Here is a 132,903-nt window from a genome sequence, read left to right as displayed (position 1 = left end):
GTGGTCAGGGGAGGCAGGTGAGGTTTTTGAAAAATAAAAAATAAAAAAACAAAAAATGATAACATAAAATAATTCTGTCCATTGGTTTGTGCCATAAATTTGTTTTCTGTATGATTCCAATAATTTTGATAAATTTTATTGTCAAAATCGTTGAATTTGCACATTTCCTGCAGGGGAGAAATGCGGAGGAGATGAGCCTCACCTTGGACTGTGCTCTCCCTCACACATGGGGTTGATGCCTGCAATTGGCGTGTGCCTGTTGCTGCCTCTTTGTATATCGCCAATGTAATGTTTGCAGACACGTTTACTATATGCCCTGACTTTCCACAGTCCAGCTAATATCTTAAATGAATGTGTGTGACATATTTAGTCTTGGTGATTGGACATAAAACCACAGGAAAAAAGAACAAGGTGAGGCAGACAGTACCGTGCCGCACTGAAGGGGTTGTGGCTGTTCTATGCAGAGTTTTTTAAGTGCCAATAAGTTAGCCATATTAGATTTTCCTTTAAAATTAAAGGAAAATAAGGAGGACTTTTACAAGAAACTGACAGAGACCTTCGTGGAGAAGGATTGGAGCACAGACATTTACAAATAATGGTAAGAACAAAGATAGTTTTCAATTTTTGAAAAAATGGGGTCAGACTAAGAAAAAAACAATCCCATATTTAAAAACAAAATTTTGACCTTAAATTAAATATTCTTTTGTTTTTCTTGTTATCCTTTTGCTGAACAGTCTGTATTAAAATTGATTAGAGCATCAGAATTAAAAGCTTTTAAACACAACTAAATATTTCAATTAAGGTCAAAAATGAAAATAAAATGATTTTTGTACACCACTCTTTACTTTCATTTGTATTGAATGAATATGAATTGTGGAATTCCAACCGAAAATTTAGAACAAATGGAGGGCGCAGAGCAAATGCGCTCTCTCCGCTCTCTCTTCTCCTTATAAATGTAATGTTCTTTCTTAGCCAAACGTGAACCTTACCTATGTCTGTGTAAAGAATGCTGATGAGATATGAAACATAACTAGTAGTCAGTGTGCCTGCTGCCTATTGAATAGCGAATAAGCTACTCTTTTGGGTTCATATATTTATAAGTCTGACTCTAAAGGAGTCAATGCCTCACCGGCCATGAACTTCAAATGACGTTTCTCCGATGTTGTGGATGAGAACTACTTGTCTTTAAACACAGATAAAACAGAGATGTTAATTGTTGGAGGGAATGTCATCATTTAACTCAGTTGGAATCACCATTAATTTTAGAGTTCTTTTTGACTCTAGCATGTCACTTAAAGCACATATTACAAAGTTGTCCAAATCATGTTTCTTTCATCTTAAAAATTTTAGAAAATTAAGGCGCTTTCTAAATAAACAGGATTCTGAGAAATTAATTCATGCATTTATTTCTAGTAGGATTGACTACTGCAATGCGGTGTTCACTGGATGTTCAAACTGTTCTTTACAGCCTCCAGTTAATCCAAAATGCGGCTGCAAGAATTATCACAAGAACAAGAAAATATGAACACATAACTCCAATTCTTAAATCCTTACACTGGCTCCCGGTTAAGTTTAGGGCAGATTTCAAAATCCTCCTTTTAACATATAAAGCATTAAATGGCCAAGGTCCGGCTTACTTGTCTGAACTTATCATGATTTACAAACCAGAGCGCAAATTAAGATCTCAAGATGCTTTTCTGCTTATGATTCCAAGGATTAATAAAATAACAGTGGGAGGTTGAACTTTTAGTTACAGGGCCCCTAAACTGTGGAATGGTCTGCCTGCTACTATAAGAGATGCCCCTTCACTCTCAGCTTTTAAATCCCGTCTGAAGACTCACTACTTCAGTTTGGCACACCCTGACTAGAGCTGCTAATTAACTGTGAGACTGCATTTCTGTTGTCAGTCATTAGCACTAAAACATAAGTAACATGATAGTTATAATTTGATACTAACCCTCACCTATTCCGTTTTTCTTCTCAGTACTCAAATGTGACATTTGGTGCCATGGCCCACCTGCCAAGTTGTCGTGCCTGCCTATGGTAAAGTCATCCCTGATTGGCTCCAGCACTGTTTCAGCTGTGGAATGGCCAAATGGGGGAGGCAGCTTGATGGATGAGGTCTCCAGGACTCTAAACAAATCCAAATCATATTATGTGATGTCATCCACTATTAAATTCTACTACCTACTTCTAAAATTTTTATTTTTATACTGTATTGAGAATTTGTTCGGTTCTGTGTATTGTATTGTATTGACCGCCTTCTTTTTGATACCCACTGCACGCCCGACCTACCTGGAAAGGGGTCTCTCTTTGAACTGCCTTTCCCGAGGTTTCTTCCATTGTTTCCCTGGGGTTTTTTGGGAGTTGTTCCGTTTCTTTTTAGAGAGTCAAGGCTGGGGGGCTGTCAAGAGGCAGGGCCTGTTAAAGCCCATTGCGGCACTCCTTGTTTTTTTGTGCTATACAAAAATAAATTGTATTGTATTGTATTGGAACCTTACCGCACGTCACTGGTTCTGCTCCATCCTTGCTATTTGCGGAACAACCCATCACCATTTCGTGCTCTGCAGAACCGGTTAAACGCAGCGGCGGTCCTTGTTACACTCCGCTCGGCTCCGATCTTCTGCCTGTACATAAAATGCGGTCCCTTTTCTAACCGGTACATTTATATCATTTACGGGAGCTGCACCTACATTAGTTGAAACTCCTTTTAGCCTTATATCGATGTCCGTGGAGATAATAAAGGAAGTTTACAGTTCGCTTACAGAATTTCTTTGCTCTTACATTTATTTCTAGGTAGGTGATGCTTTTTGTGTGTGGGTATGTTTCGGGGCTTGCAGTCGCCTCCTTCAGAGTTTTGACTGGCTGTCAAATGAGTATAAGAAGAAAAAAATACCAAATAAGCAAATTGAAGTAACCGCTGTCAAAGAATAATTGAATCAGTAAACTAATTCGTAGTTGAAGTAGCAAAGAACGCTTCTCTGACAGCAGATTTGTCATTGTTTTTCAAAAGGAGCTTTTGAGATTTCAAAACTGCACTTTTCGAGATATCTCAAAGAAAATTATAAAGTCTCGACAAACTTCCTTGAATCACATTTCAATAAAACTGGTCAAAAGGGGGCCGAGTTGTTTCATGGCTATTATTATGCCAACGTACCTTTAAACTGCGTTTCTATTTTAGATTTTCCATGTAGTTCCTAAATTTCCCACTAGGTGTCAGTATGTTCCAAGAGTCCCTCGTCTCATTACAGTATCTGCAATACTTTGGCCTCAGTCATAACAGGATGAACAGGAAAGAGGAAACTTCCCTTTTTCTAGAACAATTGAATGTACAGCTGTTATCCAGCAATTGTACAATATTCCCACAAAATAACACTGGTAATGGGTGGTGCCAAGAATGCCTAAACCGTTTCAATTGAATTCTGTCAAATGAAAGCAGCAATGGTTGTACTTCAGGGTTCTCCCAGCTTGTCAGTCTCCTCATTCTGTGAGACCAGTAACTCAGTGCATGAGCTTTAGGCCCACTGTGCTATTTTGTGTTACTTTTATAGTTGGAACACTGAGTTATTGATATTATGCTTCAGCACAGGCTACTCCATATATTTTTATTTTCCTTTTTTTGCTCATTTCTGACTCTTTTGTTTATGTTAATATTGTTCATGTTTATTATTTGTATAATTATGTGTCCTTCATCAGTATTGTTGATCATTTGTTTTCTACTGTCTGTTTCTTGGCATTTTTTTACTATGTTCAATGTATTTTGTGGATGGTTCCCCAAGAGTCATGACCATCTGTCTTTAGGAGGTTAGCGAGTACATATATAAACCGTTGACACATATTTTTTGGAAGTCATTGTCCACTGGAGAAATTCTGAAGCACTGAAAAATGGCAAATATTATCCAATTAGATAAAAAGGGTGATTGGGCACATTTAAGCAACTATAGGCCAGCAAGCTTAATGTGCATTACAGGTAAATTAATGGAAGGAAGTATTTAGGATAAGATGGAGCAACACATGGCAAAAAAAGGAGTTTTACTAAACAGTCAGCATGGATTCAGAAGAGAAAGGTTGTATTTTATTAACATGCTGGAATTTTATTTGGAAGTAAAAAAAGGGTATGATTAAAGTGGAGCTCATGATATTATTTATCTGAACATTCAGAAAGCATTTGATAAGGCCACATGAAAGATTGAGCATCAAACTAAAAGAAGTGGGAGTTCAGGGTGATGTGTGAAGATGGGTACAAAATTGGCTCAGATAAAGGAAACAGAGGGAGATGGTGCGAGGGCTGATGTTCAAAGTGGTGTCCCACAGGTGTCAGTGATAAGGCCACTGCTATTTTTAATATAAATGAATTATTTGAATAGGAATATAAATAACAAGCTGGTTAAATTTGCAGATGATACCAAGCTAGGTCGAATTGCAGACAATCTCAAATTCATTGAATCCTTGCAGAGAGACTTGGACAGCAGACTGGCTTGGGCAGATGTGTGGCAGATGAAAATTAATGTAAGTAAATGTAAAGTATTACATGTAGGAAGTAAACATGTCAGGTTTGAATGCACAATGGGAGGTCTGAAAATCGAAAGTACACCTTATGAGAAGGAGTTAGGAGTCTTAGTGGACTCGACACTATCTACTGCCAGGGAGTGCTCAGAAGCCATTAAGAAGACTAAAAGAATGTTAGGTTGAACACGTCAACATTTTTCGCAGTAAGTATATTTCTAATGGCCGTTTATAGGCCATCAGTTAGGACTAAAGCAGCTGATATTCATTTGCACTGACAGAGGGCTGTCAGGATTGCTTTCTAAATACTGATAGATTTCAGCTGATTTCTGGCTTTCCATGGCTTTTTTGCACCTCCTTTTCTTCATGTGTTCAATACTTATTCTCTGTGTCATTCTACTTTATTACACATAACTTCATTTATGGACTTATTTGTTTTGATTTCTTCATATGTGTGGATTACTTGGATTGTGTATGGCATCTGTTGTAAATTTCATGTTAATAGCCCCATTTGAAATTTATTTACTAAGAAAAACGTTGATGCATTCATTACTTATTCTCCCCGCTGTATATAGCACCTTGACATGTGGAGTTCAAGTCCAAGGAGGTTCTGCTCAAGCTTTATAACTCACTGGTGAGACCTCATCTGGAGTACTTTGTGTGGTTTTCAGTCTGCATAAAAGGCATAACGACACTGGAAAAAGTCCAGAGAAGAGCAACTTGGCTGATTCCAGGGCTACAGAGGATGAGTTATGAGGAAAGATTACAAGAGCTGAACCTTTACAGTTTAAACATAAGAAGATAGAGAGGTGACCTGACTGAAGTGTTTAAAATTATGAAGGGAATTAGTGCAGTGGATCGAGACTGTGACTTTAAAATGAGTTCATCAAGAACACGGGGACACAACTCGTTAAGGGTAAATTTTGGTACAAACATTAGGAAGTTTTTATTTTAACAGAGAAGCATAGACATTTGAAATAAGTTACCAAGTATTACATTAGGGACCTACAAAACTTGACTTGATGTTTTTTAGAAGAATTAAGTGGCGAGCTTTATTGGGTGCGGCACAGTGGCGCAGTGGGTGGCGCTGCTGCCTCGCAGTTAGGAGACCCGGGTTCGCTTCCTGGGTCCTCCCTGCGTGGAGTTTGCATGTTCTCCCAATGTCTCTGTGGGTTTCCTCTGGGTGCTCCGGTTTCCTCCCACAGTCCACATTGGTGATCCTAAATTGTCCCTACTGTATGCTTGGTGTGTGTGTGCCCTGCGGTGGGCTGGCGCCCTGCCCGGGGTTTGTTTCCTGCTTTGCGCCCTGTGTTGGCTGGGATTGGCTCCAGCAGACCCCAGTCACCCTGTAGTTAGGATATAGCAGGTTGGATAATGGATGGATGGCTTTATTGGGCTGAATGGCTGTTCTCATCCTAGGAATGTCCTAATTTCCGTCAAGTGGCTGCCCTCCCTCAATGAAGGCTGAGGAAACAAGCAGTCCTGTATGGTTTATTGAATGTGTTTGGTGGTTTTAGTGAGTTCTCAAGTGATTTTGATTATTGTTTTTTTATTCTCTGGAGTGTTTGGCCTTTTTTGCTCCTTTGTATTTGACTTTGCTTGCTGGATTTGTGTTTTTGGGACTTTGCTTGCGTTTAATTGCCTTTGCTGTTGAAGGCAACTCCTTCTGGGCTTTTTGTGCCCTTTAGAATATTTTTGAGAATCAAATTTTTATATAAAGATTCTTCATTCACCACCATTTGCTTTAAGCCAAAGAATGACAGATGCTTCCACTTGTGAGGGTTTTGCTACAAAGTTTTGGAAGTTTATGGTAAGATACTCTCAGGTTCATAATAGTCTTCTCTGTAGGCTGACTCATCATTATTACTGATAAGACCTACTATTGTGGTGTCATAAGGGCACTTTGCCACTGCTGGAACCAGGGATTCTTTAGAAACTCTGGAGCTTTTGCAGCATTCCCATCACAGAAACTCGAGCCATTTGTGATTCCTGGTAATTTTTACCTCCTACTCCAGGGTGTCAACTTTTCATTCCACTCAAGACTATCATGGGTGGGGTTTTGGTGATGAATCATGCTGATTGGTTAATTACAATCATTGGTGCGCTCTTCCAAATCTGTTAGTAGTTTGGACTTTGAGGAGTTACCAGTTTAGCTGAAGTGCTAAATTTCTCACTGCCTCATTCTTCATAGTCACCTTTCTGTTGCGCTGCATCAAAGAAATAATCTCCCCTGTAAAGTTGTGATCACTATGAAGCAATTGCGCTGTACTTTGCACTACATCACTCTTCCTAGCTTCCTCCCTGCTGTCCCTCGCCTCGCCGCACTGCATCAAAGCAATAAATTGGGGGCACTCCCTGTTAATTCTCAAGAGGTTCTCTTTTCGCATCACATCGCTTTTTTTGCATGTCACATAGTTTGCATAATAGTCACAGTTCTTGTGGTGAGAACACAACACACGAAAGTGTCCCAGGTAATAAATCGTACAGGGACATGTTGGTTCCTGAAAACAAAGTACCTGCAGTAGGAACACACCTTTAATGACTGTGTTAGATCCAGCTATGAGGACTCTGTCAAACGTGCAGAGGGGGTAGAGTAGGAGGCTAAGCACACAGGCCCGTGGGACACTAGAGTTCAGGGTCAGGGTGGAGGAAGTGTGGTTGTCTAACCGAACAGACTGTGTGGTCTGATGGTCATGAAATCCAGAATCCATTTGCTGGGTGAGATACTAAAGTCAAGGCTCACTGAGCTTTGTGACCATCTCGGAGGGGATGGTAGTATTAAATACTGAGCTAAAGTCAATGAATAGCATCCTCACATAAGTACTGCTGCTGTTCAAATTGGCCATGGCTGTTTAGAAATTGCATCTACAGTGCAAACTGATTACGATCCAATGACTGGCATAGACATGCTTTGAGATGAATGAAGACCATTGACTCTGAGTACTGGAGTATGGAGGTGAATGCAACCAAGAAAAGGTTATTAAATCCCACTGTGGTGAATTGGTTAGGCACTGGCAGAATGGTCATCGTCTTGACTCAGGTTGGAATAGTCTAGGCCAGCAACATATTGAAATTGCTTGGAATGCTCTTGGAATAAAAGTGATTGAGGATTGGAGATTATACCAGGTTATAACATTTATTATTATTATTATTATTATTATTGTTAAGATTATAACAGGGCAGGCACTTCAGCATACATGGAGGGGGTAGGATTAGCAGAACTTTATATACAGATAAAAATATTCAGTTCTAAAGGACCACGGGCATCCTGTGCAATGATATTAAGAGCAGTGAAATGTTCTCAGATTTCCTTTTTCTGGATGTCCCACAGCCAGTTTGTCTGTCTCAGCGTCTGATGGTTTTCATTGCAACTATTTTTTTAAATTAGTAACCAGTTACTATTGGAACACAATTAATTAGCCTGCATTTTAAGATTCGGAAGACTTAAATGTTGGGGTTTTTTTTAACCAGCATGTAAACAATAATGAGAAGCAAACTGATTACCAGCTAACTCAGGGCTATAAAAATGAAGTTTTTTATTTGCTCAGTTTATTAGTTAGAAGACAATTCTTGCTGTTAATGATACAAATTATTTAAATAATATATTTAATTGTCTGGCATTCTATTGTTTAGCACCACACTAGTTGTTTCCAAAACAGCTGATGCTTGTCATTATTTTGAGAGTACAACTGAAAAGTGGATCAAATGTGGACCAGAGCAGCTTACTACTTTACAGAACTTCACGCCATTCTTTTACTGAAGCAGGTATTACATGATGGCTGAGAAAGTACAATTGGGATCAAATTAACTGGTCACCTGCTAACTATCTTTGCCTTGCATCTCACTATTGTAAGAGAAAAAGAAGCAATTAAAGGTTCTGAATCTTTAAAAATGAGCTACCATTCAACTGAAATGAAAAAGTCAGATGAGCGGCATTTTTTTTAGGCTGGAAATTTTAGCAGGAATACGAGAAGCAAAATGAGCCTAACAAAGCCAGCTAGATTTTTGGTAACCAAAAAGTCTTTGCCAAGAAAAAGCAGATGGCAAACAGCTAATTTGACAATGGATACTGTTTACTACACATTCCAGACTTCATCTCTTGAAACTAGAGAGTTTGTAACAATAAAGCAGTACAAATCCGACACGCACATATGCAAGTTCTGAAACTTATGACCGCAAATTAAGTATTTAAATAGCAGAACCCCTTTGGGTCTGAAGTCGAAGTTGTCTTTTGTTTCAGTCTTTCTCGGCTGCTTGACTTTTGACCCCTTGTTCACATGCTTCATGCCCTTTTCCGCACCTCAATTAATTATCCAGTAGTCCCCTGACATGCATATATAAAATGGACACGTCAGTCGCTTGGTAAGCCATTGTGGAAGCCCTCTGTATTTTTCTCTCAATTTTTCCTCTTTTCCTCCAACCGGAAGGGAAAATACAGGGGTTGCTGGCAGGAATAGCACTCTAGCCATTGTAAAAAACCTTACATTGTTCCATTCAAACTAGTGTGGTGCTGAGTTGTCACCCATTGCACGGCCGCACTAGGGTCCTAATTTGGGATCCTGATGTGGTTCACCGTGTGGTCGGTACGGTAACGAGTTGCATCATGTCTGGCAGCATCAACTTGTTTTTGCAAAGCAAAGTGATGAGCAAGGATGGCAAACCTCTGGTGATGCTAGCAAATGCAATTGCTTGATTTAAAATGATTGAAATTGAATAATTAAAACTTGAAAAAGTAAATAAATGGGTTCTGTGTGTGTAAGATAAAATATTAAAGCACAGACATTGTGAATAGAATTAAGTGTCAGTAAAGATGGTGAGATAACTCAGGAGAGGGGTTGCCCAATATAGTTTGCAACCAGTATTGAGAAATGGTGGCACCCCAAACACCAGACACAACCACACAGGCACAAGTCCTAGGTTAAATAAAAAGTTTTTTTTTATAATAAAGTACCTCAACAAAAGGCTACTTCATAATAATAAGCATAGGCATTACTCTAATCTTCTCAGATTTGGTTCTCCTTCCTCTCCTCCCAAGCGAGCTTTGTCCTCTTCCATCTGAGTCCAACTCAATTTCTCTTATCCTAGACTTGGGAGTACTTTTGGTGTTAGGGCATAGCCCGGTCAAAGTCCCATGAAGTTGGGATCATGGACCCTGCAGCACCCACTGGCAACATCCACAGAACCCGACAAAGCTGACCAGCATGCCTTGTGTGTGTCTGTATGCATAGCATTACCCAGGGATGCTGACACCTAATGTGTCAAAGGGAGCATGTAGCCCTGAAAGATTGCCTCCCTCTGTCCTTCCATTACACTGGTCTCCTGGCTGGATATTAATCCTCAGTCAATGCCAGTGTACCCACTTCCACACTGCCATCTTTTGCCAACCTCCTGGCTAAGGCAGGGGATACCCTGCCACACATCCTTTCCACTCGCCACCTGGGCTTTCTGGCCAGATAAGGGAAGTTAGTCTACAGTTGCGCTTGAAAGTTTGTGAACCCTTTAGAATTTTCTATATTTCTGCATAAATATGACCTAAAACATCATCAGATTTTCACTCAAGTCCTAAAAGTAAATAAAGAGAAACCAGTTAAACAAATAATACAAAAATATTATACTTGGTTATTTATTTATTAGTTTACACATTACTGGGAAGTGCTTTCAAGAACCGGAAGCATTCCCGGGATCAGCTTAAAAGGAACCCAGAATAAAACTAACATATTTCAATACAGTGTGCTACATTATTAGTGGATGGCTTATTATAAACCAACTTTAAACAATTAAAAATTAATTAGTATCATCATAAAATACAATATTACAACTAAATAACAGGATGCTAGAAATATACACAAACAAAAAAAGAGGAAGAAAAAACTGTACATTTTAATGTGCCAGTTAAACCCTGGGCAGTTGCACAGCTGCAGTTGGTGCTCACGCCCTTTTGTTTAATACACCTTATTTCCACATGGTGCTAAAGCCAATGTCTTCAAGTCCCAGGTATTCAATACATTGTTATTGTCCCAAGAGGAAATTTTGTTTCTTAGCATGTTTTACAGCGATACCACAGCAGAACATTAAACATACATCAACAAAGAACTCGGCTATCAAAAATCAGCTTAATGCAAATAGATAAAATATAGCAATGAGCATAACACGCTGAAACATTACATCAAACATATTATACCTATATTACGACTTGACTGATGATTGATGTGAATGTTGTCTGTCCATTGTGTGATTTAGCTCTGATTACGATGTTTATTATAATTGAACTTGTTTACTGTAGAAGATGAATAGCAGTTGGAAAGAGAAAGTATTAAACCGGTGACTTTTAATCGTTGGACCCTTGCATCAGTGACCTGACGGCAACAACTAGAATTGAGAATGTAGCGGCAGAGTTCCTGTCTGACAGAAGACCTTCTGCTTTCCGAAACACTTATTCACAGCAGCTCTGTGAGATTAGACTGTTGAGGCCTTGTTATTTGTTTTACTGTACCATTTTAATATTTGATTTATTCTGTTTTTGTTGCTGATATTAAGATTTCCAAACCAGGCTAGCAGAACAAAAATAAAGACAGACTAAACCAGGGGCGGACTAGCCATTAGGGCATTTGGGCAATGCCCGGTGGACCACGGACTCTGGTCTAGTCATGGGCAGGCCATTTCATGAAATAAATTTTATGTGCTGGTTACTGTTTGATATTAAAGTTCATTTTCTAAACTATTAAACATTATTTGTCCGGTACTGCGATTTATATATTCCTATATAATATACTGTATTACTTCATCAAGTTGTTTTAGTTATCAGTACACAATGTTGCAGTGAAAAATTTGGTCAAAACTGCCTTTTGACGATTTCTGTTTTGATACCGCCACATTTCGGTTAGCATATATATTACAAGGTGATACTCTGATTGAACCTCATAACTGATGCATACAAGAGCATTGGGCTTGCCTACAACAACAACAAAAACAACAACAACATTTATTTATATTGCACATTTTCATAGAAAAAGTAGCTCAAAGTGCTTTACATAATGAAGAATAGAAAAATAAAAGACACAGTAAGAAAATAAAATAAGTCAACATTAATTAACGTAGAATAAGAGTAAGGTCCAATGACCAGGGTGGACAGAAAAAAAAACGAAAAAAATAAAATCTGCAGGGATTCCAGACCATGAGACCGCCCAGTCCCCTCTGGGCATTCTACCTAACATAAATGAAACAGTCCTCTTTGGATTTAGGGTTCTCACGGAAGGACTTGATGATGATGGTCACGTAGTCTTCTGGCTTTTGATCCATCCATAATTGTTGAAACATCATGAGAAAACTGAAAAAGAAACAGAAGAAAGAGTAGGGGTCAGTACAGATTTTAGAGCCACCATGAATAGTTATTATGATGAATTAAACATACAGAGTATCAGGATTAAGTTAAAGTGAAGTTATAAAAAGGCCATGTTAAAATAATAAACAAGCTACTGCTAATGCTTCCTGTGTCATAAGTACAGTGTGAAAGATCATTCTCTGTGTTGCAGAGAATCAAAAGCCCCCTGCAAACCACAATGATGCAAGACGATCTTGAGGCGTTCATGTTGATGCTGGTGGAGAAAAGTATCCTAGCCAAACTTGACACTAACAAACAGTATTGTTGATGATGTGGCTGCTAAAAGCAGCGAACTGCATAAGCTACTAGCCTACTACGGTACTGGCACTTGAACACGACATTGACATTTGGCATGTACTCTAGTAACGTGTAAGCTGTGTTACTAAATTTTTATTTTTCATCAAAGTTTATTTCTAAGCATGTCATCAAATTTTAAGTTGCGTCTAAACAACAGAGTACAGATTAGGTCTGGCAACAGTTTAGATAGAGTTCATATCATAGGCTCATAGCAAGTAGCGAACCGCATACTCATCACAAATTTTAAGAAAATTACAATGAATAATGGGCCAAGTGAGTTGACCGCATCACCTCACTCGTTGAAGGATGCCTGGGCCAGTTTTGAGACCCAGTCATCTCCTGAATTGAACACAGAATTTATAAAAGATAGATATAATGGTTGGGCTCACAATATAAAGCCTCCACTTCCCTAGACAGTACAGACGCTGCTGTCCTTTTTTACTGATGACTTCAGTGTTTTCCTTACATAATAATAATTAATTACATTTACATACGTAATACGTTTGTCACTACTCAAAGTGTTTTACATAGTGTGAACCACAGGGGGCACCAGAGAGCCCCAAACTAATTGCACAGTCCTCAGTGATAACAAGGATTATTATTCATGTTTACTTTACAAAAAGCTTTTTTATCCAAATAAACCACCACAATTATAAATTCTTCTTCTTCTCCTTCTCTTGCTTCTCTTCCACTCCTCCCAGGTGAGTGTTACCTTTCTCCTCTCCTGGCTCCAACTGGCCTGGATGTAGCAGGGTGGCTCCTTTTATCTTGGATCTGGGAGTACGTAAGTCAATTGGAAGTCTTGTAAAAGAGGGATTATCAAACCCAACAGCTCCTTCTGACAGCCCTTAAGGAACCCAAGCGGGCTGCCCCACGATATTACAATTCCCATTATGCCTTCTGGGTATATGTGTGGGAATCCTGGTCTGGATGTGCTGCCATCTAACATGTTGGCAAAGCCACTGCTCCGAATACAGTGTCTCCCCACTGTTCCTTAATTACACTGGCCTCCTGGCTGTGTAATGAACCATGCCCTGTCCCATTCGGGATGCCAGCCCATGCCTTACAATTAACAGAAAGGAATCACTTCACTACCAACAATGTGAAGCACCCACTTGAATGATGCGACAGCAGCCATTATTGCTCCATTGCGCGCACCACACATCACCTATTAGTTGGTGAAGACATGAGAGAGATAGGCAATTAAAGACAGAGGATGATTTTGGGCTAGAATGGATGGGGCTGTAATGGACAATTTAGCCAGGACATCTGGATACACCCTGCTCTTTACTAAGGATGCCCAAAGATATTTAATGACCACATTGAGTTAGGACATTGATTTTACGTCTAATCCAAAGGAAGTCTCCATATTTACATCACAGTCTCCTCATCAATGCACTGGGGCAATGGGATCCTCATTCACCCCATAGGGTAATCGCCCCCTGCTGGCTTCGCCATACCTCTACCAGCAGCAACCCAAACCTTTCCTAGATGGCCTCCCATCCAAGTACTAGCTGGGCCTGATCATGCTTAGCTTTAGGTGGATGACCTGTTCTGAAATGCAGATGGTATGGCTGTTGACAAATCAGTGTATGCCAGACTTGTCGACTGTAGTTTCTGATCTCGCCACCAGGCCATGTTAGTTTACACAACAGAAAATGGTTATTCATGTCACATCTACTAACTGCGTGATGACTTTCCAACACAGTTGAGCTCGCCCCTTTAAAGGTGCTGCCAGACCGAGACTATGCTGTATGAAGGGTTAACAGGTATGGTGAGTTCAGCCACAACCTCAGCTCTTTTGTCTTTGTTTTTCTATTCCGTCATGATACATAAAACACAAGACATCAGACAGATGAACCTCTCTTCTGTTTACAAAGTCTAAAATGGCATGTTTCTTATTCCTTGTCACTAAATTATATGCATCGTACTTTCAGAAGAGTTGTCAGCTCTCATGCATGCAGAGCCCCCTTACATTTGAAAATAAAGTCAAACTTGTTTGATTTAGTCAGAGTGAGTTGCAGACTAGTTGGAGTGAGTCACTGGGCATGTGACATTATGTGACCAACTCCACAGGAGTGTGCCACCGATTGCCTCTGACTTGCCCTGATTGCGTAAATGAAGGCTACAACTGAAAAAGTCATGTAATATCATCCATCCATCCATTATCCAACCCGCTATATCCTAACTACAGGGTCACGGGGATCTGCTGGAGCCAATCCCAGCCAACACAGGGCACAAGGCAGGAAACAAACCCCAGGCAGGGTGCCAGCCCACCGCAGGGCACACACACTAGGGGCAATTCAAAATCACTAATGCACCTAACCTGCATGTCCTTGGACTCTGGGAGGAAACCGGAGTACCCGGAGGAAACCCACACAGACACGGGAAAGAACATGCAAACTCCACGCAGGGAGGACCTGGGAAGTGAACCTGGGGCTCCTAAATGCAAGGCAACAGCGCTACCCACTGCGCCACTGTACCGCCCCATGTAATATCACATGGCCAGAATTGTTTAGTTGGAAATTTTTTAAATGCATGCACTTAGTGAACTTACCCAAAATCAGCCTGATCCCTAATTTGTTATATTCCTTCCCTTGTTGTTGTGGGGACATTGATGGCCATGTCACTTTAATCGACTTTTCCAGTAATTTTCAGTCGTAGCCTTCATTTATACAATCCTAGCAAATTGGAAGCAATTGGTGGCGCACCACCGTAAACCAGTTGTGTAGTGTGACATACCCAGTGACTCAGCCCAACAGGTTTGATTTTGTCTTTAGTCGTAGTGGCAGGATCTGTGCATGATAGCTACATGTTTTGCACACGTGCTTTCCACACCATTGAAAGTAAGCTCTAAATACTCTTGTGTGTGAAAATCCCAGGAGATCGCAGTTACAGAAATACTCAAACCAACCCGCCTCATGCCACAGTCGAAATCAATAAGACCACAATTCTTCCCCATTCTGGCATTTGATGTGAGGCTCTTGGCCTTATCTGTATGATTGTATGCATTGCACTGCTGCTGACATGCTTGGCTTATTAGATAACTGCATGGCTAAGCAGGCGGACAGGTGTTCCTAATCATTTATTCAGTGATTACACAATGCATGAAATCTGAACTGTAGTTTTTACTGTGACCTATAAAAATACTTTTAAATTACATTCTTCATATAATGATTTTCATTCATGCTAACCATCATGTGAAAGCCAAAATGAGCCCAGGTATTTGACTGAAATGGGAAAGGAGCTTTATGAATTTTCTCTGCCCTGAAAACATTACTACCATCAGTCTTCTTCCACAGATACAAAAAAATGTTTACATGTTTCTTCAGTCTTACAAGATTACATCCTGCCTGAAGAAGGAGCCTGAGTTGCCTCGAAAGCTTGCATATTGTAATCCTTTTAGTTAGCCAATAAAAGGTGTCATTTTGCTTGACTTCTCATTATATCCATAATGGCTAACACAGTACAACACCCTCTTCAGTCTCACAAGGAAGACAAACAGTTCAGTTTGACATAGGAGTTCAGAATCAATGCATTTTGTTATGCAGGTCCCAACCTGGGGAGACATGGTGGTGCAGTGGTTAGTGCTTGAATTGTCTTGCTGGAGTTGGCACATTGTCCACCTGCTGTCCCTTTTAGTACTTCAGTTTTGGGTTTTTTTTTCCACACGTCCCCGATGATGAGATGGATCGACCTGCATGGTGCTCCAGCTCAGCAGCTGGATGTTATTGGCTGTGCAGGTGACTTTTGTCGTTGGCTCCTAAGTGGATGGGCGTTTATATCATCTTTTACTTGTTTTGCAACGAAAACAATGTGACATAGGACGGACGGTGAAGGCTGGGGGCGTGCCATGACAGACCGGGGGCGTGGATGACTGAGTCTTCGGCCTGCAGCCGGTTAAAATTGGAGTAGCATCCTCAAGTGGATATTATTAAAACATTGTGGACTAACTGGCCTTTTGTGGGTGTGAGCGAGTGAAGGGATGAAAGGGGGCGCGCGCGTGCTCGCGGGCTGCAAGGTTCGCGCAAAGGGCGGGGATATTTGTAGCGATCTGCCTTCCTACTCCTCCAGAAACGTCTCCGGCGTTGAGAGCCAACCGCGGCCCTCCGAGTCTTTTTCGTCTCCTCCCAGCTCCGCCCCGCTCTGCTGCCGAATGTAAACCACATACGCAAGATCCTAACAGCCTGTCCGCTGTGTGCAGAACCTCCGCAAACCGCTTTCGGCGCGGACATGGTCCCGGTGATCTGGAGATGAGGCTCCGAAATGGCACCTTCTTGACTGTCTTCTTGTGCCTATGCGCTTTCGTTTCGCTCTCTTGGTACACCACCTTCAGCAACCCCAAAGGTATGTCGGATGGGCTTTGTTGCCCGCTGTGTGTACATTGTTTTCTCTGCTCCCAGTCTGTCTTGCCGTCTGCCTTGCCGTCTGCCTTCACCGTGTCCATCCTACGTTGCGGCAATGCAGCACCCAGCGCCCCGCTCCCCCGCCTTCGTTTCGTCTGCTCCGCACCGCTCCGTCTCTTTATTTCTTCAGTAAACGGACTAACGGTTGCCTCCCTGATCTTTTACGCAATGCAAGCTGTTATTGCTGGACGAGAAGACAGTAACTATTTCATTATATACCTCACTTGGCACTGCGTTAAATGATAGGGGAGCAATAAAATACGTCTCCGGGGAAATAAGACTCGAAACGGGCATGAAAGGTGATAGTATAATGCGTCTGTGACATCTCGCTGTTTCGTTTGTGCTCCATATTTTTAGGCCCATTTCGATTTTCAATTTTAAACCGCAACAACCAGAATAATTGCAGTCCAGGTGAAGGAGAGGCCGAGTCGGAATATCCTACAGCTTTCTGTTTAATTTGACAGGTTGGTGTGAAGTGGCACCGCTGCCAACTGGCGACCCTTCGGTCTTTTCCATGTCTTTTGAACATTTTACAGTCCAGCCAGCTGCCGAGCAATCGGTTGTGTTTACTCGGTGTGGAATCCGTGCGTAGACAGGAGTTCTCTGCTGCTGGAAACTCTCTGCAAGTTACCAGAATTAAGTGAATTGCTCGGAATCGTCGTGTTAAGTGCGCGCGCGCGCACACACACACACACACACACCAGTTAATCAGCCCCCATCATTTGGAATTTTTCAAATAAAATGTTTTGACTTCATTTACGCCAGCTTGACGGCTAAGAGTTTTAGAACACACGCGATTGTGACTGTAGATTCTGAACCTTTTGAATGTTTCGCAATTTTCAATTAGCCCCTTGCGAGTAAAGGTGTGTAGAACAGTGGGAACTGATATACGTTGTACTCCAATCCAAAGGTAATTCCTGCCTTACTCCCGTTACTGCATGAGAAGGCTCCTGAATCGGATTACAGGGCTTTATGATTTTGTTGTAAATTATATGTCGTTTTATTGTGTGCAGTCTGAAAAGCTAGCAGTCCTAGGTACGGAGCTGCTTAGAGGGCTGTATATTTCGTGCATCATCAACCTCCTGACATTTTTCATTTGTGACAGAATAACTTTGAATTTTTAGCATTTGTTAGAATTACGAAATAAACAATAAAATGTGGGAATAACATACAGCACATACACTGCCCAGGAGATCATATGATCATGTTGCTTCTTTTCCCTGTAACAAGAGCTTGGAAGGCAGGTGCCATGCAGTCCTACATGCACTTCACCTTAATTTGGTGTCCTTGAGTATGTGATTCACCATTAAGTTGAAAGTCTTCTGCTGGTTCTGCTTTATTAATACCTTTGAGAAATTTGAAGACCTGGATTGGGTACACATGCAGAACTGATTTTATTTTATGTAGCATCTTTTCTAGCAAACACCACCCCATGCCACTTTACAAGTAAATGTTGTGGACGGATGGAAGAAATACAGTTGGATTGCGGAGCTCCATCCTCTATTAAGTGTGGGTTCGAATGAGACACCACCATTTGGGGGCATTGGGTGTTTACAGTCTTCTAACCAGAATGGTTGGAGTTAGTTACCCTCAAGGTGTGTCTCCTCAAAGTGTGAGGAAGAAAAAAGATAATCCAGTTAGCAAATGCATCCCCTCTGACCCCAGCTGGGAACTGCATACCTTAGATGAAACCAGGTGTTCCTGTGATGCTCTTGCATGACAATGTTCATAGCACAGCTAGCATGCAGGCATGTTAAATGACTTGTCAAAGGTCACACAGTGGGACTGAGGTAAGAACCGAACCAACAACCTGAGTCTAGTTCCATAGTTAGTACACCATTTATAGTTAAACCTCCAAAGCGTTTTTTGTTTATAAATCATTTGTTTTGCTTAATGTGTTTTACTGGCAGTGCATTTGTCCACTAAATCGTGTCAGTCATGCACATTCCACTTACCATATTTATTTAGGCAGCTGAGTGCCAAGATGTCCTTTGGATGGACTTTGTATTTGGGTTTCTTTTACAGCGTGAATAGATGTACCATCAGATTGACTAATGAGTGTAAATAACTCTAGTGTGCAAACCGCTGTCCCTGCAGAACGTGTTTTTCTTCTTACTCTTTAATGGCTGTTTCCTTGTATTATGTCTCAGAAAAGTAAATTTAGACAATAGATAAATAAAGTCTAGGTTGGGGCCTTGAGAGCTGCATTTTTCTGGTACATCCAGTTTATAGAAGTGGCAGCTAGGTTTAAACTTCTTTCCTATATTCACTAATTACTTCTTTGTCACTGCATTTACAATTTGTCAGGCTGAATTTTCTGTGTTCTTCAAAATGTTGGGATGAATTTGTATATTTATTTATTTTACTCTGCTTGGATTTGTTGGTGTTTTTTATATGCTAAAAGACATATCACTTTGTAGAGGTAAATTATTTGTTACTATATCATCACTGTTTGTACATGTGAGGAATCTGCTGTTTTAGAGGAACTGTACAGTTTAAATGTTCAAAATTTTAGGTTGACAAAAATGTAAACCTACTGCCTCCCCAACTTTTCGCCCCAGCTTTAGTTACTTTGTTACACAGCAAATATCTTGTCACTAACATGTTAAGTATTTTATAAATTATAACTTACTAGCCATGCGCGCCCAACTACGTTGCACGTTTTAAAGTTGTCTGTGAAGGGCTCCCTGTTTAAACGCAGCTGCCAGTCGTGAACTGGGCCCTTCGTCGCACAGCATTATGATTTTTTATAAGGGAAACAAAATTACAAAAGAAAACCCTTGGACATTGATTCGATAGGAACAGCCTACTCGGAATCACTGTCCGAATCGTAATTATGTGGTGGTGTAGGAGCATTTCTGCTTCTGTCCGTTCACAGTCCATCTCGTTTTCACAACGCTGTCATTTCCTCTCACGATCTCTTCTTAACCTTTCTCCAATCTCGCAGGTTGCTTTGTGGGAATCCAAAGAGTAAGGCAATATACACGGAGCAATGGTTATAAAAGGGGGACACATAGGTATCCAGACTCTTTAAAGCATAAATAGGGATCACTTCACTGACATGTGAGCAAGCCACGGTACAACTGTGAGACGCACAGCACTCGCCGGCTACAACGTAACAATAATAATTTCCGGAAAGTGCTATTACATTGTCATTCATTTTACCCACTGTCTTTCTTTCATTCATATGTTACGTAGGCACGTACCTTTTATCTTCGGCACTGGAAGGTGGTCAACGCATGCGTGGAATTCGCGGACAAACAAAGATCAAGATGTAAATGAAGATCTCTTTAGTTAATTTAAAGCACAACAATTTGTTTAGTTTGAATGTTCTGAGGTGTGACTGGAGTACTACAGTCTTCAGTAGTATAAGCCTGCAATGCCTATGTTTTAGCTGTCTCTCTACTGCCATCTAGTGCTTCTTCTAATTCATTCGCGGACAAACAAAGATCAAGATTCAAATGAAGATTGTATATAGAGATAATAAGAGACCATTCAGCACTATAGTATATTTAAATACACAAGTATTTGTAAAAGTACAAGTCCGAAGAGGTTTTGCTGAAGCTTTCTAACACACTGGTTAGACCTCATCTGGAGTATTCTGTGTGCGGTTTTAATCTCCAGGCTTGAAAAAGGGACATAGCAGTGCTGGGGAAAAAGTCCAGAGAAGAGCAACTAGGCTGACTCCAGGGCTATGGGGGTGTGTTACGAGGAAAGATTAAATGAGCTGAGCCCTTTCAGTTAAAATAAAAGATGATTAAGAGGAGATATGACTGAAATTATTACAATTGTGAAGGGAATTAGTGCAGTGGATCAAGACTGTGACTTTAAAATGAGTTAATCAAGAACACTGGGACACAGTTGGAAACGTAAGGTTAAATATCACAGAAACATTAGAAAGGTTATCTTTTCACAGAGATCCACAGGCACATGGGATAAACTACCAAACAGTGTGGTAGACAGTAGGACTTTAAAGACCTTAACTCGACTTGATGTTATTTTAGAAGAATAACTGTAAGTGGATAGGACTGGTGAGCTTTGTTTGGGTTGAATGGTCTGTTTTTGTCTAGATTGGTCTAAAGTCCTACATGTTTGTAAAGTTTAAATAGTAATTATGTAGAAGTACTACTCCCTATTTCTTGCTTTTGTTTTTTTTAATCTTGTTCTCTGTTGCTTTTGATGCTCACACCTTTTAATCATTCTTATATATATTACAAAATGCTTTGTAAGTCACCATGGATAAAGATATGTGCAAAATAAATAAAAATAATAGTTATGTTCACAGAGAACCTTCTCCTGTCTCTGTTTCTCTGAACATAAAAACTGATGAAAGATTTCATGTTAAAGCAGCTGAATGTCAAAGGTTTTTGTATAGCTGCAAGCATCACATGAGTATATCGTGTTACGGACAATAATAAAGCTATTACATTCAAGACTGTGTACACGCTTCATTTAATGTTAAGCTAGCTTTATTTATTGTCCCTTCATACCTTTAACTGTAACATGTCTAAAATGCCAGCATAGCTGCGACTCTTTTAATCATGATTTTTGGAAGTCCATTTTTATTGAATAGTTAAGGTCCTGTCATTTTCTAACCCACTTGATTCAGACCAGGTTCATGGAGTGCTGGAGTCCAACCTTGTGAGAGAATAATATATTAATTTAGGAGTAACATAGCTATTATGCTTAAAGTGTTTTGGTGTACAGTGCACATCAAAAAATATATAAGCATTTGTTTTTTGCAAAAGGAAGAAGATACTAATCCAAAAGATGGGTAAACAGATAAAATGCCTTGGGGGGTTTAGGAAGTAACTGTCATGTGCACAGTAAGAATTGCCAGTTGTCATGTATACAGACAACTGCATAAAAAAGGTTAAAAGCTGAATTGAAGAAATCCTCGAGTAGAAACAGAATATAAGCAGAAATTAAACTTTTATTTGGATATGTTAATTTGGGTATGTAAAGCCAACAAACCAATCAGAGTAAGCCAGGTGACTTGTAAGCTTTAATTCAGCACTATTATGCAATTTCAGTTGTCCCTTAAATTTCTGCCATTATTCTGGGACCACTTGCTGATAACCTCCACTGAGGGCATTGTCTCTCTTGTAGATTGCTGTAAAGGGTGCTCACTCATCTTGAAAAGAGATTAAAGACACACTGAACAAGTTTCATCCAGCCTGGTTTTTGACTCCAAGAGGTCTTAGTTTAGGACAAGATTTCTTTTTTTTTAGTATATTTCCAAATTAATTTCTGTCACAACTCAGCTGGCATAGGGCGCAAGGCAGGAACAAACCCTGCACTGGGTGCAAGTCCATCATATTGCTGACACTGTCTTTAAAAAACCAAAAAACAGATTTGACATGTAATGGCTGAATACTCCTAACAGTAAAGAATACATCTGTACAGATCCTCAGAAATGTGTGCAGATTCTGGAGCTTTCCATGAGACGTCTGTTCTTTAAAAATTAAATTTTTTATATGCACAATAAACTTGGGTATTTTACTGTAAAAATATAAAAATTGCAAATTAGAAATATAATATTTGGAAAAACATCTGTACCCCTGGGTCTGATTAATATAAGGTGAAGGTATAGTTGGTAGAAATTCTAGCCAGGAGGCTGTTGCATTCCGTCTGTCTGTCTTATGCATTTTTTCCTTTCTAATCTAAAAAGGAGTGTCACTTTCTTTGACTTGTGTAGAGAAAAAGTAATGTTTATGTAGTACCAGTAAATCTCTGATTGTATTTTGGCAAGGTCTCCCACTAGACCACTCAATGCTATGTGGTTTTGTTGAAAGATGCACCATTTATATCGGTCGACAATTGGTATCAGGTGGTAAAGCAAGAAAATGCTACAATTGCCTATCGGCGGATTTGTTAAAAATAAGCTGATATTTACTGCCCATTGTACCCATTGTAAAAACGGCACCAAAACCTTCTGGGTTGAAAGATGTCTGCAGTGTGGACTTATTTTAGTGTTTGTGCAAGTAACACTACTGTAGACGTGCATTTTGCAAATTGTGCTCTGCAAAAATTTCACAGGGAGGAAATAGTAGTAAAAACTACAATGCAACAAATCTAATTACTCACCTCAGGGCAAGTTATACGAAGGAACATGGCGAGTTCCTGAAAAGCAAATCTGCTTCAGTCAAGAACACTCAAGTTCCAATGCTGGCCAAGGGTTAACTCCGTCAGTAGCACAAGCATTTGATAGCCAAAGAAGATTTCATTCAAAGCTCAAAGTATTACTCGGAAAGCAATAGAATTCATCATTTTGGAATTTGTGTTATTAATTTTAAATTAAGAGTTATTGGAAATGTGTAACTGACAGCAGTAAAACTGTAAGAAAAAATAACTTAGAGACTGTATATTTTGTTTATTAAGTTAATGTTAATGTTGCCTGCACAAAATTTAATTGACTGACCAGTGACTTGAAATGAGAGCAGTTAAATTTATAAAATTATAGAATTAGTAGACTCTTTTTGTTTATTTTTATGCCAAGAGTGGGTATGATTTTCATGTCTGAAAATCTCTTTCTTCTTTTGGCTGCTCCCGTTAGGGGTTGCCACAGCGGATCATCTATCCGCATATGGATTTGGAAACATTTTACACCGGATGTCCTTTCTGACGTAACACTCCCCATTTATCCGGGCTTGGGACTGGCAGAAAGAAACACACTGGTTTGTGCATCCTCTGTGGCTGGATTATTTTCATATCTGAAAATAAATGCACTTTAATTATTACACTTTCACAAATGTGCTTATCCAATGACAGCAGAACCACCAGTGACTTTACTGTCTTTTGAACCTGACAAGTGTTCAGTCCCAGCAAGTGAGAAACATGTCACTGTCCTGCTGTCTTTGTTATATAGTGCCTTTCATATCTATCTATCTATCTATCTATCTATCTATCTATCTATCTATCTATCTATCTATCTATCTGCTTTCAGAGTGTTTCACCATTCTCATGCCATTACTTTGTCTTCGGTTGCATTTTGGGTGATAGGCTTACATTTGGAATTTGCTAGGTTTTTAATCATCAGGTATGTTGACGAATGCTCTTCCCAGTTACCTACTGGTCAATTCAGAGAACACCTTTTCTTATCTGAAAATTTGAAATTTGTTAAACAACTCTCATTGAAATGGCAAAAGCTTTACTAAGTCCTGTACATTCAAAATAATCAGTCATCACTATCTGATCATCTGATGTGCAGTCATAGTTTTGCTGCTGTTGGTTGTCACTGGTGAGTTTCCTCAGAAAATGGTGCTTCATCCTGCTTGCATCCAGTAGATGGATATTGGTGCCATTAAAATCCTTGGGTCATTAATTGAACTGAAGATTTGTTTAGAATGTTTCAGATGTTTCAAGTTCAGGTTTGTCACATGTACAGAATACAACAGCATTCTTTCAGCAAGATCATCAAGTATGGCTAGGTATACATGCATGTTCAACCCGTGGCTGTGAGGGTTTATTCCAGGTGCTCCAGTTTCCTTCCAGTATGCAAAGAGAGGCAGAATAAATGAATTAATGACACTAAATTGGCTGTAGTGTGTATTTAGATAGATACTTTATTAATCCCAAGGGGAAATTCACATAATCCAGCAGCAGTATACTGATACAAAGAAACAATATTAAATTAAATAGTAATAAAAATAAAAAAAATAAAAATATGGGGTGTATGTGTGTGTTTGCCCTGTGATGGACTAGTGCCCTGTCCAGGGTTTGTTCCCGCCTTACGTCCTATGCTTGCTGAGATAGGCTCCAGTCTCGTGTCATCTGAATTTGGGTCACACAGACTTGTAACTCACAATAGTACACAATGAGAAAGTGTTGCAAAATGTTTTGCTTAAGCAAACATCAGTGTCCTGTTACAACCAGTATCTGCGCTTCTCCAAGGGTGAGGGATGACCGTCAGTGGCTATTCTGGGTCATGAAAACACAAAGAAAGCAAAATTGTGTCGCAAGAGAAGAGTTTTAAGTTCTAATTATGTCAGAACTTGTGAAAATTACCTCATATTAAATGTTCTATGTCTGTTCCACCTTGTTGAGAATGGAACAGATATTTGAGCATAACTATTAAGATTTTTGTTCTTCTAACCCTGGCTTGATCTGTAACATTCACCTGTATAAGGATATTTGGTCAGGTGGTCTGTACCTTGTAATACTTTAAATAAGCCACACAAACCCACATGTGATTGACTTGTTGATGCTCTCCACAAACTTGGCCCTGTTATCTCTTTCAAATAACCAATGATGAATTTGCCTGATCTTGGTGATGCCCCAAACTGTAGTTGATTTTTGTGCAGCAGATGGTGCAGAGGTCAAACCAGTTATTAAGACTTTCCCATTCCTCATTTGTACCATTCAACAGCTTTGACTTGACTCTTGATTGTCAAGACAGAATGCTACTTTAACCCCTAGCAAAGTGAAATAAGAGTAAACGTCAAGAAATTGTAAAGTGGGCTTAATCAGGGTCATTTAATGAATGCAGTCAATGAAATGAATGATTGGCTACATCTTCAAGTGTTTAGAACTGCTGTTATGACTGCATACATTTACATTTATTTGCTTAGTAGGTGCTTTTTTTTATCCAAAGTGACTTACAAAAGAGGTCAATAATAGTAGGGTGTTGTACCGTGTTAGCCCTTATGGATGCAAGGAGAAATCAAGCAAAATTACACCTTTTATTGGCTAACTAAAAAAAATTACAATATGCAAGTTTTCTAGGCAGTTCAAGCCCCGTTTTCAGGCAAGATGTAATCAATTACAATTGCATCCTGTAGAATGAACTTCAGTTGTGTCATTTCTTTTATAGCTGGTCAGACCCGAACCATTATCGGTACTCTTTAGAAATCTCCTCCTTCATTTTAGGGCTGTAAGAAGAAGATAGGCGCAAGACGCAGCTGCTAAGCTATTTGTCACCCAGTTTACCTCATGAGCTAGGCCTGTGTGTGAGTGACACAATAGATATATATTAAAAAGAGCTCTGGGCCCAGCACTGATACCTGAGAGACCACTATTAACATCAGTTAATTCATTACCACGACTTTTTGCTTTCTGTGTTTTAGCCACATTTTGTACCCACTTCTCTGTGCCCTGAATTCTTACGTGTTTTTGTTTAGTAACCGCCTGATCAATTTCTGGACTCGCAACATGCACTTACCTACCTACATACATCTTCTGGACCCCTAAAGCTGATCGTGATACTTGGCACAGCTCTTCATTTTGCAGCTCGACTGCCCCTCGGATAACGTTCAGACGGCACCTGGTTCACTCCTCTTGTGTTCTGGTTTGGCTACTTGCTCTCTGTAGGACTTAGGGTCTGGTGCAGTGATTTGCAAACTCATTCTTTGAGGAATTCTGTTTATTCAGTTTTTTTTTTTTCCATCTTAACTTCTTTTGTTCAGAATCCTGTCATGACTGAACATGCTACTGTGTCACAGTTTCTCTTTTTATTCTGTCAATCCAAAAATTCCCAATAGGATTTGTTCACTTTTTATAGACGTTAAACAAGCATGTGTGTATTTTCCACAAAGGGAAGAACAAATTCTCATGATCTCGCTTATTCAAATTTTGCATTCTCATCTTTTGAAAGTTGTGCCTGTTTTATTTATTTTTAAATTGATTGCTTTCTACAAACAACTATTCCTGTTTAGCACTTTTCTCTACTCCAAAGCAACAATGTCTAGAAAAGAAGTAAATTGAAAATTGAAGGCTGTGTGTTAAAACTCTTTGAAAAGGTACGGATCTTTCAGAATGTCTGACAAATGGTCTGCAGAAAAACATCAAAGTCATCAGTAACATTTCTTCAGAGCCACTGGTCTGTAAGTAAAGCTGCTCTTGGTTCAAATCCTTGTGCTTGCTTTCTGAGTCATCTGGAGCAGTAAAACTAAGTCATGTGATCTGATTGTGTCTGAGTGATTTGGTACCAGTGGGCCACATCGTGTCTGGACTTGAATTCTACAGTTGGCAATGCATGCTTGCAACCCGGAGGTTTATCCTGAAGTAAAAACAATTAAAGCAAGAAAGACAGTCCTGCCTGAGTGGTTAAGAGAAGGCTGCTGAAATGCCACAGCAGCAGTTTCTTGGTGCAGCGGTGCATAGCACAAGTAGGAGTGCCTGTCTAATCTAATTTAATTTAATTTGTGCACCCAATTGTCTCATTTTTTTGTACTTAGCCTGCTGCTCGTGGTTTGGTTTGATGCTGACTTAGAGCACCGTGTGCAGATAAAATTCTAAAATGCTTTCTTGGGGTGTACTTTTAAGTGAGCAGCACTATAGAGTAAATATTCTGTTTCAAAAATCAATAATACATTTATATGTATGTGTGTTTTGTTTTTTAAATCCTTAAATGCTATCAACATATGGGTAGCTCAACATAATGAGAAGAAGACAATTTTATACCTGCCATGGTAGCTCTGGATGTGCAGTATGTGCAGTGAGTATCCTTTGTCCTCCTAAATGTGGATTAACATTCAGCTTTGTGTCATGTTTCAGTGGAAATCTGAGATTTTTTTACTAATTTTTTTTTTAAATTAATCCTGGATTAGTTTTGAATCCTTCTTTTTTTGCTGCAGTTTGTAAAAGTGACAATGTGGAGAAATGAATAGTTTGTATTGGCATCGTTTCTATCCTAAATAACCTTTAATTTAGCCCATTAAAATAGAATTTTACAGTCCTTCTTCCTCCGTAGGGTTATGTTTTAGGGACTGTGGTAGCCTTCAAATATTAAGTTTCTTTCCTGATATTCTAACAGACTATTTGGCAACATGTATTGCCACTTTTAAAAGTTTACGAAGATTACAGTAGAATAGATCATTAGCCCCTTAGAGTCCATCTAGCTTGCTTGCTTTATTAGTTTGAAAATCTTTGCACTGTGAACTTCCCAGGGTTATTTCCTGTCACCTCCCTCTGCTTCCTGTTTTCATTTGACCTTCAGTTCTCCTGGAATTCTGAGCAGCACTTCAAAGATGAGAGGAAAAATGGTCCCAGTCAATTGGCAGAATAGTCTGTATATCTCAAAACAGCAAGAGTAAACATGGTTGTAGGTATGTACTCCCCATCCAACCCAAACAGGAATGTGAAATTGATGGCTTAAACATTACACACATTATTTGCTTTCATCATCATTATTTCCTAATTCTATTTTGGTAGGGGAAAAGCCACTCGGTTTCTTGTCTTCAACTTGTTAGATTTTGTTTACACTATCTGATATTTCACAATATTTCCTTGCTATCCAGTGTCTTGGAGACCTGCTTATCAGCTTAAAGGAATGCTCCATCCAAAAATGATATTTTTCTAAGGTGTGGCACAACTCCACATAGTTTGCATTGGTGGCCAAGAAATTGATCTCCTGCTATCATACGGAATAGAGATAAGGTTTATAATGCTGTATAATACAAGCCAAAGGTGACCAATGTTGGCGCAACAAAAAACAATGTGAAAAATGGCCTTGGAAAAACGAAAACAATGTGATGTTACTCGTGTTGCATAATCCACAGTTGTACAGTATCCTCAAAAGTTATAAAACACATGAAGATCGATCTCTCACTCTCACTCTCCCTTTCCCTACCTTACTTGGTGGCCAAGAGACTTCTCTTCAATTCCAAAATGACAACTGCACCTCTTGTTTTTGATGTGCACTGATTTTGGTTTTTTTTTCAGAAGCATCTATTTAACAGTATTTTTGCCAAAAATACATGCGTTTTGCACTTTATGAGCATACATCTGGATAACTGACGTGTGGATTATCTGGCACAACAAGTAATGTGAGGAATACTGCAAAAAATGCATCTATTACTCATTTTTTCTTATGTAACAAGACCTTGACAAAGGCTTCTTTTGGTCTTCTTTATGCTTCTAAAACATCAGTAGAGAGATTTGTCTCTGTGCAGTGTGGCATAAGAAGACCTCTTGATATGCTTGTAAAATTACTTTTTAATATGAAGTAATTGCATTTTTTTATAATTAAGTATACAATATGAAGAGAAATATGTATCACTTAAGGCATCTCTGACTGCTCCAAAGTAAAGTAGTTATAATAGGTCACATTGCAGAGACGAATAACCACTTTACTGATGGTTTATAAGTGTTATTAACACCAGAAGAAACCTTTGTAGAGGTCTTGTTCCATAACAATGAAGACTAATAGAAGCATTTCTGCAGTACCTAAACTAAAGAATTACCATTTTTGTATTTCCATGGACTTTTTTTTCCCAAATCATTTGCCATTGTATGGTATTGGTCACCTTTGACTTGTATTATATCAAACTGTTTATCATTGTTATGCATGATAGCATGAGATTTGAAATTATTCTCAACCATCAGTACAAACTGTATGGGGTAAGCAACATGTAAAAGAAATCTCATTTTTAGGTGGAATATTCCTTTGGTGAGTGTAACCAAATATAAGCACCTTGTAGGGATCCTTATAAGACTTCCCATACTTGCGACTCCAAAACCAGGCCTAACAGTAATTTCATTACATCTTACTTTAAAGTACTTTACAATAATAGTATGTTAAGTTGATGGGTGTTCTAGTAAGGGCTGGCCAGCAATGAACAAGTGGCACGAATCTAGAAATTTAGTGATTCTTGTGGGAAGAATATACTGTCTGTCACAGGTGCTTTATGAATGTTTTTTAAGGTGCTCCTTCATAACAAATTTGTTTATAATAGGCAAATTTAACTTTGAATCAGTCAGAAATTTGGGGTATAAATGATGTTTTTTGTACTACAGGAAAATAGTTTCTAGTAGTAAAATGTGATGGTAACACCCTCAGACTTGTAAATATTTCCATATATTGGTGTCTGTCAATATGACTAATTTCATTAAAGCTGTAAATAGAAAGAACATTATTTTTTGTGAGAGAAGCAACAGACAAGCACCAATATTTATGTGCTATGCGGTTCAGCATCTAACAGATTGCTCTGAGAGTTTCCATGGTCTACCACTTTGGCTAAACTGTTTTTGCATCTCGATACTTCCACTTCACAATAGTGGCAGAGCAGAAACTTCATGTAGAGACTTGAGGCAAAGTTGGCATCCTTTGACAGCAACACATTTAAAGCTGCAGAGCTCTTCAGTATGACCCATTCTGACAGTAGTCTTTCTCAGGGCAGATTACATGACTACATTAGACTACTAGATTACATGCACCTGCAAACAATAAAACACATGAACTCAATAATGTGCAGGGGTGTCTACATAATTTTAGAGCATATACAGGGAGTGCAGAATTATTAGGCAAGTTGTATTTTTGAGGATTAATTTTAATATGGAACAAACACAGTGCTATCAGTCAATCCAAAATGTTAATAAACCTGAAACCTGAATGTTTCACAACGGAAATGTGAGTGTGAACATCATCAGGGGAATACATATGTGCGCACAATTATTAGGCAACTATTAGTGTGCAGATTTATTATGCAACTAAAGGAAAAATGAAAATTTTCCCATCTCACTTGTTTATTTTCATCTGTTATAGTGAGAATAATAAACAAACACCTCAAAATTTACAAATAAACATCTCTGACATTTCAAAAAAAATAATTCAATCAATCAATGACCAACATAGCCACCCTTCTTTCCAATAACAGTCATAAGCCTTTCCATTCATGGAGTCTGTCAGTTTCTTGATCTGTTGACGATCAGCTTTTTGTGGAGCAGTGACTACAGCCTCCCAGACACTCTTCAGAGAGGTGTATTGTTTTTCTCCCCGTAAATCTAGCTTAAGAAGTGCCCACAAGTTCTCGATAGGGTTTAGGTCAGATGAGGAAGGGGGCCATGTCATTATTCCTTCATCTTTAAGGCCTTTACTGGCTGGCCACGCAGTGGAGAACTTCGATGCAAGTGATGGAGCATTGGCCTGCATAAAAATCATGGTCTTTTTCCTGTATCACTGTTTGAAGAAAGTGTCTTCGAAAAACTGGCAGTAGGTTTGGGAGTTGATTTTGAGTTCATCTTCAATGCAAAAGGTCCAACTAGCTCATCTTTAAAAATACCAGCTCATACCAGTACCCCACCTCCACGTTGGAGTGGAGCTCTGTGCCCATTACTGATCCACAGGTCCATCCATCTGGTCCATCAAGAGTCACTCTCATCTCATCGGTCCATAAAACCTTTGAAAAAATCTGTCTTCAGATATTTCTTGGCCCAGTTTTGACGTTTCAACTTATGTTTCTTGTTCAGTGGTGGTTGGGTTTCAGCCCTCCTTACCTTGGCCATGTCTTTGAGCACTGAACACCTTGTACTTCTGGGCACTCCAGGTAGGTTGCAGCTCTGGAATATGAAAGTACTGGAGGATAATGGGTTCCTGGTAGCTTCACGTTTTGATTCTTCTCAAATCTTTGGCAGCTAATTTATGCTTTTGTTCTCAACACGCTTTCTTGCGACCCTGTTGACTATTTGCAACAAAATGTTTGATGGTTCTGTGATCACACACCAATATCTTAGCAATTCCAAAAGTGCTGCATCCCTCTGAAAGACTTTTTACAATTTTTGACTTTTCAGAGTCAGTTAAATCTCTTTTTTGGCCCATTTTGCCTGAGGAAAACTAGCTGCCTAATAATTCTGCACACCTTGATATAGGGTGTTGATCTCCTTAGGCCACACCCTCCCTCATTACACAAATACACATCACCTGACGTGCTTAAATCCAATAAGCATTCAAGTTAATACAGCTTGGAGTTGGAATATATGCATTAAAAATGATGATATGGTCAAAATACTCACTTGCCTAATAATTGTGCACACAGTGTAGTGTATCCAGTAAGATTTGAGACTTATTTGTATGATTTAGAAACACAACAGAGAAATCCTCTCAGAAAATTATTCCCTTTTATTTTGGAAATCGGTTAAAGTCATGTCATTTTCATGTCATCCAGTCCAGGGTCATGAGGGGTGCTGAAGGCTGTCCCATTACCAATTAAAGTACAGTATTAAATTGTGGCTCTCCATAGATGACAAAGCTCAATGAATATTCATTGCAAAGGCTACAGATGTAAGGCAAATGAAGATTTCTGGTTTCCCAACTTAGTATAGTGAGGCAGCTTCTTTTTTTTTCTTTTGCCTACAGAACAAAGTGGAAAAGTCTGCAGTTCATACAGTAAAATAAATTAACACAACGTTCTCTATCCTGCAAACCTGTCTGGAGCTGCTCCTTAAAGGCTGTGGCACAAGGCAGGAGTAAGCCTTGAACCCTGTACCAGACCCGTTCAGGAGCACATCCATGTTCACACAGGGCCAATGAGTCCCCAGTTCTCATAACCTGCATGACGTTTAGAGTTTTATAGCAGGGAAACCACCACAGATGTGGGGAGAACAGAAAACAAAAGGGTGCATTATTGAAATCTGTCTCTGAGGGATGGCAGCACTAACCACTTTTCTATCCCTCCCTTCCTCCATGTGTTATTGAGTGTATAGAGTTTAACAGGTTTCTCTAGTTTTGCTTTTTTGCTTAATATAATTATCCATCCATATTGCAGAAGCTGGAATCTTATCAAGGTGCATGTGCTACAAAGTGGGATTTAACTGTGGGTGAGCTACAATACTATCCCAAGTACATTTTTACACATAGTCACATCATCTCACTACTGGCCGGTTTGTTATTGCTGTTGAGGACCTGCACATCTTTTGGGGCCTGAGAGGAAAATGGACCATCCAGAGGAAAAAAAAATTGAAAAACGGAGACAATGTACAGACACTTCAAAGACAGTGGCCAGGCTAGAATTTAAATCCTTGACTTGTAACTGTGTGGCAGGAGCGCTAATCAGTGCACTGCCATGCAGCGCCCAATATAATTTTAGGATTGAAATCTTCACTGGTAAACAGATGATCTGTGCCATTTGAGATAACCTGCAGTAAACAACGAACAATTTTCTGGTGCTGTAGTTATTAAACAGGCAAGCCATAACCAACACTCAAAACTGCAAACACATCACACTTTTTTGCACCCACCACTGTCTCATTAGAACTTCATGTAGTCGAGTGCCAACCTTGGTCGTCCTTAAAGCAACATGGCAATCGGAGTGCTCTTAAAAAGGAAAAAAATAAAAAAGAATGTGATATATTAGTGGTTGGCCTTGGGCCTAGATGGTATTTCACTGACTTTATCTGTCTTTGAGGTATGTTGGCCTAAAATGCCTAGCAGTCCTCTGCAGTCACTGCCAAAAAAGTAAATGAGACCGTCATTTAAATGAGTCGGAGCAAGTTCCTCTAGGTCATGTATGATAACCCATAAAGACTGCAGAAGACGAAGCAAGGGTAAGAAAATGACCGCACATGAAAAACTAGTAGTCTCTGAGGCTCACTAAAGGTGAGTGTTTGTGCCCCAGATCTGAAGCGGGCCATTGCCTAAAGAGCTACCTTTTATGTGCGGCTAACGGGTGCACAATGGGCTGGTGGAAACACTGGATTTCAGGTCCTGCTGGCTCAGGGTAAGTTGCTAATTCATGAAGCCAGGGGCACCCTTTTAATTTGGAATCCCTGTTCATGTTTGCCCTTGACAAAAGGCTTTGTGTAGCTGATGCAGATAACTGGAAGACCGAAGCTGCTGTGGCTTAATTAGATGTAGAGCAGTAAAGACAGAGTGGTTGCTGCTAATCTTACAGAGCAACTCCCCTGCAAGTTATGTGACCCTCCCTGAAGGCAAGAGGAAATGAAAACTGCAAAGGGAGTTGCTGATCACAAGGTCATTACACTAACATGTCTTGAAGCTGCTTGTTGTATTTATAGACTGACTGTAATGGCCATTGTCAAGTGCTGAGGGTGGGCACTGACCTCTAACTCTCTCCTGCTTATTAAATAATAAGATGGTCAGAAATGAATGAGTCCCAGACTTTAGGTAACAAGACTGTTGTCTGCTGGAAGAAACTGCTGTTTGAAAGGGTCAGAATGAAAAGCTCCTCCATTATCATACACTCTTTCATTGACCACAAATGTGTGAGCAATAAGACACACCATTGATAGAAAGTTACTAAGAATGTGCTGTGGTCATTCAGTGAATATCCTTGAGGACTATAAGTCAGAATGTTTTTAACCTACATCTGCAATTTTGACGGGGAGTAACCCTTAAACTTATGTGGTCTGATGGTGTGCCATCCACTTTGTGCAAATTTCACCACCTTAAACACATTTTTGTTTTTAGAACAAAAACAGCTACAATAACACAAATAATAACCGGGTTAGGATTATGTGCAGCTTGTGTATTTTTAGAGCAATATACAAATTGTAAAGTGCAGTTTTTAACTTGAGCAGGAAGCTTATAAAAATGCACTTGGCAAATGTGATGAATCTTTTTGAACACTGAAATCAGTCTTAAGAATGTAAACATGCCAACATAACTTGGCTATTATACTCAGAAAGGCAACTGTATGGCTAAAACCTTTTGATTTGTCATTCATCTTTTTCATGAAAAGGTGGCAGTGGAAGGGCCAGAGGTGTTTTAAGTGTTGAATATGTATCATGGATGGGTTGTTCTCAGATTAGCTATTCACACCTGAGCACAGGTTACAAACCCCATGCCTTAGTACAAGACTTCAACACACAGGAATATGAAAACTGAGAAACAGAGGCCCATTTTATTAGCGTTGGAGCATTTTTTAAAAATGCATATGGACTATATACTAAGACAATACACTTTTCACACACGCACCTACACCCACCCCATTAGACCCCACATATGGGCAACTTCACTTTTTTGTGTCATTCTGCCAAATTTCTGTGGCTGTAAATAATATTTAAACAAATATTGAGAGGTAGTAAGAAACAAAAAAAAGACTACCTAACTATAATACATCCTATCCATGGTAACAACAAAACCACATTCACGCACGAGAGCTTCACTGGCATTAGCATCCCATACTTAAAACAGTACTGTGCCATGAGTGGTCACCTGAAGCTTATGACTGAATACAGCTGATAAAGTCATGTAATCAGACATAAGCTCTATTTAGTGGCAGTTAACAGTTTGCTCCTGTGAAGCAGGTCGCCAAATGTGACCTACCTAGTGACTCACACCAACTAGCCTATGACTCTCTCTGACAGAATCAAACAGGTTTGCATTTTGTTGCAAGGATGGCCAGTGCATGCATTAAAACCGACCACCAGTGAATGCTCATCCGGAAGTGTAATACATAGAATGTAGCAAAGAGGAATACGGAATATGCATTTTCTGAACCTTGCAAGCAGAAGAAAGACTGGTCTTTTTGATGTTTCAGTACATAAAACACAAGACAAAATAGTATAAAGAGCAGAGTCTGCGGCTGAACTTCTCTTATGTGTTAATCCTTCATACATTGTTAGCTGTGAGAAGCATCATGTTATTGCTTGGCATAACGGGGCAAAAATGACTGTGCTTGGAAGGTCAACACTCGGTCACATAAATTGACATGGTCTGGTGACTAGATCAGTGACTGCAGTCAGCAAATCTAACATAACCCACAACTAGAAGTTACATAATGTGCTATTGACTATAGAAAACTTGCAAAGTGGAGAAACTTCCTTCCTAAAGGAACTGACGCTCTTGCTTTGGAGAGCTTATGTTAGCCAACTGGCAAGCTAGTAAGACTCATGTGTGACACGCACATATACTCTGACTCTGCACTTTCAAGGTAGTTTCATTTGTTCAAATCTCATTTCATTTTCCCCTGCTGATCTGCTTTCCCAAGGTTTTGGTGGTCCACACCCCAGTATGTGTGCAAAATACTTTGAACATTAATGTGTGGCTGCTTTACCTACAATAACCCATCATCATTATATAGCCCTCTTGTCAGGTATACTCAGAACTTTATACATTTTCCATAATGGTTTGTTGAAACTACATGTACATGCAAAAGCACTCTAAACTTGAACAGCAATTCACATTAAGGCAAGTGACCCCTGCTTTAGTGAGAGCTTGCGTTACGCAGATGTCAAGTTACATGGCTTATACCTGAAGGAGATGTCAAGTTTCACAAATACAATTGCTAATTTTGATTTCGGAGTGTGTGTGTCAGTTTAAATGACTTATTATTGCTGGGCATTTCAAATTTCCTGACTATAGGACGACATTCCAATACACTATCAGATTTCTAAAGTATCACGAGCTTGTCCCTTTTTCTGACAGCCGGTGACACATTACCTAACAAAGTCAGTGTCTGTGCGAAGGATTAGCAGATACAGCGAGTTCACTGACCAATCTCTGCTGTTTTCTTCTTTCCATTCTGTTGAGTTATGTACAGTAAAACATGTGACATCAGATGGACCAGCCTCTTCTCTGTTTGTAAGGTTCAAAACACTAATGCTCCTTATTGCTCTTCCCTGCGTTATATGTGTTGTAGTTCTGGGTGGGTGCTAATTGGCTGTTTAACCCTCGTACAGACAAAGGCCTTCCTATGAAATTAAGACAACGTCGGACTTGTTTGATTGTGTTGGGGTGATTCTCAAACTAGTTGAACTGCATTGCTGGGTATGGCTGACAACAACACAACTGGCTTCATGGGAATGCTCCACAAATACCTCAGACTCCCTAAAATTATGTACAAGAAGTCTACAACTGAAGAAAAGTCATGTAATGTACTGCTTCACAGCTTACTAATTATTGACTAATGTGATCATAACAATATTTAACCATCATTTGGGCAGCAGTAGCTCAGTCGGTAGAGCGGGTGGTCCAGCAATCGGAGGGTCGCAGGTTCGATCCTGGCTCCCGGCATGAGAATGCAGCTGTTGTGTCCTTGGGCAAGACACTTAACCTACCTTGCCTGCTGGTGGTGGTCGGAAGGATTGGTGGCGCCAGTGTTCGGCAGCCTCACTTCTGTCAGTGTGCCCCAGGGCAGCTGTGGCTACATAGTAGCTTATCATCACCAGCGTATGAATGTGAATGGGTGAATGACTGTTGTGTTGTAAAGCGCCTAGGGGGGTTCTTGAACTCTAGTTAGGCGCTATATCAAATACAGGCCATTTTACCATCTTTACTATATTTATCCTCTCCTAGATCATCTCATTGTCCAAAGCTAAAAAAACTCCTCATCGGTGTCAGTCTTGGAGACCCAGTGGATTATTATTTGTCAACATCACCATGCTACATATGTTTTATATGAGCACAAAGTTCCTCCTGTGCATCCATCTGGCCTTTTGTTTTATACATGGCAACAAGAGGTGTTAACTTGCCATTCCATGACATTCAAAACCCTGGGAAGGAGGAGTTGAGAGATCTGTGCACACATTATCCAGTAAACATTGTGTGATCAATTACTTACACTGCTGCAGTATGTTCTCTAGTTGCTGCACCGTGACTTCTCTTAAGAAACCTAAACAGGAACAAGAAATTATTTTCAGGTGTTTTTTCATTGTTTGCCCCATTTTCCTTACGTGTGGTGGCTTTGTCAGTCCTTTTCAGTCTCTGTGTCCTGTTAATAAATGGCTTTCATTTAAAACTGGACTTTAGACCTCTGGTAAAGTCCTTCGTGCATGAAGGCTGTTCATTCATTCGTTTTGATATTTCCAGGATCAGTATAGAGCAGTGCTACTTTGATTGCCTTGGAAATAAATAACAAAACTTTTTTTTTTTGAAGCCGGTGTTTAATGGCTTATAATAAGTTAAGTGCGCTGCTTTTACAAAGTAGTAGATGTGAAAAAACCTACAGATTTAGAACATGCTGCTTATTTTAGTTACTTTTTTTGGTGACAACACCTTCTCTGCCCCCACTATTCTTTGTAATCCATGTCTTTCTTCGTGGTTGTTTATAGGTCTTTATGTGGGATGCTTTGCTTTAAGACGTGACTAAACATTTACAGATGCAGAATAGTGTATGCCAGGTTGTGGGTGGCTTTTACTGGACTGATGCTTATACTGAGCTTTGTCTTTCAGTGTTTGAGTTCTAGCATATTTGACTATAAGTTACCATATGTGTTTCTCTGCCTATTTGGGGTTACAGTGTTGATGCTCTTTGCACAAGCACATCTAAGTTGCTTCAGGCTACTGAGTCTCGTACATTTTAACCAAATAAAATCCATTTTATTTATCGAGCACATTTAAAACCAACTGAAGTCGCCCAAAGTGCTGTATAGCTTCCATAAATACACCATGAATACACCAAGTACATACAGTATATACAGTGTATATATACATTGAAATGTTGCCATCCTGATTACAGGTGTTGATTATAAGGAATGGCAGACAAAATATTACACTTTGCGAGCAGTCACCCGTCATCGCATAAACGGAACTGTGTTAAGACTCTGTTTGGAAGAGTTCACACCCATTGTAATACCAGGAAGACTAAAAAGAACGAAAGATGCTATCTTTACCAACTGTTCACATCAAACGGCTACCCAAAGACATTCATCAAACAGTGCTTACATAGGAGACCCCAGCATATAATCAATTCCAACTTGACCTCCTATCCCACAGCACATATCCTGTTCAGGGCAGGCATCAAAATAGCGCACAAACCTATGAACATGCTGGTACAGTCCTTTTTTTAATGCTAAAAGCAAGAAATCGGCAGCAGAGACACAGAATGTGGTTTATAGCATACCATGTAATGCATGTCCAGCCACATACTTGGGACAAGCATCAAAAACACTTGCCATACATATACAGGAACATTGCAATGCAGTCAGAAGAAAGGACCCATGATCTCTGATTTACACGCATACAAGTTTGACCAGACAAACATTTAAATGGGAATTAGCAAAATTCAAGGCTAATACTACTGTAAAAGTACCAGAGAACTGGCTGAAATGTGGCTATCCAATGAAAACACCATTAACAGACATTTGGATATGAACCCAGCCTATGCAGGCTTGAAAAGAAGAACATGAAAATAATAAATACAACTTTGTGACCAACACCCTCCAAACCACACCTCATAAATCCCAAAAATAAATGCTCACATACAAATTTAAGCTAAGGCAAAAATATAGGCTTTCAGGCATGATTTAAATGTGACCAAATATAAAAAAGTATATTATTTCAAAGCTTAGGGGCAGCTACTGCAAATGCACGTCTCCTCTAAGCTCAAGTCTAGAATCCGGCACAACCAACGTCTTCTGGTCAGAGGACCTCAGTGATCGTGAAGGAGAGTAGGGGTGTACAGGGTCAGTAAGATATAAAAGGGAACTAAACCATTCAGGGACTTATAAACAAAGAGTAAAATTTTAAACTCAATCCTGTAGCAAACATGAAGCCAGTGAAGGGAACACAAAACTGGTGTAGTGCGATTCTGTTTTCATGTGCCTGTTAGAAGCCTGGCAGCACCATTCTGGACGAGCTGAGGACAAACGAGGGATGACTGATTAACTCCAATGTATAATGAGTTGCTATAGTCAAGCCAAAAAGAGACAAACACATGAATTACTTTTTTCAAAATCATGTACAGAAAGAAAGGGCTTGACGTTAGCCTATACCCTGAGCTGATAGAAACGGGAAGAATTTAGCTTTAGTTTAATGAAACTCCAATGGGATAGTGGAGACTACGTTATACATTGCAAAACTTCATTGCTCGGCCCACATAGATGGATGAGCTTTATGTATATTGTGAAGGGTGTTTAGTGATTTTTTTAAGCACATATTGAAAGCAGTGTGAGCTGGTGGCAAAGACCACGTTGAATGCCTTGTATAAAGTATGTGACCTTAAAGCAGGCCTCATATGAGATGATTTCTAGCTGAGGAGGTGTAAAACTTGACAACTGCAGTTGCTGACCTGGTCACCTGAGGAGTTAGGATTTTTCGACTAGAAATCACAGGTCATGACAAGTCTGACAACTCCATGACAACCTTCCAGCACAGTTTCACAATTCTAAAGTATTACAAGCACACCCCTGTTTTCTGATGGCCAGTAACATACTCTGTGACTGGAACTGGTCATGTACAAATGCTTTCTAAGTATGGAGAGTTCAGTTGCAATCTCGGGCCTTTCTTTTTCTTTTTAGGTACATTCACGTATAATATGTGAAGCACCTACTGTGAAAGCCTGTGTCTGTTGGTATGTTTATTCGCATTCTTGCCCTCCGTGAACCAGTTTTGTTGAGATGTGGCACATTTAGCCTTAAAAGAAATTTCTTCAGACAGCTCAGTTTTCGTTCAGATATCTCAAACAGATCGCGTTTTAAGTAAAGTATTAAAATTTAAATTTTCTCTTTGAAAAGCATTGGCAGATTTGTGTACCATACCTCTTAAAATTGAGAAACGGCCTATGTGACTTCAACTAGGAATTAGTTGCCTGTTTCAGTTTTACCTTGATGGTGGCTGCTTAACTTGTATATTTCCCTCTTTCACTCATCTGCCCAGTTCAAGTCAGCCAAACACCAGGAAGAGCGCACATACAGCCCAATCAGCAGTGCCTTCTCATGCCGCTTTAGGTTAATTAACTAATAGAGTACAAAATATAGAATACAAAATATCACTTGTTTGAAAACATGTTGAAGAGAAAAGCAAATATGTAAGCACATATAAGAGTGAGTTGATTAAACTAATATTATCTGTAGATTACTGTAAAGAACTGACATTATCAACATGCAGCCAAATGGGGTTTGAAGTAAATAATAACACAAATGCCTTAAGTGATATAAAAGTGGACAGTGGCGGTGGGCGGTTGGGGGCTCCAGGGGCTTAAGCCCCTGATCTCTGGTGCCCAGTCCCTGATCTCTTAGTCCCAGATACACACTAACATGCGCAGCAAGTCCCTGATCTTCTTGCCCATTGTGTGCCATTCATATTTTCCTTTATGCAATAAATCCATTCCTTTCAATGTGTTTACTTAGTTAAAGCACAATAATACATAGTTATATAAATATTATTACTATCTAAATGAGCACCTTATTTCGGTTCATTTTCTTCTTTCATAGTGTAATATTGACACTAAGTTTATGCAAGTACAGGTAAAATTCTGTTACAACAAACCTAAAACCTAGGGACCTAAAAATATTTTGTTGTAATGAGATTCTGTATTTGTTACTATAGTGCTTTCTTTAACTTGTATCCAGGTGTTTGCAATCATTTCAATAGCTTCTTTCACATTAATTTTAATCTCCTCCTGCCTACAAGTTATGCTGATGAGAATTTTTCTCAGCATATCCTTGCGATAATACACTTTCAGGGTGCAAATGATGCCCAAATCCAGTGGCTTGTTAACATTATGTAAATTTGGTTTGTGACATAAAAATCGCTAGAAAAAAATTGTGTAATAGGACAGAGCCTTAAGCAAGTCTTTACTGCACTTGTAAGGCACCTCAGCAATTGTGCTATAGCTGTGTACTTGAACAGCACAATGGGGTGACCACTGTAGAATGTTGCTATTTAAAAGAAACGATGATGTTTGAAAGGAACAAAAAAAGAACCAACCCTAATCTTGTGAATCTGCTCACAAAAAAGGAACCTCCATACTTGCACCTGCATTGTAGCAAATCCCGCAATTAACAAGCTTCAGTGACTCAAATAAAGATCGACATGTCAGTGCAGAAATGTAGTCAATTTGTTTGAATCAAAGCGAGCATGTAGAGACTCTGTCTGATCTCCCCGAGGGCAGTCGCCAGCACGCCCATGTCAGAAGCTTTAGCATAGATAAGCCTGAGAAACATCCTGCCTCTTGATGTTTAACTTGACACAGCAGTGCTGGGACGTCTCAACTGATATCTCTTCACTTGTCTTGTCAGTGGAATAATCACGATTCTATTAAGAAGAGATATTAAACTATGTTCTTCACTTGGAGAGGGTCATTTACCATTTTAGACCTAATGCCTAGGACATATTAGTTTCTTGATGATTTCCCTATGGACGTTTTTATGTAGAGAATTCTTTCAGTGGCTTAGGAATCGTGTTCCATTCATTCCGTTGACTGTATGACCTGCCTTTTAAGAAATATGGATGTATCATGGAGCCATGAGAAGAACATTATTAAAGTATTGTGCACAATTGTAATGAAGAGGATGTGGCTATCCTAGAACAGTCTTGATAGCAGTTGGTGTTGCTCATCTGCCTTAACCTTGACCTAAACGTTTAGTTTTGCCAGACCAGCTCCTGGACACTCATCTTAAAATGGAGAACCTGAAACCTATCAGGGCAAGGTTCTTGGGGTAACTGGTTGATACTGCTTAGAACGGTTATGTTGTACTCCATTAATGAGTCTCCTCAGTTATATAATAAAATTTCACAGTAGAGAACAGACACAATGCCATCAGAATAACCAAACTGGGTGCTTTTGTTCTCTCATGATGTCACAAATAGCCACCCTTTGCTATGATTACTGCTTTGCACACTCTTGGCATTCTCTCGATGAGCTTCAACAGGTAGTCACCTGAAATGGTTTTCCAACAGTCTTGAAGGAGTTCCCAGAGGTGTTTAGCACTTGTTGGCCCCTTTGCCTTCACTCTGCGGTCCTTCACTATTTTGAAGAAACTAGAATATAAAACATGTTTTCAGTTATTTCACCTCTTTTTGTTAAGTACATAACTCCACATGTGTCCATTCATAGTTTTGATGCCTTCAGTGAGAATCTACTAATGTAAATGGTCATGAAAATAAGGAAAGCACATTGAATGAGGAGATGTGTCCAAACATTTGGCCTGTACTGTATGTATATATGTATAAATATGTATATATATATATATATATATATATATATATATATATATATATATATATATATGTATATATATATATATATATATATGTATGATATATATATATGTATATATATATATATATATATATATATATATATATATATATATATATATATATATATATATATATATATATATATATGTATATATATATATATATATATATATATATATATATGTGTATGTGTATATATATATATATATATATATATATATATATATATATATATATATATATATGTATATATGTGTATATATATATATATATATATATATATATATATATGTATATATGTATATATGTATATATATATATATATATATATATGTATATATATGTATATATATATATATATATATATATGTATATATATATATATATATATGTATATATATATATATATGTATGTATATATGTGTATATATATATATATATGTATGTATATATGTGTATATATATATATATATGTGTATGTATATATGTGTATATATATATATATATGTATGTATATATGTGTATATATATATATATATATATATGTATATATATATATATATATATATATATGTGTATATATATATATATATGTATATATATATATATATATGTATATATATATGTATATATGTATATATATATATATATATATATATATGTATGTATATGTATGTATGTATATATGTATGTATATATATATATATGTGTATGTGTGATTAATTTTTCTCTTTCCAATGCTATTCAGTAAATTTCTTAGGTGAGTTGCCCAAGAATGCTGTGAGAACCAGTGATTGAGATTTGACCCTTGCAGCTTAGTAGACTGGAGACCTCATCGATGCCCGATTATAAGTTTCCCCTTTGAATCTGAACCCAGTATACTTTGCTCAATTCAGCTGTGGCCTTCCTTTTCATTAACATTTTTGCAATCTTGCTGAGTTTGCTATTTAGGAAGGATAAAAAAAAATCACGAGTTTGTGTGGATTTTCAATTTTGCAGCATCAGTGTATTTCCAAGGTTGAGTTTAATCCCCCGTGCACATCCATTTCAATTGTTTTGAGAGCTACAAAGAAAAAATAGAGAGATGGCCGTTTACATACATGTCTATCTGTCATGCCCTGGTGCCTGTAGCCATGTTCACTACCCTCTTTTGGAACATCTTGTAGTCGCGAATTCAGCTGGACCAGGATGAGTAAATAGACAGACAAGACTTTGATTTCAAAAGTGTAACAAACGTTTATTAAAATGAAAATAACTTGCAGCAGTGCTTCAATAAATAAGTCTTCCAAAAATTGTGGCCATAAAAACTGTGTTCAAGCGTGTGCCATAAATAAGTATCAGAACTACTTAAAACCCTAGGCAATCCGTCATGAGGTATTTATTTTTCCCCTTGTCTTAATATCATAATGAATCCTTGTTGCATAGCCCGTTGCATCCCATTCTGTCACCTCAGTCAGTGCTCCATAGAACTAAGCTGCCACCTTGTTCTTTCACTGCAGTTCCTGAGCTGCCACCTTGATTGACGCCCAATAGCTCGTCCAGCTTTTTCCCTTCATATGAATTCCACTACACTGTGGACCCTTCTGTCTGCTTATTCTGTTCCTGTGGCCTCTTTCCAGTCTCATCTGCCATCATCTTATCAGCAGTTATTTGAAATCAAGTATAATTTTCCTCCTCCTGAGTCCTGGATTTTATCTTCAGGAGGGGTAAATAGGCAAGTCCTAGACCCAGTGTGGACAAGGAAAAAATGTATTTTTTGACTGCACTTTTTTGACAGCAACTCTCCTTTCTGAGCCTTTCTTGATTTCTGCTGCCCTTTGGAGATTTTGATTGTAACATGCAGTGTCCTCACAAACTAGTTTTCTTCAGGTTGTCCTGTCAGTTGCTGACCCCTCCCAATTGTTAAGGTCTACCTTATTAAATTTGTCTTAATGTTGTCCTTGTAACCCTCTCTTTTTCTGACCTTTTGTGCATGTCGTCCTGTGGGAAGTTGTGAGGGAAGGAAATTTTTTGTGCATGTGTGAGTCTGGCATGTGGATGACGTGGCCTGTCTATCCAAGCTGGTGTTGAGCAATATTGGCAGTGACGGTGAGAATTTTGGCCTCTTCCAGAACACTGGAGTTTGACTGTTTGTCCTCCCAGCTAATGCTTAGGAAGTTCGGAGGCATCTTTGTTGAAATGCCTCAAGGGCCCTTGGGATGTGAGCTGTAAAGTAGGGTGGCAACTACTACTGCTTTATGTAGCAGGATTTTTGTCTTGCCCTGGAGGTGTCTGCTTTCAAAAAGCCTTTTTCTTAGTCTTTAAAATGAAGCTCATGGCTCATCCAAGCCAATGATATATTTGATCATCAGTATTTATTTTGAAGGACAGTAGGCTTTCAAAGTATTGGAAATGGTTCACATTTTACAGTCCAGTATTGTCAACAAAGATGGGTGTTACCAGGAGGTGGGTGGTATACGATTTGGGTCTTTTTATATTGAGTGCCAAACCAAGCTGTTGATGTAGTAGCCCCTCATAGTGCTTTTTCTATGTTTTTTATTGAGTCCTTGTCCTTGAGTAGTGCTACAAATCGGCATACTCGAATATAGCTAAACCATGAAACGTCTGCATTAGGCATTGGCCTTGCTCCCTTTTTGTTAACTCAACAGAGCTGGTCTTGCATATCCTACTTATGACAATGAATGCCATTCATCAAAACAGATCTTCAAATGAGCGATCAGTCTTTCTTTTTCTGTTTTCGTTCTCATTGTTTTCAGCCTCCTTTCTAGCACTAACCTCCTTTCTTTTATCCCCTGTTACTTCCAGCTGGTGCCCATTAATCACCCTGCTGCTTACCCGGTAATCAACACAATTCAGTTATTGTATGTGTTCATGTGCGTGCAGTAATGTAGCATAGGTTAAATCATCAGGCAGTGCTTAAAACCCATTAAAATCATTTTGTAAGTTAGCCCATTAAAACACACGCGGATTTGACTTATAACTGCTTTGTATTCCTTCAGCTGTAGAGCCTATTCATATATCGCACAGACAAAATGACGTTATTTTGGCATGCTCACCTATAGAGCTATCTGTGTGCCTCCTTTTTTTCCCCCCATCTGTGTGGACTGTGCATGTTCATGTGTGTCATTTGCATTACATTTATTTGAGGAGCACAGAAATACATAAGAAATTGACAAATGAAAGGAGACCATTTCGCCCATCAAGCCCATTTGTTTAGCTAATGGCGAAGCTGTCGCAATATCTCATCCAGATTCTTCTTAAAGGTTGTCAAGGTTTCTGCTTCATGCACATGTGCTGCAACTGCTTTAGTGTGAAAAGACAACCACCAGTTTTACACATATACATAGTTGGGTACACATTCCACTGGAGTACTGTATGTGGGAGGCTCCTAAATGAGTGGCATTTTCTGTTTTTTTGAGTTGTTGGGTCCTCACATGCCCATCTGGTTTAGTGTTCTGAAAATAAGCTTCTAAGAAGTGATGGTTCAGCAAAAAGTGGAAACAGTTGATCTTTCAGGCCTGGTGAAATACTCTAGGGTGTGTTCTCAGGGAGTAAAAAAAAAACATGTAAAAACATGTAGCCTGCTAATAAAAAAGCATCAGGGGATCGCTGTTCATAGAACAAAGGAGTGTGTTAAAGACTGTTGACTTGCTTTTAGAAGTGAGTCTACAGGGAGCTGTTCTGAATCGCTTAGAAGGCTGGCTGTTATCTGTGTTTTCAGATGTTTAATTTGCTAACTCATGGCCAGCGGCGTCTCCCTGAGCTCTTTTCCTGTCCTCCTTGTCTGTCCCCAAGCAGGCCACAAACAAGTCTTTAAGTTGAGTCCAGACTGCTATGTACTGAAGGCCCCCTTGTTTCACACGAGGACTTAAAACATGAAGTGTGGGCTTGTTTTCTGTGGTTTTCAGGAAATCACTGCTTGAACTTTGGGAGTTTGTCCATACCAAAAGCAATATGAATTCAGCATGTGACTACAGACCTTTCAGATATGGAGGGCCATGTGACTTGCTACTGACAAAGTACCACTTGTTTGGTAGCTATTTTCACACCCTGACTGTGAGTTTGTGCTGCATAGCCATGGGAGGAAATCCTCATTGGCACACCCAGTAGCCTTCAGGGTTAAGATTAAGGAACATTTCCAATGTGCAGATTATTTTCCGTCTGTTGTCATTATTAATGTGTGTTCTGAGAGCAACCAACTTGTGTTGTGTAGGAATCGTTGTCCTGAAATCTGAATAGCCTGAGATGGTCGATGCTGTCAGCAGTTTACAGTTTAGTCCTCTCTCCGTTTGTTTGGGAAACCAATAAGGACGGGACAGAGATGCACTTAGCAGTACTATAGTATTAACCACAGCCATGTTGACCAACTGTATCTGTTAGTTTGCTTATCCAGTTCAGTCATAGACATTTTGTAACTCCCAGCAGCACTTAGTGCAAGACAGGAACCAACCCTGGATGGGGCCTTTTCAGTTGCAGCAAAAGCTATCTGTTCTCTGTTTCACATATGTGTATTTAGTTGTGTGGTATAATTTAGAATTGCATTCGATATATTTGAAGATCTAAACCCCATCAAATTGTTAGAATCATCATGGAGTATCAGGGAAAATGAGGAGGAGACACACAACTACTGTGCATAAGGCTACTTCTGTAGTCTAGTGTGACAGTGTCTTATAGTACGTGTAGACAAGTCATAGTACAGAGTGTAGAGCATTTTCGAGATAGACTCAAAGTCTGTGGGCCAGATCTGGTTCTTGGGCCTTTTTAATGTGGCTCGCTTCATCAGTACTCAAAACATGTTACATATGGCCTGAGATGACCATTAGTTTTTTACAAATCCCCTTTTAATGTGCTTTTTACATATCGAATATATCTGCATATACATTCGCTGAGCAAATTACTAGAACACTATACTGATTCTGGGTGGGGCCTACTTTTTCTCTTAAATTAGCCACACTTCTTCATTGCATTGATTTCACAAGATGTTAGAGACACTCCTTTGGGATTCTGGTCCATGTTAACATGAAAACATCTTGCAAGGTCTTCAAATTTGTGAGCTGCACATTTATACTCTGATTCTCTTATTCTGATATATCACAAAGGTGCTACTGGATTCAGATATGTTGACTTGGAAGGCCAATGAACAACACTGAACTCCCTGTCATTTTCATGAATCCAGTTCAAGATAATGTCTGCTTTATGACATGGTGCATTATCATGCTGGAAGTAGCCATTAGAAGATGGGTAAATTGTGGCCATGAAGGGATACAGATGGTCAGCAACAATACTCAAATAGGCACTGGCCTTTAAGCAGTGATTGATTGGTATTAACAAGTCCAAATTGTGCCAAGAAAATATTCCCAACCCCACCAGTATGTACTGTTGATTCAAGGCAGATTGGTTGCATGGATTTATGGTTTTGACCCCACCATCTATGCACTTCAGCAGAAATCGAGATTCACCAGACCAGGCTATGCTTTTCCAATCTTCCACTATCCAGTTCTGGTGAACCTGTGCCAACTGCAGCCTCAGCTTTCTGTTCTTGTTTGACATGAATTGAACCTGATCCATCTGCCTTAAGGTTCATCTACTTGTGCATTCTGAGATGCTTTCCTGCTTATCCCAGTTATACAGAGGGGTTTTCTGAGCTACCATAGACTTTCTGTCAGCTCAGACCAATCTGGCTCTAACCTTTTATTATATTTTAATTATTGCGCATCCGTTTGTGCTCCACGTCCCCAACTACATTTTGCACATGTGACTTAAATGTAAAGGGAAACCATGTGTTCATTGCAGACTGTGGTACATTAAAACAAACCTGTTATTATTATGTAATATACTGTTCTAAAATGAGTCATAAAAGACAAAAACTTGATGTTCACTCTTTTCAAGACTCGTGGATGAATGAATATGAATTTGTACAACAAAATGATCGTGCTGTGTGTGCGTTATAATGTGAAAGTGCCGTGTGTCATACGTCAAGTGTACAAAGATATTATCAGACTAAACATCAGTTCACTTGTTAAAAACTAGTGAGAAATGTAAAGCTATATAAAGGGCTGTTTTTGGCTTTAAGAAACAAACTATGTATTTTAGTCAAATAATTGGAACCAAAAATAAAGTCACCAAATGTAGTTATATAACTGCTTCCCATTAATTAATAGCTCTGATTAATAATAATGAATGATTAATCATTTTAGAATTCTTAATAATTTTTTCTTATTCAGACTATGTATTTTGTTTTGAAATAACTTGTAATTTATAATTTGTAATACAATTTTTCATAAATGTGTTGAAAACTTTGATGAAACATTCTTTTCACATATGATCCTGTGTATTTTAAAATATTGAATAACCAATAATATAAGATCCAGTTATAACGGTCCACAAAAGTATATACTTTTGAAGCCCATTTTAACCAAACCAATTTTGATACTAAATATAACAAAATTGGTAGAATCGTGTCCACATGCAGAAAAACATTGTAACATAGGTTTGGCATGACACCACTGAAAGGGTGCTGACCCCTGCTCTAGTGCATGTAGTTCTCAGGTGATCAGCAGTTACAGAAATACTCAAACCATCCCATCTGGCACCAACAATCATGCCAAGGTTGAAATCCCTGAGATCACATTTTTTCCCATTCTGATGTTTGATGTAGACATTACCTGAAGCTCCTCATCTGTATCTGCATGATTTTATGTATTGCATTTGAACTTTGGATGTTTGCTTGGGAGAAATGGAGGCCGCTGAAGAACATGTCCATGCTGTGTGTCACTCACATCATGCCACTTCAAACCAATTTATACTGCTACCCGGTAAGGCCGGAGTTATACTTCACGCGACGCATGCTGCAGCGGATGCTCCTGCTACGCAAGCGCTGTAGTGTTTATACTGACGTGCGTGCTTTACGTAAATTTGGAGGAATCCACCAGGTGGCAGTGCAAGATATTATCATGGTGAGAACAGGTTCGGCTTCTCTGTGTTGTGAATTGCCTAGAACACCTATTAAATTCTGATGACACCTTACCGCAATTTCTCTGAAAAGGATGTTTATTGATTAAATCCATCAATCCAGGGATGTGTCCATTCCAGCAAGAATTGGGCACGAATGAGAAACAATCCCTGGATGAGGCCTCCGCTCATCGCAAGGTGAATACAAGCACACATATACACTAGCGTCATTTCAGTGGCACCACATCGAGCCATTCGTCAAACAGCGAAGCACGCACATCGATCCCCGTAGGATCTGCATAGAGTCTTTCTGTCACATGTAGATAGTAAAAAGAGACTCTGACGTCACATTCTGACTTTTAGCACACTGTGCCCCACGACTTTTTGCTGGTACTGCAACTCGCGCACGCATCGTGTTAATTTCTGAGGACCTGCTCTAATAAGCACATGTCTGTACTACTTTAAGGTAAATTCACCAGCGCTAATGTCAACTCATAAGCCATGCCTTCTAAGAGTCTAGCTACTATTAACTAGGTAGTTTGCTAGCTGGTAACATTTTCATCTTCTTGTTATGGGGAAGAGCAGTAGCTACATAACTATAATGAGAGCGGCTGTTTTGAGGTGGCGACATTGTGTAATCAGAAGGCACACCTATCTCTGTACTTGTTTCAACAAAAACAACATTTATTTATATAGCACATTTTCAAGCAAAAGATGTAGCTCAATGTGCTTTACAGGATAAAGAAAGAGAAAAAAGACAAAATATTAAAATAAAATTAAGCAATACTAATTAACACAGAATAAAAGTAAGGTCCAATGTTCAGGGAGGACAGAAAAAAAACAAAAAACAAAATCTGCAGGGGTTCTAGGCCACAAGACCACCCAGTCCCTTCTAGACATAAATGATCTCAATCAGTCCTCATGGTTTTCAGGTTTCACATGGAAGAATTTGATGATGATGGTCATGTGGACCTCTGGCCTTCAGTCCATTAATGTAGGGACAGCACGGTGCTTTGATCGGGTGGTGGTGGTGCAGATCACCACCACAGAAAACCAGAGAAAGAACAGCAGAGAAAGTAGGGGTTAGTATGGATTTCGGAGTCACCAAAAATGATAATTAAATGCATTTACAAAATATCTGGGTTAAACTAAAATGAAGCTATGAGAAAGCCATGTTAAAATAATGAGTTATTATGAGAATAATAATGAGAAATTCCATGGTAAGAATTGCCAGCAGTGTCTGGTATCGGTAACTTTACAGATTTACGTACTGATAGCTTATCCAATCCAAACGGGGCTTTAGTGTGTCATGCAGTAAATAAGCACACTGTCTAGGATTTTTTCCTGTTTTGCACTTGATGCAAATGAATGGCCCTCAGTTCCCCAGATTCCTGAATTTGAATTAAGTGGAGTTTACTAAATGGATAGGTAGAGTGATCATTGTATTAACTCAATTGAGTAGCTTAAGGAGAAGGAGATATCTTACAGTGTAGCTTATTTGCTTACATATTACCATTTTAGTGAAGTCATATTTTGGTCTTGCCTCAGCCTCCTGATGAAAGTGTGTACCCTTGCATACTTTTCCATTTATTTATAGCAAATATTAAGCAAAGTAATGTGCAGCTGTTGAAGCTCAATAAATCAACAAGTGGACCTGTGGACTGAAGGACAAAATGTCACTGTGAAGGTACATAATGTGAGTTTGGACTGTTAAGGTGGTGGAGCATGAGGACCAAACAATCCACAGAGAGAGTACAACCAGAGCGATGTTGGAGAAGAAACGGACACAATCAGTTACAAGTTGGAAAGTGCATTCATACTTGTTGTTTTATACTTGCATTCTGTGGGCATAACTGTGTATGTTTAAATTGGAGTTTGGAGTCTGAAGGTCAGCCTTATTTGTTAAAACGATGAATACGTCCAAGTAAAAATAGAGCTGAACTGTGACTTCTATATGCTCTCTCTGTCTTATTTTCCATCCTTATGCTTGATGGTGATTTGCAAAGCCCTAAGCTAAGTGTATCAGAGGTAAAACAAGAGAAAAACGGAAGGTATGATAAATAAGGGTGATTGGATGCAATTGCTCTTGCTAAGATATAGACTGCTAAACGAGGAGGAATTTATGTCAACAGACATGTTTATCTTTTAAAATGATGTATTCAAATCAAATTTTATTTTGTCACAGTTACATTACAATATATATTGAAGTGCTTAGTTGCTGAACACTAAGACTGCATTGGAGGAATTTGGGAAGACAATGAAAAACTGATCTATAAATATTAACATGTACTGTACAAATACAGCATTATATTAATATTATAAAATATCCATTATCCAACCCGCTATATCCTAACTAAAGGGTCACGGGGGATCTGCTGGAGCCAATCCCAGCCAACACAGGGCGCAGGGCAGCAAACAAACCCCGGGCAGGGCGCCAGCCCACCGCAGGGCACACACACACACACCAAGCACATACTAGGGACAATTTATAATCACCAATGCTATAATAAATTAATAAATAACTTAATATAGGAGAAGTAACAGTAGGGCATTAAGCAGCTTTAATGGGTGACCTAGTGTAGGATGCAGATGGACTGTGGAAAGAAGCTCCTACTCAGTCTGGCTGAACTGGTCCTCAGGCAGAGATAGTGTTTCCCTGACTGCAGCACAGAGATGTGGCCATTGTTGGTGTAGCTGCGTTTGCAAAAATTGTACTAAAAATTCAAAGCAAAGCAGTTTACACAAAAAGAAAGAGGAAAAACAATAATAAAAATTTTAGAAAATGAGAAATTTCAGAAAACTGTGCTGTCTTTATTTTACCATTGACAACAAGGTCAAATCAGTTGGGTTTCCACTTAACCAAGGATTGACTAAAATTCTATTACTGGAGTTCAGATAAAGCTGAGCAATAGGAAAGCTCCATTACAAGTTAGCTTTAGGGGTTAAACAGAACCCTCCATCATCTATGTATTTATGAGAAACTCCCATTCTAAACAAATTAAGCAAACGCTATTGTGGATTTTAACACGGTGCCTTGGCTATCTTAATTAAATTGTTCAGATACGATAACGGTCAATCTACGGACCATATTTTGAGAATCTATGTGAATACAGTATGCCTGTTTATTCATATTGTTACATTATTAAGTAAAGCCATTGTCTGCATTGCGCATTATGAAGGGCTATCCATACCCTTACCATCCTCCACCCATTCTGTCCTGCTCCAGGTCATCTAACAATCTTCTACGCATTTGCCCTCTCTGTCCTCCTCCTTTTTAACACTTCCATCACAGTCCATTCTCTGGATGTGTCTTGTGCACTGGAGCACATCAGCCAATTCTTAGTTTGTCCCAATTTTACCAGCTTCATATACTCCCATGTGGGCAAAGGTTTCTTATCCTTATTTGTGAGGTTACAAATTTTAGCTCCATGTGATCATAATTCTTGGGTCCTTTTTAGATCGTTATGCTTGCGTACTTAGAAATTACATAGGATTTTAAGATAGGCAAATATGTATCATTGCATCTATCATCTGCAGACTAAATGTCCTTTAATTTCTAGGGGATTGTTGTTGTTTTCAGTGACAATGCTCTGAGGTACCTAAATCGGCTCCCTTTCTCGAAGTTGTATCCCCTGCTTTTAGCTCTCAATACTTCATTGAATCCACACTTCCATTACTAGTTTGTCTTTTTTTAACCTTACTATTCACCTTGTTTGACTCGTTATTTAATTATTCAGATGTTTCTGTAATACCCTTCACTGATCGGCTTATAAGGTCAACATTACCCACCTATGCCAGGCATTGCTGGGTATTGTTCTACGTAGTATCTCCTGGATTATTTTGAGTGCTTCGGATTATTACTCACCTTTTCATCTTTGTCTTCTATTTTCTCACCCGCTTTCTCAGTTACTTCTTCAGCATCTTGTGCTACAATGCAGTGCTGGTGGGAATGACCAGTCACAGGTGAGACTGCAGAACAAGCATCAGATAACGGATTGCTTATAATAGGGTTGTCACAGTACCAAAATTTCAAACTTCGATACAGTTCTTTGAATGCAATGCCATTTTTGACAACATAAACAGTATATAATGTAAGTGAATAAAAAAAAATTAAATAAATTGTAATCTTGTATGCATTCAAATATTTGTCTGCAATGTTAAGATTTTAAATTGTAGTCATTAAATGTAGTCTTTTGTAAAAGGTAAGATTAAAGTTCTGTAAACAATAAAGGTAAAGAAGTTTGTCTGGTCAACAGTTTTTTTACATTGATGAAAACAAATACTGTTATTGACATAGTACAATGAAATGGTACAAATGTCATTAAATGGTAATGAATACATTTGGCAATCTTTTGTGAACCATATACAAAACTATTAAAACAAACACTAAAATATAACAGTAAGAAATATTGTTAATGTGGTCCTTTGTAAATAATTGTTCAGAAAAGTAACACAGACCTCTACAAAGAAATAAAAACACAAACAGTACACATGTAGATTATTTACACAAAATTTCTGATGTTTTCATAGTTTCCATATTTCTTGCAAGAAAGACTAGCATGTCAACGTGCTCTTCCGTGAGGCGTGCTTTTATCAGACTTCTAATAAGCCCTGACGTGCTAAATACACGGCTGTAAGCATACAAGCATATAGAGGGGTCATGCCACTGTTTATGCAAGTGAGCACTAAACACTTATAGCACCTTTACATTATATAGTAAGTGGGGTGAAATATAATTTTAAAATCACGCACAAAAATTGAAAGAAAGTAACACACTGAGACAGCAGACTTCGTGGAAGGAGTTTAAAAATTGTAGGAGCAACAAGACCTGCTGTTGCCCAACTTGCCCTTGAAAGAACAGCATAGAATAAAACTAGTCCACAGGTGAAAAATAACTGTAGACCCCTATCTTGAGGCAATAAAAACTTTTTAACCTGTAAGAAAAAAAAAATAAACGTCACATCTTTACTTCAAACTGCAGTTTCAAGTTAGATACTTTTTAATGTTTCCGCAATTTAGAAATAGGACATCTCTTGAAATTTTTTGTGTCGACTTGCTTGCATATGTATTTTGCAGCTTTCTATCCACGTTTGCTAGTGCCGACACTGCTGAAGTTGCCATCTTAATAACACGTAGTAGATGGAAACAGGGCTGCAACTCAAGCCATGGCTATCTGGAAGTGCATTCGTAATGTAGGATGTAGAATATAAGCCATGAAAAATGACTGTTAAAGTAAATTTAAAATTGATACTTGGTGATACTTTGATACTTTTGACAACCCTAGCCTATAATGTTCAGTAAAAATCTTGTTGTTTTGAATATTAACAAAAAACCATTGTATTATGAAAATCGTCTTACTTTTGTATAAAAATCTAGTTTTAATGCAGTTTATGATGTCATTTCAGAGTTCGAGATATGCAAAACATATTGAGAAAGTGGAACTGTCAGTTTTCAAAGGGCAACCAAATATGCTACTATAGTCCCGTAAACGGGATGGGGAAGTTGGACGTTTGCAGCAATTTTTCACTGGTCTTAGGAGCTGTACTGTCCTAGTTGTAATAAATTTGACAGAGTTGTATGTTTCAATATAATACACAGTAAGCACCTCCAGACCTCTTCTCGTAGCACTCTGTCATAAGCCATAAATGATCTAATTGTTTAATTACTGTTTTTGTGTTGATGGAGAAGTATAGAGAAGGCCAAAAGGAGTTGTATTGCGTCTTTGTGGACCTGGAGAATGCATATGACAGGGCGCCTTGAGAGGAGTTGTGGTATTGTATGAGGAAGTCGGGAGTGGCAGAGAAGTACGTAAGAGTTGTACAGGATATGTGCGAGCGAAGTGTGACCGTGGTGAGGTCTGCGTAAGGAGTGACTGATGCATTCAAGGTGGAGGTGGGATTACATCAGTGTTCGGCTCTGAGCCCTTTCTTATTTGCAATGGTGTTGGAAGGGTTGACAGATGAGATTAGACAGGAGTCCCCATGGACTATGATGTTTGCTGATGACATTGTGATCTATAGCGATAGAAGAGAGAAGGTTGAGGAAACCCTGGAGAGGTGGAGATATGCTGTAGAGAGGAGAGGAATGAAGATCAGTCGGAACAAGGCAGAATACATGTGTGTAAATGAGAGGGAGGTCAGTGGAATGGTGAGGATGCAGGGAGTAGAGTTGGAGAAGGTGGATGAGTTTAAATACTTGGGATCAACAGTACAGAGTAATGGAGTTTGTGGAAGAGCGGTGAAAAAGAGAGTGCAGGCAGGGTGGAATGGGTAGAGAACAGTGTCGGGAGTGATTTCTGACAGACGGATATCAGCAACAGTGAAAGGGAAGGTCTACAGGATGGTAGTGAGACCAGCTATGTTATATGGGTTGGAGATGGTGGCACTGACCAGAAAGCAGGAGAGAGAGCTGGAGGTGGCAGAGTTAAAGATGCTAAGATTTGCATTGGGTGTGACAAGGGTGGATAGGATTAGAAATGAGTACATTAGAGGGTCAGCTCAAGTTGGACTGTGGGCTGTAGCAGCATCGCAGGTGGGCTGCAAGCTATCCTAGATGAAACCTTGATCCCCCATCCATTGCTTAACCATCATGTTTGATTCACACCAGCAGGAGCATTACAGGTAGATTGCAGCTGATCCCGGAGGACATCCCCAAGCCTCATTCTGCTAATCGTGCTTGATTCACCAATAAATTAATATAATGCTCTGATGTTCACGTGGAACCCCAACCCACACTTACAGTCATGGCCGAAATTATCAGCACCCCTGGAATTTTGCCAGAAAATTGTTGCAATTACAAATGTTTTGGTATACACGTTTATTTCCTTTATGTGCATCGGAACGACACAAAATAACAGATAAAAAAGCCAAATCTGACGTCATGTCACACACAACTCCAAAAATGGGACGGAGAAAATTATTGGCACCTTTTTCAAAATTGTGGGTAAATCGTTTTATTTTAAGCATATGATGCTCGTTTGAACTCGCCTGTGGCAATAAACAGGTACTAGCAATATAGCAATCACACCTGAAGCCAGTTAAAATGGAGAAAAGTTAACTCAACCTTTCTGTTGTGTGTCTGAGTGTGCCACACTAAGCACGGAGAACAGAGAGAGATGAGCAGAGATTTGTCTGAGGACTTGAGAACAAAAATTGTGGAAAGATATCAACAATCTCAAGGCTACAAGTCCATTTCCAGAGATCTTCATGTTCCTTTGTCCACTGTGCGCAACATAATCAAAAAGTTCACAACACATGGCACTGTAGCTAATCTTCCTGGACATGAACGGAAGAGAAAAATTGATAAAAGACTGCAATGAAGGATCCGGATGGTGGATAAACAGTCCCAATCAACTTCAAAACGTATTCAAGCTGTTCTGCAGACTCTGGATGCAACAGTGTCAGCTCGAACTATCCATCGACATCTGAACGAAATGAAACGCTATGGAAGGAGAGCCAGGAGGAACCCACTACTGACACAGAAACATAAAAAAAGCCTGACTGGAGTTTGCCAAAATGTACTTGAAGAAGCCATAATCCTTCTGGGCGAACGTCTTGTGGACAGATGAGACTAAGGTAGAGCTTTTTGGTAAAGCTCATCATTCTACTGTTTACAAAAAATGGAATGAGGCCTACGAAGAAAAGAAAAACACAGAACCTACAGTCAAAAATGGTGGAGGTTCTAAGATGTTTTGGGGATGTTTTGCTGCCTCTGGCACTGGATGCCTTGACTGTGTGCAAGACATCATGAAATCTGAAGACTACCAAAACATATTGGGGAGCAATGTAGGGCACTGTGTCAGAAAGCTGGGTCTGCGTCAGAGGTCATGGGTGTTCCAACAGGACAATGACCCCAAACATACCTCTAAAAGCACCCAGAAATGGTTGAAGACAAAGTGCTGGAGAGTTCTGAAGTGGCCAGCAATGAGTCTGGATCTAAATCCGATTGAACACTTATGAAGAGATCTCAAAATTGCTGTTGGGCGAAGGCACCCTTCAAATCTGAGAGACCTTGAGCAGTTTGCAAAAGTGGTCGGAAATTCCAGTTGAGAGGTGTAAGCTTGTTGGTTATAGGAAGCGCTTGATTTCAGTTATTTTTTCCAAAGGGCGTGCCACCAAATATTAAGTTGAGGGTGCCAATAATTTTGCTCAGCCCGGTTTTTGAGTTTTGTGTGAAGTGATGTCAGATTTGGCTTTTTGTCTCTGTTTTTTTGTGTTGTTCCAATGCACATAAAAGGAAATAAACGTTGTGAGGGATTGCCGACCATGTATCCCAGCCAACAACCCCAAACCGTGAGATGGAGCCATCCCTGCAACATGGAAGGGCCCCGAATTCCAGCAGGGCATCATGGAACTTGGAGTTTTTCACCACAGCCTTGCTGGATACCATGGGGGCCACCGGAGGACGCTGCAGGGAGGCCCAGGGACTTATACTTTCCTTATAGTCTGGAAGTATTTCACAATCGCGGAAATGGAAGGAATGATATACTTCCGGGCTGAAGAAAAGAGAAGATTACCCGACCTGGAAGTGTTGGATAATCACATGGACTGAGGGCTCAGAAGCACTTCCGGGTCAAGGAGTATAAAGGACTGTGGGAGATCCCAGACAGACAGCTGAGTTGGGAGGCAGGGTGGCTAAGCGTCTGGGAGTTTGTAGGATTGGTTATTGTGTATTTGTTTATTGAGAATTGTGGAGAAGAGTGTCCTTTCTGCACTTATTATAATAATTAATAATTATTTGGACTTTTACCTGGTGTTTGACGTGTGGTCTGAGAGTACAAGGGTGCGAGAAAGCCCTAAACTGTCACAGTTGGCGTAGCCGGCAGGATTCTCTGGCCGCCAGTTGGCAGAGGACCTGGAAAAAATTTACTGTGGACAGATTACCCCAAGAAGGCAGTGTCACGACATATGGGAAAAATCGCCAGAAACCCCTATTTCTCAAGCCCGTCATGGGGAAGAAGGCAAGGCAGAGCAACAACAGCACCAGCGGGAGTTCCATGTTCGTCATGGCCGACACTCGGGATGAGCGACAGGGCGACTACACGGATCGGGAGAGGACTCCGGACGAAGAAAACTACAACGAGGTATGTGCCAGAAATATAGATAATCAATTTAAAATGACTCATTTTGTACCATGCACATACCTCGGAAAAGATCATCCGGACGTTCTGCGGGATGCAGGAGAATCTCCCGAAGACGGTGTGGCGCTTTTGCACGGGCAGACGAACAATACAACGGACTTCCGCATGTTGCATGCTGGCGAAAAACATGTGACCCAACCCGAAGGATTGGGGAAAGGAGGAGGAGGTCCGTGTCCTGCTACTTTCGATTTGCGCAAAAGAAGACAGACTTAGACTTTCCGAAAGGGAAGGGGGAGGTGAGCGAAGCACCGCTCAACCCACGAGAAGGTAAGGAGGGCCGGGAAATGGCTGGTCGATCTGCCGACAAATTAATACAGGCAGATCGCAGTCAGCCAAAGATAGCAGCCCGGTCCACATCCATAGAAAACCTCCAAGTTCCATGATGCCCTGCTGGAATTCGGGGCCCTTCCATGTTGCAGGGATGGCTCCATCTGGCGTTTTGGGGTTGTTGGCTGGGATACATGGCTGGCAATCCCTCACAACGTGTATACCAAAACATTTGTAATTGCAACAATTTTCTGGGAGAAATGGTGCATTTTCTGTGAAAATTCCAAGGGTGCCGATAATTTCGGCTATGACTGTACAATCACACTCAATTCTCTGAGGTGGGTGACCCAACTCCCTGCACAAATGATAGTACTATATTTCTGGAGGGGGTCCTTTGGGGGACTGGCATGTGAAAAACAGGGTTGAAACACCACAGATGTTGGGAAACACTGTGCTGATATATTTACCTGGAAACAAAATTCAGAAATTTGCATTTTTGCCATTTTCTTGTGGAGTTTATTCCCTTAACTGTATCTAAATACTTACAATTAGTGATGAACAGTACAGACATGGGTACATGTGACACTGAATACTTAAGGGAAACCGCTACTTTAATATAAAATTAATTTGTGAGCTAATGAATAAATAAGGCTTAAGTGACCAGAACATAAAAAGGAACAAAATCTTAGATGCAAGCAAAAGTATACTAATTAATGTTTCACACACACAAATGCTTACATCCCCTAAAACTTTAGCAGACCTATTTTGTAATTTCTGGGTTGTCACTAAAAAAAGACATAAACTGGGAACTAATAACTTGTTTAATTAAAGAAGGGGCTTAGTTAAAGTCCAAACGTGATTAGGATGAACACCTTCAGTTAAAGTGATCTGCAGGACTGAACTTGAGGACCATTTGGTTAAGCATTTTATTACTAATTGGCACACAAATGAATGTAACATGGAAGTAGCGACTCTGCTTTAACATTCAATGTTGTTTTCACCTGAGTCTGCACCACTCATAATGAATTGTTTGCATTTAGATGTAATTTTAAGGAAGAATCTCAATAAAAATAAGGTGAATTGATACAAGTGGTAAAAGAAAATTAAATGTTTAAAACTATATCAAAGAAAAAGTTTGTTCTAAATGCAAATTCCATACTGATTCACTTTTGTGAATAGAGAATAAGGAAAGAAGAAAGGCAAGCTGAATAGTTACATTGATGAGACATGAGAGTGACCGACTAACTTGTGAAACTGGTTGGAACAAAAGCCTGCAGCCACAATGGTCCACAAGGACTGGCCTTGGGAAGCCTTTCCATACGCTGATTTCCGCTTGTCTCCCATCTTTGCTGCCTCAGCGCTACATTGCTAGTTGACGGTTGTTTGTTTTGCTTGTCTAGTGGTTGTTGAGCAAATGCACTTCAGTTTGCATTTACCTTTTGACACAGCTGTGCCCAGGGTTGCTTTCTGTGTTTTGCTTTTTTGTTTAATCAAGTTTGGCAGATATTATGTATTAATCACATGACTTAGATAGCTCCTTTCTTAATCGTTTACAGTTCTCATTGTGGCTGAGAGTTGCATAAGTTGAAAGAGTTCACTGGCCGTGAAAGCTTAAATTGGATTTCATTAGCTTAGCAATTTTGGGCCTGGAGGAGGGAAGTGGAGGCTGTGTTTTCTACTGCATATTTAGTTCTTAATCTGACGTTTGAGGCTAGGGCAAAATACCGTTACCACAGAAACTATCTTTTTTTTTTTTTTTTTCAACAAATACTCCTAAATGACTGAAAAATGTGGACCTTGAGAAAAAGGTCATTTCTTTGCAAATTCACACAAGAAAACACTTAAAAAGAAGCTGCCTTTACCTTCAACTATGCAGGTTTTGAATAAGTGTGTAATACAAAGTTAAGGTAGTTGCTGGCTCACTGCTAGGCACAAGACAAAATTTCTTTGTATCAAATTTCGCAATACAGAATACCGCCCATTCCGCAATTTTTAACTTTGTATTGTGTATTGCATGACATTACCACATGACTAAAATGAAACACAATGGCAGAGTAAAACGGCTTTCATCAAAAGCAGGGATATTAAAAATCTGATTGGAGGAAAAATTAGAACTAATGTGTACATTGACAAACTAACTGCACTATGGTAGTAGCGTTTCCATATGCATACTGATCTGCAGGTGAAAGTTGTCTGTGCAGGCTTGGGCAGCAGGTTATACACACAGTGAGCTGCATCCTCAGGGGAGTATGCCAAATCAAAACATTGTTTCATTAACACACCAGTGCATTTACAGGCTTGTTTCAAATTGGAACTCTGTTGGGCCCAGCAAAGCACAAACACCTCATCACAGTCCTCATGATGTACTGTCATCCAACTGGGAGTAGAAAGGTGCAGTACCTCCACCTCTGATGAGCTATGGATGTGCGAACAAGTGTTTAAGATGTTGTTACAGCTTTCATCAGTGCTGTCTGAGGAATAGAGGAAGATTCCAGCAAGGAGGAGTTGTATAGCAGTGGATCTTGACTACTGTTGATAGCAATACCTCTATCAGCCAGAGAGAAAGCAGCCACATTCACAATGTTTGCTTGTCTGTCCCTTCTACATCTGTACACAGTGAGAGCAAGGGATCTTGTCACAGTGGAGAGGTCTAAGTTTCATGCAGAGTTTTCACATTCCCAATTTTCTTAAAATGAAATAAAAACTTTGTAGGTACTTCTTCAGTGCAATCAGGACCCACAGACAGTTAGCTGGTCTCCTAACACAGAGGAACTACGGTTCAGTATATATGGAAAGGTAGAACAGGCATATTATGGGTAGTGACATCCCTTCACATCTTCTACAGCACAACTCTGTGATGGTGACATCACTTCAAGAAAGGCCCACAGAATCAACAAGCTAATTAAAAGGGCAAACTCATTTGTAGGATGCACTCCCTAGACGTAGCAGCAAAGGAGAGAATTGAAACAAAACTGAGTGCCATTATGAACAATCCTGGACATCCGCTTTCTAACACACTAACCCTGAGGACTTTCAGCCAATGAATTATTCAGCAGAAGCTTGTCATGAAACGTGACTGGGGCTCCTTTATACCAATAGCAATACACCTTCATAATGCCTCACTTAAACTGACAAGTCAGAAGTTTTCTTTTTAATATTCTTTTAGTCATTCTGTTGTGTGTGTGTATATAAATGTTTCATTTTCTCCCTTTGTATATCTCCAGCTGCAAATATGCAAACTGTATCACAGACCTTCGCTTCCATTCGTACAACTATCAGGCAAGAAGCCCTCAAATGTATTAGACAATGGGAAACTTCAGTAATCCGAGAAGCACACAGTTATGAAAAACTTTTCTTCCTCCATAGTTGTATTAGGCACGATGTACCAATACTCCTCCCAACCCCCACCCCCCGCTCACACTGACCTACCCCCCCACCTAATTTTGCTATATACTGCCTTTGATTCTTGTATGTCTAAGCATTATCCTCTGATGAAGGCTCCTGGCAGGGGCTGAAAGCTCAGGAATAAAAACTACATTATGATACGTGATTGATTTTCTCCAGCTGCAAATATGCAAACCCTATCACAGACCTTCACTTCCATATATAATATAATATACAGTAATCCCTTGCTATATCGCGCTTCGACTTTTGCGGCTTCACTCTATCTCAGATTTTATATGTAAGCATAACTAAATATATAACACAGATTTTTCGCTGCTTCGCGGGTTCTGCGGACTGTGGGTCTTTTTACTTCCTGTACATGCTGCTTCAGTTGGTTTGCCCAGTTGATTTCATACAAGGGACGCTATTGGCGGATGACTGAGAAACTAACCAATAAGAGCACGCAGTAAAGTTCCTGTGTGCTGAATGCAGTGTTAACCAGGAAGTCTCATCTCGCTCATTCAGCATCAACATGTTTCGCTGTGTAAAGAGTTAACTTTTGTGCTCTTTTGTGTTTATCTTTGTGCATAGTCAAGCCCTTCATTATGGCTCCAAAACGATCTGCTCCTACTTCAGGGGCCGTGCCCAAGCGCCAATGGAAGATGTTAACGATTGGCGAAAAGGTAAACGTTTTGGATATGCTGAAGGAATGGAAAAGCTACACCGCTGTAGGACGCCATTACGGCATCAATGAGGCTACGATTCTTTTTATTTAAAAAGTAGGAAAGGAATATAAGAACTACAGCTGCAGTGTCCTTTTAACCCGGGTGCAAAACGAGTTGAAAGTGGATGTAATAAGGCAGTAGTCTGGATGGAATCTGCTTTAGGGATTTTGATTGAAGACTGCCAGAAGAAGGACAACGGCAGTGCTACACAATCGCCTGAAGTGGCTCCTTTAGTAGAGCTGTAACGCTCTCCTTTGTTGTGCAGTAAAATTAAACTAATTATTATCGGACAAGTCATTGTTGGTGAGTAACCATAATTTTTCTACTTACAGTACTTAGTACATGTACGTATGTTTAGTGTCACTGTACACACATTTACTGTATACTATTTTTCTTGCATTTTATGCATTTATTGCTGGTGGCCTGTCTATCGTAATGGCTGTAACATATGTGATATCGGAGACACTCGATATCTTTAAAATAATATTTAGGTTTTACTGTATATAAACTGTGTTTACATACATAATTTCAATGAATCTTACCTAATATCTAAGAGAATACAAAGGGATTATGCTGTATAACTGTGCGGGGAATATTTATAAACGGTGTGGGAGAGTTTATAAGGGCTTAAAATATATAACAATAACCATACAAACCTATGGTTTCTACTTGGTGGATTTTCACCTATCACATAGGGGGTCTGGAACGCAACCCCCACGATCGAGGAGAGATTACTGTATAATATAATATATAATACTAGCCGAAGCCCGCCATAGCATACACCGGTGTAAGAATAGGAACGGAAAACGGTGAGAAAGGAATTCAGTATAACAAAGGCTTAGGAAAGCACTGTCACAGTATAACAAAAAAAGCAAGTAGTGAAACCAATGCCAATGGTCAAGAGAGTACCTTCCTGTAGCAGGCTATGGAAAACAAAGACATATATAGATAGACGCCGCATTCACTGTGTTGCCCAGTCGACACGATAAGTCGGCGTGTCCACCCTATTGCGAGTGGTAAAAGTGCCATTTAAACTAATACAGGTAGACGTGGAAACCGGGTTTTCTGATGAAAAACCAATAACGTTTTAAACAGTATCGTTTACATACAACAGATTTTGGTGAATCGTTTACATGCAATTATTTATTTCCATTTATACTCTAATAATGGCAATTATTAAATAATAATAATAATAATTTATTATTATTATTATTATTGATAATAATCATCATCAATAATATTATTATTATTAAATAATCCCTCCCATATAAGTAACATTTCTCGGGCTGCTTTCTTCCATCTCCGAAACATTTCTAGACTTCGTCCTGTTCTTACGCAACACAGTTCTAAAGTATTGGTTAATGCCCGAGTCACCTCGTATATAGATTACTGTAATGGTATTCTATCTGTCATCCCACAAAAACGTATCCATAAACTTACAATTTATTCAAAATTCTGCTGCCAGGATAATAACCTGCTGTTCTAAATCCACTGAACATACTACACCTATTCTCTTTCAACTTCACTGGCTCCCTGTTAACTACAGAGTACAATACTAAATACTGCTCTTAACATTTAAAGCTCTCCGCAACCTCACTGATCTCCTACAGACTGACACTTGACTCGCTCACTCAGATTCTCATCTGCAGCTGTACTTTCTGTACCACACATCAAACTCTGTGCTATGGGAGCTAAAGCATCTCTCATAGTGCTCCTCAACTCGGGAATGCTCTTACCTCTCATATAAATCAGCTCGATTCAGTAACACATTTTAAAACTACCCTCAAAACTTTTCAATTGTAAATTTTGCACTGTTACTGCCAGTTATCTTTGTTTGCTAATTATTGCTGTTTGATTGAGAGCAACTGTGGACATGGAAGTAGGATTAGAGATGGCAGGCGGGGCTCTGTTGTGCGTATCCCATGGTCTTAGAGTAGGTGGGCGGGGCTCTGTGTCTTTTGCACAGACGTAAGCGACTGAGGCAGTGTTTGGTGAGTTGTTGCGTGCCTCGAGAGCGACACTGAACTCGGGAGGACGGTTACAGTTGCCGTGCGTGGCTCTGTTGTGCATATCCCATGACGCGGTAGGAGGGTTAGAGTTGGCGGGTGGGGCTCTGTCTTGCTTGCTCTCACTGCCTTGCGTGCCCTCAGTGTCTTGCTTGCGCTCAGTGCCTTGCGTGTCCTTAGTGAATTATGTATGTATGTATGTATGTATGTATGTATGTCAAATGAAGTTTTATCTGTCTGTCTGTAAGGCATTCAAGCAGGACAGCCATTTTTGGAGCAATGTTTGATATTAACTCAGAAAGCAAAAGGCTAAATTTAAATATGCCATAACTTTCTATTATAGGTTTATACAGTAAGAGTCTTTATTGTCACATGCACAGAGTACAGTGAAATTCTAATTTGCATGTACTAATTAACTTGCATTATATCTTATGGTACTGCAGTTCAAATATTTCATGTGCCACATTAAAACTGCTGTATTTGTACACAGATTTGAATTTATTTTATAGTGTTTTAATTTTTTATTGTTTAATATGCAAAACTAAGCATCCAGTGCATTTATTTTAAGAAAATGTAATATTGTGGGAATAATTGTATTGTGAATCCTGAATTATAATATGATTTGTATCATAGGTACTGTTACATTGCATACCAGTTCTGAAAAAGTACAGAAAAATGTAATTTCTAGAAAGGTATGGCACCAGCATTTCGGTGTTTTCGGTACCAGGAGTAAACATTAGTTTTATACACCCCTCCGCTCTCCCTTCAAGGCACAATGCCCTCAGACTTGACGATTGCACAAAATCCCCCTGTACTGTATACTCCAAGAAGGAAGTGATACAGAATGGTGTAGCAGTGAGGCTGGAGTAAAATGGAGAGATTTTGAAGTGAGCTGTTTTTGCGTTGTAATGGTTTTGGTCCTGGTGCAGAGATCCATTATTATTATTATCCAAAAGGCTGGTATTGATACTGAAGTCAATAATTTAGTAGCAATCCTACCGTAATCATGGGTTAAATGTGTTTTCTCATGTCTATTTACCACACTATGCCATGTAGCAGACTCCGATCATTGAAGTAAATGCAAACAGGTGTGCTTTAGTATACTTTTCTTGAGGAAATGCTAACGATTTGTTCAGAAACTTGAATGTGGAAACTTCTCTGACCCTTTCAGGACAACCTTCATTTTAATTTGGCCTTTTTATTGCCAGAAAGCCACATGACAGTTAGAAAATAGGTTGGCTATGCATGACAGGTCACACCGCCCTGTTGATTTTAAGGATTTTGAGCTCTTCAACCATCTCAAAACTAGATTGGTGATATCAGTGTCCTGCTTTTTTCTGGCAGTTTACACAAAATGGCTTCATTGTTTCATCTCGTTATTTATTTAAAGTTCCTAATAAAGCAGTACTTTTTGCTATCAAAAGGCAGAAGTTTAAAAGGGGAACAGTCATTTGTTTCCTACATACCCATACTGAATTTCAACATTTTAAAATCATAAAAAATATTTCCATATAGTTTTCATAATCAATTTAAATGGATATATATTAATATTATCTTTAAATTGGCTGGTATCACCAATACGTAAAATCTCAGTAATTCCTGAGTTAGTTAGCTAAAACACTGCCCTTCCAAATTCTTGGTAAAGTCCCACACCCCACATACAACATTTCATTTTCTGCTGAGTTATAACTGACTGAGAAATACTCATATTTCCAAGAACTGAAATTTCCTAACTTGCTTAAGAATAAAATAGGTTAAAGTTTACTCACTGAAAAAATATGTAGAAAAGGTTAGAGGAACAATGTTTTAGCTATGTAGCCTTCATCTGGTATCATCTGATGAAACCTATCCAGTGTGTATGTCTAACCTTCTTCTGGGCTATCATTAATGTTGAACAGTGGAGTCTCTTGTAGGTAGCCTTCTTGTGGACTAAGCATCTGGCAATTTCCACAAACCTTAATTTTTGAAGTTGGTATTCTTCTGAATGAATTGTGACAACTTTTATCAATTTGTTGTTTAATGCGAATTGCTCTGAACAGCTTAACCACACTAATTTTATTATCACTGATACTCTGATACTCTGATAAGATTATAAGATAGCACTAGAGAACCTCCTTATACTCATGGTGGTCAGTGTTGGAGGGGGTGATGTTCTTGAGGAGAAAACCAGGGAGGGGGCTACAGGAGTGCATTGTGGTCACTGGTAAGGTGAAAAAGATGAGTGCAGGACTACTTCCAGCTCGTGAATCCGCCAAGCCGGTCTTACAAGGTTAACACTATGCTACCTGATAGCCTAATGAAATTAGGTGAGTCTTAATGTGCTGAGCTTGCAATAATCTTGCAATCCCCTTAGGTATTTAAGGAACATTTAATTAACTTTTGGAATACCAGTATGCGTCATAGTCAGCAGTGAAACAGTTTATGGAATATACAGAATACACTAGTCAGATTTATTTAAATGTTCTGAAACCACTCTGTTAAAGTTTCTCCATGTACAGTGCATGTGTGTGTTTGCGTATAGGGTGGCCCAGATCTAAATTATACAGTTTTAATTACGCTATAACTAATTAAGTTTATTACATAGAAAATCACCAGAAAAATCCCGGACCATCGAAGTGTGCGAACTGACGACATGAAGAATCGTGTTCGCGCTGAACTGGAATCATCCCCGCATAAATGAAAGTCATCCAGATGATCTGGATCTGCATAATTAGATCTGGACCACCCTCTATGTATGTGTATGTCTATAGTATATATGTTTACATGTGTTTATTTTAATTCAATAGAATTATTGGTGTGTCAATATACTCTTAGTTCGTTTGGAACCACCCTGACTAGACGCACATTCTTAGGCTTATATAGTCATAGCAATTCAATGTAAGCTCCAAACATCCCAAACCAAATACCTGCACTCTTTAAGATCACATTGTATTAATTTTACTATTTTTGCACAATATATTAAGTTTAATTACTGTTTATTTATCTATCGATTGATTTTATTACTATATTATGTTACTTGTCCTGTGGGTCTGTATGTTTGTTTTTGATGTTTCTGCTACTGTATGCATCTAAATTTACCCTTGGGATTAATAAAGTTTATCTAATCTAATAATAAAAATCAGCTAATCATACTATAAACTGTATAAAAGGTAATCAACTTTTCGCTTGGCTAAACTTTTGACATATTTTAGGTGAGGTTGGCAGTGGTCCTTTGTTCTAGAATGCATATATATAATAAATATGAGTATATATATATATACTAAAATAAAAAAAATACATGCAAAACAATTTCCTTCGCAACACTACAGTTTTGTCATGCTACCATTTCATTCTCTTCTGCTTTGCTTTTGATCACATAGGTATTTATTTTAACAGATCTTTGTAAAAATAAATATCCTGCAATTCATTATAGTGGCAGAGTGGAAATAATAAATAAATGAGCTGCAAAGAAGTAAAACATTCCCACCACCAATGGGTATTACTTCAGTTCATTCAATGCCTACAATGCTCCATGCCATCTTTTGGTGCAGTCCAACATGATCTGACTCCAGTTGACATGAATGTGGCTGCCTCTGTCCCTTATCTGTGCAACCCACCAGCCCATAAATTATAGAATATTTTGCATAAATGCTTATTTTGCTCTTTAGATTCTGCAGATTGGTCCAAAAAATATTCACTATACACAAGACAAATCCCTACCACCTGTGAAAGGATTTCCAAACAGCCTCATAAAACAAGTAAAAAATTTGTAAGGCAGTAGTGATCAGGTTTTTTGCCATTTTTTTTTAATTAATCTTAACATTTTGTTCTACAGTTTACTTTTCTATGCTTTCCCTGAAGTTTCCAGTTTAGTTGCACAACAGGGTGCATGTTATATAATATTAAGGTGATTGAACATACATAATGTACAAGTAAATTGCTTTGTTTCCATTGTGAAGGGTGTTACAGCAACTTTCTCATATTATGAAGGTCCTGCATGTGAACAGCATGGTAAATTGTATCACATACTGTATGACCTCATACACAAAATGTCCCTAGTAAAAATGCTACCGGCATCATGTTCACTTGCTGGCAGGTAGCCACATTCATTTATATGTGAGACAGGCAGGTCAGGCCATTACTTCTCATTTGTTTGCTTTCCCCCATGAGTTACAAAATACTGTCTGTTTTCAGTGAAACTCTTTCCCATCATATGCCTACAGAATCATCCACTGGCATCCTATGCATTGATTTGTGGCAACTGAAAGTCTTGCACAGACTTCTCACATTCGGCTTTCAACAGACACTCAATCCCTTGAGCGGATTACTTATGCAGTTGGAAAAATGGAAATTCCCAGCAGGCCCATGACAGGCCGCATCACAGTAGTTAACGCCTCTCCTCTGTCACGCAAAGGAAGAGGTGAAGAGAATACAAGTGCAGGGAAGTGCAACAAGCTATAGCAACCAGGGGTAAAATTCCCTTCCAGAAAAAAAATGACTAAGCACAGCACATAAAAGCACTTCTGTATGTAGTTTTAACAGTGCAATGAACTTAGTAAATACAGTGCAAATACAAAAGGTTACAGTTAAGTTGGTAAAAAAAAAAAAATATTCCACAGAAGCAGTGTACTATCATGGCCAACGTGCTGATACTACTGTTCTTGGAAATCTTCAATGTGAATGAAATCTTCTTGGAAGTCATGTTGTCAGTTATGTATGCCCTTCCTGAGTGTTTCTGGGCCTGTACAGTACTTGGTGGAGACAGCTGTGAAGAAGATTGCTTGTGTTCTGTTTTGTGTGTTGTATTTACCCCCAAATCTTGACAGTCACTGCCTTTCTAGCCTACCTGTAAGAGTCTCTCTTTCTCAACTGCCCTGCCCTTCCATTTTTGTCCCTAACAAGGGTGTGTGTTTTTTTTTTTTTTTCTCTTTTCAAATGTGAGTTATTCCTTGTCCTTGTAGGTAGTCGAGGCGGGGGTCGTTGGGGGTGTCAAATACAGTTCCTTTTAAAGCCCACTTAGGCATTCTTTATGTGATTTTTGGGCCATGCAAGAAATAAATTGTTGTTTTTCACTACGACTATAGCTTCATTTGTGGTGCAGTTCCAGCACTGCTCTGAAATTTGCAGCATTAGCACAGATCTGTGCTGCTTGAAATGACAAATATGACATTTTTGAGAAGAAATGGATAACCTCCCGAAATTAATGAATTATTGAGAAGGTCCTGAGTGATTTGGAAATTCTAGATAGGGCAGGCAGTACTGCTTAGATGAAATAGGCTGAAATCTAACAAATCACCAGGACCAGATAACTTCTTATCTTCAAGTGCTGAGGGAGATGAGTGAGTATATACCGCATATAATCCTTGACACACATTTTTAGAATGTTACTGCATACTGTACTTGGGGAAATTCCCAAACACTGGAGGCAAGCAAATATTATCCCATTATTTAAAAAAGGAGATTAACTATAGGTCAGTAAGCTTAACGTAAATCACAGGTAAATTAATGGAAGTAATTGTTAAGGAAAAAATTGTGTAGCACATGGCTAGAACAGGAGTTTTAGGGAACAGTAGGCATGAGTACAGACGAGGAAAGTTGTGTTTTACTAACATGCTGGAATTCTATGATAAAGCAGAAAAAGCATACAACCAGAGACATGCATATCATTATTTACCTTTAATTTCTGAAAGCATTTGATAAAGTGCTACACGAGAAATTGGACGTCAAGCAAAATATTTGGGAGTTCACAGTGTGTAGTGTGTAAGGGGGTGTAAAACTGGCTGAAACCCAAGAAGCAAAGGGTCATGGTGTGTGGAACCTTATTAGAATTTGCTGAGACCACTGCTAAATTTAATAAATATATATTCACAGTATGTAAATTATCTAGACAGAAATATAAATAAAAATCTGATTAAATTTGAAGATGATACCTAAATATGTTTAATGGCAATAATCTAGAATTAGTTCAGTCATTACAGACAGACTTAGACAAAATTCATTCTTGGACAAATTTGGAGAGATAGCAACTTATTTGTCCCTTGGGGTTTGACTTTCTACAGAAGTTCAATAAAAAAATAAATATTTTATTATGACAAACATCACATCCCCAACTCAAGTAGACTCCAGAATGATTTAAAGAAAGAAAATGTTTGTTTTGTCTAAAAATAAGAACAGAAGTCCCAGTCCCAGTGAGGCATTAACAAGCATATTGCTGTTGGTATAAAGGAGCCCCAGTCACATTCCTTGACATACTTGTGCTGAATAGTTTGTTGGCTGAAAGGCCCTCAGTGTTACTGCGTTAGAGAAAGGATGTGTAGCATTGTTCATAATGCCACTCGGTTTTGTTTTATTTAGCTTTCCACTTCTCTCTCCAATGGGTTGAGAGTGTGCTCTATATTTAGATAAATATTGTTGATAAAACTTTTTGTCCCCAAGTGGAAAATCTGGCGTTTTACAGAAGCTCTTTAAATAAATAAATAAACACACAGTCTTTGGTCTGAACGCAGAAGAAAATTAAAAAGAAAACTCCTGACTTGGCAGTCCCAATTATGCAGATGTACTGCTGCTGGTATAATAGAGCCCCAGAATTGTCTTGTGGCACACTTCTGCTTAAATTTTTTTTTGGCTAAAAGTTCTCCATGTTAGTGTGTCAGAGAGAGAATGTGAAGCATTGTTCATAATGGCACTCTGCTAGTAACTCCAGGGGCACAAGAGTACATCCTATAACATAGCCTGCAACTGCACTGACCATCAGAGAGTTGTAGAAAATGCAAAGGATGTCACTGCCCACATTAAAGGAGAAAAAAGAGCCTGCTCTGCCCTTTCTTTTATAGTTCCATTGTGTTCTGATACCAGTCCAACCTGTCATTAATGTGGACCCCCAAATATTGTAGGAGTGCACCACCTCAACATCTACTTCCTGAGTAATGCCTGGACACAGAAGGTCTTTGGTGCAGTGAAAGACAATAACCATTTCCGTGGTTTTGTGGATGTTAAGATGTAGACAGTTCTCTTTGCACCAAGAAACAAAGTTCACCCCCTCACTTTTATGCTCTGTCTCATTGCCTTTATCAATACACTCCATACGTGTAGAATAATCTGAGCATTTCTGTAAATGACATGACCTGGTGTCATATTTATACTTGGAGGTACAGTATACAGAGTGAAGACTAAAGGATGCAGGGCTATTCCTTATGGTGCTTCAGTGTTGCTCACATCTGTATCATAAACACGTTATTGACTCTTACAAACTATGGTTAGCCTAAACAATCGTTCATTATCCAGGACACCACAGGTTAATCCACCTGTATATCTCTGACTTCACCTGTTAACAGGGATTGGCTGGATGGTATTGAAGGCACTGGATAAATCAAAAAACACAACCCTCATAGGACTGTCAGCTTTGTCCAGGTAGAATAAGCCTTGTGGAGCAGACAGATAATTGAATCTATCAATCCAATCTCCTTTTTATTACCTTGTTGATTTAATGGATCTTTCTTGAAATGATTGTAGCAGATAAGATTTATGTAAGTAAATGTAAGCTATTACACATTAGATGTGAATACAAAATGGGAGGTCTGATACTGGAACGCGAGAAGTACTTAGCGGTCGATAGTGATAGGTCTGCTACAACATCCAGACCTTGTACAGAAGCCATTAAGAAGGTTAACAGAAAGTTAGGTTACATAGCACAACGTGTAGAGGGCAAATCAAAGGAGGTTATGTGTAAGCTTTATATTGTACTGGTAAAGTTCACATAAAATATTTTGTGCAGTTTTGATTGTCTGGCAAAAAAAGCAAACATAGGCACACTAGAAAAAAGTCCAGAGAAAAGTGACTATACAGAATCTGGGACTGAGAGCTATGAGTTGAGAAAGATTAAAAGAGATGACCAACAGCAGCATTTATTTATATAGCACATTTTCATACAAGCAATGTAGTTCAGAGTGCTTTGCAAGATATCAAAGGGAAAGTTACAAATAAAATTAGGCAATAATATTAAAGATAAGTAACAAAGAGAGGAAAAAAAATATTCTAAACAATTTTTAAAATGGATAAATATCGACTAGAAGACTAGTGTCCTTATATACAGCGTGATGATGCAAGTCTCTAAGGATGAGCTTGGTGATAAGGTCAAGTGGCTGGGAGGACAGGACAAAAAAAACTCCCGTTAGGCTGGAAAAAAAAAAAAAAATCTACAGGGGTTCTAAGGACAAAATATTACCTATTGTAGCTTCTACTGGGCATTCTACCTAACATAAATTTTCATACATTAGGTGCTCTTTGTTTCCAGGCTTCACATGTTTGATTTATTGAAGTTGGTCTAATGAAAAGTTGGGGCACCCGCCTTTATTCTTTGATCACAGGTGGCTGCATGGTGTCTTCATCAGGTGGTGGTGGCGGTGGCAGCGGCGTACATCAGTACAGTAGAAACAGAAAAGACAGCAGAGAAAAGTAGACATTAGTAAGGATTGTAGATCCCTGAAGGATAGGCTAATTCTCTGCCCATTATTAGTAATGCATCTAAAATGGACTGTATTTATGAGAAAGACAAATTAAAATAATGGGTATTAAGCAGTTTTTTTTTTTTTTTTGTTTGTTTTTTAATGTCCCACAGCATTAGCCTGGCAAATGTCAATTGTAATTATAAGCAGACCACCATTAGAAGATCTAAGGTTATGACCTAAAGTGTATGGGGACAGGCATTCTAAAATATAGGACAGAGCAAGATTTAAGGCTTTCTAAACCATTAGTAGTAGTATTTTAAAGTCATTTCTGAATGACACAGGAAGCCAGTGTAACAACACTAAAACTGGTGAGATGTGCTCAGATTTTCTTTTTCTAGTTAAGATTCTGGCTACTGCATTCTGCACTAATCGCAACCAATTGATGTCTTTCTTAGGTAGTCCTGTAGGAGAGCATTATAGTAATCTAGCAGTCTAAAAACAAAAGCGGCAGCACTCCGCAAACTCCATGACGTCATCAGCACCTTAGAGACGGCTCATCCCGATGCTGTTTTTATTGTAGCTGGAGACTTTAATCAGTGCAATTTACAGGTTTACAGCAACATAAACTGTGCATACAGGGCTGCACCCTGCCCCTACTTCAGACAATCGGATCACGTCTCACTGTTCTTGTACCCAGCCTACAGACAAAGGCTGAAACAAATCAACCCTATCATTAAGCAAGTTAAACTTTGGACCCCAGAGACTGAGAGCACCCTGCAGGACTGTTTTGCTCAGACAGACTGGGATGTGTTTAGGGTTGCAGCCACTCTAGAGGAATCTTCTATCGGCATACAGGACTATGCTGAGTACGTGACTGGGTACATTAGCAGCTGTGTTGACAACATCGTGCCCACAATACCAGTCAGAAAGTACCCCAACCAGAAGCCCAGGATAAACAGTCAGGTACATCACATGGTGCGTGCTCGCTCTATTGCATTTAGATCAGGCACTGAGACGGAGTACAAAGCTACGAAGTACAGAATAAGAAAAGCCATTACAGCAGCCAAGAGGCAGTACAGAGAAAAGTTTGAGGGCTTCTATTCTACTGCTGACTCTGGATGTATGTGGCAGGGCATACAGGACCACCACCAGCACAATCAGCTCCACATACAGTCTGCTGGATGATCTCAACACTTTCTACACCCACATTGAGGCATCCAGCAGCAGCACAGAGTGGAAGCGCACACACACACCTGAACCACACAACTCCCCTCCACTCCCCCAACGGTCTCTTCAGATTAGGTAAACAAAATACTAAGGAAAATTGACCCCCGTATGGCAGCTGGACCAGACAACATCCCTGGGTGGGCTCTCAAAGCATGTGCCAACGAGCTGGCTGATATTCTCTGCTCCATCTTCAACCTTTCCCTCAGTCAGTGCATCGTTCCGTCCTGCTTTAAGACTACGATCATCGTCCCCCTTGCTAAAAAAAAGCCCACCCACCTGCCTGAATGATTACAGGCCGGTAGCACTCACTCCAATAATCATGAAGTGTTTTGAGAGAGCGGAGCAGGCCCACATTCAGAGCAGCATACAGGAAACTCTGGACCCCTGCAGTATGCCTACCGGCCCAACAGGTCCACCTCAGATGCTATCGCGGCCGCACTACATTATTCCCTCTCCCATCTGGAGAACAAAGACTCCTACATCAGGATGCTCTTTGTTGACTACAGCTCCGCCTTTAACACAGTTATCCCCCATAAACTCGCCCATAAACTGGCTGCACTTGGTCTGCACCCTACCCTCTGTGACTGGCTCCTAGACTTTGACTGGCAGGCCCCAGTCTGTCAGGATTGATAATATGATTTCAGCCACCATTATCACAAACACAGGCACCCCACAGGGATGTGTCATCAGCCCCATCCTCTACACCCTGTTCACCCACGACTGTGTCACCTCCCACAAAGATAACATCATCCTAAAGTTCGCAGACGACACCGCAGTGATTGGATGCATCACTGGTGGGGATGAGGCGGCCAACAGGATGGAGGTGGACAATATGGTGTCATGGTGTGAGGACAACAACCTCAACCTCAACACAGACAAAACAAAGGAGATGATAGTGGACATGAGGAAAGGGAGGAGACCTCAGCCGCCACTGTTCATCTGAGGGCTTGAAGTTGAGAGGGTGAGCAGCTTAAAATACCTGGGTGTCTACATCAGTGAGGTCCTCACTTGGACTCTAAACACCACACAGCTCGTCAAGAGGGCTCAACAGTGGCTGTACTTTCTAAAGAGGCTGAGGAAGTTTGGTATGTCGACTTAAGATCTTCAACAACTTTTACAGCTGCATTTTTGAGAGCATCTTGACCAGCTGCATCACCATTTGGTACAGCAACACTACTGCTATGGACCGAAAAGGCCTGCAGAGAGTGGTAAAGACTGCTGAGAAGATCACCTGGATCCTACTGCCCATTCTGCTGAGAATCTACAACTGCAGAGTCCGCAGGAGAACTTCCTCGATCCTCTTGGACCCCACCTATCCCCAAAATGAACTGTTCTCACTTCTACCCTCAGGCAGGAGGTATAGAAGTATGAAATACAGGACTTCCAGGCTAAAGAACTCTTTCTTTCCCAAGGCCATCAGACTCCTAAATAACTGACTGGAGTTTATAACCAAGGTTCACATCGTTCTGTCTACCTCGCACAACTTTATTTGACTCGTCCATCCACACCTACCTGCACAATTACACTTTATATTTCTATTCTGTTTTTATACTTTATGCTGCCTCTGTTATTATCTGTCTGCTACTTATTATTTATGTCTATCTTTATACGTTGGTTTTGTCATTTGGTGTGGACAGCAAAGAAAAAATTTCATTGTACAGGGAAACATGCTTCCTTACTGTGCACATGACAATAAACTTTGAACTTGAACTAAAGTTTAGGTCTGAGTCAATGACATCCCCTAAATTCTTTACCTCTGCCTTGACTTTTAAATCTAAGGGATCAAGTTTATTTCTGATACCATCGTCATTTTCATATTTGCCATCACTAAGATTTCTACTTTCCATATTTTGTTGGAGAAAGTTTCTACTCATCCAATCAGAAATACTGCTAAGACATTTGGCAAAGAGCCAAGAGCATCAGGATCATCAGGCACTATCGATAAATTCAGTTGTGTGTCATCTGCATAGCTGTGTTAGTTCACATTGTGCTTTGAAATAATATGACCTAATGGAAGCATATAGACTGAAAAAACCAGCTGACCCAGAATAGATCATTGTGCTACACCATATATAATATTGTGCATCTCTGAAGTGCAATCACCACAACTAACATAGAATTTACTACCTGTTTAGTAAGACTGAAACCAATTTAAGATGCTGCCTGAGAAGCCCACCCATTGTCTAAGGCATTTTATAAGAACACTGGTATGTGGTGTCAAATGCTGCTCGGTCTAAGAGAACAAGAAAAAATATACAGCCTCAGTCTTCATTAACCTGCAAATCATTTACTACTTTAAACGGCGCATTTTCTCTATATGATTTGTTCTAAAACCTGTTTATTCAAATAATCATTTAGCTGATTAAATACTGTCTCTTTTAGAATTTTACTTAGAAAAGCAGGTTAGAAATTGGCCTAAAGTTATCAAAGACGGAGGGGTTGAGGTTATTTTTCTTGAGCAAGGGTTTAACAACTGCGATTTTTAGACAGTCAAGGAAGAGCCCGTATCTAATGATGAGTTCACTATGTCAAGAACACCATCAATTAGGACCTCAGAAACTTCTTTGTAAAAGCCTGTTAGTACTGGGTCAAGGGTGCAGGTGTGGGGTTTCAGCTGAGGAAATTATTCTACGCAGTTCGAATGAATCTATTCCAGTGAAAAAATTTTACTCGTTTTAAAGGACATGCTAGGGTTCAACGGAAGTAACTTAGGGAGCATGTACTATATTATTTCTAATATAATTTATTTGTGTTTTTAAAAAATACAGCAAAATCCTAACAAGTTTCACCAGTAGTTTTTAGGAGGCATTCCATTGAGTAAGCAAGGTTTAGAAGACGATCAATAGTTGAGAATTTAACTCTTGTATTACTAGCATTATCATTTATAATTTCGGAGAAATAGGACTGCCTCTCAAGGCGGACTATGTTGTTATATTCAGTTATTTTTTGCCTTCAGTATTTCATACTGGACTGTCGGGTTAGTTTTTCCATTTTATGAGCCTTTTCAGCCTAAGCAAGTAGAGGGGGGAAAAAAAGGTGTTATAATTGTAGTTTTTAAAATTGTGAAAGGATCTAGTGCAGTGGATCCAGGCTGTTACTTTAAATGGATTTCACAGTTGAAAAATTGTTGAATGTAAGTTTCACCCATATATTAGTTTTTTTTTCTCACACAGAGAGCCATAAACATGGAAAATGTTTCCAAGCAGTGTGGTAGACAGTATGACTTTTGGTATTTACAAAACTAAACTTGATGTTTTTTGGAATAATAAAGTGGATAAGATTGACAAGCTTTGTATGGTTGAATGGCTTCTTCTTGTCAAAATGTTTCTAAAATTAGCACCTGAATGTAATGAATGCAAAATACACAAGTGATGGATTCCAAAAACATCTGTAACCTGTCTTATACATTGTTTACAGAAAGAAGTTCGGTAAAGTATTAAATTGAAAATCAAAGGTAAACTAATGTTGTGATGTAGCTGTGGTTGTTTGAATGGAGTCACCCAAAATGTGAAACCTCCTGTAATTTACATTTCATTTTACAAGCTAAGAATTTGCATAGCCCTTCTTAATTGTGGTGCTGCTTAAACTGACCTGTAACAAGGGTATTTATGCAAGTGAACATCTGTTGCTGTGAATGTGTTGTGGCCTAGTGGCTGTGGTGATACAATGGATGTCTGTTTCTTATGTGTCGGCTGCCTCCAGCCATCTTTAAGAAACAGTAAATAGCTTGAGTGAGGTGAAGACATCCATCTTCCATCATTTCTGTGACTTGGACTTTGCAAGCTGCACCTTCTGCCCTACACTACTCACTACTCTTTGTGTTGCTTTTGATTAGTAAGGACACAGTTACCCTGCTACAACCCAGATACAACTACAGCAAAAGTTAACTTAAAACACACTTTCACTGCAATCTGACAGACTTTTTAGAAGTTCCTTGCTTTTCTGTACTTGAACGTCTTTGCTGTATATCAGGATTTTATTGTTTATTTATAAGATGTTAACAGTTTATCTTTTTTTTTCACTGTCCTAACTTGTCAAGAGTTTTCTTGCTGTTCTCCAACACCTTGAATTTATGGATGTTAAATTGCATTTCAAAACATTTAAAACATTTGGGGTCAACCTGCTACAAGGGGAAAAAAAAACTTTCACCAATAGACAAAGGAACTTCTCAGAGTTTAATATTTAATGAAAGAAACAAAATGTGTTTCCTATAATTCCGGAGTGTGGCTGTTTGACTGTCACCCTTGGGGATTTAGTTTTTATTGTGTACAGTGCCTTTGATGCTTTAAGCCACTCGCAGACTAAAAAATAACAGTCATAGACAGAAACATCGATAGAATATTTTTATCTAAAGGGTAGATAAAGTCACAGCAGAAAATAATTTAGACCTGCACATTTAGAACCATTGATAACAACTTTGGTACAATTAGTATAGTGCCTTAAAAGCCAGTCTCTTTGCTGCTCTTAGGCAATGTGATGGCCTTTCCAGCTTTGAAAGATGAATCGGATGAGTGAGGATTAGACAGATTTCTGTTTTAATTTTCTCGCTCATTTATAATCTGTTTTATTTTTCAATCCTCCATTTAAATAATCAGACAATTGCATCAGCTGCTGATTCTTTAAATGGTTTAGAGAGAATTGCTGATGGCACTGCCGGATACTCCTGCTATCCCCAGTATACAGTAGTTATACAGGACTTAACATTAGTCCATAAATTTTTGTTCCATAGTGTTCTTTGCTGTCTCCAAGTGATTTGTAAAGCTGCTTACTGAAGCTGCATCCTGCTATCCTGTAACAATCTCTTATGCCTAGGGCAGTGAAAGAAAGAATGAAAAATGACAGGCCACTGTGATACCACTCCATTCTCTTAGGAGTCAGTTAATACTGCTGCTGCTGCTGCTACAACAGTGCATCGTCTGCCTGCACTTCACTCCCAATTACTTCAGCACTGGCAGAAATAGCTACATGTCATGCTGTGACTAGCGACAGCAGGAGACGGTGAATCAACATTAATGTTGTATGTTTGTTCTGATTAAGAATACCTGCTGAAAGACAGATAGACCTATGGATGGGTACATAGGTAGATAGTAATTTATGTGTCTCAAGGGAGCAAATTAGGTTTTGCAGAAGCTCAGGAAATATTATAACAAACAATAACAACCTCCCTTAAACTTGCACAAGAATTACAGAAAAGTAAAAACTTCAAAGTTGGCTAAAGATAAGAGAACTGTTACAGTGAGGCATTATAAAGACATACTAGCAAATCATGGTTGTGAAAATTTCGCAAGAATAAAAGTGTTAATGAAATTATGATGATGGATAGAAGAACATCAGACATTACAGTAAGAGCAGATTAGTTTAATAAGTAGTGACTTGTGAGAGGACTCAACATTAGAAGTCGCATGGTTAGTATGGGATGTTGTTATAGTCACAACTGCATGATTATTTACAACACAAAGTGTAACATGAACAGGTTAACAGAACATATCGGATAAGAAGGGAAAAGCAGGGCACATGTAAGTCAGTATGTGTGAAGTGTGGCCGTCAGGTAATGTATAGTAATAATTGTCGGAAAACGCAATTTGTTGCGTAAACGTTATTGTCAGAAAAATATTCCCCAGTGTGTAACCTGCAAGTTCCTGTACGTTTAACCCAGGTTTCGATGTAACTGGAAAATGTAGTGTACAACTGGCCGTGGGTAAAAACAGGGCCTGGCAAATAAACTCTGGCGTTATTAAACATTTGTCCTTGTGACTTGGTGATAGTCATACAATATTCTAAATGAACGGGGAATTGCCTATGCTGTAATAGAAAGGGAATACCCTGTTTTGAGTTGTCAGTGCTGTAGAATCCCTGTAGTTTTTCCGGTGTAATGTTTCCCCTTGTCTGGCAGATTGCTGCTGCTCTTCAGAAAGGTTGTGTGTATAATTAGTTTTTTGTTCACTGTCTAGATGCAAGACTTGCTGCCGCTGATCTTCGGATAATGTCGCTCTGTGGTTTGTTATACATTGTCTGTCTTTTTTAAGGCACTTTGCCTGTGCTGGTTGGTCTAGGCATGATGTAGATGTTTCTGCTTCTGAATGTTGATGGTGCAAATGTAGGATTGCGAGACCATTTCTGTTGGTCGCAGGTAGGCTGTATGTGCCTTTTCATTTTATTGGGAGGCTTACATTGTAGTGAAGGAAAAAGGAGGTGTAAAATGGTAGTGTCATAATACAGTTTCGGTCAGTAACAAAGTATGCATCGAATAAACAGTCAAATACCACAGTCGATAATTGGTCACATTGAAGAATTGATGACTTGAAGATAAGCCCAAGACTAAAACTCTGCCAGGAACACTGATTCCTCGCTATTGTTGTGGAAGAATATAGTAGTTGTGGCAACCATTGTCTATATTGAGCACGGACAGATACAAGCGAAATAATATAAGGATTGTTATAGGTATGAAAGAGCCTCAGTAGCGTTTGACATATTTCTGCTGAATAATTTATTGGCTCTTGACACTAGTGTGTCTGAAAGCGGATGTGCAGTATTGTTCATAATGGTCATCACTTTTGTCATTCATCACTCCTCCAATACTACCTCCAGTGAGTACAGCCTTCTTAATTAGCTTGTTATTCGGTGGGCGTCTCTTGGAGTGATGTTACCAGCCCAGCACACCACAGTTTGTGCCCATCACAGAGTTGTAGGACATGTAAAGGATGTCATTCTCCACATTAATAGAATAAAGTAAAATTAAGAGTCTTCTTTGCCTTCTTATATAGTTCCTCTATATTACGAGATCAGTCCAACCTGCCACAGATGTGAACCCCCAAGTAGTTGTAGCAATGCACCACCATATGACCATATGTTGGAATACGCCATGGACCTTAGTAGTAGGATATTCATCCTTTTGGTTCTTCATATAAATATCTTTCATCCATACCTTCTCATAAGCCACATAGAGACAACAACTAACCCTGTTGACTGAGATGTTAGATTGTAAAGCATAAAGCCACTGGTTCAAAATCAACTTTTAAAGCCTACTTTATACAAGAGACATTTAAAACGTTTCTGACATCACTTTTTTACATAGTCACCTTTGTTTGCAATGCAATTTTCCCAGCATTGTATAAACTTTTTAATGCCCCATAACTACTCCTTTTCCCACCTTCAACATTTCCAGCGAAAATATAAAAGTGTGGAAACTTTTTGAACATCCCACGTATTTTGCATGTCTGAGCTGCGTTAAAGACTTTAGCTTTGGAGACATGCCCCTGTGCGCGACTAGTGCACATGCTGAAGTTCTTCTAAATATGTGGTGTGATGGATGTTGTGGCCATGTATCCAGAATGGGGAGGCTGATTATGTGGTGGCCAGAATGATGAATGAATGGTTGAATATGACACAACAGGTTATCAAAACACGAGGGAGACATGCAAAAACACGAAATATATCTGCTCATCATGTAGTCACAAGAATATTATAAATGCCCTTCCTTCGTCAGTGTTCGTCAATTGGTTTGACACTCCATTTTCTCCTTTTCTTCCTGTTGAAGCCAGTAATAGCAGACAAAACTCTTCCATTAACAGAGTCTTGCATCCTCTGCTGTGACATCGTTAGCTATGCCGCACTGACCAAACACTGTCATTTATTGACTAGAACATCAACATGGCAATTGAACAGGCTGCAATAAGTTATAAATGTGTTTTTGCTGCTCACCATACATATACTTGGCGCTGCTGTTTGTGCATTGACTTCATGCGGTAAGTGTAAACCAGGTTTAATTCTCTTTGTGACCTTGAGCAAGTCACGTCAAATTCCAGTGTTCCCTAATTCTAAATGTGGAAACTGTTGCAGTGTACATGTGGTTTGTAAATCCCATTAGCTAATAGTGTCAAACGACTGAGTTTATGCAAAGAAACGACAGTTAACAGACACAGGAAATGAGAAGATTACCCAGAAAAAAATGGGCACAAGGCAGGAAACCAACTGCAGGTCCTTAGACTGGGGTGGTGAAGAGCAAGCTAATTTTTCTTAGCACTATGTTGACTTAACCATGAACTGAATGCCCCAATCTAAATGCTTTACAATTACTGGATACTATCAATATAACCTGGAACTGCAGGTGGTTGCAAAACTGGAGCAAAAAAGGGCCTGTGTTCCTCTTATTAGTCAGTGCTGCTCATTGGATGTTCAAGATGACACAGATATGGTCTAAAGTGCAAACAAAAACTCCATATAGTCTACACTCCTGTGGGAACCTGGCAAACTTCACTTGACTAAGGAACATCCATTAAAAACAGCAGCATTAATGAAAAACACTGGGCAGGATATGGTGACAAGAAAATATCCAAGTCTCCGAATATCCCTTGGATTCCAGTTAAATCAATAATTATGAATCAGAAAGAGTACGGCACTGCTGTAAACCTGCCTAGAACAGGTTGTCCACAAAAACTGAGTGATCATGCAAGAAGGCGACAAGTGAGGGAGGCCACCAAGGGAGTCGCAGACCACAATTGCTAAGCTTGGAGAGACTGAGAAGGCAACTATTTCCTGGATGCTTTTACCACTCTTAGCTTAATGGGGGAAGTGGCAAGGACAGCAATCGCATGTGACATCTCGGCTACGTTTTGCCAGAAGACGCATGGGAGAAGGTTCTGTGGTATGATGAGACTAAAACTGAGCTAAACACTATTTTATACTGCCCATTATCAAAAAGGTGCCACCCCAACTGTGATGGATGGTGATGGCAGCATCGTGCTGTTTAGATGCTCCTCTGCAGTAGGGACTGGAGGCTGTTGTGGCTGCTGAAGGTGCATCTGTACTAACTTATGCAATCAACTATTTTTTGTTTTGTTTGTAAGTAATTTATACCACTTTGCAGAGATATGTTTTCACTTTGACATTGAAGAGTCTGTTTTCTGTTGCCAGTATCTGAAAAGCCAACTTAAATCAATTGTTATTCAGTGTTGTATAACCATACAATGTGAAGCTTTCCAGGGGGAGTGAATACTTCTTATAGGTACTGTATATATCTTTACAAAGCACCTTTCAGTGTGACTTGCATGTTTGCAGGTAGAGTAACCGATGAATCAGTAGGAGATGTGAAACTCTAAGGTCTAATCAAAAGAACAGGACTACTTATACGACATTTAGTGGACCAGAGAACTGAGAATGACCTGATGTTGGCATGAAAGAATAATGTAGAGATTAAAAGTTTGATGGATTGATGCATTGTGCCCTGGAGCTCTACACATAAGGCGGTTACAGCCTCGGCTGTTAAATTGCTTGAAAGAAATCCATTTAAGGGTAAACATCCTAGGAGTTAAGACCAAGGATTAGGAGAAAGTGATTTTTATTTTAATTTACGAACTGAAATCACAAACGGTTTGTCAACGTGATGAGATTGTGAAATGGGGGCATTTCGTTTCTGGTCACTTGAGCCCTTTTAACTCGCAACGTGATGAACTCCTCACCAATTGTGAGATTCATTGTTTTGGTCACTGAAAACCTGCCTGAGTCGAGCTTCTAACCTGATGTAGGATTTATATAGCATCCCTGCAGTAATTAAAACTAACACATTAGTCTCTTTAATCCTCTGAATAGCCGAAAGAGGTTACAGTGGAATTTGGAACTTTTTGCCAGCCTTGTTAGTCTATATAATGTTTTATAGGCACTAATTATTCACATCTGCCATCAGTATTGTGTGTTGACCCAGTTAGTCTGTTGCTGCTTTTGACTAATTGTTTAAGACTTGTGGAGGCCCAGAGCTTTCAGGTGACTGTTGACATTCTCTGCTGACTCTGAAATAACCCCCTGGAAGGTTGTTTTACAGCATTAGCCCCCTACCTTATCTTTGTATTCACATGGCAGTTTCTGTGTTTCAAAATGAATGGTGTCCTTAAGTGCTTTTGCTGGATACTGGAGTGTTTGTGGTTCAGTACAATGTGATGCTGAAATGAGGAGGAAGTGGGTTATGAAAATGGGGGATTTGATAAAGTTTTGGTTTCTTCATGTGCCATTTGATGGCTTTTTGTTCATGTGATTTGAACATTGAAGTCTGATCATAAGTAAGGAATGGATTTTGTTTTTTGGAGCCTGTGTCTTTTGAATTTCATGCTATGTGGTTAGTTTACTAGAAGACATAAGTTGCTTGTGAAAGTTGTTTCTGAGAGTTAATTTGTTTAGCTCCAGCACTCACTTCACTTAAACCCATCCTTTCACTGTCATTTTCTTTTGACTCAATAACGGCACTATCTTTGCAAGAAGCTCTTTCATCTTGTGACTTGAGTTTGTGCCTCCTGATTGCATATGCTACAGACCGCAAGAGTGCAGTAATCACATGCGACACATTGACATGCTGCAGAGAATAAGTCCGTGAGAGAGCAGGCTCTTTTCTTCTAAAGAGCTTACTTCTTCAGTGACTCTTTATTAATCTGCCATCTTCTTTAAGCCATCTGTGCAATTGGTGTGGGGGGCGGGGGGTGGGGTAGGTCATTAGGTCAGTGTAATAGAGTGAGCAGCCTACTCCTTGCCCTTTATATTAAAGAAACTGGAGATGCCACGTGTGTCTGGTTGCTCGTGCATGAATAGCAATGCGCCAAGGCTGCATCAAGAATGTGGGTGTATTAATTTGCTTGGACATGTACTACATCGGAGGATGGTGGCAACTTACTTGAATTCACACAGTCACTTAGGGAGCAGAATGAAACAAGATAAGTTAAACAAAGTGAACAACAATGCAATGTGATGTCAAAAATGTAATAAAATAGACCAGGCTCCCCACCTTGCTACTGAATGCAGTAGAAAAAAAAAACTAGTGTATGCGATTTGTTTAAGCCAGTAACCCTCCACTGTTCTACACTACACTGCAGTGCCTCCTTCCTTTTGTCATTATAGGCGATGTGGTGGACGTTTACCAGCGGGAGTTCCTGGCCTTGAGAGAGCGACTTCATTTAGCAGAGCAGGAAAACCTGAAGCGCTCTAAGGAGCTTAATCTCGTGCTGGATGAAATTAAGAGGGCTATTGCAGAGAAGCAGGTGTTGCGTGACATCAACCGCACCTGGAGCAACCTTTCAGGTAACAAAGTGGTCTGGGCTTTAATGAGCACTGTTGGGGTTCTGAGTTACTGTCCTGTATCTGAAATGTACAACTGCTGGAAGCACCTCAACTAATATCTAATGCAGAGGTCTTGTTTCTTTTACAGATGAAACAAAACTTAAGTTGTGGAATGTCACCAACAAAAATGTCCTGCAGTTGCCCAGCATCTTCCAGCACCTGCCACACCTGCTGGCTAAGGAGAATAGCCTGCAACCAGCTGTTCATGTGGGCCAAGGCAGGACTGGTGGTAAGGGTCACCCATAGTGTGCTTCTCTAGCATGTTAAGAACTGGCTATTGGTATTTTGTTATATTTGTCCTTTGCCATGTTTGAAGTTATTTTTTCCTCCTTACTTATGTAGTGCTTTCTGTATCAACAGTGTCCATTGTGATGGGGATCCCCAGCGTTAAGAGGGAGGTGCACTCCTACTTAACAGACACCCTTAATTCTTTGATGGGGGAGTTGTCTGCCACTGAGAGGGAAGACTGTGTTATTGTGGTGCTGATTGCAGAGGTGAGGAGCTGACAAGTGGATGAGAGGGGAGGGCAACAGACTCTTGGTCAAGGCAGGAAAACCACAAACAGTGTCCATACGTGGGGGTTGCTAACTATTGCCTCACCCTTTCTATTTGAATAGAGGATAAATAAATATAGAAATGCCTGTCTGTGCTATCAAAAGCTGGTTAATTGGCCAAGAGCCCAGTTGCAAATTCATGTTTTAATCTTACTTGATTTATTATATTTCTCTTTTCTTTATTTTCATAACATTTTACCTTAATATGTAGCAGCCTTTAAAATCCGATTACGGCACTTTGATCAAATGAATTACAGAAATGTTATGCCATAGATAATCTACTGTTAAATGGGCCAGCAGTGCAAGGTTAATTGTAGTCTTGGGCCTCTTTGTGTGTGTGTTTTTTATTTATTTTTTTTTTTTAATTGTTTACCTCTGATTGCAGCTTAGCTTGTTGGTACTGATTAGTGTCTTGAAAACAATTCCAAAAAACTTGAATATATCAATTGTATTGTGACCACCTATATTACTTTATATATGTGTATGGATTCCTCTTGTTTTTATTATAAAGTTCTTCTTTTGGCCTCATTGCAACTACACCGTGCTAAAATGTATATAGAAACAGTACCTCAATTGTGAAGATAACAATATTAGAAAATTATGTTTGACATCATTCTATACCTGCTGTGTTGCCACTATTTCTGTTTATTAGACTGTGTATATAAGTGTGATTGCTTGCTTTGAAGGTGGGTTGGATTTTGCAATTCACCTGATGCTGCTGGAATAGACCCTGACCCCTCACAAACTGTGATGGACTGAGAGGGTTTGGAAAATGGATAGGTGATACAGTAAGCTGGTTATTTCACAAATATTTTTGTCAAGCCATATATCATTGTTAGTAAGCATAGTTGTAATGATGAAATGGAAAGAGCAGGCAACACATATAGGAATTCAATAAGGGAAGACAGATGGGGCAAATAAAAGTAGAAAAAGAGAAAGTAGGTGAGAAAAAAACTGTCAATAAAGATGAAGGGAGAGATTAAAAAGTCAGTTATTAAGACCTGGAAAAATATGTGATCCCAGTGTGAGAATGAGCTTAGCTACTTCTGCTACTTTTTCAAAAGAGTCTTTGTAGCCCTGTGAAAGAATACAAACAGGGAGATTAGTGTAGCTATGATGAAGGCATTTGATTTTAACAGCTCCTTGAAACAGCCTGCTAGTTGTCTCTCTGTTTCAACTACAGTATATAGATGGCTAGACATTCTTACAAGAAATGCTGTAAATATGAATTTTAGACTGGAAAGAGGCTTTGTTTTTAATATTGAATTCACCAGAGTGAAAGGGTACGAGGTTATGGATGGTGACATATTTGCACATCGCCCAACAGCTCCTGTTACATCTCGGAGTGTCTGATGAAGTGACCCGTGGACGAGAAATTTGCCTAGATTAAGTGGTCGAGGAAGGAGTTCGAGGAATGGATTCTAGTAAGCAAAGCAGTTGGGTGTTGGATTCTGCCTTTACATTAACATAAGGCAGTGAAATAATATATCTGTAAAAGAGGGCATGTGCAAATCAAATATTAAACTTACTGTTACATTTCGCCCATACTATGTGCCATTAGAGTTTTCTCAAATATTTTCAACAGTAGTTTACATATTGTTAGCTGTAACGGTTCTGGAAACTCTTCAGGAACTAGAAACCAAATCACTTGGCTATTTCAAACATGTGATGGTTGATTTTAATTTATTCAATCTGGAGTTGGTATTACCACTTTACCATCACCACATTATTATTAATACTAGAGGGGACAAAACACTACACAAGTGTTATGGAAATGTCCGTGGCATCTACATATCGCATAATAAAGCAGCCCTGAGTGCATCTGACTGACCACGTCACTATTCTTGTACTTCAGAAGTACAAACAGAAACAGAAACAAGAAAAAACAGCCATAAGATAATTACAAAACTGGTGCAAGGACAGTGTAGAGGAGCTGGAGGAATGCTTCTCCTGTACTGACGGGGATGTGCTGACATCCTCACCGTCACTGAATGAGGCCACTTACACTGTAATTGAATATATGAAATTCTGTGAGTCTGTGATTATTAAGGGAAAAAGGTGTCAAGGTGTGCCCCAAACAGTAAGCCATGGATCACTAAAGAAGTTAAAGCATTACTACTGGAAAAACAACGTGCTTGTCAAGAAAATAAGATAGAAGTAAAAACAATTTTACAGAAAATGATTAACAGGTTAATTAAACAAAATAAAAAGATGTATGAGGAAAAATCAAGAGGTGATTTAATGATAATGATCCAAATCAGGTTTGGAAAGGCCTAAAAATAATCACAGGACTGGGTTCTAACAAGAGTGTGAATTCTCCAGTAGGCAAAGACCAGAAACGTTTAGCAGATGAACTTCACTTTTTTTCCCAGATTTGGGAAAAAAAGTGATTTCAGCACCCAGAATGCAGAAGTAAAGGAGATGCTTTATAAAAACACCAGAAATTCTGCTGTGATAAGGTTCAGTTTAACTGAAGTGGAAAAAGGCTTGCAGCAGGTTAAAACAAACAGGGGCAGTGGGGTCAGATGGCATATCAGGTTGGCTCTTAAACTCCTGCTTTAAGCAGTTCTCTGCAGTTTTTCATTTACTTTTTAACTGGTCTCTGACCTGTGCTGTTGTACCTAAGCTGTGGGAACAATCAATTATTACCCTCGTTTCTAAGGTTTCCACCCCAAACTGTTTGTTTGAATGACTACAGACTGGTGGCACCCACCTCTATTCCAATGAAATGCCTTGAACATTTGGTGAAAAACATTTTAATGACAATAAGTATTTTCAAGATAACCACCAAGTTGCTTACTGTGCAAACAGAAGTGTGGAAGATACTCTGCCTGTTATTCTTGATCAGCCTGGTTCATATGCCAGAGCACTATTTTTGGATTTTTCTTCAGCATTCAATACAGTTCAGCTTTACATATTGATTGGGAAACTGAACAGTATGAATGTTAACCCATTTATCACATTGTGGATTCAGGACTTGCTTTAGAATCATTCACAAACAGTCAAAGTACAGGACACTTTTTCAAAAGTCATTCATTCAAACACAGGAAGCCCGCAGGGGTGTGTCTTTACTCTGAACACAAGTGACCTGAGACAAAACAATGACCACTGTTTCATTATCAAGTATGCCAATGACACTATGTTTATAGGACACATATCAGAAAAGGATTGAAAGCCACTGTCTGAATCAAGTGGACTGTATGGTAAACTGGAGCAATAAGAACTATCTGGCTCTGAATGTAAAAAAGACCAAAGAAATTGTATTTGATTTTAAAAGACAGAAATCTGTATGTTCACCCTTTGTTACTGGGGAGAGGTAGAAGCAGTGACTGAATATAATTACTTAGTACCTAACCTAGATAACATTCTTTACTGGAATACAAATACAATAAAAATATTCTTTAAATGCAATCAGTGTTTATTTTTCCTCTGTAAACTCAAACTGTTTAAAGTAGACCAGGGCATCATGTTGTTTTATCAGAGTATGATCCAGTCGTTTATCACTTTCAGTTTCATTGCCTGGTTTAGTAGTCTGACAAACCAGCATTTTAAAAAGCTCCAGCAGATTACTAAGCATGCAGTTACAGGTATTGGAGCTGATGTAGATGGTTTGGCTAGTGTGTGTCAAAGGACAATGCTAAAAAAAAAAACTGGAAATTATGTAAACTGATGACAGACTTCCATTACATGTAGAACTCAAGTTCAGTAAATGAGGAAGGATAGTTGCTTTGAAAACCCACACAAATTGCTCCAGAAAGTCCTTTCTTCCTTGTGCCATATGTACTTTTAATAAGGAATATTGGAGGAAAATGATTAAAGTTTGGTATGTATCCTATAACCATTTTTGTGTAAATATGCATTGTCAAACTGCCTTATCTTAACCCATCTTGTTTCTATTTGTTGGTTTTATTTCTGCCTGTTATTAGAAGCATCTGTGAAGGCACATTTCATGATTTTTTGTGTAAACATGACTAAATAAAGGAACCGTGACCACCATTTCATCTTTCGCCAACCCTGGCTTTGTTCTCTCCTATCTGTGTTACTTGCTCTTTCCTTTTCGGTTGCACACATGATGCTAGCTATATAGCCGAAACATTGTGTCTTTAACCTTCTTTCCTTTTCAGTGGGGAAATAGTAATAGTTTATTCTGGACTCCCACAGCAGTTTAAGTAAAATAATTATTTCTGTCTTCATCCTTAAATGCACTTCCCTTTAATTTCCATTGGTGTCCTTAAATGTGTCATTCACATTAGTGATTTAGGGTTGTTATTGTCATTTGTACAGAGTACAGTGAAACTCTTACTTGCATGTGCTAATCATCATGCAACCTGTCACTGTACTCCGCCACTAAATTTAGTGAGGATAGCTATAGTACCATACTTTAAAACTTTTCTTTTTCCCTTACCTAAAAAATCTTAGAACATACAGTATTTGTAAATGCATACACCAATGTTACCAATATAAGTCATCCATTTTTTAAATTAAAATATGATTGCAATTTGTATTTAAATGTAGGGAAAAATAAACAAAGGGTGATAACGAATTGAGAGATGTGACACAGGAAAGACTCTCTATAGGTGTATCCCAGGTTGAGATGAGATGTCAGACTGCATTGAATCAAAAATGTTTACTAACCAGGGAGAAACTGATAATATAAAACTATATTTTAAAAACATCTCCTGGGTCACCTGCAACAATAAATTAATACCCAGTGTTACCCAGGCTTGTGCCTCCTCCAGACCGCGAGGGGGCGTCCGTCCTGGTTATGTTGGGGGCCTCGGGTACAGGGCTTGGAAGCCCAACCCTGTAGGGGCCCGTGGCCACCGCCAGGTGGCGCCCAGGTGCCTGAGAAACCCTGGAGCCCAGCACTTCCACTACACCAGGAAGTGCTGGGGGGAAGACGACAGGGGACACCCGGATGGCTTCCGGGTGCGCAGCCGGCACTTCCGCCAAACTGGGGTGTGGCTAGGACTGATTGCCGGGAAGCAGCTGGAGCCCATCCGGGTTCCCATTTAAGGGGCCGCCTCCCTCCAGTCAGAAGCAAGAGTCGGGTGGAAGAGGACGGAGCTGAGAGAGAGGACTGGAGGCGGCCAGGAGAAAGGCATTGGACTTGTGAGGCCTGGACAGTTGGGGGAATCGGTGCAAGAGGCACTGGGGTTTGTGCACGTGAGCACTATTTGTGTAAATATTGTAAATAAACAAGTGTGTGGTGGAACCAACGATGTCTGTCTGCCTGTGTCCGGGTTCAAGTTCACACCAGTATGTCAGTTGTAAAGGTTTATGATTACCGAAACTGTCGCTTTTTTTTTTTTAATATAAGCTTGGAGCCAGCTCTGAGTGATGTACCTGTACAATACTCATCCTCAACAATACATGGCGATTTAGAGTCTCTAAATTACCCTAAAATGCACATCTTTGGGATATGCGAGGAGAGACCCCACAGGCCCTGGGTAAACCTGCAAAACCAACACAATGCCCAATATTTGAACCCAGGACTCTGGGGGTTTTATCAAAGCTAAGTCCCTTAGCCTCTAAGAATGGGACATCTCCTTTAAGGCATTGTTTGCTTTTCAGTGCTCAGCTTATAGTGCTGCTATGTCTTTTTTGGTAGCATGGTAGCCAGAACAGCATACAATACTCTTCTTACTGGTTCATTATACAGTTTGACTATAATGTCTCTTGATTTATATATTAACTTTTTTTTTACAGTATAACTGAACATTTTATATACCTTTTGAATTGCTGTTGGACATTTCCAAGAATAAGAAAATTATGTTGGTGTAATCTCCTTAATTCCTTTTCAGTGGTTGCCTTCTGTATGATGACATTGGTTAGCTTGAATCTATCATTGATGTCTTTTGTCAGCATGTAGCACTTTGCGTTACTATTTGTTAAATGAATTTCCCAACCATTTTTGGATTTTTGAAAATTGTCCAGGTCTCTCAATAGTTCAGACATATTCCTTTCTTTTTCTATTCATCTTTGGAACCTCATGTTTTGACATATAGCCCCAAACATTCCCATTTCTACCTCATCTGTCTTTCCTGAAAGATATTGGTAGCTATACATCATATTTCTCTAGATTACTGTTTATTTACCCATGATCCAGTAAACACTAATTCTCAAAATTAGAATCTTAAGTCAGTACTGTTGTCTTAAGTCCATATGTTTTGTTTATACATCACCTCAAGTAAATGTGTAATTATTTCAAAAGAGGAATTTTATGGTTTGTTATTTGTTTACATTTTTTTAGTTGAGCAGCCCTGTATGCCTTTATTTCAGTCAGTCTATTCTGCAAATTAAATTTTTTAGTGAAAACTGTTTTCATTGGTGGAGAAAACTAAAACCATCTTGTTCACATTATACCTTGAACTGTTCATTATGTTCTTATACTAGGATTTTAGCATGCAGCCTTTTTCCTCATTCTGAAAAAATGTATTAAAAATGATTCATTCGGTTAAAAGCTTATTTAAAATTTACTATAGAAAGTAACCTGAAGTGAATAGTAGAAAAGCTTTCAATTCATTTTAATTTTTGTTTAAATGTTCTTGGGATTGGAAAGGTTAATTTTCAAGGCACTAAAATCAAGTTCATTAAATATTTACAGCAAAAGCCAAATCCTTATTGAAAAATGTTTTAAGATCTATTCTCATCACCAAGGAGAACAGATCAGTAACTACAGGGAAATAGATACAGACAATAAAGATGAAGATGATTGTATTGAATAGCATGAAATGTGCATAGTGCAAAACAAAGCTATAAGGGCGTATAAATTATACAGCTTAAAAATAATTAAGTGTACATGGCAAAAGCAGGTAAATTGAGATAGCAAAAGTAACAGGACAATTAGGCATGATGCAGCAAATGAATACAGTATGGGGCAAGTAAGTTCAGATTTAATGGGAATTCAGTGACCTTATGGTCATTGGGAGAATAGTATTCCCGAAAGTAAGTGTAGTGTGTGGTAAGATTCTAGTCACATTTACCAGAGAGCAGAAATGAAAGCCGGATGAGCTGGAGGGCAAGCATCAGTAATGATGCATTCTGCTATCCTCAGACAATGGGTTAAGTAGATGCTATGAAGCTGTTGAAGATCAGCCCCATGACTTTGGAAGCACAGACAGTTCTTTAAAGGAGCTTGCAAATCTGGCAAGTGAGGTTTCCAAATCTTACCATGATGCATCCACTGAGGGTGCTTCCAGTGGTTCTGCAACAGAAGTTCACGGGTATTTAAGTACCCACTCCAAAGCTTTTTAGCCTCCTTCAGGTAGAACAGTCCTTGCCTTTTTAAGGATGTATGTGGTGTTGGCAAATTACAAAAGGCAGCTGGTGACCCAGAAACCTGAAGCTGCAACTGTCTAGGAGGGCGAGCCATTGATATAGAATGGAGCATGATTGCCTTTGTTGTTCTTGAAGTTGTCAAGACAAAGGAGGTTTTTGTCAGTTCAGGGAGAGGTTGTTGTCATAGTACCACACTATCCTGTATTTTAACTCCCTCCTACAGGCAGCTTCGCCATCATCACTGATTGATAAGACCAATCACTGTGGTGCTGTCCACAGACTTAATTATGCTAGCCTAATGTTACTCGATCATGTTTACTTTTATTGTAAGTTCTTGACCTCATGCTTTTTCTACATAGTAATAGGTGTACAGACTGTATAGCAGTGGGTTGAGGTAACATTTTTCAGATCTCTAATATTGGTGAACAATGTGGAGAAGTTCTTGGTTGCCAGTCCTCACTGACTGGTGTCTGTGTGTCAGGAAATCAAACACCCAGCCACAGAGAGAGCTGCTCAGTTTAAGCTTCAACACCAGACTGGGGCACACAATTGTGTCAAAGGCAGAGTTCTAGTCAATGAGTAGCATCCTGACATACAGTAGGTGGTGGTGTTCTCCATATGTCACAGAACATTGTGCAAGATGAGGGAGATGGCATCAAACATCATCCACAGATGTCTTACACCTCCATGCAAACTGTAGTTGATCTAGAATGGCAGGGATGTTTTGGTTAATGTGAGTCATGATCAGTTTCTTCAGACAATTAACCATGGAGATTAATCAGTCAGATCATCTAGGAGTGAGAGAGGGATGTCCATGGGCACAGCTGCCAAAGCTTTGTATCTTTGATGGCATAAAAATGTTTCCATTGGCAATGTGGATCACCACTGCCCAAGTCCTTCTCCAACCTTTTTTCATAATGTATCTTTGATGCGTGGTCAGACTTACCAAAGTGTGGACTTAGGATGAAGTTGTAAGTACCTTTAACTGTGGCTTTGCAGTGGTCAAGAGTTCCATAACCTCTGGTGGTGGCAGCTGACATGCTGGTAGAACTTGGGGAGGACTTTTTTGAGGTTGCAGTGGTTGAAGTCCCCAACAATAATGGAGATTTCTTACAAGTATTGGCTGTCTTGTTTACAGCTCATCCAGTGCAGTTTTATAGAATGTAAGCAACTGTGAGCAGTACTAAAGAAAACTCTGTCAGCAAGTAGAAAGGCTGGCACTCAATTGTCAGGTACTCTAAGACTAGCATAATGGACTGGGAGACCATTTCCATATCATTGCAATAAGAGCTCTTGATTAAAAAAAAAAACACACACTCCTTTTGTATTGCCAGTAGTCCTAGAATTGCTGTCCGAGAGGTACACAGAAAAGTCCTGAAGCAGAATGGCTGTGTCTGGGAGGTTTTGTCTTGGCCAAGTCTCAGTGAAGCAGAACATGCTGAATTCACTTAAGCTCTTTTATTGGCTGATCTGCCAGTGAAATTCATTCAGCTTGCTTTCCATGGATTGGAGGTTAACAAGCAGGATGGTGGAGATCGGAAGGCCAGTTCGGGTGCCACAGCAGCCTAGCTAAGATGCTGCCACGTCCTTCCCCTCTATTGTCTGCAAGTGGCCTCTATTGTTTGGTCTGTTTGCAGAGTTCCAAACAATATCTTTGTGTAAGTCCAGGATATTGAGGTTTACTGAATTACTGTTTTTAATATTCAGCTGTATTATGTAGTACACAATAATGTAGGATGTGCACAGATAAACAATGGAAAAAAGAAATGTAAACAATGTAGGGAGAGAACAATTAGTAGTGTGTCACCATCAGATGCCATACTGTACTATTTCTTGAAAGATGAACTTAACAAGGTGTTTAAAAAAAAAAAAAAAGTGCAGCACAATAATGCCCAAAGTAGCCCCTCAGCGGTTACATATTTGCTAGTGGATTTCTTCTATAAATAGACCTAACACCAAATTAATAATTTAAAAATGTTACAGTTAATTGATAATATTTAAGAACTTAAAACATGTTCACAGAAGCACAAAGTCTCATTATTTTTTGCTTCTTATAGATGTGTACATTAAGCTGAGTTTACAGATAGCTCCACCACACCCTGTCAATCTATGCCCCCTAAGATTACATTTGTTAGGGTCCAATATTGTGACTGTGCCTCACCACCATGAAATGTTACCCAGGTAACTGGTTAAGGTATGCACTGCCCAAGTGACATGTTTTTATAGTTATTGTTCCTTTTTACAATGATCTATCCATATGCATGTGAAAGAAGCCCTTGAAAGTTGGTGCCATGTGCTGTCTATGTGAGAATGCTATGGCTTTTGAGGATTTCTGATTGCAGCACCGTGCATTCTTCAGGTGCTGTGAGTGAGTTTAAAACTGCAATATAATAATAATTTATTTGTAAGATATTTACTCTTTTGGAAATTGAGAAGAGCAGTCACATAAATACACGGAGCACAGCATCTCCTGTCTGATTATTAAGAAGATGCTCACTTGCACCCAACATATTGTTAAGAAATGAGTATCAGATAGCCTTGGTGTCACAATCACTCCTAACCCATTAACAGCTGTGTTTGGTATAATTTCCAGATGGCCTAATAGTGGAGAACAAACAACCTGTAATTGCTTTCACTACACTATTAGCAGGTAGACTTATGTTGCCCCACCACTCTTAAGTCAATGGGTAACCGATGTTCTATGCTACTTGAAATTGGAAAAAATCTAATTCTCACTCGGATGATCTGTTCAAAACTATTTTTAAAATATGGCAGGATCTAATCAGTTACATTTTAGAATAAGCTTCCATTTTGGAGAAAAGGATACTCCTGTTTTATTTCTCCTTGTATAGAGTAGTTTCAGTTGCTGGCTCCTCTCTCTTTCTCTTGGGTGGGAGTCGAATTTTGTTTTGATTTGTTAAATTAAACTTGACCGTATGGAATGCTATCTGTTTCTAAATAAAATCAATAAAAATATATAAAACTAGGGGGCTCCTCCACCTGCTCGCTTCGCTTGCCCTCCCCCCAGGTTTGGTTTACCGGATATACAATTTATAGAGATTGTTATTTTCATGGGAATTGTTACATATGCATTATTTACACTTTTACTTCAAAACTTTTGCAAAAACAATACTGTACTTGTCCTTTATTTCCAGCCCCAGGCATGGTTAAAGCTCTTTCTTGCAGGGTGTATAACGCTGCTCGTGTTGTGAAGGTTGGGGGCAGGGGGGCAGGCAGTCGGCTGAATGCACACTAAGGAGAAGCGGTTGGATCATCTGCTGGCTTGTTGCTGCTGCTGCTGGCGAGCTGCGTATTCACCTTGTCACGCGCGTCAATCATTTCAAAGCCTGTATAGCTGCTATCCTTTTGCCACCACGCGCCTCTGCCGCTCACATTGTGATAGGGGGCAGGGATCTTGGCTGAACGCATACTAAGGAGTAGCTGTCGGATTATCTGTTGACTTGCTGCTGCTGGCGAGCTGCGTGTTCTGCTTGTTGCTTGTCGTTGTTTTAAGAGCTGGGAGCACATGAAGCGTGTCTTCCAAAAGCATTTCAACAACTGCTAAGTTAGAAGTTAGTGAACTTGTTTTAAATGTCTCACTGCCGTGTCTCGCGTGATGTCAAATTGTCTTCCGAGAAGATCATGTCTCGTCTCCCTTCCAAGATATATTTTTTTTTTTTTATTTTTTTTATTATAATCGAGAGAAACTAACTACCACATAAGAACTCGCCTCATGCTTTGAAGTGTGTGCTGTTAGCCCAATTCTTGACTTGCTATGAGAATGGAAAACCTGTTGCACTCAGGTATTTTTGTTTAAATGATTAGAAATCTTTACAAAGTGTTGGGGCTGATACGTGCTTTGATAAGTAGAAAAAAGCTAAACTTTTTTTTTTCAATGTATATGTGGCCTTAGTAGACCTGAGGCGAGACTGTGGTATGTTCATATTGACATTTCAGTTGTCGTAAAGCAATGTCTCTGCTGAAACAATTTGTAAGAAAAGGTACTGTAGATGCCAGTGATTACTGAATCACTATATAGACAAGGTTATGAAGTATGCAGTTTTAAACTTGGCTGTGTTGCTATAATCACTCTCAATAAAAGAACTCATGGCAGATAACCGGGACAATATTTTGTATCAACTGCCCACCCTACTTACAGGAATTACACCATTCTAGCAGTCAGAGAATAAAATGATATTGCATCATATTTAACTCTTGCCATTGCTTTTTACTGTACCAGTAGTACTCGAGTACACCACTATTTCATAAGATATTGGTTGTCACAAAAGTTGTTTTTCTTGTTGAATGTTTCTAAGGTGACCCTATTCTCCCATTTATACTCTTTATTATGTAGATCTAGACTTGACCAAAATGCCCCAAATATGTTACACTACCTTTTATATCTATGACCTCAGGTAACATGATAGAACACTGAAACGAGCAAGAGAGAAAGTTATATTTTTTAATGTATAAATTAACTGGAAAATTAATGGAATACAACAACTGTTTGTAAAATGATACAATACAATCTAAAAAGCAGTTCATCTTGTGTTCATACGCTTACTACCAGGTGGTTCTTTGTCTTAGTATATTGATTGGTCTCTGGTCTGACTTGGCCTTTGCTTATGCTTGACCTTGAAAGGAAGGAGACAGAGTGATAGATGCTGTGGCCTCCTCCATGGATGGAACGAACAGTGGAGGGTAGTGCAAGCTGCCTCCCTTGCTTCAGTCCAGTCCTGTTTAGGCATGACTCAGCTCAGGCAGATTCATTCCCCATTCCAGTCCATGCTTTCCTCCTGGAGAGGGAAGGGGTGTCATAAATTCTACCTATCCTTTCTCTTCCAGGCTATGCCAGCCTTTTAAAGGCCTTTCAAGTCAGCACCACCTGTAGTTACCCAATCTGACTAGTTAGTTCCTGGGAATTTCTCTGTACTAGTTCTAACCTGTAGTAAGTACAACAAGTGGTTTCTAACATATTGTTTCTTTCTAATTATGTGTTTTTTTTCATATTGTTACGCCATCTTCATGACAGAATTCAAGCAATTTTTTCGAAAAGCAGTGGCTTATATATTACACATAAATGGGAAACTCGTCGAGTACCTTGATTCATGCTTCATTAAAATGGAAAATTGCACTAGGGAAACGTGTGAAGTGTTCCTTGATTGTACGTGAACAAATGTAGAAGCTGAAATTCCACATTACTGACATTTTGCCATCAGGTAAAAGCCAAACTGCTAGAAAGTAGAAAAGAGTTATCGAAGCAGAAGGGGATACTGAACTAGTTCTGAACCAACAGCTTGTTATTCCTCTGTAGGGTTGCAGCCGTGTTAAAGTTTTGTTAAGTCTGATTTGGTTTAATGAAACTGCTATGTTTCAGGTGCCCCTTAGGAAAACTTTCATATGGTGCAATGCATTCATAGTGTCCATTCTGCACTAGAGTATACACTCACCTAAAGGATTATTAAGAACACCTGTTCAATTTCTCATTAATGCAATTATCTAATCAACTAATCACATGGCAGTTGCTTCAATGCATTTAGGGGTGTGGTCCTGGTCAAGACAATCTCCTGAACTCCAAACTGAATGTCAGAATGGGAAAGAAAGGTGATTTAAGCAATTTTGAGCGTGGCATGGTTGTTGGTGCCAGACGGGCCGGTCTGAGTATTTCACAATCTGCTCAGTTACTGGGATTTTCACGCACAACCATTTCTAGGGTTTACAAAGAATGGTGTGAAAAGGGAAAAACATCCAGTATGCGGCAGTCCTGTGGGCGAAAATGCCTTGTTGATGCTAGAGGTCAGAGGAGAATGGGCCGACTGATTCAAGCTGATAGAAGACCAACTTTGACTGAAATAACCACTCGTTACAACCGAGGTATGCAGCAAAGCATTTGTGAAGCCACAACACACACAACCTTGAGGCGGATGGGCTACAACAGCAGAAGACCCCACTGGGTACCACTCATCTCCACTACAAATAGGAAAAAGAGGCTACAATTTGCACGAGCTCACCAAAATTGGACAGTTGAAGACTGGAAAAATGTTGCCTGGTCTGATGAGTCTCGATTTCTGTTGAGACATTCAAATGGTAGAGTCAGAATTTGGCGTAAACAGAATGAGAACATGGATCCATCATGCCTTGTTACCACAGTGCAGGCTGGTGGTGGTGGTGTAATGGTGTGGGGGATGTTTTCTTGGCACACTTTAGGCCCCTTAGTGCCAATTGGGCATCATTTAAATGCCACGGGCTACCTGAGCATTGTTTCTGACCATGTCTATCCCTTCATGACCACCATGTACCCATCCTCTGATGGCTACTTCCAGCAGGATAATGCACCATGTCACAAAGCCCGAATCATTTCAAATTGGTTTCTTGAATGTGACAATGAGTTCACTGTACTAAAATGGCCCCCACAGTCACCAGATCTCAACCCAATAGAGCATCTTTGGGATGTGGTGGAACGGGAGCTTCGTGCCCTGGATGTGCATCCCACAAATCTCCATCAACTGCAAGATGCTGTCCTATCAATATGGGCCAACATTTCTAAAGAATACTTTCAGCACCTTGTTGAATCAATGCCACATAGAATTAAGGCAGTTCTGAAGGCGAAAGGGGGTCAAACACCGTATTAGTATGGTGTTCCTAATAATCCCTTAGGCGAGTGTATGTGTGCAGTTGAGTGAATGAAGATGCATATAGATCATCATTTTTTATTTTATTTTTATTTATTTTATTTTTTTTTTGGTTGTTAAGCCTCTCAAATTTTTTATTTTTTTTTTGTAGACTGATCAACAGTATGCAAATGGTGTTGCCGATAACCTGAAGCAACTGTAAGTATTAGCGTTGGTGATTATCAAACCAGTTGTATTTGCCCATGTTTGTCTTTGGGTGTGTTTATTGTATTATTGCATGCCCGATAGTGGAGTTCTGCCTCAAATATGGAAAGGTTCTTTCTTTTAAGTGACCCAGGATAGTGATTTGTTGTCACAAAGCTCGAAATAGTTGTTTTCTTAACAGAAAAAGATGGTACATGGCTCTGAAAATTTCACCATTATGTAATCTAGGTAATGCATAGCAAAAAAAAAAAAATCAAAATGTCTCCTTTACTAGTAACATTCAGTTATGACTTACAGGTAGGCCCAAGGAGATAATACAGGTTTAAAGTAGAGAGTAATGGACATGTTGCATAGTTGCTATACTTCTTTGAGATTTACGGCTTGAAGGGAGATTATTAACGTCTGCACAATAAATAATTTATTAGACTTTCATAAATTCTTCAAGTCATAACAATAATAATAAGCAAGTACCCAGGTTTGGTTCTCTATCAATTAAAATCTTGATGGTAATTAACCATGTGGATGCCAAAATGTGATGCTCTGAATCTACTTTTTCCGTTGAATGCAGAATTTTGTAGATGCCCTGGACTAATTTACACTTCACATGAATTTGAACTGCAGATAGTTAGTCCATGGCATCCAAAATTGGTTTAGTGGCTGTGTAAAAAGTGTTATACCAGTCATTAAACTATTTTATTAGCTTCTTCTGTTCAAAAGTCAGAGCTTCAATGTGCACAACATCTAGAAAGAGGCCTGTAATGTGAAATTCTCACTTCTGAACTTTCTTTTTGATTAATTCGGTTTATGGATGTGATGTATCGATAATTCTCTTCTGGATAAAGTATAAGCTGGCCTGCAAGCTCCATCCACCTTGTGCTCTCGGTAGCTTAAATTGCAGAAACCAATGCTGGTGGTCTCATTCAGTTTAAAGAAAGTATGGAGTTTTTTACATAAAAGCTTGCATTCAGCTTCCAGTCAATTTCATTAATTATAACAGAGCTATCAAACCATAAACTCAAATACAGTGCCCATAAAACATATTCACCTCCTTTTGAAGTTTTCACATTTTATTGTTATACAACATGTAATCATTGTGGACTTAATTTCTCTTTTATGATGTTGATCGACAGAAAGATTTTTTTAACATCAAAGTGAGAACAGATCTCTTCAAAGTAGACTAATTAGTTACAGATATAAAACACAAAATATTTGATCACCTAAGTATTCATCTGCTTTAACATGATACACCAAAATCATCACTTTTGCAGCATGTTGATCTTATAAGTCAAATAATTAGTTCATGGAGTGCCATAATGAATAATGCTGCACATCCTCTTTCTGACACACTAACATTGAGTACTTTCAGAAAAAGAATTATTATTACTTTCTTCTATTTATCTTTTCTTTATCATGTAAAGCACTTTGAGCAACATTATTTGCATGAAAATGTGCTATATAAATAAATGTCATCGTTATTCATCTAAAGTGTGTCAAGATACAATACTGGGGCTCCTTTATAATAACAACAATACACCTGTATAATGCCTCACTGTGACAGTTTCTTTTAAAATGTTGCTTAGTTCTTAGTCATTCTGGTGTGGGTTCAGACCATAGTGTGTATGTGTATGTATGTATTTATGTATATATGTGCTTATGTATTTATTTACTTAAAGTACTTCCAATGGCCAAATTTCCTCCTGGGCAATAATAAAGTTCTGTCTATCTATCAGTCTCCCTCTCTCGCTCTTTCACCTTTAACATCCATCTTTGGAGATCATCTGTCTGTAGTCAGTTTTCAATAGATTGTAGTACAAATGCCCCAATATCTGGAAGGCTGAACTTGCAGAGAGTCAGTATGGTGACCTGACCCACTCAAAGAACACAGAAGAACAATCCCAGGAAATCTGTAAAAAGGAGATTGAAAAACAAAAATCAGGAGGTAAAGACATAAAATATCTAAATTGCTGAATATCCCTTGGAGTCCAGATAAATAAACAATTTACAAGTGGAAAGAGAATGACACAGCTGTAAATCTGCCTGAAGCAGGCTAACTGCAGGAACGGAGAGATCATGCAAAAAGATGACTAGTGAAGTAGGCCACCAAGAGATTTGTGGCAAGACCAGAAGATAAGTATATAAGAAATTTGACAAGCAATAGGACACCATTCAGTCCATCAAGCTTATTTGTTTAGCTAATAGCTAAGCTGTCTCAGTATATCTTCCAGATGTTTCTTAAAGGTTCTTAAGGTTTCTGCTTCAACTACATGTCTCAGTAGTTTGTTCCAGATTCTCACCACTCCTGGAGTAAAGATTTGCTTCCCAGCTTGAGTCCTAAATGCATTTGCCCTTCATTTGCATGGGTGCCCGCCAGTATATGACTCAGCGTTAAGTTCAAAGAATTTTGCTCAATCTCCTTTACGAGTGCCTTTGAGAATTTGAATGCCAAGGTTTGGTCCTTATGCAGTTTCCTTAGCTTATGGCTAAAGAAGTTTAATTGTCCGAGCTGGTCAGAGTATGACATGTCCTTAGTCCTGGGATGCACTTGATTGGTATCCTCCGGACAGTTTCAATTGCTGCAGTGTCTTTCCTGTAGCGTGGTTACTAGAATTACACACAGTATTCCTAATGCGGTTTTACTAGTGCATTATATATTCTGTGCATAGAGTCCTTTATTAATATTCAACTCTAAAGAAGCTGCCATGGCTGAGGGTAAAGAGACCTCAGCTACTGTGCAAATGACAGCTTTATGGCTAGAGTTTGGATCAAAATTGAGCTTTTTGCCCATTAGATTAAATGTCATGTTTGAACATTGCATATTATCAAAAACACACCATCATCACCTTGAAGAGTTATGGTGGCAGAATCATGCTGTGGGGATGCTTCTCCGCAGCAGACCCTGGAAGGTTTCCAAGGGTTAAGTGAAAGCAGTAAAATACAGGGAAATCCAGGAAGAACTCCCTAATGTAGTCTATAAGTACCATGGGTCTTGGGAGAAGATGTGTTTTCCAACAAGACAACAACCCTAAGCATCAAAGCTACACAGGGATGGCTTAGAAACAACAATGTTAATGTCCTGGAGTGTCCAAGTCACAGTCCAGAAAACAGGCTAATTTGTGAATGGGCTTGGGGAAAAAAAGCATTCTCTTACAAAACCCAATGCAACCAGACAGAGCTTGAGCAGCTTTGTAAAGAAGAATGGGGGGGAAAATGTTATTGTCCAAATATGCAAAGCTGATGGGGAGAGAGAAAGTCCTGCGTACACAGACTCAAGGCTCCAAAAATGCCTCTGCTAAATACTGACCTGAAGGCTCTTATTTGATGGGTATCCCATCAATTTTTTTTTTTGTGTTTTATATTTGTAATTAATTTACTTTGCATAGATCTGATTTCACTTTGATATTAAACAATCCTTTTCTGTTGATCAGTGTCAAAGAGCCAAGTTAAAACCATTGTGAGCAAATGTTGTATAACAATAAAATGTGAAAACCCACAAGGGGATAAATACTTTTATAGGCCCTGTAAGCCGGAAGCAATGTATGAAGGATGGTGATTTGAAAATTGATATAGCAATGTTTGTTTATTATGACATTGATTGTTGAATATTCATAATTTTAATGCAGATTATAATTGAAATTCACACATGAATGTGATGGTCAAACTGTATAGCACCTTTTTGTGCTTGGCACTATATCCAGTTAGCCATAACTGGGGCCATTGCCCAGAGATATTAGTGAACCAGCAGTGTGATTTAGAAGTGGTCTTAATAGCCACTTCACACCAAAGTGATAGTAGGTCTGAGTGGCAGAGTACATAATCATGCATAATTTTGTATATAGTAGGATGTCTGAAGAAAGTTTCAGAGGCCTGGTAGAAACCACACATTTGAGACAAGTTCTGTCAGTCTGTAAAAATGTACAGCAGTATTTGGTCTTCTGGTAATCCGAGTTGCATTTTTCTGGCCTCAGTTTACTACAGTATGCTGAAGACTTTTAAGAGCTAAACAACAATTGCAGAATGTTCTATACCTGCACTGCTACTGGGCAGTTCTTTTTATCAGCATAAACATGGAGGACAGATGTGAGGTGATTTTGAAGAATATGTATGTGCAAGAATTGATTTACAAAAATGAATTTATTTACATATACATTGAATTTACATTGTTGGATGCTTTGTTATTAATGCTATCCACACTGCCATTCACAGTACATGGTTTTGCATCAGCATGAGTCTCCTGTAGAAGCAAAAATGAAGAGTTCACTCAGGAGCTGTTATGATTTTTGCGAGATTCCCATTTCTCAAGCAGTGCAGTTGGACATTTGTCAAAGTACCTACTCCAGGCTTTATTTTTTTCCTTTAGATTTCCCAATGAGATTCAGTCGGGGCTCCTGGAGATCATCTCACCTTCCATCCACTTCTATCCAGATTTCTCACGTTTAAAAGAGTCATTTGGTGACCCCAAGGAGAGAGTCCGGTAAGGTACAACTGGGTGTCTGTCAGCAGTGGACGGAGTTAATGAAAACTGGTGTTTTGTCATGAGGTGTTTTTCAAATCACTATGAGTTTGATACTGGATGTTTTGTGTGTAAATTTGAGCATCTTCTGGCTTATTTTTATGTATTCATGTTGCTGTTTGTTGCTATGACTAGCCAATTACAGATCTAGTAAAAGCAGCATTTGCAGCTTATGGTATACTTATTAGCTTAGAGAATAATAAACTAATAGTATGGTGATGAAACTACCATAAAGATGCATATTTAGTTTTCCGGTTGTTAAATTTAGCTGTGCAGTGTGAGAGTGAGCACAATGATTTATTGCAGTGTTTAATAAGATGGCAGGCAGGAGTAAATAACTCACAGACCTGTGCTGCAGACACATCATGTTTAATTCATGGAGGCTTCAAGAGAAAGAGAGCCCTTATAGGAAACATCAGGGAACACAATGGTTCCTGCAGATTTAATGCTGAGAAACTCTTCTTTAGCACTGATGCCATTCAGTGCACACTGGAAAATGATTATTAGGCAAAGTGATAGCAACTTGTTAGTCTATAGTAAGAGTGTCTGTGTGTGTGTGTGTGTGTGTGTGTGTTTGTTTCTTAAAAGGCTACTATTCATACTGCCGTCTAACCAAGGCACAACCTGTTTGCTTTTCAGTGACGGCCTTCTTTTTGAACTGAAATCTGGAAAATATGAGCTGTGCTTTTATTTAAATAGGAGGCTAATAGCAGAGCTGGTAATGATTTTCAAAATGCTTGTGAGATGCCCTTTTCTTGGAAGCTGCTCCTTAAACACCACCCCCAATCCCCCCTCAACCCCAATGAAGGCTATAACATTTGTGATCATTCCATAAGGATGGCAAGTTGTCGCCTGTCTTTGGCTAGTCACATATAAAATCATTAGAAAATTTGCATAGTAAGTTAACATAAGAAAGTAAATATGTGTTTTTAAAATGCTGACCCTTTTGTCATTACTGGCTAAAATGCAAGTGTCCCATTTGTTATCTACACTACCTCTCTATCCCTGTTGTTCTAAGTTAAAAATGTGCTCTTTGTGCGCTGAATTGGACTCCAGTATTGTGGTGTCACCTTGCTGGGTTGAAACCACGACCACTACTTCTGTAAATTTCCCACATTAATGAAGTAGATGGCTTGCTGAATAATTTCATTGATCCCAAGTGTAAGATGCAGTTTTTGCATTGCTTACTCTATTGAACCCCATTTGAAAATACATAAACTCCAAATGTTTAGTTGAGTTAGTTGTAATACACAGTAATCCCTCCTCGATCGCGGCGGTTGCATTTCAGAACCCCCCACGATAGATGAAAATCCGCGAAGTAGAAACCATATGTTTGTATGGTTATTTTTATATATTTTAAGCCCTTATAAACTCTCCCACACTGTTAACATTATTAGAGCCCTCTAGACATGAAATAACACCCTTTAGTCAAAAGTTTAAACATGACAAGACAGCGATGACAGTTCTTTCTCACAATTAAAAGAATGCAAACATATCTTCCTTTTCAAAGAATGCGTGTCAGGAGCAGAGAATGTCAGAGAGAGAGAGAGCACGCAAGAAAAGCAAACAATCAAAAAATCAATACGTGCTACTCGATAAAGCGGCATTTTTTAGAGGAACGCCCGTATCCTCTAGGCAAACAGCCCCTATGCTCACACCTCCTCTGTCAGGCGCAGAGAATGTCAGAGAGATTGAGAGAGACAGAGAAAAGCAAACATTCAAGCACCGTCGAGAAGCATATCGTATATCATTGAGGAGTTTTATTTAATACGTAATACATGCTCTGATTGGGTAGCTTTTAAGCCATCCGCCAATAGCGTCCCTTGTATGAAATCAACTGGGCAAATAAACTGAGGAAGCATGTACCATAAATTAAAAGACCCATTGTCTGCAGAAATCCGCAAACCAGTGAAAAATCTGTGATATATATTTAGATATGCTTACATTTAAAATCCGTGATGGAGTGAAGCCGCAAAAGTCGAAGCGCGATATAGCGAGGGATCACTGTACAGGCAATATAAAGTGTCATAAACACCCCAGCTGTTTTGGAGTAATCTGTAGTTTTTGTGATATTGACCTTCCAATTATGACCCCAGTGAGATTCTTGAAAGTCCATGAAGCTTATATTTTAAATTGCATGAACAATCCATCCATCCATTTTCCTAATGGAGCCAACACCAGCATTCATTGAGCTCAAGACTGGAGGAACACCTGGACAGGGTGCCAGCTCATAGCCAGGCAAATGACCACACTCTCTCTGTCACTGGGGCCAGTTCGCTTAACTTTCATGTCTTTGGACTGTGAGAGGAAACCAGAAAACCTAGCGGTAACGCACACAAACACATGGATAACATACTGCACAAACCCCATGTAGGGAGCACCTGCTCACCTTGTTTAAAGGTAGCAGCACTACCACTGTGCCATCCATGAACAACAATGTACATGCAAACTTTTGTGGAATTAGGCACAACTGTTTTTGAGTGATGCTCAATTTTTGTGTTAGCCCCCAATCACACCCACCTTCGACCTCCCCCCGACCTCCCCATCCCCTAACACCAACCACATCCGCTATCAGTAATTTCAGCTAAGTCAATTACATGGGATGTATTCTTCAATGCTAGTATATGACTCAACATTTGTGGCCCCGGGGGTGGGGTCACTGAGCCCCAAATCCTATACACAGCTACACAGACCACTGTCCTCAGATCAAATAAATGATTTTTTTTTTTTTTTTTTAAAGAAATACCTTTACAAAGACTCTTCATAGTCCAAAACACAATTCCTTTGTTTTTCTTCTCTTCCACTTCTCCCTAGCAAGTGTTGTCTTTCTCCTCTCCCAACTCCAACTCTTTTAACACCCAACCCAGGAGTATTTCCAGCACTCAATTTAGTGCCTCCTGGAAGCACTTCCAGGTCAGGCAGAACCATTGGTCTACAGCTGCAAGAATTGCAAATCCGATTATTTGTGATTGGACAATCGGCCTAAAATAAATGAATGTCATCGCTCAATGCTTGACCTCAAAGTCCTGCAGATTTCTACATAAGTATATATTAGTTTTACTATAAATGGAATCATTTAGGTGAAGTTCTCACCATTCAGACATTGTATGACCAATTGAAACTACAGACTGTACCACTTTAGAAAATATAAGGTTACAGGTTTTAGTGGTGCAACTAGATAATGGTTTGCATGTTTTTCAGCTAGGTATGCGATTTTCTCACTTTTTATTTCCTGTAACTTGAGCATTAGAAAAATGTTGACAAGAACAGGTCATTCAGCCCAGCAACGCTCACCAGTCCTATCCACTTAATTCCTCTAAAAAAACATCAAGTCAAATTTTGAAAATCCCTAGACTCCTAATGTCTGCCACAATTTTCATGACTTATTTCATTTGTCTATAATCCTCTAGGCGAAGAAAAACTTGCCAATGCTTGTAATATTCACCCTTAAGTTTTCATCTGTCTGCATATTCTTGTTAAACAAATTTTAAAGCAACAGCCTGCATTCACTGTACTGATTTCCTTCATAATTTTAAACACTTCACTCATGTCCTCTCTTAATATTCTTTTGTTTAAACTGAAAAGGTTAAACTCCTTCAATCTTTCCTCATAACTCATACCCTGCAGCCCTGGAATCATTCTAGTTGCTCTTCTCTGAACATTTTGTAGTGCTGTTTTTGCTTTTTTGTAACCTTGAGAGCAAAACTGCACTCAGTACTCCAGATGAGGCCTTACCAGTGCATATTACAGCTTGAGCTTAACATTCTTGGACTTGTACTCTTCACATCATGCTATATAACTGGACATTCTGTTAGCCTTCTTAATGGCTTCTGAACATTGTCTGAAAGTTGATAGTGAATCCATCCATCCATTATCCAACCCGCTGTATCCTAACTACAGGGTCATGGGGTTTGCTGGAGCCAATTCCAGCCAACACAGGGCACAAGGCAGAAAACAAACCTCGGGCAGGGCGCCACCACAGGGTACACGCACACACTAGGGACAATTTAGGATTGCCAATGCACCTAACCTGCATGTCTTTGGACTGTGGGAGGAAACTATAGCACCCGGAGAAAACACACACAGAGAACATGCAAACTCAACGCATGGAGGACCCGGGAAGCGAACCCGGGTCTCTGACCTGCAAGGCAGCAGCGCTACCCACTGCGCACCATGCCATCCAGTTGATAATGAATGACTCCTAAATCCTTCTCATAATGTGTACTTCATAATTCATACTTAATATCAAGACCTCCCAATATGTATTCAAACCTAATTTTTTTACTTCCTACTTGTAATACTTTACTTTTACTTACATTAACTTTCATCTACCACAAATCTACACAAGCCTGTCCAAAATGATTCAACAGGTTCTAGATTATCTGCCCTTCCACCCAGTTTGGTATCATCTTCAAACTTAACCAGCCTGTTGTTATCTTTCCTATCCAGATCGTTTATACGTTAAAAATGGCAACAGACCTATTCTGATAAGGTTCCTTGCACCATAACCCTCTGCATTCTTTGTTTAAGCCAATTCTGCATTCATCTACACACTACGCTATAAACACCCACAACTTTTAGTTCAAAACCAATCCTCTCATTTGTGACCTTATCAGATGTTTTCTGCAAATCAAGATGAATGACATATGCACCACTCTGATCATACAGTATTCTTTTGTTGCTTGGAAGATTATCAGGAGATCAAGAGATTTGTTTCCATTTTCCACCCCTTTCCAAATTATAGACAAGGTGACAGAGTTGATGTGCATTCCCATCAAAGGAGGTGATGGGTTCGATTTTACATTGCGCGAATCACCTTTGGGTATGGAGGAAGAACTGCTTAGCCCCTCCAGTCAGGGATATGTTAACCTATAAAAGCAGGCAGTGGATGACTGCATGAGCAGTTGGTGTATATTACAAGTTGTGATTATATGGCTAGTTATGTCAAGTTCAGAGTCTCTGAAGAGAGTTGACATTAGTCAGGTTCAGCTGTCAAAAACACTACCCAGATAAATTCAACTGCAAATCATTTTTGAAATAAAAAAAAATACCGGGAAGAATCACCATTCTGAAAAGGAATAATAACATGATGAATAAGATCTTGCCCACAGGCAAAAGTCCCTCGCTTGGTAGAGATACTCATGTGTGACAGGTAAGACTGCTGTGAAATTACGGTCTACAATGAAGAAAACATCAAAATAGCAATATATTTTGAAGAGCTCATAAAAACATCTGAGATCAGAGACGGGTGGAAGACTGATTGTTCATGTTATACAACATTGCACATGATGAATGTGATAATAGTTGTGAGTTGTCCGTGAGGGGTGGGACTGTAAAAAAGCTGGATGCAAATAGTCTTCTCCAGAGATGACACACAGAGAATTGCATTCCTTTAAAATGTTAAGAAGGAGTGTACACCATATATAAGCAAGCTTATTCTTACTGTTTTCTTGTGGAGCAATGTGCTTCAAGACTACTAATCACTTTTGATTTCTCCAATAGGTAAAATGCTTTAAATTAGCACTGGTATCAGGCTTTGTAACACAAAGTAATATAAAGTCCAGGACATAATAGTTTGCTTGCCAGAATCATTTGATGTTAAACTGAGAAAACAGTCTATGTAGAGTGACATAGGTGAGGGACAGAGGGCACAATTGCCAATGGTAACAGGTAAAGAATGTAGTGTCTCTATAGTGCCCCAGTGTTTTAGTTAATTATGTCTCCCATGGTGCATGAAGATAAGAAAGTGTAACATCTCTCCTCTGATGAGAGAGTACAGAGAGAAAGGGAAAGGTGGTTTACTTTTTTAATTTGATGCAGTCTTTGTGTTAGTCAATGGTGGGATCACAGAATTAAGCAGTATAGGAGAATGTCTTATTAGCAAATATTTACAAAGTTGAGACGAGTGTAACTTTAGGTGTTCCTATCAAATCTCACAGATAAGCATTTTTAGCTGTGTGCATGGATTGAAGAACTGTTCTGTTTGTGTTATGCTTCTGCAGGTGGAGAACAAAGCAAAACCTAGACTATTGCTTTCTGATGATGTATGCCCAATCCAAGGGAACTTACTATGTACAGGTATGACTATAATGTTAAATGTAACACTAGAAATGTATGTGGTCTGTACTGATTGCCTCAGCTCCAACTCTGTCTCTGCAGTTTTTTCCTCAGTGTGCATCCAGAGATTCAGGATGAGCCCCACTCTCATGTTTGTGTTGTTATAAAGCACTTTGTCTCTACATACTTCACTGTTCTTTTGTCTTCTTTGGCACTTCCTAACTTTTAGCTGTATTTCTCACACAGCTTGAAGACGACATTGTGGCTCGACCAAACTACTTTACGACAATGAAGAACTTTGCGTTGCAGCAGCCTTCTGAAGACTGGATGATTTTGGAGTTTTCACAGCTTGGCTTTATAGGTGGGCGGTGTCTACTTAATCCTGGCGGCATACTGCACATATAAAATCCCTTTGGCAAGGGCTTCAGGTCTGCGTATACAACGTGGCACTGTCAGCAGTAAGCTTGGCTTCAAAACCTGCTTATGCTGGAGTTTACAGAAACCACTCAACATGCCTAGTGGCACAGCTAGCCTCAGTAGGCAAATGTAATGTGTCTTGTAACATAGCTTATGTGCACCTTTTCATCAGGCTACATTTCTGTCCCTAGCTGTGTTGAAAAGTCATAGGTTATAATTGTTATATTCAAATCAAGGATGTGTTTTATTTAGCACTTTTCAGCAGGCTGAGGGGATCATTAAGTATCATTGTCATCGTCGTCTTCTTCTTCCTCTTCATCTTTTCTCACTTCTGTGTGATGTTGACACATTTGATCAACCTTCTCCATACATCTCGGTCCTGCATTTCCTTCTCGGTCAAACCCTTTTCCTTCATGTCTTCTTTTATTTTATCCATTTGCCTCCACATTGGTCTCTCTCACTTTCTCTTCCTCTGTACTTCTATCCCTATCACTCTATTGCTCACATATTCATCGTCTCTCTTCATGTCACTTATGTCTCTCCTCGTGTCATTTCAACCTATTTTCCTGAACTTTCTTAGATGTCTTTCTCACTTTTGTTTTACCTCTGATTGTCTCATTTCTTATTCTGTCCTTTTTTATAACTCCACATATTCATCTCAATATTCTCATTTCTGTCACATCTAACTTCTTGTTCTGTGCTCCTTTATTGCCCATATCTCCGATCCATACATCATTGCTGGTCTTAGCACTGCCTTAAAGAGCTTTTTTTTTAAACTTTAACCTAATTCAAATACACAATACTCCTGATACATTCTTCCAATTGCTCCATCCACACGGCACTCTACAGTTTATTTCTGCATCTAATTTTCCATGTTGGGCTTCCACTGATGCTAGATATTTAAACTTATGTAATCTTTTCAATAGCTCTGCCTGCATGCCAACTTCTGAATCCTGATTATCATTAAACTTCAATTAAGTATGCTTTGACTTAATCGCCTCTTTAATATTCATTACCACTTTGGCTCCAATCCATGAGCCTTGAAGCCTTGGCTGACTCTGTGCCCGTAACTAAGGATTGTTCTCTCTCACCATAAAAAAGGTACCTTGCTGAACAGATTTCTTCTGTTACAGGCAAGATGTTCAAATCTCTGGACCTCTCTTTGATCGTGGAGTTCATGCTTATGTTTTACAAGGACAAGCCCATTGATTGGCTCCTTGACCACATCCTCTGGGTGAAAGTGTGCAACCCGGAAAAAGATGCAGTGAGTATGACATGAAGAGAAAGTGCAGCATGGTGGTGCTACTATCTTGTTTGGAATACGGGTGGAGTGGGGAGGAAAGACAAAGTTCAACAATCTTTCCTGATAACAGTGTTGCATTAATGGCAGAAGTAAGCTTTGGAATCTCTTTGGCACCTTGATGTGAAACTTGCTCTTTCTTTGTGTCTTAGTCTGTTTTCAGATACATTGTTATTACTATTATTATCCAAAGTTGCTTTCAACATTTGAGAGATATGATTGGTTACATTTCTTTTGTTTTTGTCCAATTGGAATGTAGGCCAGGTGAGGTGACTTGCTCATGGTCACAGAGGGTCAGTAACAGGATTGGAAGTCCAAATTCTAATGCCTAAACTGCCATGCCACACTGCCTGACTATTACATTACAGTGGGTTTGCACTAGTCCAGTATCATCAAAATCTGGACTGAGCTGCATTAGATGAAAGATTTAGTTTGAAAGAGGAATCAAAAATGGGTCTAATGAAGCAATATCTTTCTGCATATGTATTTTTCTATGTGCTAATGAAATGTATGCTTGTATCCTCTTGGTATGGCTTGTTATGTATTGATTTAATATGTGTTTGCCTAGGTACGCATTTCAGTGGAAGTCTATATGCCTTGCTGTTTATTCTCATGGTTTCCATTATCTGTTTGTGGGTTTTCCTTGTAACGTTTTCACTGTAGATTTTTTTTCTTCATTTTACAGTGTATTTGTTTAAAGTAATAATATACTGCATAAACAGTCTATTGTTAACCTGATCAATTTGTTGTAGTCTTCCTGTAACACTTGTTCTTGTCCATTTCATTGCATTATTAGTTCCTTTTGAACAGTTCAATTTGTTGGACTAGACCATTTCTCTGTCATCTTTGGCAGTATCCAGAAGGCACTGAATTTTTTTCCCTTCCTATCAGAAACATTGTGACAGGCAGAAGGCAAACTTGAGGATTCGCTTCAAGCCTTCACTCTTCCAACATGTGGGGACTCACTCATCTCTTGCTGGCAAGATTCAGAAGCTCAAGGTGAGCATTAAAGTCATCAACAACAACGATATTTTATTTATATTGCACATTTTCATACAAATGATGTAGCTCAAATTGCTTTACAGGATGAAGAAAGAGAAAAAAAGACAATATATATATGAATTAAAATTAAGCAATACTAATTAACATAGAATAAAAGTAAGGTCCAATGGCATAAGAGGACAGAAAAAAACAAAAAAAAATAAAAAATCTCCAGACTGCAAGAGACCACAAGACCGCCCAGCCCCCTCTAGGCATTCTACCTGATATAAATGACCTTAAATCAGTCCTCATTGTATTCAGGGTTCACATGGAAGAACTTGACGATGATGGTCATGTGGACTTCTGGCCTTTAATCCATCAATTTAGGGACATCACAGTGCTTTGATCAGGTGGTGGCGCAGATCGCCACCACAATAAACCGGAAAAAGAACACCAGAGAAAATAGGGATTAGGGATTGAAGCCATCATGAATGATGATGATAATTAATTGAATATACAGAGTATCAGAGTTAAACTAAAATGAAGCTATGAGAAAACCGTGTTAAAGTAATGTGTTTTTAGTAGTTTTTTTAAAGTGCTCCACTGTATTAGCCTGGTGAATTCCTATTGACAAGCTATTCCAGATTTTTAGGTGTGTAACAGCAAAAGGCTGCCTCACCACTTCTTTTAAGTTTAGCTCTTGGAATTATAAGCAAACACTCATTTGAAGATCTAAGGTTACGATTTGGAGTTTAAGGTGAAAGACATTCTGAAATATAAAATGAAGCAAGATTATTTAAGGCTTTGTAAACCATACGCAGTATTTTAAAGTCAAATCATTGTCACATTACGCATTTTCTAGTCGTTGGGTATGTCAGACTTGTCAACTGCAGTTGCTGTTCTTGCCACATCAGTATACATGATGGAAAATAACTGGGAATGTCAAATTTAGCAACTACGTGCCTACCTTTCAGCACAGTCATGCTCACACCTTTTTGTGGCGGCCAATAATGTGCTGTCAGTTGGAGCTGGTGCTGTGTGAAGAGTTAACATGTATACCAAATTCAACTGTAATCTTGGCACTTTTTTCAATTTTTTTTTTTTATATTCTGTTGTGGTACGAAAAACGCAAGTCATTGGTCTACCAAGTTTCTCATCTCTTTGTGAGGTCAATAATGCCCACATTCCTTACTCCTCATAGTTGCATTAGATGAATTGTTGTTCTGGATGAACATTTTATTGGTTATCAGCTCTAATGCACACAAAGCTCAACGCTGTGATTCAACATTAAATGAAACCCGATTGGTTTTGTTGTGAAGAGTTGTGGAGCAGCTGGATTGAGTCGCAGGGCATGTTAGATTAAGCAAATATATTCAAGGAAGTGCACCTCAGAATGCCTCTAATTCACTAAGATGAAGTACAATAAATGAATGCTATGGCTGAAAATCATTGGAAAAGTCATCTGCAATTAAATGGCTATAAGCCTCAAGTCCTTATTACTTCACCTTTATATTATTTTACCTTCTTTCTGTGTCTGGATTTTTTTTCTTGCTTCTTAAGGAAGTTCAGCAGCCAGCCTGTCTAGGTTATATTGTTTTGTATTCTGGTTTATCAGTGAAGATAGCAAGCTTGAGATTTGTGGTGATTACACAGTTACAGTGGCTTCAAGTTCACCCGGTACTAGTCTCTAGCTAGACCAAATTTCTCATAGAACATATAACAATATATTTACAATGTTTTTCTCTCACTTGCTGGGAATTATAAATGGGTGCATCACCAAATAAGGTGGCATTAAATGTGACTATGAATAAAGAAAAGCATAATACACAATAATGTATAGTACATTAATCAATGTAACGATGAGCAACAACACAAAAGATGGCAGTGAACAAAAAGTTATGTTATTCAGCAGAATATAAACTACCTCTGGTTTATTGTTTTATTGGGTGGGAAAAAGAAAATATTTCTTATCACCATTTTGTCTCCATAAATGACCAAAGTAAGCACATATATAAATATTTAATTAAGAAACTAACTTGCCCTTGTTCATGCCTTTTTGAATTATTATCACTGCTGATGCAAAGTTAAACTAATGTTCATTCTGTTAAGGAGTGCTAGAGCCACTATTTCTGTGTCTTTTCACACTTCAAACATAAATGTTAATTGATATTTCTCTGTTAATCTACACAGTTGGTCTTTGTAAGATAGTATTATGAGATGGTCCTTTTAAAATATTTTCTGTAAGTAACTGAGCAAAAACAAAATTTAAAATGATCAAGATCTTAACCTGATACTTTTTGATATTTGTTTTTAAAGGACTATTATTTAAATGTTTCAAGTTGGTTAGTTTATGATGGTTTAAATTTTCTTACTTTTCCTGGGTCATGGAAGCAATAGGCATGCTTACAATACATCTGACCTGGATCAAATACAATTTTGAGAAAAAGCAAGTACACCCCCTGAATTTTTTTCTTTTTTCTTTCTTAATATGTGGACATATAAAGATTTGATCTTCATTTAAATAACATCTATAAATAAAGGTGATATAACAAACATCTTGCCACATTTACATTTTGTAGTCCATTATATAATTTAGATAAATATAAATTCAAATTTAACATGTAGAAAAAGTCCAGATCTATTTTTATCACTACCTTAAATACCTCAATTTCGATTTAGCTGCACCAGATCAGATGCAAATGATTAGAGTATCATTAGAGAGGATCTTGAAGGAACATGTCTTGTTTAAACTTGAATCATTTTACTTTGGGTTGCTCTTTGTTGTTGGAGTGTGTGGTATTACCATGCCTAGATTGCAAGAGCTATCTGAGGTCTTCAGAAAGGAGGTTTTAAATGTCTGAGTCTGGAACATCTGCAAGTGGAAAAGATTTCAAGCAACTGCCATCTTTTTCAGGCCAGGTCCCCCCAGAAAGTACAGCCTGACAGCAGACCACAAGATGCTGAAAGAGGCCTGTAAAAACCCCAAAGTGTCATCACATGCCAGGTAGCTTTTGCCACTGATGATATGACAGTGCTTGGGCCTACCATTTGAAAGAGGCTGCACAAGTTAGATCTTTGTGGGAGTTGTGCCAGGAGGAAACCTTTCCTGTCCAGGTAGAACATCAGGGGAAGACTTTAGTTTGCCCATGAGCACTTGAGCAAAGAATGGGGGTCTCATTCATAAAACTATGTGTGGATATGAGCATGAACATTTTTATACGCCAAAAACTCTGGTTTCTAGTATCTTGCATATGCACATTTTGTTTGTAGTTTACATTTATAAATCACAATTATCTTGTAAATGTGCGTATATGAATGCTCCTGAAATCCCACCTGGTTGCCACCCTGAAACAACCATAAATGGGGCGTGCTTTTAAACCTCATACATAAGTAAGAGATATGTACACCTGTAAGGTGAAACAATGGAGACAAAAAAAGAAAAGCAAAAACTTTGAAGAGTGAGAGACAGAAGTACTCATCTTTGAAATAGGGGTACACAATGAGGTAAAACACTACTACATTATATACATTTGTCAATAGGTGGGTAGAGACTAAAGTCATCTGGCTTTGTATAAACGGGGTAAGGGGTGGAAGATTATAATGCTGTGCCACGTTATGTAGTACAACTCATTTGCTGACTGCTGGAGCAGCCATCTTGTAGGAATATACACTGCCATCTGCATTTGAGGAGTCTTGTGAGTGCACAAAGGAAATGAAAACAGGTGTAGTACGATTTCAAGCAGTATGTCTTTCTAATGCCAGACCCAGTTCAGCACATAGTTCCAGGAGTATGGTCCTTGGAAGCCTAAATTGGCTTATAAACAAATCATGATCTTGGGGGGGAAAAAAATCTGCTACTTCCTAAAAGCTGGTTCCCTTCATTTGTCCATTTGCGTAGTTTTCATGCAGTGCTATACAAGCCATGTTGTGTCAAACCACTAGGCAATAAATAGGCAGTAGGGTATGATATTTGTAGCCTTCTGTACACAAGGAGTGATTTGCACCTGGGCTTTTACTTAGTTGAATTATTGACAAGAAGTAATTGCATTGGTTTCAAATCTGAGCAGTAACAACAGGTAGCTGATATAAGATGACCAAAAAAAGTCCTTCAGGGCAAATACGCAACATTGGCCCTCTTAAAAGTAAATTAAAATATACTTTATATTCATCACTTTTGAGGTTTAATGTGTTTGTCACATCAACGCACATCATAGTAACAGCAACAGTAATTAATATAACTTATTATATGTGTGGGAGGTAATTTACGTTTTTTGTGGTTTGGGTATATTTGCCTACTCGATCAAGGGTGTTGTCATTTCCCACTTTCTCGAAAATGTTGATTATGCATGGGTTAGAGTTGCTGTAAATATATACCAGTTTTTCCATCAGCTTTTCTTTTATTAATTCCAACATTTACATGGAGACTTGTAAATCTGACACCAGGACTTCTGGGAAAAATGTGTTCTGGACAGACAAAGCAAAGAGAGAGTTATTTGATCACAAAAATAGTAGACCTGTTTGGCAAAAGCCAAAGACAGCATTTAAACTGAAGAACCTGATACCAGCTGTAAAAGCATGGTCTGCCAATGTTACGGTTTCGAGCTGCTTCAGGAAGCTCACCATCACAGAATTCACTATGAATTCTTCATTGTAGAAGATTATTCATGAGGATAATGCGAGACCGTCTGTTAGAAACTGAAGTGCAACCAAAGGTGTACTTTAGAAAATGACAGTACCTTTTAAAAACATCAGTGAATCCACCAAAGTTTAGCTAAATACATTGGAGGTTTCTGAAATTGCCAAGCAAGAGCCAGGATCTGAATCCTATCAAAATTCTGTATTTGAAATGGGCTGTTCATGCAAGACAACTCTCAAACATCATGCAACTGAAAGAATTCTGCATGGAAGAGTGGGGAATATTGTAGACGGTTAAGGGAAATGACAACCAGCTATTGAAGCCAAGGAGGTATTTGTGTTTACCACAAATGAAAATGGTGTATCTATTCGTCGTTGGTATACATTATTGCAAAGTCAGATTTTCATTGTCTTCTTTTCCCCATTTACGTCACTTTTTTGTAAAGATTCTGTTTCAATGAAGATCAAATCTTAATATCCTCACATACTGTAGGTTACAAAAAGAAGAAAATATTTCAAAGGGTATACTTAATTTTCACATGCAGTAGGTTCACAGCATTTGATTGATCTTGTATGGCACTGTGTATATTGTATTGTACCAACTTAAGCTCCAGCATGACCTGCAAACTTCTATAGATTTTCTGTTTTACCAAAATATGTTAAAAAAGCTTCAATCGTATTTGTATTTACTGTGTGTATGTGTGTGTATAAAATGCTGAACAACAAAGCAACACAAAGCAGCAATGAATATTTCATAAAGCAAAAAAATGTTTTATATATATCCATGTAGCAATGACATTTCTCTGACAAAATTTGTTGTGGGATAATGTTGTATGATCACAACATTAATTAGGAATCGTCTGGTGCATGATTTTTTCTTACTGTGAGTCTGCATGTAAAGTGTGTCTTCTTCCTCTTTCAGAATGTTTTCTGTCAGCCTACTTAGCAATATATTAGCTGCAATACTCAAAATTCTATTGGGTACCAAAGGGGAAAAAAAGTTTACATATCTGAATGAAAATCCTGTGCGCAAAAAAAAAAAAAAAAAAAAAATACTGTTAGCTTCATGGAAGTGCAGGGCTTATGGAAAACACAAACCATTATATGTGTGTGTGCCTCAAGTGCTAGTAGGAAGTCAGATAAAGCAGCAGCTTTTTGGTGTTTTTTAGAGTAATCAGGCTTTTGTCATTAAGCCCTCTGCGTTAAGAGCTAATACAAGTCCATTCAAATCAGATCATTTTTTGGGTCATGTTAATGTTTCTGACCTGATCAGTGCTCTATTTTGCTGTATTTTCTCCTGAAGGACATATATATATACTGTATGTGCATCTTAAAGCCATTTTATATGCACTGGCGAATGTGGAGCAGATTATAGTTTATGCGCAACCTTTTTTTGTTGTTTCTGGTTATGAGATAGGTAAGTTGTGTTTACGGTTTTGTGCTGGGATGAGCTTAAGTACACCTCACACTTCTTACATTGTTTTTATTATTTTAAATTATTGTGTTTCTGTTCCATTTATCTTCAGAGATTTTGACATAGCAGTAAACTGCCCAGCTGCTTCCTATGTGAGAAAGACTCCTTTGCCATAAGAAAGACAGATCTGAGTAGGGCAAACCCTGTTCCTTCTTAATAGACCACTGGAACAGTCTGGTTTTACGCCTACCATCGACCGCATCCTGGCACTGAGGGTTCTCATGGAGCGCAAAGAGTTCGACTTAGTTGATCGAGCTGCCCTGCGGGACATCCTGAGGGTTCGTGGGATCCCCTCGAGGTTGCTGGATATCATTGCTGGCCTGTACACTGGTACTGTGAGTGCTGTGCAGAGTGGAGGCAGGACCTCTGTGTTTTTCCCAGTTAATTCTGGGGTTCGTCAGGGGTGTGGTGTTGCTCCTACTCTCTTCATTGCTTGTATGTACTGGGTGTTGGGCAAGGTCGTGGGGTCCAGCGGCTGTGGGGCATCTGTTGCCAAAGAAAAATTCACGGATCTTGACTTTGATGACAATGGTGTGATCTTCGCGGAGTCAGTGGAGGCTTTGATCAGGGCGCTTGGGAGACTGAGTGAGGAGTCTGAGTATCTGAGCTTGTGAGTGTCCTGATAAAAACCAAGATCCAGGCCTTTAATGACCTCTTGGGCACGGCCATCAGCAGTGTGTCTGTTTGTGGAGAGAGTGTTGACCTTGTTGAGAGGTTTACTTCCCTCGGCAGTGACATTTCATGTCTCTTGGGACCCTTCCTGTGAAGTCAGTAGACGTATTGGGAGAGCATGGGGCGGTCATGAGGTCACTGGAAAGGGGTGTGTGGTGCTCCTGATATCTATGCAAAAGGACGAAGGTCCAAGTCTTTAGAGTCCTGGTGCTTCCTGTCTTGCTATATGGTTGTGAGACATGGACGCTATCCAGTGACCTGAGATGAAGATTGGACTCCTTTGGTACTGTGTCTCTCCGGAAAATCCTTGGGTACCGTTGGTTTGACTTCGTGTCGAATGAGCAGTTGCTCATGGAGTCCCAAATGAGGCACATTACCTGCATTTTGAGGGAGCGTTAGTTACGGCACTATGGCCATGTGGCGAGTTTCCCCGAGGGTGATCCGGCTCATAAGACCCTCATTGTTGGGTACCAAAGTGGCTGGACCAGGCCAAGGGGACGCCCACGTAACACCTGGCTGCGGCAGATGGAAGGTGATTTCTGGAGGGTAGGACTGGACCACCTGGTCTGCCATGGGGGGTTGCCAACCAGGATCCTGAGTTGTTTCACTGTGTAGTGGGTGCGGCAACACACTGTAAAAGTGCATGCTCCCCGACTTGACTTGAACAGTCTAGGCAAGGTCAAGCCATTCAGCCCAATAGAGCTCGCCAGTCCTATCCACTTAATTCTCCTAAAATAACATCTGGTTCAGTTTTGAACGTCACTAAAGTCCTACTGTCTACCACACTACATGGTAACTAATTCCATGTTTCTATGGTTCCATGTGTAAAGAAAAATACCCTAATGTTCATACGAAGTTTAGCCTTACATGGTTATTTTTAATTTCAATATGTATACAATTTTTTACTCTCCAGTGAGGCAATCAGATGTGGTTTCTTTTCAGTTTGTGATCTGCTATATTGCACAAACATTAAGATGTGAAGGGAAGTGGCATTTGTGATCCTTTCACAACTCTGCTTCTCATAGTAACCAGGCAAGCGAGGATGAAAAATGCCACAGGCGCATGGTAGCCTCACTTAGTAAACTTTTCATGTGTGCATTGATGTCTCTGCAGGATAAAGACTTTGGAAAGCAAACGTTGCACAAGGGCCATGCAAACCCACCAGCAGAGGTAACCACCAGCCTCAAGACGTACCAACACTTCACTCTGGAGAAAGCATACCTTGGCGAGGACTTCTTCTGGGCCTTCACTCCAGTGGCAGGAGACTTCATTCGAATCCGCTTGTTCCAGCCTGTCCGCATTGAGAGGTCTGTCAATTTTTGTTGGTGTGGATTTGCCAGATTACTGTATGGTGTCCATGAATCACTTTTGATTTATTTATTCATTTTTCTAAGTTCTCTGTTGTACTTTGTGTGCCTGCTATTGATTTTTCTGTTTAGAATGGAGGTATATATTGTTTCATATTTATTATTTTTGTCACATAAGCTGCCATTTATACTTTTTTGTGTAGGTACTTCTTTCGCAGTGGAAACATTGAGCATCCCGGTGACAAGCTGTTTAATACCACTATTGAAGTCTTGCCATTTGATGTGAGTACCTTTCTGAAGGGCCTGCTCTGATTATTCCCTAATCAACAGCTAGTTAGGTGCTCATCCACCAAGTTTCTATGGTCACACATTCTCTAAAACAGTACGTCTTACATTCCATTTGAGCAACTATTATTGTTCATATAACTGTTTTCCAACAGCTTACAACGTTGAATTTCATGAGACATCAGGGATAACAGTGACAGGAAAAAGCATTGTTTGCACTGAAAGGCTACAGATAAGAGACAACATAATTTACCAGTACTCATCAAGTGTGAAAGAGAAAGAAGGTGCAGGAAGTTAGTGAACCGTAACAGAAAAATGCAGAACATGAACTTGTATCATGAAGGAGCTACATGGCTGATCTTGAGAATCAAATAATTTGTGCTATGTCACAGTCATGTAAAATATGTTGTGCACATGGCAAGAAGAGGACACAGTACAGTACCTTCCAAGCGTATTCAGAACCTTTCATTTTTTCACATTTTTCTTTGTTGCAGCCATTTTCTACATTTTTGTATGAAAAACTATGGTGCTCTGCCCCCTGCTCACTTCACTCACCAACCCCGGGGTTTGGTCCTGTGCAGATACAATTGGAAGTGTTTTTTTTTCATGGGAATTGTTACATATGCATTATGTTCACTTTTTATTTTAAAACTTCAGTAAAAACAATATTTGGAATTAACTTTTCTTCAAGATCGCATTGAATTTTGATTCCTTGTTCGCTTCTCCATGAGCATAAATATACACCTGACCAAATTGTGTTTTTTTTTTTTTTTTAAATTAAACTTGTCGTAGCTGTAATTGTTGCGGTAACACAGATTCTCATAGCATATGGTCCATTATTGTGTAAATCAATGTTTTCTGCATTGAATGATGCTAACGCGAAAAGTTTATTGTAGATGTGTATATTGTGCCTGTAGTGCTTGCGGATTTCACTTTCATCAAACAACAAATCTTTTAATTCTTGCAGCTATGCCACTTCACTACTTTTCCCTGCTAGCAACACAAATTAGACGATCTACAAGTCTCCGACGTAAACTTTAAAGCTTTACAATATCTACATACTCTCTTATGTTCGTATGTTAGATAAAAACTAATATTGCATTGACACAATGATAAGGCCCTTTGTTATGACACTTGAAATTTGACCTCGGGGCAACCTATTCTAACCTGTGATCTACCTGTGTTGAATTCAGTTGACAACACAGGAGTTGCTTAGGGTCAACTCTTGAAATGTTCTTGAGTGGCATGGCAAGAGTCCAGACTTAATCTTCATCAAACATCTCTGGAGGTATGTGAAAATATTTGTCCACCAACATCTCCATCCAACCTGACACAACTTTAGATGATGTGCAGAGAAGAATGGCAGGAAATACCCAAATCCAGGTTTGTGATGCCGTAATCCCTGCCAAAGTGGCTTCAATGAAGTACTGAAGGAACGGGTCTGAATATTTGTGTCAATGTGATATTTCAGCTTTTCATTTTTAATAGATTTACAAAAATTCGTAAAATCTTGTTTTAGCTTTGTCTTTCTTGGGCGTTGAGTGTTGCTTGATGAGGGGGGAAATGTAGTGAAATGATTTTAGCGCAAGGCAGCAACATAACAAAATGTGTTAAAAGTAAAGAGGTCTGAATATTTTCTGAATCCACTGTATGTGCATGTAGCACTAGGATTTTTCAAGTATATTTTGATCATCCAGTAAGGTGGTGTCCCCAAATTTCTGACATGCATCGGCCAGTAGTTTAGATTCATTTCATTTGGCAGCTGTTATAATATGTCCTTCATGTTCTCAATGCTATCCTTGAAAGCTTTCTTAGCGATGGGCCTGTGTGCTTTTTCTGTCTAGGAATTCTGGTCTTCTGCATCTGTGTCATTTCATGACTTAAGTATTTTTTTTCTGGCAGAACATTCAGTCAGAGAAGGAAGCGTTAAAGGAGGGCAATGAGAAAACACCTAAGTACCAGCGCACAGAAGATGGCTTCATTCGAATTGGTGAGTGATATGAGCTGAAAGGAGCTGAATCAGCGTATGAAGATCATTCTTTGGTCACAAAACATATTTACAAGTTAATCTATTAAACTACTTTCTCAACCAAGACATTTAGAATCACTGGCCCTTATGCTGTGTTCCTCTTGGTTGGCTGCGTGCCTTTTTAAATTTGAGGACATGTAGGCAGAAAATGTGTCACCTGCCTATAGAAAACAGCTTGTGTGTTGTGTCTGATTTCAGGCTCCTTTTCCAATGGCATTGCAGAGGGAGAAGTGGACCCATCTTTTGGACCACTGGAGGCTATACGCCTGTCAATCCTGACGGATTCACCAGTCTGGGTGATTCTTAGTGAGGTAAGAGATGCTTACTTTGCATGTTTCTATAGAGGGTACCCAGCCTTGTGTGTGTTGCTTGTGCCCTCAGGTGAGATAATCAGCAATTATTAATTGATTATTTGTATCACCATTGTTTCTTTGCTGATAATATGAAACTTGATTAATACTCCATTTACACTAGGCACTTGGATCCTGATTGTATGCAAATCGGCTGTAAATGTTTCACTACAAACTTTAAATACTACTTTAGTAGAAAAATGCAATCTGATTACATTTTGCCTCACAAAATGCAAGACAGAAAATTTGACATCCTCCTCTGCTTGTATATTTCAACATGGTGGGCATGTTGCATCGTACGCTTTAAATTTTAACTGATAATAAAGGCCTGAGGAAGAAGCCATTTGCAGTAAATTAAGCAAAGACGAGAGAGACAGAGAATGTGCTATAAATGTTGCAAACCTGACAACTGTCGCGAAGTCGTAACTTTTACTGTGGTTTGTCTGAATGCATGAATCAAGATTGCTAAGATAAAATTCTGTTTAGATTGTTTGATGACCATTAACAAATCTTTGCATGCATGCACTGCCCACATTTTTCTATATTTGTGAAAGACTGCAGCCTCTCAGCCTGCCGAGAAGAAAGATTTTTGAAATGCATACTCGTCAAAAATAATATTGCATCAGGTGTTAAGGTATATTACCACTGATACAGGCTGCAACACCTTATTCAGTCTTTTTGGAATAAATAAATCATCAGTGAGACAGTGCTGAAGTGGAAGTATGATCAGCTCTGCAGGTGACATAAATCACACTTCTTAAGGCAAGTGACTCTGAGTGGTCATGCAAGCTGTGATTCACATATCTCCATTACCGCCCCAAAAAGAATTTTATATTGATTAAGTGGCATCCCTTTTCTTTGTAATAATTTGACTTCAGCCTATAACCAACCATTTCCTGTTTAGGTGTGATATTTTAGAGGAGTTGAAGGTTGATGTATGTGTCTTAGCAACAAAAATGTTTTGGAAAGAATGCATAAAGCAAACCTAATGCATTCACATAAATAACACGAATTGCCTGTGGTTCCACTGTGTTCATCTCACACTTCCCTGCTTTTATTTACTAATGTTTGTTAATCCAGAAGTGGCAGCAATTAAGGGCTTGTGAGACAAGTCTGTAGGTGCTTGTGGTAGCAGCACAGTGTATGCACAAATGCAACTTCATCGTTTTGTGAATCTTTCCCCACAACTAAACCCTAACTGCTTAGTCCACAAATAATTTTGATTAAATCATTTGGCTCACAATGTTCATTTTCTTTGAAGCTTAGGCATTGCCGAGCAGGCAAGGTTGATTTCATCTTAGCCACCCATTAGCCCATCTGTGCATTTTCTAAATTAAACAGTATTTCTGTACCTTGTCACAGTGTGTGGCTCTTAACAATGATGACACCCAGTGGCCAAATTGAAAATTACAAGAATTTCAGGACCGAAATCTAGGTTTGCTCATTTAATGGGTGATGTTGGGAAATTGGGAGTTTGAAAGAGGGACAATAACTTCATCACCCAACAATGTTTAAGGGGATAATTGATGAAATAGAAGATCTTACACATTGGTCAACCCTAGTGTGTGTGTGCCTACATGTTTATAAAGTGTTATTTATTTGTTTGTGTGTGTGTGTTTATAATATATGCTTTGTGTTTCAGATATTTATAAAGAAGTCTGAGTGAGATTGTCCAGGAAAAACTATCTGCACGGTGCTCTAAACGAAGAGGAGGCATTCCAGGAGGCCTTTGCAGGTACTCAACTGAGAGTGCTCAAGCATCTTCATCTTTTACTGCCACTTGTGGCTGGATGCTGGAACAGCAGCAATGTCGTGCACAGCTGCAAAGCCCCCGAAGAGGAGCTTTATAACCCGTGAACAACAGCTATACGAAAAAGTGGAGGCAATTTCTCCAGCTTGTCTTATCAACTTTACTTATGTGTATAAGAAGATATAAATTCTTTGATTGTGCACAAGCAATGCACATGTGTCTGTTCTCATTACAATGGCAGATACAGCAACATCTTTACAGGAGCAGACATAGTACTGCTTCACACGAGCATAGAAATGGCACATCACGTGGGAGGGTGATTATTGCCCTGAAGGTTATTCTAAATCATCTGTTGTGCTAAACAAAATTTCTCTTCTCGCCCTTTGCCAAATTGTTTGCTTTTCTCCAAATGAAAACTATGCTGCCCTAAAGTGATTTTATTTATAGGTTGGTGAAGAAGCACCTGAGATGTTTTTAACAGCGGACTTAATTATGAATGTGTTGTGGGGTTGGAGTGCTGCTGCTATTATGATGATAAAGTCACTCATGCAGCTGCCAGGGAGTGAGCATGTTGCTTATCATTCGTTGTGAATAACTGTTCATTACGACAAGAACAAATTATGATAACCTGTACAATGAAAGAAGAAATTGCCTACACCCCCCAGGTCATGCTCCTCGTCCTAGGTACCAGGGTATGAAGACCACAAATGGAACTAAAAGAATCAAATCAATTAAATTAATAGCTGAAAGATGAGTTGAGATTACCTCTCTAGTAATGGACAAACCCAACGCTGACCATCTCCTCGAGCAAGCAACATGTCAAAAAGAAACATGCTATCTTGGAAACATTGAAACGTATCAACGTACTGTGGCAGAGATTCTGGGGTGTACTGCTGAGGGATCTGCTGTGGCACAAGATGAATGTGAAAAGCAACAGTTGTCAGTCAAAATTACTGTTCATTAGGTCAGGCGGGTTGGGGGGGTGACTGCATGCGGTCCGATTCCTGCAACAGGAGTGATTGTTCTAGAATATCAGCACCACGTGTAATGAAATCTCAATCAAAATAACATGAAAAGGAGGTTAGTGAGTAAGTTCTTTCATTCCATTTAAGTCCAAGATGCAAGTGAGAACGTGTAACAAAATGTCTGGAAGTGTTGTGTTTGAGATGGGAATGAGCAGAGACTACAGCAGCCATCTTTATTTGATATAGCGCCTAGTCTGGCACCTCAGACGATGTTAGTAGTGTTGTGCAGCCCAATGATTGCTTTACTTTCTTCTTTCCGTCAACTGTCCTGTTGTACTCGGTTTTAAGTTTTTTTTTGCTTTTTTTTTGGTCAATTTCTCCATCCCGTTAAAAAAAAAAAATGTATGGTGGTCCTGTAGACCAGCCTTTTGATTACCCTTCCATTATTTTTTTAAAGGATGAAAATGGGTAGCAAAATATAAGGTCTGAGTTCTATTCTGAGAAATGCAAAGTCAAAAAGAGAGAAAATGTGGTGCTGTCCATTACTGTTGGTGTACAGAGGTACACGTGTAAAAAGTAAGGTGGCGGCTGGTCAAGAAAGCCAGAGGTCCTAACTAAAAGGTCAGTAAAAGTTGTCTCAATCAAGGAGGAATTGTAGTGCGGAGTAAATTTCAATTGTCCGTTTCATTTTGTGCAACCCTATCTGGCATTTGGGTTTTAAGGAGACTTGATGAAGAGCTTTCAGACCATCGGAGAGCTTGCCATCAATAGGGGTGGAAACCAACGGTGCGGATCTGGCACCCCGTGCCTTGGGTAGTAGAACTTAAGGAAAACAAAGAAATGAAAGTAGAGCACTTGATACATCAAAAATGTCATCATTGTTATCTGTGCTTCCATGTTTTTATCTTCTTTTGTTGTTGAGGTGGATGGGATTGATAAACTAATCTCCTCGATATTCTCAAATTAGGAGGGTCCTCTCTTAGGTGGCTGCACAGTTCCTGCTCAAGTCCATAAGTCACATTCATGAGGCCTTAACTTCACAAGCAAATGTCAACATGACCCTTGGGCATTTAAGGTCCTGATGATGCTATTTATGGAACATTTGTTTGACCTTGGTAGGCACGATTTGGGGGGGAAAAAATGGAAAACTCAAGGCTAGCATCAGTGGCTGCTTGCGCCCTCAGTAGCTGACATGCTGGCCACTTTGTTAGAACCCACCCACCCCCCAATCAAATAATCTGTATCTGAGATGCACTGGAATGCACAGCTGTTATCATTCGAATGATGATTATGTTGTGTCTTGTATTTTGTATCCTTCTGATAAGCTATCTTTGTGTATTGTAATAAAACCAGAAATTACAGAATTGTGCCATCTTCATTTTCAGTTAGGGTTTGTCTCTAGTGTGGTTGGTGCTGCTTCATTCATTTAAGAGAGCTCTTCATGGAAAACTTGATCGCACATAAGGAGGCTTGGTTTTATGGTGGATGAGGGGGGACTCGAGTTAGCTGTTACGTCACCGATATGATGGACAAAGGGCCCAACAATACACGTTATCCCTAACTGATGTGCAGTGTGTGCCATTGCCTGTGTCTCCAGTTTCTTTAAACAATTCAGCTAAATCTGCTACCTGCAGGGCAAAGAGAGTATTGTGATGCAGGGTGTATCCAGAGGAGCTCAGGCAGCAGGGAGTGGTTTGTGTGGCCAGCTCTGCAGAAAGAGTAGGGGAGCAATTGATGTGCACACAATGGTACTTTGTGTAGTGTGGATTGAAGGTCTGTGGCGATTCTCACACACACATTTAGCCGCCAGCAGCAGCGTGAGTCTAGCCAATGGCAGCTCACGTCTCTATGTCACTGCGCTTACTGTGGCTTTGGGTGACTGTTATCCATGAGTATCAGTTGTAAGCGACTCACGTGCTGTAACCCAGCTATAGCTCCTGTGACTGAGGAGCCCTGGAGGGCACCTCTCAGTGCTAATTACTAGTCAAGCACTGAATATGCTTTATTCCACAGCTCAGAGGAGAGGGTGCTACAGTCATGTGAAAAAGTAAGTACATGATTATGTTAGTTGTCAGTTATAATCATCAAAATTAAAAGAAACATTTGAAATACATCAGTCTGTGTGTAATGAATGAATCTAATATACAAGTTTCACTTTTTGAATGGAATTACTGAAATAAATTAACTTTATCATGATATTCTAATTTTATGACCGGCACCTGTATATTCCAAGAAGTCCTTTCTGTCTTTTTTTTTTTTTTTACTGTAATTCATCAATGTACAAATAGTTAGGGACACATGTACACGTGCTTACTCATGCAGTTATCTTATCAGCTAATCATGTGGCATCATCACAATGCATAAAATCCAGCAGATAATAATAATAATACGTTTTATTTATGTAGCACATTTCCCATGCTCAAGTAGGAGCTTTACATCAGATACCACAGTGGTGAAAAAATGTGCTCTCAGAGATTTCAACCGTAGCATGGTTGTTGGTGTCAGGCTGGTTTGAGTATTTCTGTAACTTAATATGGATAACTATTTAATTAAATAGACTAAGGGTACTCTCTGGAAGTTTTTTATGGGTTTTTCTAATGATAAGGGAAGGATGGACACTGGTAGAATAAAGTTATTTATTGGATCAGTGAGTCTGAGCACTGCCTTGTATGGCTGTGATTCCCTAATCTAATCCTGATTTCCAGGGATTTTCACGCATGACAGTCTCTTGAGTTTACCCAGAATGATGTGAAAAACATCCAGTGAGTGGGTGGCAGATTGGCAGACAGAAATGCCTTGTTGAAGAAATACAGTAGGTCAGAGGGGGAATGGCCAGACTGGTTTGAGCTGGTAAGCTGTGCTAACTCCAAGCAGAAAAGCATCTTAGAATACACAACATGTCAAACATGGTGAATGGGGGACCACATTGGGTGCCAATCCTGTCAGCCAAGAACAACAAGTTGAGCTGCAAGGGGCACAGGGTCACCAAGACTAGAAAAACATAGCTTGGTCTGGTGCCTCAATTTCTGCTGAGGCACAAAGATGGAAGGTTCAAACTTTGGCATCAAAGCGACAGATCCATGCACCCAAACTGCCTTGTGTCAACTGTCCAGGCTGGTGGAGGTGGTGATGGTGGTGTAATGGTCTGGGGATTGTTTTCTTGGCACACTTTGAGCCCGTTAATACCAATCCATCATTGCTTGAATGTCACGGCCTGTTTGAGTATTGTTACTGACCCCATGTGCACCCCTCCTTGGCCACAGTTTTACCCATGTTCTAATGGTTACGTCCTGCATGATAATGCACCATGTCACAAAGTAAAATCTTCCTGAACATGGCAGTGAGTTCAGTGACCTCCACAATCACCGGATCTCATCTCGTAGAAACAGCTTTTGGCTGTGGCAGAACAGGAGATTTGCAGTTGACAAATCTGCAGAAGTTGTGTGATGCAGTCAAGTCAACATGGACCAGAATCTCAAGGAAATGTTTCTAACATTGTGTGGAATCCATGCCGTTAAGAGTTGAGGTTGTGTTGAGAGGCAAAGAATGCCCTCCCTACCCTGTGTTAGTATTGTGGTCCTAATAATTTGCTTGTATCAGGATTTGATCTTCATTTAAACAGTATCTTTAGGTAAAGGTAATGTAACTGGGAAAATAACAAAAGAAAAATTTGTTGGGTTTATAATTTAAATGATTGGAAAAGAAAAGTGTCCCCCTTGGCTCTAATAGCTGGTATGTTCCCCTCAGGTTTAGACTTGGCCATTCCAGAACCCTTCATTTCTTTCTTTTCAGTCATTTCTTGGTGGATTTACAGGTATGTTTAGGACCATTGCCATGTTACAAGGTCCACTTTCAGTGTGAGCTTCAGTGTCCTGACAGGTGGCCCCATGTTATCTTCAAGCTCCCTCTGGTACAATGAGGAATTCATAGTAGATTCAATAAAGGTTGAGCTGTTCGGACCCTAATGCGGCAATGCAGCCCCACACTGTAACATTTCCACTATCACACTACTTTACAGCAGCTATCAGATGCTTCATGTCAAATGTTGTCTTTAATGTCTTCTGGTACTGTGGCCACATAACTTTAACTTTGCCTTATCTGGCCAAAGCACATTGTTCCAGAAGTCTTGGTCTTTGCCTAAGTGTCCATAGGCAAACTTTAGGCCTGCTGTTCTCCTACCCATGGAAAAGTCATCTGAAATACTGGGAGCCTTGGAATCATCAGTTGGAAAGATTGTGTCGTCAGATTGGACAGTCCAGCACAGCCCCTACTATTGAATGTCCAGAAGGGGTGGATGGCCATTTGGCCACAGTCTCCAGAACTCTGACTGTGTCTGACTTGGTCCGTTATTTATAAATGACTGTGGACCTCCCTGAGGTTTATTTTCTCCACTGATGATGTGGACTGGAGTTTTTGTTCTCCTCCCATAGTTCTCAAATTAACTCATGGCTGGATAGTGTTGGGTTCCATTCATTTTAATCAGTTTTTACTTTGGTTTGTGTGTTTTAACAGATCTATATCTTTGTGTACTAATTCAGTATTTAGTCATTTATAAAATGTATACTTGGTATTTTACCGGAGGTCTTGTCACAGTGCTTTGCTGTACAAATGTAAACTGCAGCAAATTCCTTTCTGAATATAAAGGTTTTCTGGTGGCACACCTCCAATATAGATTTCCTTTGTGCAGCCTCTTTCTAATGGTAGCCTCATTCACTTTGATATTAACAGTGTCAAGAGCTGCCTGAAGGTCCCATTATGAAATTTTGAGATACTTGGACACTTCTTTCAGTATCTTGCATTCTACCCTAGGATTGAACTTGCTGGGGTGGCCTGGCCTGGATAAGTTGGCAGTTGTTTGAAATCCTCTCCACTTGTAGATGATCTTATAGAAAGTGGAAGGTTTGGTTTTGAATTTTTTGGTGATGTTATTTTAAAGCCCTTTCCAGACTAGGATATGTAGAAATTGCTTTATGAAGACCTCAGCAAGCTCTTTTGATCTAGACATGGAGATAACACACACACTTCAACAACAAAGAGCAAATCAAAGTAAATGGCTGAGATTCAAGGAAGGCTGTCTTATGATGTCCTAATCATCTGTACCTGATCTGGTTGTTCTGATTCAAGTAATGATAAACGTAGGGGTGGCTTTTTCTACATGTGAAATTTGCATTTATGTTTATTTAAATTATATAATGGACTACAAAATATAAATGTGACGTGATGTCCATTATATACTGTTTAAATGAAGATCAAATCTAATATCCACATATATTAAAAGAAAAAAAATCATGGGGTGTATTTACTTTTTCACAAGACTGTTTACAATATATCATTCATCCATCCTCTTCCGCTTATCCGAGATCGGGTTGTGGGGGCAGCAGCTTGCCCAGATTTCCCTCTCCCCGGCCACTTCTTCCAGCTCTTCAGGGAGAATCCCAAGGTGTTCCCAGGCCAGCCGGGAGACATAGTCCCTCCAGCGTGTCCTGGGTCTTTCCCGGGGCCTCCTCCTGGTTGGACGTGCCCGGAACACCTCACCAGGGAGGTGTCCAAGAGGCATCCTGATCAGATGCCCGAGCCACCTCATCTGACTCCTCTTGATGCAGCGGCTCTACTCTGAGCCCCTCCCGGATGACTGAGCTTCTCACCCTATCTTTAAGGGAAAGCCCAGACACCCTGCAGAGGAAACTCATTTCAGCCGCTTGTATTCGCGATCTCGTTCTTTCGGTCACTACCCATACTCATGACCATAGGTGAGGGTAAGAACATACAGTAGATTGGTAAATTGAGAGCTTTTCCTTACAGCTCAGCTCTTTTTTCACCACGACAGACCGATGCAGAGCCCACATCACTGCAGGTGCCACACCGATCCGCCTGTCGATCTCACGGTCCATTCTTCCCTCACTCATGAACTCCTCCACTTGGGGCAGGATCTCTCCCCCAACCCTGAGAGGGCACTCCATCCTTTTCCGGCTGAGGACCATGGTCTCGGATTTGGAGGTGCTCATTCTCATCCCAGCCGCTTCACACTCAGCTGCGCCTGATGAAGCAAACAGGACAACATCATCTGCAAAAAGCAGTGACCCAA

At 39.3% G+C, this 132,903-nt stretch overlaps 1 protein-coding gene across 1 annotated transcript; it reads left to right on the top strand.

The window, feature by feature from the left end:
- The first annotated feature begins 16,240 nt into the window (after window positions 1–16,240).
- mgat4b (alpha-1,3-mannosyl-glycoprotein 4-beta-N-acetylglucosaminyltransferase B) lies at window positions 16,241–128,179 on the top strand. The gene is made up of 15 exons (XM_039775736.1): window positions 16,241–16,531; window positions 85,197–85,376; window positions 85,504–85,644; window positions 85,776–85,909; window positions 100,034–100,080; window positions 104,444–104,557; window positions 110,599–110,674; window positions 110,900–111,014; window positions 112,204–112,334; window positions 113,262–113,369; window positions 121,246–121,439; window positions 121,643–121,721; window positions 123,627–123,714; window positions 123,952–124,064; window positions 125,746–128,179. Exons 1-15 carry the CDS (start codon window positions 16,438–16,440, stop codon window positions 125,767–125,769), a joined length of 1,638 nt encoding a protein of 545 aa, XP_039631670.1. The 5' UTR covers window positions 16,241–16,437; the 3' UTR covers window positions 125,770–128,179.
- The last annotated feature ends 4,724 nt before the right edge of the window (window positions 128,180–132,903 follow it).

The sequence above is a fragment of the Polypterus senegalus genome, chromosome 13 (assembly GCF_016835505.1).
Source record: "Polypterus senegalus isolate Bchr_013 chromosome 13, ASM1683550v1, whole genome shotgun sequence".
NCBI lineage: Eukaryota > Metazoa > Chordata > Cladistia > Polypteriformes > Polypteridae > Polypterus > Polypterus senegalus.
This window is presented reverse-complemented; position numbering and strand designations above follow the sequence as displayed.

Bases quoted from the DNA above. Each gene is read 5' to 3' on its own strand.
- mgat4b (XM_039775736.1), top strand. From the start codon at position 16,438: ATGAGGCTCCGAAATGGCACCTTCTTGACTGTCTTCTTGTGCCTATGC. The intron at 85,910-100,033 runs GTGAGGAGCTGA...TTTTTTTTGTAG, and splicing joins TTGTGGTGCTGATTGCAGAG to ACTGATCAACAGTATGCAAA. The intron at 110,675-110,899 runs GTATGACTATAA...TTTCTCACACAG, and splicing joins AGGGAACTTACTATGTACAG to CTTGAAGACGACATTGTGGC.